This window comes from Pongo abelii, chromosome 15 (assembly GCF_028885655.2).
Source record: "Pongo abelii isolate AG06213 chromosome 15, NHGRI_mPonAbe1-v2.0_pri, whole genome shotgun sequence".
In the NCBI taxonomy this organism is placed as follows: domain Eukaryota; kingdom Metazoa; phylum Chordata; class Mammalia; order Primates; family Hominidae; genus Pongo; species Pongo abelii.
The window spans coordinates 74,976,939-75,106,826 of NC_072000.2; the positions used below are offsets into that span (position 1 = coordinate 74,976,939).

General features: G+C 45.0%; 1 protein-coding gene and 1 long non-coding RNA gene across 4 annotated transcripts; one reads left to right on the plus strand and one right to left on the minus strand.

Moving 5' to 3' along the window:
• Nucleotides 1-4,671: 4,671 nt before the first annotated feature.
• MAP3K9 (mitogen-activated protein kinase kinase kinase 9) lies at nt 4,672-90,879 on the minus strand. Of its 3 annotated transcripts, none has more exons than XM_054530273.2 (12): nt 90,388-90,879; nt 82,271-82,684; nt 43,093-43,273; nt 32,069-32,217; nt 30,963-31,138; nt 24,475-24,715; nt 22,163-22,285; nt 20,361-20,514; nt 16,509-16,621; nt 15,880-15,921; nt 14,663-15,466; nt 4,672-12,990 (listed from the first exon to the last, which is right to left on the minus strand). In XM_054530273.2, exons 1-12 carry the CDS (start codon nt 90,791-90,793, stop codon nt 12,506-12,508), a joined length of 3,288 nt encoding a protein of 1,095 aa, XP_054386248.1. In that variant the 5' UTR covers nt 90,794-90,879; the 3' UTR covers nt 4,672-12,505. The 3 variants fall into 3 exon arrangements, with proteins under 3 accessions (XP_054386248.1, XP_054386246.1, XP_054386249.1); XM_054530271.2 differs by having other exon boundaries at nt 22,019-22,285; XM_054530274.2 differs by lacking the exon at nt 15,880-15,921.
• A 430-nt stretch (nt 90,880-91,309) lies between these two features.
• Nucleotides 91,310-97,666, plus strand: LOC112128775 (uncharacterized). Its single transcript, XR_008513105.2, has 3 exons — nt 91,310-91,566; nt 91,708-91,918; nt 96,722-97,666. It is a non-coding gene; the product is annotated as an uncharacterized LOC112128775 (long non-coding RNA).
• Nucleotides 97,667-129,888: the final 32,222 nt, after the last annotated feature.

The following is a 129,888-nucleotide window of genomic DNA, read 5'->3' on the forward strand; positions in this document are numbered from 1 at the left end:
AGCATTTTCACATTTTCTTAATTATTCATGAAAAATTTAGCTTCATGAATAACCTGTTCATGAATAATCTAATGACCACATAATATTTCACATGGTCCATGATAAAACCAGCACTAGGAACCCAGGGTGAGGCATTACAAGGTTCGCTTTTTTAAAAAGGTGGACACAGAATTGTGCTGCCTGAGAGGAGAGGGAGCATCTCACCATCTCCCGCCTTGGTGTCTTTTATTCTTTAGGACTCAGCTCAGGTTCTGTCTCCTCCATGAGGTGAACCCCAGCTCAGGCTAAATCCAGCCCACAGTGCTCCTTTAGCACCCCATCGTGGCGCTGACTACATTATATTAAACAGATTTCTTCATATTTTGGTATCTCCCACCAGACAATGTAGTCTTTGAGAACCTGGATAAAGAAGCTGCAAATCTCTAGTGTCCAGATGGTACCTAGCACAGGAAGGTACTCAATAAATGCCTTGAAAAGAAGCAGACCTTAAGCAACCTCCGTTGTCAGGCATTTAGACAGTTTTCTAGTTTGTAAAGAGAGCCTTCTTGCTCTCACTATATCAGATTCCATGCTGTTGGGTGAGGAAGAGGCTGGAAGAAGACCCACATTCTTATTTGGGTCATTTGTAGTCTCTTAAATGATCCTGTAAATAACATTGGGATGACTTGTAAATCTTTGTCTGCATCCAACTCAATCTTTTTTTTGTTGTTTTTTGTTGTTTTTTTTTTAAATAGAAATTTTTATTTTTATTTTTATTTTTTTTCTAGCTGAGTTAGCTTTTTTTTTAATTGTTGTAATTTTTTTTTAATGAAGTATTTATTGATGATTCTTGGGTGTTTCTCGGAGAGGGGGACATGGCAGGGTCATAGGATAATAGTGGAGAGAAGGTCAGGAGATAAACACATGAACAAAGGTCTCTGGTTTTCTTAGGCAGAGGTCCCTGCAGCCTTCTGCAGTGTTTGTGCCCCTGGGTACTTGAGATTAGGGAGTGGTGATGACTCTTAAAGAGCATGCTGCCTTCAAGCATCTGTTTAACAAAGCCCATCTTGCACCGCCCTTAATCCATTTAACCCTGAGTTGACACAGCACATGTTTCAGAGAGCACGGGGCTGGGGGCAAGGCCATAGACCAACAGCATCCCAAGGCAGAAGAATTTCTCCTCCCAGATGGGGCGGCCGGGCAGAGGCGCTCCTCACTTCCCAGACGGGGAGGCCGGGCAGAGGCGCTCCTCACTTCCCAGACGGGGTGGCAGCCAGGCAGAGGCGCTCCTCACCTCCCAGACAGGGCGCCCGGGCAGAGGCGCTCCTCACCTCCCAGACGGGGCGGCCGGGCAGAGGCGCTCCTCACTTCCCAGATTGGGCGGCCGGGCAGAGGCGCTCCTCACTTCCTCCCAGATGGGGCGGCCGGGCAGAGGCGCTCCTCACTTCCCAGAAGGGGCGGCCGTGCAGAGGCGCTCCTCACCTCCCAGACGGGGCGGCCGGGCAGAGGTGCTCCTCACTTCCCAGACGGGGCCGCCGGGCAGAGGTGCTCCTCACTTCCCAGAAGGGGCGGCCGTGCAGAGGCGCTCCTCACTTCCCAGACGGGGCCGCCGGGCAGAGGCGCTCCTCACTTCCCTGGCGGGGCGGCCAGATAGAGGCGCTCCTCACTTCCCAGATTGGGCGGCCGGGCAGAGGCGCTCCTCACTTCCTCCCAGACGGGGTGGCGGCTGGGCAGAGGAGCTCCTCACTTCCCAGACGGGGCGGCCGGGCAGAGGCGCTCCTCACTTCCCAGACGGGGCGGCCGGGCAGAGGCGCTCCTCACTTCCCAGACGGGGCGGCCGGGCAGAGGAGCTCCTCACCTCCCAGACGGGGCGGCCGGGCAGAGGCGCTCCTCACTTCCCAGACGGGGCGGCCGGGCAGAGGCGCTCCTCACATCCCAGACGATGGGCGGCCAGGCAGAGACGCTCCTCACTTCCTAGACGGGGTGGCGGCCGGGCAAAGGCTGTAATCTTAGCACTTTGGGAGGCCAAGGGAGGAGGCTGGGAGGTGGAGGTTGTAGCGAGCCGAGATCACGCCACTGCACTCCAGCCTGGGCAACATTGAGCACTGAGTGAGCCAGACTCCCTCTGCAATCCCAGCACCTCGGGAGGCCGAGGCGGGCAGATCACTCGAGGCCAGGGGCTGGAGACCAGCCCGGGTCAACACGGCGAAACCCCGTCTCCACCAAAAATACAAAAACCAGTCAGGCGTGGCGGCGCGCGCCTGCAATCCCAGGCACTCGGCAGGCGGAGGCAGGAGAATCACAGGAGCCCGAGGCAGGGAGGTTGCAGCGAGCTGAGATCACGGCAGCACAGTCCAGCTTCGGCAACAGAGGGAGATCGAAAAAAGGAGAAGGAGACTGAAGAGGGGAGAGGGAGAGGGGGAGGGGGAGGGGAGTTGTTTTTTTTTTGTTTGTTTTTTTTTGAGAAGGGAGTTTCGCTCTTGTTGCCCAGGCTGGAGTGCAATAGCGCGATCTTGGCTCACCGCAACCTCTGCCTCCCAGGTTCAAGTGATTCTCCTGCCTCAGCCTCCCGAGTAGCTGGGATTATAGGCATGTGCCATTACACCCGGCTAATTTTGTAATTTTAGTAGAAACAGGGTTTCTCCATGTTGGTCAGACTGGTCTCAAACTCCAGACCTCACGTGATTCACCCGCCTCAGCCTCCCAAAGTGCTGGGATTACAGGTGTGAGCCACCGTGCCAGGCCCCAACTCAATCTTATGATACAAACGCAGATGCCAGAATCAGACAAGTCCCAGCTCCACTATTTGCCAGTTGTGTGGTCTTGAGCATGTTACTCAACCCTCTGGCCCTCACTTTCCTCAATGTAAAATGGAGATAATAACGGATCTACTCTTAAAGATGTTGAAATATTGTAAATGAGATAACATAGGTCAGGTCTTAGTGCAACAGTTGACACATTAAACTAGTTTTTATCACTATAGAGTAGTAACAGAATTACTAGGCCTGTGTTGTAGTTTTTTAATACCATATGGCCAAGCTGCTTTCCAGAAACATGCAGCAATTTGTATACATGATAACAGTATATGGTGCCTGGCCAGGTGACCTGGCTCATGTCTGAAATCCCAGCACTTTGGGAGGCCGAGGTGGGGAGATCACCTGAGATCAGAAGTTTGAGACCAGCCTAGCCAACATGGCGAAACCCCATCTCTACTAAAAATACTAAATTAGCTGGGCATGGTGACGTGTGCCTGTAATCCCAGCTAATGGGGAGGCTGGGGCATGAGAATCACTTGAACCTGGGAGGCGGAGGTTGCAGTGAGCTGAGATGGCACCACTGCACTACAGCCTGGGTGACAGAGCGAGACTCCGTCTCAACAAAACACAACAAAAACAGTATGGCACCTTTCCATATGGCACCAGCAAGGAGATTAGTCAATTTTTCATTTTTGCCCAGTGGGCTTTACAAAGGTTGTCCAGATCCTGGTCAAACTAACCTCAAGGCTCAGCAAAAGGTCAGCCTTGCCCTCACAATCCAAGCATCCAGCACAGAACCCCACCTCGGAGTCACCCCTCCCCAGGTGTCAGAGAAAAGAGCAAAGAGGTCAGAGAGAAATGAAAGGTTAAGCATTCACACATGAGGGTGTCTGAATATTTAAGTTCAGAAGTCATTTTCTTCCACATGTAGCTGAGTGATGAAATAGAGGATTCAAGCAGTGAAGAATGGCCTCAAACAAGATTCATCCTGTCTGCTTTTATCCTCATCCCCACCTAACACAAAATCATGGAAAGTGAGAGCACAAAGGCTGCTTTGTGATCAGCTTGCTCCAGAAGAGGCCCAGAGAGGTTAAGTGCCTTGCCAAGGTCACACAGCTCATGAGTGCCATTAAGAGCATCAGAGCCACAAGGAATCTGTGACTCATAGCCGGCAAATCCTATTCACATGTCTATAACTCCATCTGTTTGTCCTCTTAGCTCCATTCACAACTTCACCAGGAATGTCAGCATGGTTCGTTGTAGGGAGTAGGAGACAGCACATATTCACAAGTGGCTCTGAAAGCCAAAATCCACGAGCTGTGTGAAAATCAACTGTGAGCAGAGACTGCACTGTTCAGCACCATCATTCACAAAGGCCCCCATGGTCCTGCTGGAGGCTCCTAGACCCTCAGAGAAGCTTCTCACCCACCTCCTCTTTTCTACAGCATTTCCGTCTTTCTCCAGTTCTTTCTTTCCTACATATGAAAACTCCCTGGAAACAGCTCAGTTACTTGAGCACCTGCAGGCTGGAAACAAAGGAGAGAGGCTCATGGCCTTCGGTTTAATTAAAAAGAAAAAAGAGGCCGGGCGTGGTGGTTCACGTCTGTAATCCCAACACTTTGGGAGGCCAACGTGGGTGGATCACCTGAGGTCAGGAGATCAAGACCAGCCTGGCCAACATGATGAAACCCTGTCTCTACTGAAAATACAAAAAATTAGGTGGGCGTGGTGGTGGGCGCCTGTAATCCCAGCTACTTGAGAGGCTGAGGCAGGAGAACTGCTGGAACCCGGGAGGTGGAGGTTGCGGTGAGCTGAGATTGCACCACTGCACTCCAGTCTGGGAAACAAGAGCAAAACTCCATCTCAAAAAAAAAAAAAAAAAAAAAAAGAGGAAAGGATGAGTTTACAAAGAACCACAACAAACCAGAGGTAATCGTTATAACAGTTTTATTCAAGTCTCTGTGTGCTCTGGCGTTGAGACCAGGCTGAGATCAGCATTACACTGTAATACAATAAGAGGTTTCGCCATTGAACCAAGCCTGCTTGGCATCCCTAGTTAACAATTTACAGTACCTCGAAAGAAAAAAAAAAAAGCCAAAGGAAAGAACCTGATAAGTTTCCTTTAGCACTTTTTCATCTTTAAATATTGTTGACAACATACAATAACTTAAATCCCAAAGCAAAGTGGGAATTCAAGGACACGGGGTCAGGACACATGAACAAGACATTGGAGCAGAGAAGGTCTAAGGATAAAAACTAGTAGCTAATTACAGAGGAACCAAACACATACGTGAACTTTCACTTCACCTAGACTTAAAAGCCCTAAGGGGGAGGAAATATCCCAAAGAAAGCTTTTCTGTGAACTAAGTAAAACCCATCTCCAATTCCTTTCCTTAATCCTCTACAAGCCTTAGACTATAAGATATCTGGGTTTCGGTGGGGAGTGGTTGTGGGTGAATGTGCAGGATGAGTAGGGAGGGAAATCAGAAAAGAAAGTGAGCAAGTTCATCACCTCCCTTCTTTGCTACAACTGTGTATCAAAGGCATGTGGCTCAATGTGACAAAAAGGCAAGCCTGACCTCAAGCGCCCAGAGAGGAGACACAAGCTACAGTAAGGCTTCCAAGCTCAAGAGACTGAGAGAAAAGTGAGAAGCTGGAATGAAGAGCAGCAACAGGGCACCTGCAGGCTGGAAACAGGAGAGAGGCTCACAGCCTTCAGTGGTATTGGGAGAAGAGCTACAGAATTGACATGTCCAACTCCTGTGTGCTTCAAACCCCTGGAGTCATGGAGAGGAAACAGGGAGAGGAAGGAAGCCAGCAGCATTGAGGATGTCAGCTGAGACGTGCGAGGGTTCAAGTCCAGTCACAGGCAGATGACAGGTGAGCCAAGGACACAACTCCTCCTTGGGCAAAGGGCAATCTCAAAACCTAGGTGGACCTGAGCCAGGCCAACTTTATCTCAAGAGCTTCTAAGTAGTGGTTTAGAAATGTGCTCAGAGGAAAAAGAGAGGTGACTTTGGAACCAAGCAGATCAGCAACTTGCTTCCTAGCTGTGTGACCCTGGGCAAATTACAGAGCCATCAGAGCCTTGGTTTCCACATTCTTAAATGGGGGTAATACCCACATCCCAGAATTATTGTAAGGAGTCAAAAATTATATATATATGAATCACTAGGACAGCACCACCCCCCACGTGGAAAAAAATTAATGATTTCTTATCATGCATTATTCGTCTTTATAACTAGGCCAGGATACATCTTTGCCTCACTCTGATGGTGATGAAGAAAAGAGCCAAAGCCAGCATGGCATCTGAACTGGAGGTAGAGATAAACGATGAGAATGAAATAAAGATGACAGAGGATGAGGAGGGTGGTGGAAACGATACTAGCAGACAGTGTGATGGGCCAAATTCTGAAGACTCACTGTGCAGGCACAGAGCTAAGGAATGTGGCTCTTGGCATGCCAGGGAGTGAAAAAGCCTCCATTCACTTTAGTCCCTTCTGAAATCTGGACAAGAGAATGAATGAAGTTCATTCACTTCTGGAATTCAAACACGTTCCAAAGAGGTTTAAGATGAGAATCTAAAGGAGCCTCTCTGCCGTAATCACTTCCCTTCTCCAGGGAACACACACACACACACACACAAGTGCCCTCAGGGCTGCAGAGCCAGAAAGGCAGCCAGAGAACACCAAGGAAATGTCACACCCAAGTGTAGATCCAAAGTTAAAAGCTCCTAGATGTTTCATTGCTGTAAGTCTACACACTCCTATTTAAACGCGAGCACCCCCAGAGAGCTGCTGCCTCACTCAGGACCTGAGGGGAAGGGCAAGTAAAAATTTAAAACGTATTTCACAGTGGTACCTAAACCCCTCTCACAGGTCCAGGTGAGGGGCAGGCAGGGCTGGGTCTAGAGTGGAATGAGGCCCTCACCTTGGGTTAAAATTTAAGGGGGTGCCAAAAAAACAAACAAAAAAAAGAACCTCAGTAATCAAGGTAAATCATATTGCAATGCAGTATTTTTTAAAAATCAGAGTTATTGAAAAATTCCACGATGAATACAGTATCAAAATTTTAAGTCAGGCTTTGTCAGGGTTGGTGTCCAGGTGTGAAGGATCTCAGGAACGGGCAGCATACTACTTCTGAAACCTGGCCTTGGACCTCAGTGAGTGCAGGGCAAGGAACACCATGTCCCTGGGGCCCTCACTCCCCGGGGCTGCTTTTGTGACTACTCTGACCTCTGGGTTCAGAATGCCCAGACGTCTATCCCTCATGTTCTGGTAGGAGAGGCCTGTCTGTGCACCCCTGGAATGGTATTCTGCTGTCCAATGCTGAGACACCTAACTAGTTAGACACCTATCTCGATAGACATCTATCATGTCCACATCTGCCAATCAGCCTAGTAAAACTAGGTGATGAGTGCTTTCAAAGAGGGCAGGTCAGACCAGACAGGTAGGAAGATGGGTCAGGGGAAAGGCGGGTCTCTTTCCAAGGGTTAACAAAGAGAGATGTGGAAAAGCTCAGCTCCTATAACTAGCTGGGCCCCAAAGCTCTTCTCTCTATCCAGCTCAAGGCCCAAAGCAGGTTCCCTGTAGGGGATGGGGAACCACAGGCAGTAAGAATCAGGAAGGACCAGTCCTACTGGCTCCTGATCATGGAGTGAGCCCAACATGAAGAGCAAAGCCAGGGCTCCCTAGGCAGCCTACAGAGGCCCCCGTACTTCCAGGGCCCAAGACGGGAAATGGATGAGGAAGCGGGTGGACATGACTGTCAATATCTTATCAGGACAAAGTGAGAAAGAGCAGTCTGAGAGGAAGTCCATAAGAGACTCACCTGGCCTGCATGGCTAACCATAAGTCCCGGGCTGAGTCACGATAATTAGGCACCTAAGCCCTGTTAATTAGCCTTAATAGGCAGGATTTCAGCTTCCTCTTCCTGCCTTCCAACACCAGCACCTGAGTGGTGAGCACCCACCCAGGTAGCAATGCCAGGGAAAAGCCCAGGACTGAGGTCCTCTCCAGAAATAGCAATGGATTTTCCTTTCACATGTGAATTTTCATTAATTTGAATTCCTAATCTAGGAATACGCTGATCCGACAGAAGAGATGCATTTGGTAATGCGTTTCTAACAATAGTATACCTTGACAAAGACAAGTCATTCTCAGACCTAAAGCCAAAGAGAGAGGCAGGTACATTAGGGTGAACCATATGAAATAGCTGATATTCGACTGTTTTTGATGTAAAACCATACATATATTTCATACACACTCACACTTTTCTGCACCAAGGGAAGCAATCTGGCAAGGCTGCAGTTTCTGTGCAGGACTCATGGCTCCAGGACCATACATTTGAAAGTTAGAAGGGCTTCAGGAGAGAAAGTAGATAGCATCGTCCCCAGTTCACAGTAGGCTTCTGAAGTCCAGAGAGGGGAAAAGATGTGTGCAAATTCACACACCCAGGAAGTAGGCAGCTTTTATCACCAGGTTCCTGCCAACACGGTTTCAACCCCAAGGTGTGCCATTCACAGCCATCCAGTCTTCAGTGCCCTCTGCTCTTTGCTTTGTTAAAAGTGAGCTGGATGAGTTAGGATTGCTCGGGAGGTGTCTCCTTCACACTAGGGAAGGAGGAGGGAGGGAGGTCTCCAATGTGGGGACCACAGAGGCAAGAGAGTTCATGAAAAGTCAGGTCTAGATGTCCTTGGGGTATCTCATTGTGTCCCTGAGCAACAGTAGCCTGAGGGAAAGGGGGCTTAGTGACCATGACACATGTCCCAAGAGCAAGGGGACCCTTTTCCAAAGATTCTTCTAGGAACTGGGATGATTCCAGGCTCTAAACAAATCAGACTGATGACCCCAAGAAATGAGAGACAGCCAACTGTCACTCTGATGTTGCTACCAACCTCCCTCTCTCATTTCCTTCTCTGTAAGACACAACCTCCCTCTCCCATTTCCTTCTCTGTAAGACACAAATGGTGAGGATGACATTGGCAGACAGCGTCAGACAAGTTAAGTGGGGGAATTAGGAAAGAATGCTTGTCAACACCAGGTGCTATATAAATGCAGCAGAAGGGCATGGGCCTGACCGGGGCCCCCATTAGTCATGCTCAACCACCTCCAGATCACTCCTCTTCCAGAAGCCAAAGGACGAAAGAAAAGGCAAGTTCCCTCAAGGCAAAGGTGATGAGAGCCACACTCTCGACTTCAGCGATTCATCCTGTATAGATGAAAGAAGCTTCCTCTAGGAGCTGGCAAGGAGCTATGGTGTTTCACTGACCTTCTCTGATACATACACCCAACTCCCTTGAGAGGAAAGCATGTGATGATTGCTTTTAAAGGAAGGAAATCTGAGAGGGGCTAAAGAGACAAGCCTATGGCCACACAGCAAAAGCAGAATGGGGAATGCAGCCAACCTGTTCAGTTCTGAGCCCAGTGGCCTCACTCAGCAATTAGTCCAAGCCACTTTTTCATTTCTCTTCACTTGAATTTTCATCTTTAAGCATTTACCCTTCTCTCCTAGCAAGGGTATCAAATGTACAAGGAAAATGATGTCATTTTGCAAAGGTCAGGAGGAAAAGTTAGCACTATTCTGAGTTGTCCAAATGTAAGATATCATTGTTGCTATTACTGTTACCACCAGACCCTAGGGATGCCACAGGATGCCAAGTGAAGAGGATCCGCCAAAGCCTCTCAGAAATAACACACAGATAACTGAGGTATCTACTCAGCCTCCTGGCAGCAGTCTGGATCCCCAAGAGGGTCAAAAGGGGATAATCCGAATCAGCGGTAGGAGCTGAAGAATCCAAGAAGCAGGAGCAGAGAGCAGTATCTGTTCCTATTACCATCTTCCATGAAGTGAGCACCTGCCAAGAGCAGAAGGAATGTGTCTTTGTGCAAAGGGAAGGCAGACGAAAGGGGGGCCGGCTACTGCCACTCAAGTGGCTTCATCCACAGCTCCAGGGCCTGCTCCCGACCAGGACCACAGAACAAGGGAACCTGAGTGAACAGAAAGCCACTGAGACCTGCTAATACTATACAGATCCTTAGCCCATCTCCAACCTTGCCCCACTGAGAGAGTGCAGCAGTCAGGGGCCCATCAGAGACCAGGTATGTAGGAGTTGAGAGATGGTAACTGTTCCTTCTTCATGGATGCTCACAGTAGCACCTTTGGATAACCCTGCTTTTGATTCTTTCAGGTACAATTATTTCCTTAGCAAAGACCCAGCCTTGCTTTATCTTTCTCCACAGTGGACAAGTAAGGATGGCACTCAACCTCTCACTCAATGGCAGGTGACCATCATTCAGTTACACTACATCAGTTACACTACATCTAGAAAGATGGCTGCAACCTACCACAATGGCAAAAGTTAAAAATGAGCAAAGGAAAAATCTCTGCTTCATACCACAGAGCACTGTGTATAGGCAGCATGGTTTGGAGGGCCACAAGAGAGCCATTTAGTGGAGCCAAGGATATACAGATGTGTTCATGGTTTAGCCTGAGGTTATGGAGGGCCCAGGGGAAGGAGGCCACAGAACAGGCTTTTTTTTTTTTTTTTTTTTTGAGACAGAGTTTCGCTCTTGTTGCCCAGGCTGGAGTGCAATGGTGCAATCTTGGCTCACTGCAACCTCCGCCTCCCAGGTTCAAGCGATTCTCCAACCTCAGCCTTGCGAGTAGCTGGATTATAGGCAGGTGCCACCATGCCTGGCTAATTTTTTTGTATTTTTAGTAGGGACAGGGTATCTCCATGTTGGTCAGGCTGGTCTCGAACTCCCGACCTCAGGTGATCCACCTGCCTCTGCCTCCCAAAGCGCTGGGATTACAGGCGTGAGCCACCACGCCCTGTCAGAACAGACTTTGTATGTACTTCTCCCCATCAAGAATGAAGAAGAATCACTTGGTTGGCTGGAATTGCTGGTAAGATTCACATTTTTTCCTCCTAGCCCAGGAGTAGGGGAATGGGGACAAAAACAATATCTTACATATTGGCTTCACTGAACAAAGAGAAGGACACAGAAGAGAAGCAATAACAAAACCTTGGGCAATAAAACCAGTAGCGCCTTCCCGTCCAAGACTTGCCCCTTGCTCATAAAGCAAGGAACAAGGTCACCCCTTTAGTGATCCCCAAGGCAGGACATCTATCCCAGTTATAGAGAAAGAGCAGTGACCAATTCATCACTGTTGCCAGCTGCACATCCAGGCAGCAAATGCAAGGAACCTGCTGAGTGACCTCCAAGACAAAAGACAGTGGAGCAGCATTCAGAGAGTCTCAAGGGAAGAGGGGAATGACCTTGAGACTCTACTCCCAATCATCGTCATCCCCACATAAAGACAACTGTTCACACATAACACAGGAGGCCTCAGAGTAGTGGCATGGAGAAGATATACACGAGAAAGCTTTAGAGGAAGCTCAACATTCAAGTTATGGAAACAACTTCCAGGAAGGTCAGGGTTGGCCTCTGCTATCCTTCCTACTCAGCTCATGGTCCAGAGCCCAGCATGAGGGGCTACCTGTGCACAGGCCTTGGTCAGTTTTCAGTATGGGGGACCTAAAGGTTATTGTTCATCAGCGGCTCCCTGGGCACCCTATAAATAGCACTTTGCCACATGCATTTACAGAAGGTACTCCTGCTGGCTCCATTTTACTTCAAGGGCATCACAACATGGATGGCCCAGTTGAGAGTGAATTCCCAAGTCCCAATGTCCAGGTGGCCATATGGTATTCTGCTTCATAGCTGTTCTAGGGCATTGTGGTGATATCTAATAACCAAACATAACTGAAAGCCCACAAACTCCAGGGATTAGAGTGAAGACTAAAGGAAGGGAATAACACATAAAGTTCAGACAACCAAAGGAACAGACAGTGGAATTTTGTCTCTGACTTAGAACTGGCACCAGTGAGTGAGTCCCCCAAGAAACTATTCCTTGGATGAGCAGATGATTGTATCCAAACCTGGTCTGACGAGGTCCTGACCCCAAGTAGCTAGATGGGTACCCTCAACAGTTGCTGGTTTGCCCTTTGCTGAGAGTTTCCAAAAAGAACAAGGACATACTTCATGAACCTCTTCATTGCAACTTTACTGTATTTTTCCTAACATCCCCGTCCCCCTGTTCTCACTGAGGCAGTTCCCCTTTCCACCTGTGGGCTCAGATAAATAGGTGGGGCACCTGGAAGTGCAGATAGGTAGTGCCAGGTCTATCAAGCCCTATGACCCCACACTGGGCCGCCTTGCTTTCAGTCTTCCTGCTAGCATGAAAGGGCTTAGGACACAGAAAAGCTCCTATCTCGAACCAAGCCAGATTCCCATTCCTGGGTGTTGGGGGACAGTGGAGGAGGAGCAAAATCAATCACAGAATATCCAATACTGGTGTTTGGGAAGCTGAACTCGGGGCTGACAAAGGGACCCCATGACAGCTCTGCGCACACCCAACTGGCTGAGGAGAGGGAGCAGCAGACAGATTTGGCTGAGTGACTCTGCAGGGTCACTCTAAAGGCAAGGAAGACTGTGGAGGGTGGGGGACATGCATGCACCCCTCCCTCCCCTACACAGCCAGAGCTGATGGCCACAGCCCCTCCAGTGGACACGGGTAGAAAGGCCCTGCAGGGCAGGAGACCCTCTGAAGTGGCCCTGTTTCCATCCCTTCCATCTTCAAAGTGCATTATCAGTGCAAGAAGTAGGGCTGGATCTCAGGGGGTCCAACCCTGAGAAACGGCTGTGCCCGCCAGCTCCCCTCATCTCCGCCGGCTGTCCCCCTTGCCCGCCCCAATCCTTTTCATGCTAAGACCAGAACTCCTGCTGGATCTCATAAGGGGCAGGCCTGTGCGTGTTCAGTTCCGCTCTGCACAGCGGCACGGTGCTATCCTGACTCTGCCCCTCTGCGTCCAGGTCCAGGAGTGTCCGCTCGGTTGGGGGCAGTGGCCCTGCCTGGAACGGGAGCAGGGCTGGAAGTCCAGGCCGCTCCTCTACAGTGCTGCTACTGCTAGCAAAGCAGGAGTCCAGGTTGCTGGGCGTCTCTGTGCTGGAGCTGTTGGCTGGGGAGGTGCTGCGGGCATGGCTGGGGGACACAAACCACCAAGGGTCCAGCCGTTGCCGGTTGGCAGAAGGACGCGGCCGAGGCAGAAACTCCAGGGTCTTGGGTCTCTCCAAGGTAGAGTCCTGCTGAGTGTTCCAGCGCCTTGGGGTTGGGGGGAAAACCACATTGGGGTCAGGGAGACGGGGGAATTCACCTGGGTCTCGGCTGGGACTGGGGGTTTTCAACATTCCTGGTCAAAAAGACAAAGGGAGAAGCATCAGATGATGCACCATATTTCGGGGTTAGATATCCGCTACTCCCCCCCAAAACCACCATATCCCTGTGCACTCAGGAGAATATGAACCACCAAATGTTTGTGGAGCACCTACTGGGAGGCACTGGGGATACAGTAGTGAACTAGAAGGCCATGATCCCTGTATCTGGTAAGAATAACAGGACATTTGGGGGTCACATCTGTAATGAAATAACTTAAGGCAGATGTTGGCAAATGACACACAAGCTGGCCACCTGTGTTTATAAACAAGGTTTTAGGTGGAGTACAGTGGCTCATGCCTATAATCCCAGCACTTTGGGAGGCCAAGGCAGGAGGATCACTTAACCCCAGGAGTTCAAGACCAGCTTGGGCAACATGATGAAACCCCATCTCTACAAAATTTTTTTGCAAAATTAGCCAGGCATGATGGTCCATGCCTGTAGTCCCAGCTACTTGGGAAGCCGAGGCAAGAGGATCACTTGAGCCCAGGAGGTCAAGGCTGCAGTAAGCTGTGATCACACCACCGCACTCCAGCCTGGGTGACAGAGTGAGACTGTCTCAAAAAAAAGAAAAAAAGGTATACAATAACATTTTATTGAAACACAGCCACATCCAGTGTCTGCTTTCCCACTACGGCAGCGTAGTTTAGTTACAACAGAAACTGTATGGCCTACAAAGCCTAAAATATTTACTATCTGGCCCTTCACCAAAAAAGCTTGCTGCCTCCTGACTTAAGGGTGTGTCTGTTCATTTACTGCTCATCCATGTAATAAACATGTGACGGGAACAGAGCTAGGTATCAGAAGTCCAAAGGTGAGTAATGTAGGGTTTCTGTTCCCAAAGAGGTCACATATCTGAGTATAACAAAAAACAGGAGGGCAGGTCAAGCCAAACAGCTAAGTACAATTGTTGCTGACACTTAAATCTCATTGAAAGGGTATTACCATCCCCCCTTTTCCTACTGGATTAGAGGCTGTTTCCAAGTCAGACTTAGGTCTTCCAGGGAGAAAGAGATGGTGACAGGAAAGAGATGGTGACAGGAAAGAGTGTGTGTCCCCAGGTGTCAGATGTCAAGGGCAGTCATATGCACAGGGATAGCAATTTGCCTGGACTCATCTCCACGCCTGAAGAGGCAGGTATGAGTCAGGGGTGAGTGTTGAAGAGTGTGATGAATGGGTGGAAGCCTGCCTTCTGAGTGTGTGAACTAATGCTATGAGAGGCAAAATCCCAGCTATGTGGCAGAAAATACCACTCCACATGCAGTGCAAGATTCCTTCCTGGAAAATGCATCATCCTCCTCAGGGATTAACTAGAAGCTAGACTCCTGCCCTTCCTGTGCCCTGAAAACACTACCCTACCCTAAGACTCAGGGTCTGGACATTCCAAAGGAGTCCCAGGTCTTCTGATTCTTCCTAGAACCTGCCTGTCTTCTTTCAATCCTCAGGGAAGACCCCTGACGCATAGGTCAGAGAAAAGTCAGCCAGCCCTGGCCGCCTCCCTGATCCCAGATCTGTATTTCTTGATTGGCTAAGAGGAGGAATGGTGTTCACTCAAATCCAGAAGTGGAAAGAGAAAATGAGGCCTGCAAACATCTTCACTCCCTGAGGAGGCACAAAGAAAGGAAAGAGAAAAGGGGAAGAAGACTCACCTGCTCCAGGACTGGGGCTCAACCCATTGCTGGAGGGGCTCCTGCTGGCTAGGAGAGTCTCTGGCTTAAGGGCCCCATCAGAAGGAGTCCGCCGGTGACTGCTGGGCTGCGAGGGGGCGGTGAGGGTGACATGGGTGGGAGTCAGAGATTGGTTAGGATCTCGTTTGAAGCGCTCTACTCGGACATTGACCAGGGGGTTGTGGGTGCATGGGCTCAGGGGAGGGGCCTCGACTGGGCTGACTGGCATCTCATACACGACAATTTCATCGCTGTCGGAGCGCAGCAGGGAGCGTGTGGAGTTGCACTCGGAGATGGAGGAGAGGGAGAGCAGCGTCAGGGAGGCAGAGGGATCTCCTAGCAACAGCATGGGCTCTTCCTTCTTGAAAAGCTTTCGGGATGGGGGGCTGGTGCTCCGACGAGGACGGCTGGACCTCTGAAAAAGACCCTCCCGTCTTTTCTTCTCCTCCCGGGCTGGTGGCTCAGGCTCCTCCAGGGGAAGCAGCTGGCACTTGCCAGCTTCCAGCAAGTCAAACCCTAGGCCTGTGGCTGCCAGAACAGCCCCACAGCCGAGCAGAGCCACCTCGCAGCGGCGGTGGTGGGCACCGCCCCGCTTGAGGCTGTTGGTTGGCGTCAGCTGAGGGGTACTCGTGGCCGAGTTGACTGGGGTGGGCTCCTCATGGATTCCATCACTGGAGGGGCCATCCCCATCCTCTCCACGAGGGAATGGGATACAGAGGTAGGACTGGCTGGGTGAAGGCTGTAGGCGACTCTCTCCACTCCCTGGGCCTTCACTGTCCTCATCCTCTGTGAAGATGACAAGAGCAGAAGAGAAACAGGAAATGGAAATGAGGTGGCAGGAATAAGAATCTGGCCCTTTCCCCTCACCCCAGGCCTCCTGTCTCAGTCTCAGGGACACAAAGGTTCAACGGTGTGATGAGCAGGACATGGAATTGAACACTGAACCAAGGGGGCTTTATCCACCCCCCAACACAGGGAAACCACTCTCCATTCCAGAGCCCATTTCCTTAGAGTAGAATAAAAGATCCGCTAATTTGCCATTTCTTTCATAAGGAATCTGTGATGGTGACTTGGGTATCCACTTGACTGGACTGAGGGATGCCTGCATGGCTGGTGAAGCACAGTTGCTGGGTGTGTCTGTGAGGCTGTTTCCAGGGAGACTAAGATGGGAGTCAGGGGGCAGGGAGAGGAAGACCCACCTTCAATGTCGATGGGCATCACCCAACTGGCTGCCAGCAAGGCTAGAACAAAGCAGGCAGAAAAAGGGGGATGCTCAGTTTGCTGAGCTTCCTCTCTCTGTTTCTCCCTTCTGGAAAGGGACACTTTTTCTCCTCCTACCCTTGGAAATCAGAGTCCAGGTTCTTCAGCCTTTGGACTCTCAGACTTGTAACTGAGGCCTTTCAGAGGCTCTCAGGCCTCAGACTGGGAGCTGCACTGCTGGTTTCCCTGGTGTTAAGGCTTTCAAACTGGGATTGAACCACTCTACTGTCTTCCCTGGGAGCCACACTACAGGCTTTTCTCATTCTCCAGCTTGCAGACGGCCTATCATGGGACTTTGCCTTTGTAATTGTGTGAGACAATTCTCCCTAATAAACTTCCTTTTGGTTCCTATTGGTTCTCTCCCTCTGGAGAACCCTGACTAATACCGGCCCCTTAACACAGGTGCAGTATGAGTTTCTAGAACACTGAACATTCTAGAACAAAAACATTCCCAATGTTTCCTCCATGAAGCAGTACTAGGGGTCCTTAAACGGTCCTAGAAGCTTGGGCAAGAATGCCCCCAGGGAGCAGGGAGACAGCCAAGACTCTCAAGAGGAGCTATGCTTACCCATCTCCATAAGGCTGGTGAACCCTGGCAGGGCCGGGCTACTCCTCGGGCCCTTCACCAGGTTGGGGGCACTGGACGACCACTGCTTATATCCATCTACCAGGGACTTGAGGCTGAATCAGAGGAAAAGAGGAAACTGTCAGAACTGGTTACCTTCCTTACTTGACCCTCAGCTCCACGGGTCTATGGAGACGTTTCTCCCTGCCTCTTCATTCTACCAAAGAACCTTGGAGTACATACAGGCAATGACTCTTACCAAGCCCACCTGCTTCACAAACAGAAATGCACATGCTCCAGGGAAGAAAAGGGCAATGACATGACCCATCCCCCTCACATGCTGCTGTGGAACTGTAGAAAGAACTAGTGCGCAGGCTGGCAAGCAGACAGAAAGAATAAGGATGGCCCTGCTGGCCGGGGGTCTTGCCTGAGCCCATCTTAAGAGAGAAGCACTCAAAGCAGACACTGGACACAACACATTCATGGCATGACAGTTACTGTGATGCAAAGACCTGCGAAGCCAGGCAAGCACCGGGCAGCCGAGCTAGCAGAGGTGGACCAGGCTACTCCACATAAGGCATTTCTCAGGCTCTCCTTCCAAGCTTTATGGCATGCTTAGGCAACTTTCAAAGCCATCCCCTTTTCAAAAGGAAAAATCAACCCACAAAGCTGCACCAACCCAGTGCACTGTGGGACAGACCTATGTGGGTAGTGCACAGTGCTGAAGCAGAGCCCTTGGTCTGTCTGGGGGTGGAGAGACAGAGGACAGGAGCTTGCTTTCAAATCCCTGTCATCAGCCCATATGGAAAGCCGGTAACTCTCCGAGGATACAGCCTGGGCACCCCACCAACCACTTTGTAGGAGGGGGGAACCAGACGCCTAGAAGCACTGGTCTTTTCCCCAGAGGACAGTAAAAGGGAGGATTGAGGAATCTGTGGGCTATGGTTGCCCTGGAAATATTGGGATTATGACCAGAGTGGCTCTTTTTTTTTTTTTTTTTTAAGGCTAGGAAGAATCATTCAACTAAAGACCACTTTCCCCAAAGTCCCAGCCATCTTGAGAGAGACAGAGGACCAACTTTTTCCCTGTTCAGAATTCTGTTTCAAGTGCTATCAGAAATACCAGCAAATTAAAGTACATCCCAACCACCACTGGTTTCAACCAAAATACAGTCAGAGATAAGCCTGCTGCCAAACCCACAGCCTGGGGCTTCCAACTGAGACTCTCGTAACATCACTTCCAGCTCTGGATCCAGGAAAATCCAGATTAGTAAAGTCAAAACCAGTGCTGAAGACCAAAGGATAAACAGCCACATTATCTAAGCCTCTCTAAAACCAAGAGTGCCAGGAGTATCCTAATTGGAGTGGTCAGTGGAATGAAGAATATGGTAAAATTAGATCAACACAGGAATTTTCCCAAGGTGCACAATGGTACTGCTTAAAACAAAAACAAAAACAAAAAAGTCAGTTCAGCCCTGGCAATAACGAGGCTTGATTCTACAGGGTATTCTGTAAGAACAAGGAAATGGAAGGGAGATTGTTACCAGGACAGTTGGTGAAAGGGTGAAGATGAGACTCACCCCAAGTGGAAATGTGGAGATTCTGATGGGGTACTTAAACCATTAGCTTTCTCACGTCTCTGAGGGGATCTTCAATGAATAAAGAGAATCAGTAGCAGGCAATGGAGGGCACATCCAGCTCAGCCTCTCCCACACCAAAACACCCAAGGCTGGACTCACACCACATCGCCAGCTGCCTTCCCACTGTCCAGACACAAAGCCCACACCATGAAAGAATCTTAACAAGATGGTCCTGTTTAAGCCAAGACAGGCCCAGGACGAAGATCCCTGGGCAGCTGCAGCACAGTTGCAGGGGGCCTGTGAATCCATAGATACCCAAGCAGTCTACAGAAGGTATGCATGTTTTGGACAAATATGTATTATTTTTTAAAAGGATGAGGATGCAAAACTCACTTAATATTACTGAATTCAAAATGACTTTTGTTCATCACGTGTTTTCTTTAGTCAAAAGGTACTAAAACCAGAAATATTATCACATAGAAGCTCTCAAAATTTCTGACATTAAAGAGGTCTTCACTCAAGTCTGGATAGAATATACTTTTATTTCTTCAATAGGAACTAAGAATCATGAAAAGATTAAGTCATATATTTTTTAATTCCTTCAAAAGTTTGTAAGGAAGAAGAAAATTCCAAAGTTAATATTTTGCAATGTGAAATAAAGTTAATTTACTAACAAGACCAAAAGAAAAAAAATATTTAAATCAAGAGACTCAGGGTGACTGAGTTTCTCAGACCCAGCTCAACCCTACTCTAGCCCAGAGCTCAAAGGACAAACTGGAGAGCTCTTGCTCCTACAAAACTTAAGAATCTGCCATCCCCCAAGGATTCCATCGCTGGATTCTTACATAGCTGAGGTAGTTTGCCCTATATATCTAAACTTTCTGCTCAAAGGTATCTAGTGATTTACAAAGCCTAGCTTCAGAGAGTCAATCCTTTATGAATCAAACTGTTATTTTTACCTTCAGCTCAGATCTGACATGGGAAAATCATAGATTTTGGACATGGAATCTTAGTATTTAAAGGATTACCAAGGCCACTTGCAGGTCAGGGCACTTGTAAGCCTAATATTCAACCTGAGAAGCTCTGTAGAAAGTCACTAAAAAATGTGGAAGGAGACTGCTGGCTATCCTCGCACTTATTTAATAGAAACATCAAGAAACACTGTGCTAGCTTCTAACACCAAGAATATGAAGTATAAACGGTTCCGTCCATTCTTCAGGTATGATGTAAAATTGCATGAGAAGCAGGAAGTGTCATCACAGCTAATATTTACATATGCTCACTATGGGCCACCTCATCCTCTCTGCACTCACAAAGATGAACTTATTTGGTCCGTGCCTCAACTCCATGAGATGGGTACTAATGTTATGCCATTTACAAATGAGAAAACATAACGTCACACAGCTAGGTGTGGTGGTGCCAGGGTTCATGTCCAGGCAGTTTGGGGCCAGAGTCAAAGATCTTCATTACTACACTATGAGTGCCTTGCCTGTGAAGAACCCAGGCTCGGGGGAGAATTTGACCCCCAGGCCTCAAGTCCACAAGTGAGAACACAAGCACACTCCAGGCTCTCAGCCCCCTTGTGCCCTGCCCAGAGGAGGCCGTCATACATGGCAGTGTGGCTGTGGGGTGAGATCTGAAAGAAGTTCTAGCGGCCCTGGAGTTGTATACAACTGTACTACCAGGGCTGGGTTATTCTGCCTGCCCCTGCTTCAGCATGAGCCTCTAGGCAAGAGAGTCCTGTTAACTTCTGCTCTTTCTTCTCTTTCCTCTGCTTTAAAGCTGGAAGAAGAGCCAGGTATAAGCAGAACACTCTGGCAGAACTTTTTACATTTGGTTAATGCTTGGGCTACTTGCTACTCTGAGTAGAACGCCTTCAGGGGTTGGCAAACTATAACTGGTGGGTTAAACCCTGCCCGCCACTTGCTTTTATAAGGTTTTACTGGAACATAGTCATGCTCGCTCATTTACATGTCGTCCATGGTCTCTGGCAGTTTCTGTGTTCCAACAGTGGAGCTCAAGAGTTGTGACAGGGCCACAGGAATCACAAGGCCTAAAATATGTATTATCTGGCTCTTTATGGAAAAAGTTTTCCATGCCTGTCCTAAGAGGTTCCAGGAACTTGGAGGGTGAAAAACTGTTGTAAAGATCAAGAAGCTTGTAATTTCTCAGAAAGCAATCAAACACACGGCAGAGAAAAAAAGTTATTTCATATCCTATGTTTAAATGGTACATCCATCTTCAAGACAAAGAATTTCATGTCATCTGGCACTTACCCTTCATCTCCCGAGGCAAGCTCCTTCTGACCAAGCGTCCCTGGCCCCCATGTCCGTCCCTTCTTCTTTGGGGCCCTCTTCTCCTCCTCCTCCCCTTCCTCCTTCGGGACGACTGAGCTCCTGCCCCAGGTTTTGCTGCTTTCACCTGGTGTCACTGTGAATCACAAGGGTTGGACAGGATCTAGAAAATGGACAGACAGGGCTCCCCCAAACTAGCCTCTACACCAACAGACACACACACACATTTGGAGCTGCAGGGAAGTTAGACCTTATCAAAAACTCTGTGCCCAAGTGGACCCTTCCAGGAAAGTAATGGAGTTCTCAGCCACCAATCATTTAGCTATCTCAAAGTACTAAACATGGAAACACTTCTTCAATTTTCACAAATCCAATGTAAAGTTAGAGCTTAGGCCAGCCAGACATCAGAGTTCCAAACAGATCTGACTTAACCTGTTTTGTTGGGTGGGATTGGGTAATGAGCAAATAAGGAGGCAGGTAAGGGGGGAAAAAAGACAAGGGGTAAGGAAGGCATGGAAATGCAGAAATCTTGGAAAGAAAGGGTTGGGAAGAAAATGAGGAGTTCAAGGTTATGGAAAAGGAAGTCTAGAGTAGGAGAGGGGGAAGGAACAGGCCTAGAGAAAGACAGATAAGAGAGGAGGAATATTTTTCTGACATTAATACCTTGGAGCAAGGGTTGAGACCCAAATGCCCCAGGGACTGTGCTTATATCATAAATGAGCAAACTAGTTACCAAAAAACAAGGAGTTGAAGGGGCTGAGGCAAAATATGGAGTATATGGAAGCTGCTATTAGTGCCAGCCAACTGTAGCCACATGAAAAAAGAAACCTACTGATTTGATTGCATTTTTCAAGGAAAGCTAGAAATCTTGGATTTTTCTTTTTTGAGATGGAGTCTCACTCTGTCGCCCATGCTGCAATGCAGTGGCGCAATCTTGGCTCACTGCAACCTCTGCCTCCCGGGTTCAAGCGATTCTCCTGCCTCAGTCTCCCGAGTAGCTGGGACTACAGATGTGTGCCACCATGCCCAGCTAACTTTTTTGTATTTTTAGTAAAGGCGGGGTTTCAGCAAGTTGGCCAGGATGGTCTCGATCTCCTGACCTCATGATCTGCCCGCCTCAGCCTCCCAAAGTGCTGGGATTACAGGCATGAGCCACCATGCCCAGCCAAAATCTTGGATTTTTAAATAAAATCTCTCTGTCTTTAAATCAGGGAAACTAATTCATTCACATATAGGTGTATATTCACACACACACACACACACACACACACTTACATGTATGTGTGAGTATTTTTTTTAAGCAAATACTGTAGCAAAGATAAAATTGGTCCAGATTTGGCCTATTATAAAGTATATGGCAAATTTCCTTAGGACCTACACTTTGAAAAAAAACCCTTCCTTGGGAAGTGTGGACGAAAGAAAAACAATGATGTCCCAAATATGGCAAAGAGTGTGCTAGGTTCTTAGACCAGGTAGCAACCTGTATCTACATCACACACTGGTTTCTAAATTGCTTTGCAAACCACTAAAGATCCCATTAGTACCCACAAATCCCTTTGCTGATATGTGACTAAAAGGTAGAGGGGGCAGTAGTAAAGTTAATGGAGAGAGACAAGGGAGAGGGCTAAGGGTTTGCGTACATATGTGCATGTATATACACATTGTCGAGGAGAGGTGGCAGAAGTTATGGATGGAGCAAGCCTGGACCAGTCGGTGGCTGGACAGAGCAGGGGACAGGTGCCCCGGTGTGTTCTGGCCCCAGCTAATTTGGGAAACAGTCTCACACTGGATGGCTCGAAGGCGAGGAATGATGGTGGGGCTTGCAGGAGGACTGGAGCGGCTGTTGATAAGACTCTTCCTTTTATCCATGGTGGGGGAGGCCTGCACCGTGAACTTGTGCTGGAAATCTGCTTGGGGAAAGACAAACACGTGTATGCATTAACATTTCCCATAATTAAATTCATATAAGAAATATGACATTCCTCAGCATTCTTGAGGGACAGGCCCCAGTTTCCTGAAAAGCTCTTTGTTCACCTGGGAAATGTTCTCTTTTAGAATCATCTCTTTTTCCCAAGGGACATGGGGAGATGAAGGTATAAAAAGACGGAAAATTCACCGTGTAAGTGAACTTCATTTGTGAGCTTCATAAAGCTGTCTATATAATGAATATAGTTCAAGCAGTTATGTATTAAGAATAGCTGTTTAGCTCCTGAGATATTATTGATTATTCTAGGAAATTTAACTTAAAATTATTGGTTTCACATAATCTATTATCAGATAGATTTGGTCCTCTTTTCTCAGGGACCGAAGCAGGGACACTGATTCTTCTCACTAAGTGCAGGCAGAGCAGGGTATCAATGACTAGCCCTTGTGGGAACCTAGGGCAGTGAGGGAGATGGAGCAAATGGCTCCAATTTGGACACATTCCAAAGGAAGTTACAGTACAGCATAAAGAATGTAAAACTTACAGCTCTGAATTTCTGAGTTTCAGTCTCCTCATCTATCAAAGAGGTAAAATAAACAGCTGCTGCTTGCACCTATGTCTCCCCATTAGACTGTGATCTCCCTGCAGGTGGGAACTATAGCTTTTCTATCTGCATCCTGGCATGCAACAATATGCTGACACATGCTAGATGCTCAAGGGGTGCTTAGAGAGTCCATGCTGTCTGAAAAGGACAAACAAGTGTGCAGCAAGGAAACCAGCAAACATGGCTCATGAACATATTCACTCAACTGCATGGAATGAGTTCCCTTATCTGTACTTAATTAAGCCACCATTTTAGTGCTTAACATCATCTACTCCTGCCCCTATTAGACCATTCTTTCTTTGTTCCTTACACTTTTTTTTTTTTTTTGAGATGGAGTTTCACTCTTGTTGCCTAGGCTGGAGTACAAGGGCGCAATCTCGGCTCACCGCAACCTCTGCCTCCCGGGTTCAAGCAATTCTCCTGCCTCAGCCTCCTGAGTAGCTGGGATTACAGGCATGCACCACCATGCCCGGCTAATTTTGTATTTTTAGTAGAGACAGGGTATCTGCATGTTGGTCAGGCTGGTCTCGAACTCCCGACCTCAGGTGATCCACCCGCCTTGGCCTCCCAAAGTGCTGGAATTATAGGCATGACCCATTGCACCCGGCCTGCTCCTTACACTTCTAATAAGCCTGCTTTCTAGGGCCTCATAGACTTAGAACACAGTGAATATCTTTATCTACATCAACACATTTTAGCATTCAGCTCCCTCCATGGATATATTACACACCACAAAGATTCTAATTACTAGTTTCATATTTCTTTATATTTTCCCCAAGGCTGCAGTACAACAAATGCACATTTATTCAACTGATGTGTGTGTCTGAAAGGTCACATGTAAATCTTATCATGTAAATTCTCATACATTAAACCCAGTCTCAACTGCACTCAGGGGACTAATTAAAAAAACGTCAGCCAGGCGTGGTGGCTCACACCTGTAATCCCAGCACTTTGGGAGGCCAAGGTGGGTGGATGACTTGAGGGTGAAACTCTGTCTCTACTAAAAATACAAAAATCAGCTGGGCATGGTGGCACGCGCCTGTAATCCCAGCTACTCGGGGGCCTGGAGCAGGAGAATCGGTGAACCGGGGAGGTGGAGGTTGCAGTGAGCCGAGATCTTGTCATTGCACTCCAGCCTGGGCAACAAAAGCAAAACTCTGTCTCAAAAAAAAAGAAACCTTGAGACAAGTTATTTTGCAGAGCCAAAACTTCTCGTGTCTCACACATGCACACCCTGGAATGTTTTCCCCCAACTTCATGTTTCCTTCTCCAGGTTTGCCTAAAGTGAGATGTGCCCCTGTGAGCCACCAGGCTTCTAGCAGCCTGGACCTTGCCGGGTTGTCCTCACTTCATATTCTGTGTTCACTCACATGCAACAATTTCCCTGGAGTAGGGTAGATTTTCAACATGCCAGTCTTTCCACTGAACAGAATGGCCCATTTAAAACAGGCTGGAGTTTGAGCCCCAGGGTGTCATGTTTCCAACCTCAGTCCCGAGCTCCCACAAACCCTCTGCCACACTAGTTCCTTGCCCTGCTCCCACTTCCCAGCCAGTCCCCGGCCACTGACCAGAAGGGAGGCTGATGCGGTTGCCGTCCTTGAGCTTCAGCCGGCTCTTCCTGAACTTGCCCTTGCGTTTCTTCACCCGGGGCTTCTCCTGGCACAGCTGGTGGATGATGATGTTGAGCTCCCGTTCCAGGATGTCAATCTCCCGCTCGGCCAGCTCCTGCTCCCGACGCCGCAGCAGTTCCTCCTGGTTCTTCTGCTGCAGCGCAGCCCGTGTCAGCTCCTCCTCCCAGGTGCGAAGTTCCTGTAGGATGGGCAGAACCATCAGAGTGCTCAGTGCAGAGGGGCTCTGGGGTGAGGCCTGAGAGCTCCCAGAGGGCTCATGGTGACCTGGAGAGCTCTCCTATGATGCTCAGTGAAGAGAGAGGACTTGATAGCTGGTAAATGAACATCAGACCACCTTGAATGGTGAGGAAAGGAAGACTCAGAACAGCCATACTGAGGGGACAGTCAGAGAAGATAAAGCCATAGGCCAAGCCCTAGAAATGGGGGCTAAGAGTTTCTAGTTGCTCCTTCCTTCTTCATTAAAATTGCCTGTGATTTACATATATATATATGTTTGAATAGAAAATATAATCATGTATTTATTTACAGACTTGGTTCTACTTTACTTTCTATTTTTTGAGACAGAAACTCATTCTGTCACCCAGGCTAGAGTGCAGCGGTGCGATCTCAGCCCACTGCAACCTCTGCATCCCTGATTCAAGTGATTTTCATGTCTCAGCCACCGGAGTAGCTGGGATTATAGGCATGTGCCATCAAACCTAGCTAATTTTTTTGTATTTTAGTAGAGATTAGGTTTTACCATGTTGGCCAGGCTGGTCTCAAACTCCTGGCATCAAGTGATCCATCTGCCTCAGCCTCTCAAAGTGCTGGGATTACAGGCGTGAGCCACTGCGACCAGCCAAATTTTTTCTATTATATAAAAGATGTTTTTTCACCAAATGCAATGGCAACAAAAGCCAAAATTAACAAATGGGATCTAATTAAACTAAAGAGCTTCTGCACAGCAAAAGAAACTATCATCAGAGTGAACAGGCAACCTACAGAATGGGAGAAAACTCTGCAATCTATCCATCTGACAAAGGGCTAATATCCAGAATCTACAAAGAACTTAAACAAATTTACTAGAAAAAAACAAACAACCCCATCAAAAAGTGGATGAAGGATATGAACAGACACTTCTCAAAAGAAGACATTTATGCAGCCAACAAACATATGAAAGAAAGCTCATCAGCACTGGTCACTACAGAATTGCAAATCAAAACCACAATGAGATACCATCTCACACTAGTTAGAATGGTGATCAGTAAAAAGTCAGAAAACAACAGATACTGGAGATGATGTGGAGAAACAGGAATGCTTTTACACTGTTGGTGGGAGTGTAAATTAGTTCAACCATTGTGGAAGACAGTGTGGCAACTCCTCAAGGATCTAGAACTAGAAATACCATTTGACCCAGCAATCCCATTACTGGGTACATACCCAAAGGATTATAAATCATTCTACTATAAAGACACATGCACACATATGTTTATTGCAGCACTATTCACAATAGCAAAGGCTTGGAACCAACCCAAATGTCCATCAATGATAGACTGGATAAAGAAAATGTGGCACATATATACCATGATGCTATGCAGCTATAAAAAAGGATGAGTTCATGTCCTTTGCAGGGACGTGGATGAAGCTGGAGACCATCATTCTCAGCAAACTAACACAAGAACAGAAAACCAAACACCGCATGTTCTCACTCTAAGTGGGAGCTGAACAATGAGAACGCATGGACACAGGGAGGGGAACGTCACAAACCCTGTGGGGGTGGGGGGCTAGGGGAGGCAGAGCATTAGGAAAAATACCTAATGTAGGTGACAGGTTGATGGGTGCAGCTAACCACCACGGCACGTGTATGTAACAAAACTGCACATTCTGCATATGTACCCCAGAACTTAAAGTATAATTAAAAATAAATAATAAAACAAAAATTTTAAAAAAGATATTTTTAAACCAGAGCCAACTTAATCCAGCTTAAAATGTATCCACTGTACATAAATCATCCTCCAGGTAACATCTAATGATAAAATAAAAATATCTTTCCAGGGTGGCTGCTCAAAAGCTATGTGAGGCATGTCATCTAAATCTTCATGTTCACTTGAGGAATGAATCCACTGAGGTATGTGGTTTCAACTCTCACCTTATCTTAAAAGACAATGATTTGCTCTAGAAGAATCATGAAAGCATAGCAAGGAAAAAAGAGAACATTTCCTGAGGTCTTTTTCAGGCACTTGCTCTAGAATCAAATTTGGCTGCTGCTCTATCACACTCCCCTGAAACAAACTGCTCAATGAGCACAGGAGATGTCACCCCAGAGCAGACCGTGCCCCTGCAAATCTGAAGGACGGTCAGTCACACTGCTAGGGGGAGAGCTGAAGCCAGAAAGCTAGAGGGTGGAACTGGGACAAAGTCCCATTTGGAATTGCATGTTGTGACCCAAGAACAGGCCCTTTTGTCCTGCTCTGAGAATGGAAGCAGGAGCCACATCAGATGGCAGAAGCTCTTCCCTACATCCCCTTTATCCTTCTGCATGAGTTCATAAGTGAGCCCAGCACTGAATTCCTGGAAAGAGGGGAGGGGATATAGAATCAAGAAACAGGAGAGAAAACAGGAAAGAAAACAAAGCATGTCTACAAAATTTTTAAATCTAGATTTTAAACTCTTAATGCTGGTTACCCTGGGCCTTAGATTAAAGTGGGGTGTGGGGTGGAACCTGGAGAGGGCCATGTCTGAAAAAGCAGAATATTTCTTCAATAAAGGAGCCACAGAAACACTTCTGTGGTCGAAACCTAATTTCTCAATGAAATACTCACTATAAGTAACCATTCTGGATTAAAACAAAATAATGTAGAAAGGGAAACTGGAGCTAGAAAACAAGCATGTGAACCTATATTGGGGAAGCTGAGCAGCAGGTAAACAGTGGAAGAGAGGAAAGAGATCAATAAATGAATATAATATTCTGATGCTATAAACTCTCCATTCAGCTTGTCTTCCATCCCCAGGAGAATGTCAAAATAGCCATAAAAGTGATAGAAAGAAGGCCGGGCGTGGTGTCTCACGCCTGTAATCCCAGCACTTTGGGAGTCCGAGGCAGGCGGATCACCTGAGATTTGGAATTTGAGACCAGCCTGGCCATGATAGTGAAACCCTGTCTCTACTAAAAACATAAGAATCAGCTGGGCATGGCGACATGCACCTGTAATCCCAGCTACTTGGGAAGCTGAGGCAGGAAAATTGCTTGAACCCTGGAGGCAGAGGTTGCAGTGAGCCGAGATCATGCCACTGCACTCTGGCCTGGGTGATAGAGCAAGACTGTCTCAAAAAAAAAAAAAAAAAAAAAAAAAAAAAAAAAAGTGATAGAAAAGAAATGAGAAAAGAATTAGCACATTAAAAAGTGTCTAGCATGTGGTAGGCCTACGTGCTCAGTGGTTGAATAACTATTGAGTCAATAAATGAATGAAGAGAAATAATAATAGGAGATAGAGTGCAATATTGTGAATGCAATCCTTCTTTATGGGAACATAGATTTATCACAAGTTCCTGAGAGTTGAACTTGAACTTGAACTACTTCTTCCTTGATGAAATAAAACTCAAATTAATTGTTGTGCGCCCTCCAAATCCTTTGTTTCTCTGTCCTGTGACTTTGTTTTCATTACCAAGAGAAGAAAAATTCATGGAAGACGCAGAAAAAATATTCCTGGTTGGTTGATTTTGCTGTTAAGTGTAAAAGTTTAAAAGTCAAAGCTAATTTCAAGCTTCCTAAGTCCTTGTCTCCTCTATGCTCTTATCTAAGGGATGGTTTGGCTCTAAGTCGCTCTCTTTAATGGAACACAAACCCCAGACGACACCAATGCATTCTCACAATAACACTTAGAAACAATAGGTTGATCCAACCTGAGGAATTAGCTGAATCATAGGGTAAATCAGGACATTTGTGGAATATATGCCTATGACACCATTCACCTGGAGGACCCTTAAACATGTTGAATCTCCTATTTTGCAACACCTATTTGTGTTGCACAGTTTGCAAATCACATCTTCCACATACAGAATGAGTTAAGAAGAATCTCTCCGAGAGAAAGCACATCTTACTCTCACTTACCAAACAACAAGCCTTATAACAGAGAGGCATCATAGCATGGTGGCTAAGAGAAAGGACTCTGGAACAAACTGCCTGTTCAGGTCCCAGCTTCGCCATCATTAACTGTGTGGCCTTGGACAAGTTAATATGGGCATCACATATAATATGGAGTTAATAGCACTGACATCATTGACACAGACAATTATTATCTCATTAAATAAGATAATTCACATAAATTATAAGAAAGCACGGCACATAGCACATGCTCTACAAATGTTAGCTATTATAAGAATGAGTTTGACTTCCTAGTAACTACTTACTGACAAAATCCAACCTTCATTTTTCTTATGGGCTGGTACCCTTATAATTTCATCAATTAAAAGAAAGGTAACCAAGGGTCAGTGATGCAGCAATCCAAAAAAAAAAAAAGCCAGCAACTCTTGGGATTCTTCTAGCTGGAATAGTATTTAGTGAGAGGAACCGTCTTTTGTAATCATTCTGCTCAACAGTCAGTGCAAGTCCACCCACCAGGGTCCCTGAAGAGTCATTGTAAGCTCACTCCATTCTTCTAGAGAATGCTTATTGACTTGGCAAACAGTACTGTGTTCAGAATTGCTATGTTCCATAAAAAGAGTTTAATCTCTTCAAATCAGCTCCAGAAATTATTTGTAAGTCATTTGTGTAGAACAAAAATGACATTTGATATGGTTTGGCTGTATCTTCACCTAAATCTCATCTTGAATTGTAGTTTCCATAATCCCCATGGGTCATGGAAGGGACCAAGTGGAGATAATTGAATCATGGGGGTGGTTCCCTCATCCTGTTCTCATGATAGTGAGTTAGTTCTCACGAGAGCTGATGGTTTTATAAGGGTCTTCTCCCTTTGCTGGGCACTTATTTCTTCTTCCTGCCGCCATGTGAAGAAGGACCTGTTTGCTACCATGATTGTAAGTTTCCTGAGGCCTCTCCAGCCCTGTGCAACTGTGAATTGATTAAACCTCTTTCCTTTATAAATTAACCAGTGTTGGGTATGTCTTTATTAGCAGCATGAGAACAGACTAATATAATATTACAAAGAATATAGGTTTTTGGAATCAGAAGACCCACATTCAAGATTCTGCTTCCCCACTTACTAACTCTGTTACTTCAGGCAAGTTGCTGACCCTCAGCTCTGAGATGGCAATAATAATAACACCTGGCCTACATACTGATGACAGGGGCCATAGGACTCCTGGATAAAAGAGACAAAAAGGTTTCATCAAATTTTTCAAGTGGAAAAAGTGGGAAACCATAAAGCCGTAAACAAATTTAGCTATCATTATTATCATATGGCTATTAACTTCCCAAATTCCCATAGTGCAGAGTGAGAAAAGAAAAAAGGCCTGTAATCCCAGCACTTTGGGAGGCCGAGGTGGGCAGATCACGAGGTCAGGAGATCGAGAGCATCCTGGCTAACACGGTGAAACCTCGCCTCTACTAAAAATACAAAAAATTAGCCGGGCGAGGTGGCGGCCGCCTGTAGTCCCAGCTACTCAGGAGGCTGGGGCAGGAGAATGGCGTGAACCCGGGGGGCAGAGCCTGCAGTGAGCCGAGATCGCGCCACTGCACTCCAGCCTGGACGACAGAGCGAGACTCTGTCTCAAAAAAAATAAAAAAAGATAAAAGAAATTAACCAAATCTATAAAGACTTCTCTCTTGCCCCTAGCTACATCCCTTAGATTTAGTCCTGCCCCTATATAAGCAGTATAGTTGCATGTGACTGGCTTCACCTGTGTGTACACTGACTGCTAGGGACACACTGAGGGAACAGAAAGGGGCCATTTAGGGAATGGCCACCAAAACAAAAAAGCAGATCTCTGGTAGGCTAGGAGTCTCTAAACTCACTGCTTGGTTTGGGCCTGAAATATTTTTCATAAAAACATGAAAAATGCCACACAATTTCAGACCCATGGTATTTTTTGCCCATATTCTATTTCTGATTCTGATGTCAAAAGACACGGGAAGGATGTTCTGATAACTATCCTCAAGGTTGAAGTATTCCTATATCAAGTTAACCTTCATCTAGAAGTCTATTGTAGAATCAAGAAACATTTCCAGAACCTCTCATATTTCCAGCTGGCAGGGTGAGACATTCCACTGTGAGAAAAGAAAAAAGGCCTGTAATCCCAGCACTGGGATTTTGCCCAACTGCATTCTTCTCTGGTTTGGACAATTAAGTAGATACCAAGCTGGAAGGTGGGCATGCTAGAGTCAAGATGGTCAGTCAGACTCGGTCCAGAGGTCCCTGTGAGCGAGGTCTACTAATTCAACGCATGCCTTTTTTCTTTTCGTTCTTTTTTTTTTTTTTTTTTTTTACCTTTTCTTTGGCCCTGAGTTGGTCAAACATCTCCTGAATCTCGTGTTTCCAGTCGTCCTGCAGGCAGTGGAAGGAGTCCTTGGGCATTTCAAAGAAACCAGACTCTTCTATGGTGGTTAGCTGGTCCAGGATATTCGTGAAAGATGGTCGTGAGTGGGGATCAGGATTCCAGCAGTCTGAATAGAACATGTGAATACTCAGAAAGCATGAATGGACAGAAGCAAACATGTAAGACTTAGGCTATTACGTGGCCTCACTTCCCAGAAAACTACCTCTTACTTCTTCCAGAAACAGAGATCAGAATTTAGGTAACCTCAAATAAGGCTCAGGAAGTAAAGCAAGCTGCCCACCATTACAACCATAAAGAGTGAACATGAAAATTAAACGCAGCAGTTCTGTACTCATTCCATTCTGTCTGTTAATTAAGGATAAAAGAAGTGAACCCAAAGAGTTTTCTTGTACAAAGCACCACCACAACACAATTTACCATGTTACTACCTGATTCAAGAACAGACAATGGGGAATTATGCCCTGGGCTTCAGTTTCCCATAAATAAATGAATTAGCCTTCCCCCACCCACAATGGGATGATGAGGAGGCGAGGATGAAAAGCATTCTAGTGGGAGTCAGGGAAAGTGAATTCTACCTAATCCCAGCTCAGCCACTCCCTAATGAGGCGGCCACCTATCCACTCAACTTCGCTTAGCTTTAGATTCCTTACTTAACAAAATTATGGGGTTTGACTAGATGACTTTTAGAGTTCTTTCTCCTAAGATGTTCTTCACGTCTCTTAAGGTATTCAGAGGTCCTGACATAAAAGTTACTGTACTTTCTGATTTTGCATTAAATAATAATATGATGAAGTGCCGGATAGCGGGCTTTTGTTACTAATTTCACTTCTACAGTCCCTAGAGATATGACCTGCTTGCAGCAGGGTGTGGACATCATCTTGAAGAAGCCTTTCCAGTTGCCCAGAGGATTCCTCCTTAGGTGACTGAAACTTTATCTCCTCTTTCAGTAACTGATCTCATAGAATTGGCCAAACTCTACCCAGTGCTTACACGAGGCAAAGTGTCTCCAGTTTGGTTCAGGCCAGGGCTTACTTACCTTCCATGAGTTTGGCAAAAGGTTCTGGGCATGTAGAAGGAATAGGAAGGGCGAGTTTGTTCATAGCCACTCCATAAGCGACTGCTAAGCCATCAATGCCTCGAAAGGGCACCTCACCAGTCAGCAACTCCCAAAGTAGCACCCCGTAGCTAAGGAGAGGAAGAAGACAGAAGCCATATAATAAACTTAAGGTACAACTTCACTGCAATAGCTCATGAGTCTTTTCTGAGCATCCCACATTCTCCCAAACACATAGTGAGACTAATGAAACAGCATACTAATGTGATATAAAAGGGAAACTGTAAAGCCTACTAGCTAAAAGCAAAATCTCTGGAGTCAAGCATACTTGATTTTCAAGTTTTCTTCCATAATTCCTTAGCTATATGACCTTGGGCAAGGCACTACAACTCTTTAAGCCCCTAATCCTCATCTGTAATGCACGAATAACGCTATCAGTCTGGCAAGGCTATTGTTGAATTAAATGAGCTACTATAGTGTTTAAATAAGTGCCCAATGGCCATAGCTCTTTCATTATCGTTATTATTATTATTATTATTTTGAGATGGAGTTTCACTCAGTCGCTCAGGCTGGAGTGCAGTGGCGCAATCTGGGCTCACTGCAACCTCCATCTCTTGGGTTCAAGAGATTCTCCTGCCTCCGCCTCCTGAGTAGCTGGGATTATAGGCGTGCGCCACCACACTTGGCTAATTTTTGTATTTTTAGTAGAGACAGGGTTTCACCACATTGGCCAGGCTGGTCTCTCAAACTCCTGACCTCCTGTGATCCTCCCGCCTCGGCCTCTCAAAGTGCTGAGATTATAGGCGTGAGCCACCGCACCTGGCCTGTTACCATTATTATTAGTGAAATAAACTGGGAGAAGAGGCAGCCTCCCAAGTATAATTTTTTTCTGTTTTAAGAAAACTTCAGCTTTTGTCACAGATACATTTTTTTTCCCCAAAGTGCTAGGATTAACAGATTTTTTTTTAGCTTTACAAAAAGCAGAGTACTAACCACTCAAAGCAGATTTTGTTCCTATAAAAGATTTATTTAAATGCCCACTAGGTTGAATAGATTTCTGCCCCCAGATCAGTGTGAGTGGGTTCTTAACAGAGATCTCTGTCTAATTCAAACGGAAAAGTTTCACAAGGGTAGACCACACTGGTAGAAGAGAGCAGCACATCAGCTGTGAGAACTTCAGTGTGCCCTCCCTATCTTTCAAGTCCACATAAAGAATTTCTTTTCTCGTGTCCTATGAGTCAGTGAATGTGGAGTACAAAGCTTAATGGAAGAATTATTCTGTGAATTCATGATCAGAACCAGGCACAATCACACAGCACTCAGTCCTTCCAGGAATAAGTCGGGACAAGAAACCATAAGGCTATGAATAGTTAGAAGAATGGCTCTCCTTATGTTTTCAACACCAAACTCAACAATAAGTTTTGCAACCAGCAACAAAGGTCGTATTAATTTAAAAAATAATAATAGGCCAGGCGTGGTGGCTCACATCTGTAATCCCAGACTGTAAATTCAGCCTTTGGGAGGCGGAAGTAGGCAGATCACTTGAGGTCAGGAGTTCAAGACCAGCCTGGCCAACATGGCAGAACTCCATCTCTACTAAAAATACAAAAATTAGCCAGGGGTGGTGGTGCACGCCTGTAATCCCAGCTACTTGGGAGGCTGAGGCAGGATGATCACTTGAATCTAGGAGGCGAAGGTTGCAGTAAGCCAAGATCGTGCCACTGCACTCTAGCCTGGGTGACAGAGCAAGACTCTGTCTCAAAATAATCAATAATAATAATAAACCCAGTAGCTATTTATCATGAAACCTTATATATGAAGACCACTAAGACACTTTACAAACATCACTGTGAATCTCTACAACAATTCTGATAGGTATTATCAACATTTTGCACACGAGGAAAGCAAGTTTTAGACATGTTTAGGAGCATATTACAAAGGGCATACACAGAGTACATCATGGTGGGCCCAGACCAATTCTCAATTTCTTCCCTTAGAATGCCTTCTACCATTTCTTTGCTTGGTAAACGCTAAACATCTTTCAAGATCCAACTCAAATGTCCCACCATTTATTCCTTCATCAGATGACGGCTTTACCCCAGTGAGGCCTTCAAATACTATCATTTTCTTTATGCATCTTGCCAGGAAAGAACGAAAAGCCTGGTAGCCGGTTGGTCTTGACTCGTCTAGACAGGAGATGGATTTTAGTTTGGAGGCTTATGGGAATAGCACTGGATACCTTACGATGCCTTCCCGACATCCCCAGATGTTACTCAGCCCATTTGGGCTGCCACGTATTGTAGCTGTTTGTCTGCTAGCCTATGGGCTCCTAAAGAGCAGGAAGAATTGTTTTTAATCTTTGCATTCTCAGGACCTAGCCCAAGCTCTGGTACACAGGAAGCACTCATAGATATGTGAGTGAGTGGGTCTGTGGGTATGGGAGCGAGCGCATGGTCAGACAGTCCTGCAGGCTGCCCTGGGTCCTCTAGAGGAAAACTCAAACATCATCAAGAATTGCACTATTACACTTCCTGACAAACCTTTCATGTGACTTATCAGGTAGTGGTCATGCTGGGGAGCTTCTACCAAGTGACCTCCAGGAACTCTCAGCACTGCCAACCAGATTCCTAGGTCAAAGCCACTGTTATCCTCCATCGCTTGCTCTTGGAATAAATGCCCACCTCCATCCTGGAGAATAAAAACCAAAGGTCCCACAGAACCCCTTTCTCCCAACCAGGCAAAGACAGTCGGTATCTGGGCCCTAACTACCTGGAAAGATCATAGAGTGTTTCGAAGATCCAAATATGTTCTGTTTGTGTCCCTGCATCCCTTCTGTGACAGTTTTCACACTGAGCTCTAAGTGTCCTGTGAAGGTGTCTCAGACCGCCTGGAAGCATGTGGGGGGTGAGGCGGGGGTGGGGGGTTATGGGACTGGGACTGGCCTCATTAGCTCCAGTCAGGGCAGCTCTACTCTTACCTGGCTTGTTTCTTTGTTTGTCTGCATTCTATCCCACTTCAGGGTTTCTACAGCTGAAAGGAATGTGAGAACTACTGCCCAAGTAGGCAGAATGCTACCAGAGAAAGATTTAGACAGACTTGGGTCAAATGCCTGTTTTATCACTTAACAGCTGTGTGCCTTTAGGAAGCAAGTTCACCTCTCCAAACCTCAGTTTCCTCATCCCTACAACAAGACAGCAATACCGACCTTACAGAATAGCTACAAGGAATCACTAACACCAACAACTAACCCTCTTCCAGAAATTACCATCTATGGCTAATAGACCTGTGGTTTCTCCAAAAGGGCCTGAAATGAGAATGTGTCTGAGGAGGCTTATGTAGAGCTACAGTGTTGGTGAGAGCTTTGCTGAGGGACACTGGCATTCAGAGAAGAAGTCTTTCTGGGGCTGACTAAACTAGTTTTCCTCTGCCAATGTCCTGCTTTATTTTTACAATGGAAGGTGGGTGATATAAATGAAGACTTGGTATTCTGTTGGCAGGAAAAAAGACTGGAGAAATTCAAGAGAAATACAAGTTTACACAGATCTGAGCTCTAGGGAGAGGTGGGCAGTAGAAGTCGATGTGATTTACCTCAGGTTTAGTCAACTTAGTTGCCCTCCCAAGGTTAAAAGGTCAACAAGTCCTTTGATGACCATTTGCAAGCAGCCTGGAAGAACTCGTTCAGCTAAGTCACTGCCTCTGAGTACCTCCCCGCAACACAGACCCACCAGCTCCCACAGTGCTGCCAGTAATTTTCTAAAAGTCCTCACTGCCTAACCCAACCCTCACAGAATTTACTCTTGAGTCAATAATTAACCACCTCCTGAGGCTTGGTAATCCCTTCAACCATTTCCTAGGATCAGAGGTGGAGGAGGGGTGTTTGATTATTTTTCAAAGTGAGGAAAAGTGGACAGCTACCTTTCTTGACAAAAGGCACAGCAACTCCACGCCTGTGCTGGGCCAGAGCTCTATTTTGTAGTAACCTGCACCATTTCTAGACTGTCAGGTCAGGGTCCATGCTCTGAAAGGAGGTGACCAGTCTCCCTTGAATGAGGTGGGTTGGGGAATGTCTTGCACTTGGTAATTATCTGTGATTCCAAGAACCACACTGACTGTTTAATAATCTTTGACAAAGATAATTGAACTAATATATGTGAAAGCACTTTGTAAATTGAAAGTAGCATATAATTCTTCTTATTAACTGAACCCTCATTCAAAATGATGATGTATTTATTAACATATATGTAATACATACATTGATAAACTTATTGACATAACAACATATTTATTAATGTGGTTATATGTTCATGCTATATTACATTCAAAAAGCAACTTTTAAAACAGAAAGATCCCACTAGGGATAGGCAGACAAGCACATGAATAGGAGTAAACACACCCAAATATCAATACTCATTATCTCTATAAGTGGGTTCAGGGTGATTTTCTTTCCCTGTCTTTTCTTTCTTGTTTACTCATATTTTCAAATTTTTTCTACAGAAAACGTTTTACTATTGTAATTTTGAGATGGAGTCTGGCTCTGTTGCCCAGGCTGGAGTGCAGAAGCGCTATCTCGGCTCACCGCAAGCTCTGCCTCCCGGGTTCACACCATTCTCCTGCCTCAGCCTCCGGAGTAGCTGGGACTACAGGCACCCAGCACCACGCCCGGCTAATTTTTTGTATTTTTAGTAGAGATGGGGTTTCACTGTGTTAGCCAGGATGGTCTCAATCTCCTGACCTCGTGATCTGCCAGCCTTAGCCTCCCAAAGTGCTGAGATTACAGGTGTAAGCCACCGTGCCCAGCCACTATTGTAATTTTTTAAACTTAAAATGATTAAGAAAATGCCTCCGCCTCATCCCACAACCAACAGGCAAGAAGGCCTTGTGGGACGATGCCCTTTGACAGTAACCACTGCTCTACCCACACAGCGCAAAGAAAGGTAACAATTTCAGCAACAGCCTTCTTGAGGCAGTCCCCAATCCAAGCAGATTGGGAAACTTACACAGTTGAGGATCCAGCCCTTTATCATCTCACCCTCCATCACAACATTTGCAGGAGAGCTTTAGAAGCACACTCAAAGAGCAGGAAGACAAACCAGATGGCCCTGGGCACCTGGAATAGCAGAGGCGCAGAGGCCCCCAGCTCTGGATGAGTTCCAGGAGGGGTGAGGTGTGGGGAACTCAGATTCAGCCAGTACCTGGCATAGGGCAAGCATTCCACAAACACTTCTTGAATGAGTCAGTGAGTTACAAGTCAGTTTGGGAAACAGCTTTGTACCAAGTTCCTAGGCATGCCCTGGCCCTCTCTGGGACACCCTGCTGGGCCCTAGGCACGGTGGGCTGATCATTCAGAAGAGGCTGCCTTAAGTGCAAGAACAAGACCGTACAGATGGTGGCATAACTACAAGCACACATTGTCATTACACACATACCTAGTTCTAATCATAGCTTTATGTCTGCCACCTGGGTGAACTTAAGCATGTGACTTCAATTGTCTGAGCCCAGTTACCTCATCTGTAAAATGGAAATGATGATCCCTACTTTGGGGGATTCTTGTGAAGACTATAGAAGATGTATAACATTTACCACAGACCCTATCCCTTAAGCATCTGTAGGTGGTAACAACTGTTACCAGTGTACAAGCATTGCTGTATGTACAGCAGTGGGCACACATTTTCCTCTGCTAAAGGTGAGAGACCATTTGGAGCTACTTAGATGGGTAGGCTTGAGGAAGGAGGAATGAAAGGCCCATTTAATGGGTTATAAATTGTGCCTTGAAGGAAATCCTGCAACATAGAAGCTAAGACCGCTGCAAGGGAGCAGGGTGAATTATGTTTTCAAACCACAATCATCAACCAAACTGGGTCAGGAGGCTTAAGTCCTGGGAACAAGTCTAGACTAGAGCAACTAGAGACCTGCTGGCAGACCATGTGACAATATCCAAGACACATCATCCAAAGTGCTTCTGATTTGAGGTTTACCTCCAAGCGATTTCCTCTAGAGAGTAGAATAATTTCATCAGATGCCTCTCACCAGAGGCTCTTCCTTCAAGCCTGCTTTTAGGATCATGGTTATAGGACAAGACCTAGAGGTTAGTCTTAACAACAAGGATATGTAGGGTAAAAGTTGAAAGGTCCTGCCCTTGTTCTTTCGGTGGAGAAAAAAGCTCTGCAATGGCCTTGTCCTTCCCTGTCTACAATTTCTGTCATCCTGAGAAGACTCTACATGAGGCATTTGTGCTTTTCCTTCCCACTGGGAAGGTGCTTGGATACATGACACAACTCTGTCCAAATCATCACCAGCAGAAACCTCTGGAGTGTGTGACAGTAAAACCTGAGCGATTTCAGGGTTAGGCTGGGAGAAGAAACCTAGTGGGAATACTGGAAGTAGAAAACAATCATGTTACTGAGAAGTCATGGTTTTCCATTAAAAAAGGCAGAGAGAGTTGAGTGTGACAAGTGGCTGCTTGTCCCCTCAAATCTACCCTTCCTGTCTTCCATAGTGGAGCACACAGCTGTCCAGCTAGAATGTACATTTCTCTGCCTCCCTTGGAGCCAGGTGTGCCCACATAACCAAGTGCAAACAATCGGGTATGCAGAGATGTGTACAACTTCTGGATGGTTTCCAAATTAAAGATAAACTGTGCTTGCCATGAGTAAGTTCTCCCTCCTCTTTTATGAAAACTGTAATACACACATAACAGTCACCCAATTTAACCATTCGGTCAAGGTCAATGCACTGAGGGAATCTAAAAGAACCTAGGTTCCTAAAAGATCTCATGGGGCACAGTTGCCCTGCTAGCCTGGGCTATTTAGCTAGTTTTTGAAAGAGAATATGCTTCTATCCTATGTAAGCCTCCATATCTGTATGCCTCTTTGTAATAGCGGCTTAGCTTAATTGATGTATTAATCTCATTAGCATATGGTCAAGCAATAAAAGTGTTAAACTGAAACATGAAATTGCTGATTTTATGTATCAAAAATAGCTGAATATCAGTATACAACTCAACTTAATGAGATCAGGTCAGATATTTTAAGGAAAGTTAAACTCATTTCTTCTCATTAGCTACTTTACCCTGTAATTAATGCATGGTAAAATGAAGTTCAATATGCAGATGCTACAAAACATCACTGAAAGAAGTTAAAGGAGGTCTAAATAAATGGAAAGATATCTCATGATCATGAATTGGAAGACTTATTAAGATGTCAATAGGGCCAGGCACAGTGGCTCACACCTCTAATCCTAGCACTTTGGGAGATCAAGGCAGGTGAACAGCTTGAGCTCAGGAGTTCAAGACTAGCCTGGGCAACATGGTGAAACCCTGTCTCTACAAAAAAATAGAAAAAGTGGAGCATGCCTGTAGCTCCAGCTACTTAGGAGGCTGAGGAGGGAGGATCACCTGAGCCCAGGAGGTCAAGGCTGTAGTAAGCCATGATTATATCACTGCACTCCAGCTCAAGCAATTGAGACCCTGTCCGGAAAAAAAAAAAAAAAAAAAAAAGATGTCGATAATCCACAAAGCTACAGATTTGATGCAATTCCTATCAAAATCCCAGCTATCTATTTTGTAGAAATTAACAAAATTACCCTAAGATTCATTAAATGCAAAGGACTCAGAATGGCCAAAACAATCTTCAAAGAGAAGAACAAAATTGGAATCACATTTCCTAATTTCAAAACTTACCACAAAGTCATACTAATTAAGAAAGGGTGGTATTGGCATAAGGACAGATATAGATTAATGGAGTAGAACTGAGAATCTAGAAATAAACCTTTATATTTCTGGTAAATTGACATTTGATAAAAGTGACCAAATAATTCGATGGGAAAAAATAGTCTTTTCAATAAATGGAGCCAGGATAACTGAATAGCCACATGAAAAATAATAAAGTTGGACCCCTACCTCACACCACATACAAAAATTAAGTCAAAATGGATCAGAGACATAAAAGTAAGAGCTAAGGTTATAAAACTCTTAGAAAAAAATATAGGTGTATAAGTCTTCATGACTTTGGACTAGGCAATGTTTTTTAGATATGATACCAAAAGCACAATCCACAGATGACAAAATAAACTAGACATCATCAAAATTAAAAACACTTTCAAAGAACAGCCTTAAGAAAGTGGAAAAACAATCTACAGAATGAAAAAAAAAATTGCTAATCATATATCTGACGAGAGAATAGAAAGGACTCTTTCAGCTCAACAATAAAAAGACAAATACTCAATTTTTAAATTGGCAAAGGATTTGAATAGATATTTCTTCAGGTTCAGAGATATAATTGGCCAATAAGTACATGAAAAGACACTCAACATCATAAGTCATTTAGTGAAATGCAATCAAAATCACAATAAAATACTATTTCATATCCACAAGGACAGACATAATAATAACTTTAAAAAAAAAAAAGGCAATAACAAGTATTGAAAAGATGTGGTGAAATTGGAACATTCATACATTGCTAATGGGAATATAATAAAATAGTATAGCTATGATGAAAAAGTTTGGTGGTTCCTCAAAAAGTTAAACAGAGAACTGTTACATGATTCGGCAATTCCACTCCTAGGGATAGACCCAAGAAAACTGAAAAAATATGTTTACACAAAAGCTTGTATTGTACACAAGTGTCCATAGCAGCATTATTTATAACAGCCAAAAAGCAAAAACAACCCAAATGCCCATCAACTGATAAACGGATAAACAAATGTGGTCTATCCATACAATGGAATATTATTAAGCCTTAAAAAGGAATGAAATTCTGATATAAGTTACAACATGGATGAATCTTTTTTTTTTTTTGAGATGGAGTTTCGCTCTTGTTTCCCAGGCTGGAGTTCAATGGCACGATCTCAGCTCACTGTAACCTCTGCCTTCTGGGTTCAAGCGATTCTCCTGCCTCAGTCTCCCAAGTAGCTGGGATTACAGGCATGCGCCACCACGCCTGGCTAATTTTTTATTACAACATGGATGAATCTTGAAAACATTATGCTAAATGAAAGAAGCCTAGTCACAAAAGACCACATATGGTATGATTCCATTTATGTGAAACATCCAGAACAGGCAAATTCATAAAGACAGAAAGTAAATTAGTGTTTGCTAGAGAGTAGAAGGAGGAAAGATTAGGGAAGGACTGATAATAGATATGGGGCTTCTTTTTTGGGTGATAAAAATGTTCTGGAAATTGGCCGGGCACGGTGGCTCATGCCTATAATCCCAGCACCTTAAGAGGCCGAGGCGGGCAGATTGCTTGGGATCAGGAGTCCAAGACCAGCCTGGTCAACATGGCGAAATCCCATCTCTACTAAAAATATAAAAATTAGCCAGGTGTGGTGCGCACCTATAATCCCAGCTACTTGGGAGGCTGAGGCAGGAGAATCACTTGAACCCGGGAGGCAGAGGTGGCAGTGGGCCGAGATCATGCCACTGCACTCCAGCCTGGGCAACAGAGTAAGACTCCATCTCAAAAAAAAAAAAAAAAAAAGTTCTGGAAATAGATAGTGGTTGTAATGGGCTGAATGGTGGCCCTAAAAAGGTATGTCTATGTCCTAATACCCAGAATCCTTATTTGAATCATTATCTTCACTAGAGTCTCTGGAGGGTGTGGCCCTGCCCACATCACTTTCAGGCTTCTGGCTTCAAGAACTACAAAAGCACGCACTTCTGTTGCTTTAACCCACTAGGTTTAGTAATTTGCTACAGCAGCCCTAGAAAACTAATAAGAATGGTGACCCATACACACCTTTTAAATATACTAAAAACCACTGACTTACATGCTTATTTACTTCTTGAGATAGGGTCTCTCTCTGTCACCCAGGCTGAAGTGCAGTGGTGCAATCACGGCTCACTGCAGCCTCAACCTCTCAGGCTCAAGTAATCCTCCCATCTCAGCCTCCCACGTAGCTGGGACTACAGGTGCATGCCACCACACCTAGCTACTTTTTAAATTTTTTGTAGAGATGGGGGTCTCGCTATGTTGCCCAGGCTGGTCCCAAACTCCCAAGCCCCAGAGATCTTTCCACCTTAGTCCTGGGATTACAGGAATGAGCCACTGTATCCGGCCAACTTACACACTCTAAAGTGTACAAAGGGTTAGCTTTATGGTATGTGAATAATAGCTCAATAAAGCTATTATTTAAAATATATGTGCACACACACACACACATTACACACACACACACACACAGAAGCTCACTTTATAAGACATCAGGACAATAACTCCATACACTGATATATAATGATAAACTACAGTCCTTTCTTTTGTATATCAAGGTGATGCTACTGTCCCACAGCCATGACAACATATACCAGGTAGTTGCTCATCCTTCCTCAGCTGGGAAAATTTTTAGATCTATTTCCTTGCAACCTTTTGGGCTCACATTTACTAGAAGGATGGCTGGTCATTTCTAGTCTGTGGCTTTGCAGTTCTGGGCACATATTTGGGACCCATTTTTTTCCAAATTTCTGGATCAATGTCAACAGATAGAGCCTGGACTAAAGGATGAACTAGATAACTGGAAAAGACAATTTTTAGGCCATCAAGAAAAAACAGATTGCACAAAGAATATTCATTGGCTCAGGAGCTTAGAGTGAGGACATTGGGTTAATCCCCTCCCCAAGTTCAGCAGTAACAGCCACGAAAGACTAGCACTGTTGCTGAGCAAGCCAGGCTGATCCTCACGAAGCTCTCCAGGAGGGACTGAGTGTCCTTCCCATCTTACAGGGTAGAGATGGGAGTACATGTTGCCCCTGGAATCTACTGGCCTTTCTTAGAGAGCAATCACCAGCAAAAAGTGGCCTGCGTATAGCACTTGAGGGATTTTTTTGGTAGATGAAAGCATTAGAAACTGTCCCCTGGCAATATGGGAATTGGCATAGATGACTCTTGGGGGAGGTCACTTAGACCTACTTCAGGTGCCTGGGATCCTAGGTAACCTCAATTCTCCAAGTCTTGAAATGTGTGTGCCACCAAGATGGACCTGGGAAATGCTGTCCCTGCCCACCTGGACCTTACCTCCACACGTCACTGCCTTTGGAAAACATGGAGGCCCGGATGACTTCGGGTGCCATCCAAGCATATGTCCCTGCTGCACTCATCTTGGTGGTTCGGTGCCATTCCCGAGCCAGGCCAAAATCAGTGATCTTCAGAATCTTGTTGCTCAGGTCTCCATTCTCCACCTTCTGGAGGATCAATACTAGGCAAGGAAAGGAATACAGAAGAAACCAGAGTCTGCATTAATCACAGGGAAACCACAGAACAGAACTCTTCTGCCATCCTCCTGGCCTCTCCTGTGGGCTCCAGCATTTAGCTGCCATGGATTGATGGTCAGAGCCATCATTTCTTAAACACCTATAGTGCATCCATTTTTGTACCACCCATTTTATAGCCACTGTCTCTAATCCTCACAACAACTTACAAGGCAGGTACTATTGCCATCTCAGTTTTACTGATGAAGAAATTAAAATACACATGTCACAATTAAATAAATTCCTGGCTGGGCACAGTGGCTCACGCATGTAATCCCAGCATTTGGGGAGGCCGAGATGGGTGGATCACCTGAGATTAGGAGTTTGGCACCTGCCTGGCCAACATGGTGAAATCCTGTCTCTACTAAAAATACAAAAAATTAGCTGGGCATGGTAGTGCACGCCAGTGACTCTCAATAATCATGTCCTCAAATACTGGTATCTACCAAGCACCCGTTGCTAATAATCATTAAAGCACCAAAGCTTGTGAAAGCCTTATTTTATTTTTTGTAGACCTTTTTTTTGAGCTGAAATCCACATAACAGAAAATTAACCATTTCAAAGTGAACAATTTAGTGGTATTGAGTGCATTCACAATGTTGTACAACTACCACCTCTGTCTAGCTCCAAAACATTTTCACCACCCCAAAAGGAAACCCTGTACCCATTAAGCAATTATTCCCCATTCTCCCTCCTCCCAAACCTTAGCAATCACCAATCTTCTTTGTCTTTATGGATTTACCTATTCTGAATATTTCATGTAAATGCAATCATACAATATGTGACACACCTGCTTATTTCACCGAACATGTTTTCAAGTTCATCCACTTTATAGCTTATATCAGTACTTCATTCCTCTTTATGGGTGAATAATGTTCCATTGTATGTACATATTACAGTTTATCCTTTTGTCCACTGATAGACACATGGGTTGTTTCCACTTTCTGGCTACTGTGACTAGTGTGTATGAACATGTGTATACACATATTTGTGTACTTGTTGTCATTTGGGGGGTATATACCTAGAAGCATATTTGCTGGATCACATGGTAACTCGTGTTTATCTTTTTAAGGAACCACCAAATTGTTCTGCACAGCAGCTGAACCATTTTACATTTCCACAAGCAGACTATGGGGGTTTCAATTTCTCCACATCCTCACGAATACTTGTTATTTTCCTTATTATTGGTATTCTTAATGCCATCTTAGTGCATGTGATATGGTAACTCATTGTGGTTTGGGTTTGCATTTTCCTGATGACTAATGATACTGAACATCTATCGTCTCATGAGCTTGTTGTCCATTTGTATGTCTTCTTTGGAGAAATGTCCATTCAATCCTTTGTCCATTTTTAAAGTAGGTGGTTTGTCTTTTTATTATTGAGTTATAAGAGATCTTCACATATTCTGATACTAGACCCTTATCAGATACATGACTTGCAAATATTTCTCCCATTCTATAGGCTGTCTTCTCACTTACTTGATACTTTTGATACACCAAAGTTTTTAATTTAGAGGAAGTCCTCTTTATTTTTTTATTTATTGCACATACTTTTGGTATAATATCTAAGAATCATTAACACATTCAAGATCATGAAGATTTAATTCTATGTTTTCTTCCAAAAGTTTTATGGTTTCAGCTCTTACCTTTAGGTCATTGATCCATTTTTAATTTCTGCATATAACAAGGGCCAAATTTCATTCTTTTGCATGTGGCTATGCAGTTGTCCCACCCCATTTGTTTAAAGAGGAAAGCTTTAAAATACAAACAGATGGGAGAGCTGTTATCTCCCAACATGCTTTCCTGAGTGGAAGAGAAAGGTTATATTCACAGCAGTTTACATATTTGTACCACTGCAGTAAGCCCACTGTAAACTTCTACCACTGACAAACAGCTGTGGCAATAACAAACTGTCATGCTTTCACAGCTAGAAAAATGTAAGAATGTTTTATCAAATTTTGGTGAAGTCCATGAGAGTGCATTGCGTAAACCTCACCTCTCCTGTCGGGCAATGGCAAAAACAGTCATGCACCGCATAATGACGTTTCAGTCAATGACAGGCCAAAAAACATGATGGTGGTACCATAAGGTAATAATAGGGCTAAAAACTTCCTATCACCTAGTGACGATGGCAGCTGTCATAATGTCATGGCACCACGTATTCTCATGTGTCTGTGGTGATGCTGCTGTAAACAAACCTACTGTGCAGCCAGTCATATAACAGCATAGCATACACAATTATGTACCATACATAATACCTGATAATGCTAATAAGCGACTATGTTGCTGGTTTATGTATTTACTTTTTTTTTGGACCCAAGATCTTACTCTGTCATTCAGGCTGGTGTGCAGTGGTGCAATCATAGCTCACTGCAGCCTCAATCTCCTGGGCTCAAGTGATTCTCTCACCTCAGCCTCCTGAGTAACTGTGACTATAGGTATGTGCCACCATGCCCAGCTAATTATTTTAGTTTTTGTAGAGAAGGGGGCCTCATTTCATTGTCCAGGCTGGTCTCAAGCTCCTCGGCTCAAGCGATCCTCCCACCTCGGCCTCCCAAAGTGTTGGGATTACTGGCGGGAGCCACTGTGCCTGGCCAGCATACTATACTTTTTATCATTATTTTAGAGTGCACTCCTTCTACTTATGTAAAAAAAAGTTAACTGTAAAACGGCATCAGGCAGGTTCTTCAGGAAGTATTCCAGAAGAAGGCATTGTTATTATAGGAGATAACAGCTCCAGGTGTGTTTTGCCCCTTCCAGTGGAACAAGATGTAGAGGTGGAAGACTGTGATATTGATGATCTTGACCCTGTGTAGACCAAAGCTAAAGTGTGTGTTTGTGCCTTAGTTTTTAACAAAAAAGTTTAAAATGTAAAAACAACAACAACATAAAACGTATGTTAAAAAAAAAATGTAGGCTGAGGTTTCTTCTGGAACCTATGCCATGTCTCCTTTAGGAACCAAGCACAGGACTAGGCTCTTTAAAAAAAAAAAAATGTAGGCTGAGGGTGGTGGCTCATGCCTGTAATCCCAGCACTTTGGGAGGCCAAGGTGGGAGGATGGTTTGAGCCCAGGAGCTGGAGACCAGCCTGGAAAACATAGTGAAACCTTGTCTCTACAAAGAAATTGAAAAATTAGCCAGGTGTGGTGGTGCATGCCTGTAGTCCCAGCTACTCAGGAGGCTGAGGTAGGAGGATCACTTGAGCCTGGGAAGTCAAAGCTGCAGTGAGCCGTGATCGTACCACTGTACTTCAGTTTGGGTGGCAGAGTGAGTGAGACCTCTCTCTCAAAAACAAACAAACAAACAAACAAAAGTAAATAGAAAAAAGCTCACAGAAAAAGGATAAAAGAAAGAAAATGTTTTTGTACAGCTGTACAGTGTGTTTATGTTAAGCTCTTGTTACAAAAGAGTTAAGAAGTAAACAATTTTTGTTTATAATGTTAAGAAGTTATAGTAAGCTAAGATTAATTTATTATTGAAGAAAGAAAATTTTTCAGCTAAGCGCAGTGGCTCAGGCCCGCAATCCCAACACTTTGTGAGGCCGAGGCAGGAGGATCACTTGAGGTCAGCAGTTCAAGACGAGCCTGGCCAACATAGCAAAAACCCATCTCTACTAAAAATACAAAAAATTAGCTGGGTGTGGTGGTGCATGCCTGTACTCCCAGCTACTCAGGAGGCTGAGGCAGAAGAATTGCTTGAACCTGGGAGGCAGAGGTTGCAGTGAGCCACAAATGCACCACTGCACTCCAGCCTGGGTGACAGAGTGAGACTCCATCTAAAAAAAAGTTTTCATTATAAATTTAGTGTAGCCTAAGTGTACAGTGTTTATAAAGTCTATGGTGTTGTACAGTAATGTCCTAGGTCTTCACATTCACTCACCACTCACTCACCCAGAGCAACTTCCAGTCCTGTAAGCTCCATTTCATGGTGAGTGTTCTGTAAAGAAGTACTATTTTTTATTTTTATATCATATTTTTACTGTACCTTTTCTATGTATAGATACATTTAGGTACACAAAGTCTTAGCACTGCATTACAATTGTCTACAATATTCAGTACAGTAACGTACAGTTTTGTGGCCTAGAAACAGCAGACTACACCAGGGGTGTCCAATCTTTTGGCTTCCCTGGGCCACACTGGAAGAAATGTCTTGGGCCACACGTAACATACACTAATAACAGCTGATAAGCTGAAAAAAAAAAAACTGGAAAAAGTATCCTGAGCCACAGCGGGACAAGCTTTGGCTACACCATATAGCCCAGGTGTGTAGTATAAGTATACTCTGATATTCACAATGATAAAATTGCCCAATGATGCATTTATCAGAACGTATCCCTGCCGTTAAGTGATGTGTGACTGTACTGAGCCAACGAGTCCAGGCGTAAGTCAATGGGGGCCTGGCCAGGCAGTGGAACAGAAAGGAAAAGATAACATTGGAACTAAAGACCTAGTGATTAACCAGATGTAGGGGCTTGATGGAGAAGGAAGACATCTCCAGCCTTTCAGGTTTGGGTGACAAGCAGAAGAATGGTGGTGCCCCTGATTGGAAAGTTGAGAGAAAAAGCCCATTTGAAGAAGCCAAGTTTAGTTTTGGACATAATGGGTCTAGGTTCACAGTAACAAGAGTCAGTATGGAACAGGAAAAGAGCAGATAATTTAAATCATAGGGTTGACACTCTTAATGTGACCCTGGACAAATCTCTTAAACTTTGTACCTCAATTCCTGCTTCTACAAAATGGGGATAAAGATGAAAGGCAATACAGTAATAAAGCAACTAGCAGAGTACCTGGCACTTGGAACACTACAGTTATTATTATAATTAGGTATCCTGTACATAAATGGAAACCATAGGGTTCAGTGCTCAAGGGACTGATATGGAAGGCCTGGCAGTCCCTGACACACAATAACCATGCAATACGTTTTTGCTGTATAGATAAATGGAATGCTTGATTAATAATGACACCTACTCATTATGGATCACTTACTATGTAGCAGCACGATGCTGTTTATGTCCATTGCCTTTGTTAATCCTTAAATCAACCCTCAGCAGTAGGTGTAATTATTTTCCCCATTTTATGCACTCCAAACCAGACACAGAAAGGTTAAGTCAGTTGCCCAGTCAGTGAGGGATGGGGAAGGGAATCAAATCCAGATCTGTCTGACTTCAGAACCACATTCTTCACCTTTGTGCCATGCCATACAGAGGCCAGAAAGAAATCCTATGTGTCTTTAAGCCCTGCCTCCATTTCTGCCTAATCCCTAAAGCTGTCATTGATTAGTCTACCCTGCACTTCTTTTTCCCGAATTCTTCCTTCAGCATCCAAATACCACATAATCTAACATTACATGCACTTCTAATCATTCCTGACTGCTGCATATATACGGGTGTCATCATTTCTGCTAGGATGTGATACAGTATGACTCCTAGAAAGCAAAAATCTCATTCTTTTTCTTCTGGAACCTATGCCATGTCCCCTTTAGGAACCAAGCACAGGACCAGGCTCTTTGAAAGAACTCATCCCGGCTGGGTGCGGTGGCTCATGCCTGTAATCTCAGCACTTTAGGAGGCTGAGGTGGGCGAATCACCTGAGGTCAGCAGTTCAAGACCAGCCTGGCCAACACAGCAAAACCCTGTCTCTACTAAAAATACAAAAATTAGCTGGGCATGGTGGCACACACTTGTAGTCCCAGCTACTTGGGAGGCTGAGGCAGGAGAATTTCTTGAACCCCTGAGGCGGAGGTTGAAGTGAGCCGAGACTGCGCCACTGCACTCCAGCCTGGGCGACAGAGTGAGACTCAGTCTCAAAAAAAAAAAAAAAAACTCATCTCTTGCTGGTCACATACTTGACCAATGGGATATCTGTGCATCTTCTCAAACTATCCACTTTTCCATCTTACTGTTGCCAGGTATTGGGGCAGGGGGTGGAGGGGCATTGGGAGACTAGAGAAAGAGTAATACCTCAGCCAAGGGTTCACCAGTGACTAACATACCCAGTTAGTGCCAGGCGGGGTAGGGGACACACAGAGAAAGATAACCTGAAGACTCTCAGCTTATCTCAATGGCCTTTCACCTTCTATAAGGAAAGACAATGTGACAAAAGTGAGTATCAGCTCAAGACAGGGTCTCACTCTGTTGCCCAGAATGGAGTGCAATGGCACAATCATAGCTCACTGTAACCTTGAACTACTGGGCTCAAGTGTTCTTACACCTCAGCATTCCGAGTAGCTAGGACTACATGTGCGCACCACCAAGCCCAGCTAATTTTTTATTTTTTGTATAGACCAGTTGGTCTTGAACTCCTGGCCTCAAGTGATCCTCCTGCCTTGGCTTCCCAAACACGGGAATTACAGAAGTGAGCCACTGTCCCTGGCACAAAGACATCATTCTTGATTATTTCCCAATTAGGATGTCACCTATATATACCACTTAATATTATTATTTAAATAATATTTAATGGGCATCAAAAAATAGAAAGAATAAGACCTAGTATTTGATAGCACAACAGAGTGACTATGGTCAAAATAATTTAATTGTATATTTAAAAATAACTAAAGTATAATTTTGCTGCTTGTAACATAAAGGATAAACGCTTGAGGGGATGGATACCCCATTTTCCATGATGTGATTATTATGCATCATATGCCTGTATCACAATATCTCATGTATCCCAAAAATATATACACCTACTACGTACTCACAAAAATTAAAAATTAAAAAAAAATTTTAAAGAAGAAATTTTATATCACTATTGTAAATGGGAAAGCCAAAAATTCTCCTAACATTGAGTAACCTCTACAAGCAAATAAAACGAAACAAAAATAAATGGTGTAGTGGCAGACCCACATATGGTCAAAGTGCTGAGCCTAAGGCCTGCCTTCTCTGCTTGAGAAGAAAGATTTGAAGTGTTAGAGAGGAATTACAGACAAACAGCACCAAAATGAATGTTGATCCTCCATTTACACAAAGAAGTTGAATGACTTTCTTTGCAATTCAATGTTGCTTAATGCAGACCACTCAAAATGGTCTCAAGGCCATCCCATTAAGAGGTCAGCGGGAGAAATGGGGGGTGTCTTGCCACAAAGGGCTTTGTGAATCTGACCTAATATCATTTAGCTGAGGCCAGGCTCTCAAAACTTGGCATCACTGAGGAGACTCTCCCATTAGGTCCTAATGGTAAACTTAGCTTTGGTTGATGATCTATGTCATTTTCAGATTTCTTATTTATTATTCATCTCCATTAGTACAAGGGGCTCCAATTTGCTAAATGCTCACCTTGGTGCCAAGGCTCATGTCCTCAGGCCTGCGTTTGGTTCAGATGATTCAATGCCATCTCTCCTACATTATGTAACTCAGCTAATTTGGTTTTGAGGGTTATGCTTTGTTTTATTTTTTAAAGTTTATTGTTAACTGTATTATACACATAGGAGAGTACATTAAAATGTATACATGTAATATGTACAAATGTATATATGGCTGGGAGTGGTGGAGCACACCCGTAGTCCCAGCTACTTGGGAGGCTGAGGCAGGAGAATGGCTTGAGCCCAGGAATTCAAGGCTATAGCGCACCATGTTTGTGCCTGTGAACAGCCACTGCACTCCGATCTGGGCAACACAGTGAAACTCCATTTCTAAAATTAAAAAATGTATGTATGGTTTAAAGAACATAATATGAAGCCGGGCGCGGTGGCGCATGCCTGTAGTCCCAGCTACTCGGGAGGCTGAGGTGGGAGGATCGCTTGAGCCCAGGAGTTCTGGGCTGTAGTGCGCTATGCCGATGGGGTGTCCGCACTAAGTTCGGCATCAATATGGTGACCTCCTGGGAGCGGGGGACCACCAGGTTGCCTAAGGAGGGGTGAACCGGCCCAGGTCGGAAACGGAGCAGGTCAAGAACATAATATGAAAACCCACATAATCCCATCCAGTCCCTTTAGAAGTTCCATGTGTCTCTCTCCACCACCCCCTTTCCTCTCTCCCTAAACATCTGACAACCGTGACTTCTGTTATTCATTTCTTTACTTCTCTTTATGATTTTACCAGCTATGTACACATCTCTAAATAAGATAATGTTTAGTTTTGAAAAAGTGAGTGGCAAACAAAAAATGAAGCTGTGTGTTGTAGCCTCCTAGGGCTGCCATAACAAATTAACAGAAACTGGGTGGCTCAAAACAACAAATTATTCTCTCACAGTTCTGGAGGTTAGAAGTCCAAAATCAAGGTGTCAGCAGGGCCATCTCCCTTCAAAGGTTCTGGGGAAGGATCCTTCTTTGACCCTTCTAGCTTCTAGCAGTTGCCAGTAGTTTTTAGTGTCCCTTGGCTTGTAGCAGTGTTAAGTCTAATCTCTGCCTCCATCTTCACGTGGCCATCTTCCCTTTGTGTGTCTGTCTGCATCTTCACCTAACACTCTCCTATTTGTCTATGTCTCCTTATAAGGACATCGGTCATTGGATTAGGGCCCATCCTAATCCAGTATGAACTCATCTTAACTTGACTACATCTGCAAAGACGGTATTTCCAAATTTCACAGGTTAGGACTTCAACATACTGTGTGGAGGGTTGTGGGGGACACTATTCTACCCACAACACCATGGAGGAGTAAAAATACTGCCTTTGCTAAATGAAGCCTTCCCAAAGGAATAAGCTAAACAGAGTCTCTGGGAAATTCCCATGCAATTTACAAGAGCCCTTCCTGGGAAAGTTGATAGGCAAGATCATGAACAAGTCCTGGAAACACAGGGCAGGTAACCACAGTGGGAACACTTGGTGGTAGGGGTCAAGGTAACTGGGAGAGTGGGACTCTTCTGTATTTTCTGTTTCTTTTGTTTGTTTGTTTTTGAGTCTCAATCTGTCACCCTGACTGGAGTGCAATGGCACAATCTCGGCTCACTGCAACCTCCACTTCCTGGGTTCAAGCGATTCTCCTGCCTCGGCCTCCCATGTAGCTGGGATTACAGGCACTCACCAGGACGCCCAGATACTTTTTTTTTTATTTTTAGTAGAGACGGGGTTTCACCATGTTGGCCAGGCTGGTCTCGAACTCCTGATGTCAAGTGATCCACCTGCCTCGGCCTCCCAAAGTGCTGGGATTACAGGAGTGAGCCACCATGCCTGGCTCACATTTTCTGTTTCTAAATTCACTTGGGCCTACCTTTAGCACCAAGGGTTGGGCAAAGAAAACATTTCTGTTCATATAAAATGAGTCTATCCGTCAGCAGGGCAAGGAGGGGCAACAGGAGCTTCATCAGCACATGAGCAAGACAGCCAAGAGCAGATACAATCTGCCCCAGGCTTCCCCAGGTAGTCAGTCCTCCAGTTAAATCAATGACACAATGATTGCAGGTAAGTTGGTGATGACATCCTGAGTCACGCTGCTTGGATCTAAGCTGCCCATCCTCTACGTCTGGTACACAGTCCTAAGGGGTTCCCTTTGTCTCCCTCCTGTGTTAATCCGCATGTCCTGTACCCCACTCCCCTCTTTACTGATTCCTTCCCCTGCTTCGCTGGTGTGTACTCTCCAGTAGTTCCTTAGAAAGGACGTGTAGGAGGTATGTTTTGTTTTATTTATTTTTTTCTGTGCTTGGTGTCTCCAGTCCAGTAACTCTTGTTTTACCCTTTCCAAGAAGAAAAGGCAGTCAAGTGGCTGCATAAAGTAGAGGAGATTCTGTGATATAAAGGGATTGCTTTTTTCTTTGCTTTCCCTACTGTCAGCTTAGAATTATCTTTCTCAAATGTTCTAAGTCAATTACCACTTCTCCATCAGTTTTCCAGTCTCCAAAACATAACAGCTATCGTCTCTTCTTCCATGCACCTTGTAGGTTTGCTGTGGCTTTCACTGGGTTTCAGGAGGGAGTAAAGGTAGCTGTAGCATTTCACATGTTCAATCTGCTACCCTAGCATAGAACCTTGCCTTCAGTTTTATTTTCTTGGAGTAGGGAGAAGGAAACTAGCATACCCTACAAAGGAAACTTTCGAAGGCTTCCAGCTTTCCATCACTTGGTTCTTCCATCTTTCCTGATACGCAAAATCCATCCTGGGAGGGTGTAATAGAGGAAGGCATATATGTACTCCTGCTTATTCCTGCCAAAGCCCAGGGCTTAAACTCCAGATCTATGTCACAGCATCCTGTCTCACCTTAATAAAAACAGTCTCTGAGCTACACCAAGGCAGAAAGAAAAAAGCAACAGATGGAGACCCAGGGTGTCTGGGTTCTTGCTCCACCACTGTGTGACCTTCACCAGGCCCCCATTTCCCTACCTCTGACATTCCTGGAGTCTGTAACTCCCTGGAAACTGTGTCAGTCCTTCCCAGGAGCCAGCCAAGCTCCACCATCCATCTGAGCTGAAGAACAGCTAAACATAGGGGGAAAAGGAGTTAGGTGAAGTGATTCTACCCCAGAGAAAAGCCCTATTCATTAGACACAGCCAGCCTTTAGGGCGCCTGAGTGGCACTCGAGACATTTGCTTCCTACAGCACGTTGCCTCCAGTGGAGGAAGGAAGATGATCTCAGACCCAACACAGAGCAGGCTCCCTGTTGTGCTGACGCAGCAAGAGCTGCATGGGAGAGCCTGACTCATGGACCACTATCAGGCAGCCAGAGCACGGCCACTGTGCATCCCCCAGCTTCTCCTGGCCCGTGGTGCTCTGCCCGCTCTGTCTCTCCAGGCAAGGCCAAGAGAGGCCAGACTTGCTTACCAAGGCAAATGATTCACCACCTAGACTCCCCCACTCGACCTCAGCAGAGCTGTGGTGCTGCCTAGAGATGGAAGGCAGATGCCAACAGCAACGGTGGCCCCAGCAGCTTCCACATTGTCAGCAGAGCTGCACCGGGTTCCACTGGCACAACCAGCAAAGCTATGCTTCCCGACAAGGACTCAGGCACAGCGGCCAAGAGTCCTTGCCACAGTAACTACAGAAAGGTGGAGAGCATTGGGTCCTTGGGGACTTAAGAGTCACTCCCTTTTGGTATAAAAGAGGAAACCAAAGCAAATGAATGGGTACAAAACACCCCTGATAGAGAGAGAGAGAGCATTCAATACAGTGACCTTTTCCTGAGCTAGAGTAAAGCTGAACTACAGTGGTCTCCCCTTCTATGCTTGTAACCTGAAGAGGAATAGTAAGTGCTCAATAAACATTCATCTGGAATTAACAAATGAATGCAAATCATCCCAAAAGGTGTCTGCTTAAATCAGTTTAGGTACTGGTCCCCAGCTACCTGTTCCAGGGCTGGCTATACTGGAGTGCCCTGAGAAGCTACAGTAATGATTTCCAACCTTCCAAAATATGTCCTTTCAGCTGAAAAAAAAAGCCATTATGATGCTATTTGTACTTTAGTGTGTGTTAAGAAAATAATAACCACAGCTAATGTTTATGGAGTCCTTAGAACGTACAAGGCGCTAAGCTAAGTGATTTACACCTATAGTCTTATTTAATCCTCTCATCAATACTGGAAAATAGGTACTATAACTATGCCCACTTTCAGATATGGAGACTGAAATTCAGGCATGCTGTTCCACAAGTGGGAAGTGGCGGAGCCAGGACATTTCATTCAGCCCAGGCCTGAATGAAATCAGTCAGGACCCCAGACCACCATGCCATATTAAACACGAAGAAAATACTAAACACCCTAAGAAAATGCTTTTAAGTGAATTCATATTTTCTCAACACAACAGCACCCATGCACATTTGAAAAATAGAAATATTTACACTTTATACAAACACTGTCACAGATACCTTCCAGTAACCCCCTCCCAAGGGTACCACTGATCTCAATGCTGCAACTATAAGCATGTTATGCAGAAAGCAGTAGGTCATTGCCCCCAAGGAAGGAATTACCTGTCTGCTTCCATCGCACATCCAAGCAAGTGTCTCAATGCCTCCAACTCTGAAGGGGTGAATGGGAGAGAAATCTCCAAGTAAGGGTTAAAGCAGAAGGACAGAGTCAGCAGCAGAAACAGAAAACAAATTGAAAACACAGCAGAAAGGGATTGCTACATTAGCAATCCTGGCAGCATATCAGGGAAGGACTAACAAGGGATTAATGACAGGAAAAGAGCCTGAAATCTGTGACCCAGACTGCTAGTCGCCCTTCAGTGGTTATTCTCCCCTCCTCCCATAGTAATGGAACCCACAATTGCAAGATGGGCACGAGGCCACTCAGAACATTTACTACATTTTCCAGCCTCCTTGTTCTGAGATGTAGCCAGGTAACTAAAAAGTGTCATTGTAGGTGCTTTCTGTAACCTGTCTTAAAAGATTCCAGCTCTAGGCCTTTGGACTTTGTTCTTCATCCCTTTCTACACTGTGCTATCTGGAAAGTGAATGTGATAGCTGGAGGTCTAGCTACCATCTTGGACCATGAGGACATGATCATGCCCCAAGAGTTGGCAGAGCTGTGAACGAGAAGGAGGTAAGGCTCATGGAACAGAGATGTCTTGCCAATCACAGGCCATCTCCTGTCAAACTTTTACATATAAGAGAGACACTTATTTCAGCTACTGTTACTTTAAGTGTCTATTTCTCACAGCTAACCTAACTGAATTAATACAGAGTTCAATTCCTACAAAATATCTTGCTCATTACTACAGTAAAACAGACACAGACATATTAAAATTGCAAATCTAAACCAAAACCAAGATCCCAGTCAAAAGAGTCTCAGTATGATACAATGAAAGATTTGGATAGCCTCTCCATGCTGCCGTAAAATTAATCAACCTGAAATCTATGTTCTATACTAAGTATTGATTTAAACCTTTCAAAAATAATAAAATAACCCACATGTACTGAAAGCCTGTACGTATCAGGCACTGTGCTAGTAGGCACCAGGTGTTCAAACACTGTGTAAATTAAACCAATATCTCCCCTCAAGATCACCAGCCAGGAGGAAGAGTCAGTGAGTGAGAAAGGATAAAGCAGGAGACCTTTGTTATTTATTAAAAGGCTTGTAATATATGTCGGCTTTTTAAACTAGATTATGTACACGTCACTTCAAAAATTTTATATCAGGCCGGGTGCGGTGGCTCACGCCTGTAACCTCAGCACTTTGGGAGGCCGAGGCGGGTGGATCACCTGAGGTGAGTTCAAGACCAGCCTGGCCAACATGGTGAAACCCCATCTCTACTAAAAATACAAAAATTAGCCAGGCGTGGTGGTGGGCACCTGTAATCCCAGCTACTTGGGAAGCTGAGGCAGGAGAATTGCTTGAACCTGAGAGGCAGACGTTGCCTCTGCGGTGAGCCAAGATCGCACCACTGTACTCTAGCCTGCGTGACAGAGAGAGACTCCATCTCAAAAACAAACAACAACAACAAAATTTATGTCAAAAAGGCCAGGCGCGGTGGCTCACGCCTGTAATCCCAGCACTGTGGGAGGCCGAGGCAGGTGGATCATGAGGTCAAGAGAAACCCCATCTCTACTAAAAATATAAAAATTAGCTGGGCATGGTGGTGCACATCTGTAGTCCTAGCTACTCAGGAAGCTGAGGAAGAGAATCACTTGAATCTGGGAGGCAGGGGTTGCAGTGAGCCAAGATCGCGCCGCTGCACTCCAGCCTGGCGACAGAGTGAGACTCGGTCCCCAAAAAAAAAAAAAAAAAAAAAAAGATATAGTAGGCAGCTTAATACATGTAACTATATTATAATAAAACATTAGTATATAAGATGATAAGCAAAACGTTTTTCTTCACTTTCATCATTGTCAAAATCCAAAATCATCTAGGATAAACATGTATTTTTGTTACTTTCATAAATTATTTAATAATAATAGCAGCTACTATTTTTTTGCATACCTACTATGTCCCAGGTGCAATACTAGACACTTCACACCCACATTACCTCATGCAGTTTTCATGGCAATCCTGCAAGTTGGGTAGCATCCTCATTTTATAGTTGAGGAAGCTGGGACTCAAAGGGCAAGTAACTTTTCCACATCTAGGAAGCGAAAGAGTCCAGATTTGAATCTTGCTCTGGCTTCTAGGCCTATGCTCCTTCCACTATACCCTGCTGCCCCCTCCATTTGGGGGTCAAATGTTGAGAAGATACATCTCTACAATACCAGTCTCTCATAGGCCACAGTGTATGACCCACAACTTACTTTTATTTGCCTGGAGACAGTCTCATATTATAAATCCACTGAGCATAACCTTGCTGAATCCTACATCTGGAATGGACCAATGCCCGTAACACTACTGAACACAGAGCCCAGCACTAGAAGTGGGTTCTCTACATGGCACTATCAAGCTGATGGCTACTTCTCACTGGCAGGGACAAGGAGAGAAATCTGTGTTTAGAACAGAAGAGAACTGGAAGAGAAGCCACCAAAGCTAGCAGTCAAACCTAATTCTACCTCTAAGTCCACTGCCCTTTCCACTAGAACCCAGGAGGTCCTGGACTAAAACCAAACCACCTGAGTCTTATTTCATATCCTCCTAGGGAAGGGAACTAGGCTTTTATATTTAAATGAGAGTGCTTAAGAAGTTAAGACTAAATATTTGGGGCGGGGTGTGGTGGCTCAAGCCTGTAATCCCAGCACTTTGGGAGGCTGAGGCGGGTGGATCACCTGAGGTCAGGAGTTGGAGACCAGCCTGACCAAAATGGTGAAACCCTATCTCTACTAAAACTACAAAAATTAGCTGAGCATGATGGCAGGCACCTGTAATCCCAGCTTCTCGGGAGGCTGAGGCAGGAGAATCGCTTGAACCCGGGAGGTGGAGGTTGCAGTGAGCCAAGATCGCACCATTACACTCCAGCCTGGGCGACAGAGTGAGACTCTGTCTCAAAATAAATAAATAAATAAAATAAATATTGGGAAGCTCACAGACACTCAGGATCAAACTCTAATAGCTTGGCAAGGTGTGGTGGCAAAAGCGTACTGGCAGGCAGCATCTCCCCAGGCATAATTTAGGACAAATATGTGCTAAAAGCACCATGGCTGAGACAGTAGCTTGTGGCTTGCGGGGAGGGTGTTGATGGGCAGGAGAACAAACCCTCCTACACTAGGTCTGAAACCATTTCAGAAGTTTTGAGTTTTGCTTTGAGTAGTACAGGCTGGACCCTGCAAACTCAATACCACCCCTCATCCTCTACATGGTATATCCAGATAAACTATAAGGAAGGTCAGTGGGAGAGCTAGGAACCAAAAACTTAAATGTTCACAAGTGTGAGAAAAAAACTAATAAAGCAAAGGAATCCCTACGATCTTAAAGCTCTGCTCTCTCCGTTAGAGATTCACCCTCAAAATAGGTTTATATTTGGCGCTAGCAGTAGCAGGTAGGGTCCCATATAGCTGTTCACTCGGGCCCCAAATAAAGCATTCTCAACCTAGAACCTCCACTTTGATTTAAAAAAAATCCTCTCCCATCAACCCTTAAGACACTAGGCTACAAAAACTATGAAACACCCTGAACTAAAAGATCTCTCACTTTTTTTTTTTTTTTTTTTTGAGAGAAGTCTCGCTCTTGTCCCCCAGGTTTGAGTGTAATGGCTTGATGTCAGCTCATTGCAACCTCTGCCTCCCGGGTTCAAATGATTCTCCTGCCTCTGCCTCCCAAGTAGCTGGGATTAAAGCGCCTGCCACCACACCCGGCTAATTTTTCTATTTTCAGCAGAGACAGGGTTTCACCTTGTTGGCCAGGCTGGTCTTGAACTCCTCACCTCAGGTGATCTGCCTACCTTGGCCTCCCAAAGTGCTGGGATTACAGGTGTGAGCCACCACACCCGGCCAAAGATCTCTCACTTTCTACCCATTTCTAGGGTGCTGTTGCTTCGACCAATGCCCACCTCAAAGGGGTAGCCATTTCTCAGGGGAATCTCCAGTTCCTGCCCCCATCCATATCAAATCACCATCCACTTATCTTTTTTCTTTTCTAAAATGTGTGCCCTATCCAATGACTCATCCCCGGAGCAGCAGAAAGCACTCTTAGACAGTGGTGAGAAAGGCTGAGGCTCATATATCAGAAAGGCAAAGAATAAGTGTCCACTCCAAAACCTCTGGACCCCAGCTCCACTGTTCACCAGCAACCATAGTCAGCCAAGGGAGAAGCATTACTCACTGCTCATTCATCCCAGGAAAGACCCTCCTGACATACTCAAAAGCAGAGGGAATGGTTATTTTACAGAAGGAGGGTCTCCTTGCTCCATCACAGCCCAGGGTTCAGAAAGTCCTCCCTATCAGACCAGTTTGATGCTATTAAAAGTAGTCAGGGGATACTGGCTGGAGTCCCAAGCATAAGGACCACTGGTCACCAGAGGGTCACACGCCCTGGCAAGTCAACTCTTGAGACACTAGACCCTTGGCTGTGAAAAGTCAGGACCATGAGGCCCCACCCTGACTAATACAGTGTCCACCTAGTTCTCTGTGAAGAGACACCAGCACCATGGGTGGAAAGGGCTAAAGCCTCTAAGACATAACCAACATCCAAGACCAGAATTATAACCAGGAGAGAATCCAAGATTTTACTCCAAAAAATCAAGATTCCTCCCAGCCAACATGCATGCCTGAGAATCTACCTACTTTGTCAGAAATTGGTAAAAGATACCAACCGCTGTGGTTATTAGAAAAGGTCAGCAGTCACCTACACAGAAAAAAGGAGAGGAAAAGAGAGGGATAAATAGATGATCCTATAAAGGAAGCTAGGATGGAACTCTCTCTCTCCCTTTTGTTTTTTGTTGTTTGTTGTTGTTGTTTTGAGACAAGGTATCACTCTGTCACCCAGGCTGGAGTGGAGTGGTGTAATCTCAGCTCACTGCAACCTCTGCCCCCTGCTGCCTTGGGCTCAAGCAATCCTCCCACCTCAGCCTCCCAAGTAGCCTGAACCACAGGCACACACCACCACACCTAGCTTTTTTTTTTTTTTTTTTTTTTGAGATGGAGTCCCCCTTTGTCACCTAGGTTGGAGTGCAACGATGCAATCTCTGCTCACTGCAACTCTGCTTCTCAGGTTCAAGCAATTCTCATGCCTCAGCCTCCTGAGTAGCTGGTATTACAGGCATGCGCCACCACAACTGGCTAATTTTTGTGTTTTTAGCAGAGACAGGGTTTCGCCATGTTGGCCAGGCTGGTCTCGAACTCCTGGCCTCAGGTGATCCACAGTCCTCGGCCTCCCAAAGTGCAGGGGTTATAGGCACGAGCCACTGCACCAGGCCAAACTTCTTTCATTCCCACATCTCATTCTAGCCATATAAGTCTACACCTATAACACTGTCATCATCATTGCTAGCATTTACTGAGCACTTACCACATAGCAGGCACCGTGCTAAGCATTTTATATGCAGTATCTTATATAAAAACAGATGTACTGTTTTAATCTCTATTTACAGATACATACTGTTTTAATCTCTACTGACAGATGAAGAAGCTGTGGCTGAGAAGTGAGGATATTCCCTTGAGCTACCCAGCCAGAAAGTGGTAAAGTGGGGACCATTGGCTGCTCTCATGCTCTTGATGATGCCTTACTCTACCCCATCCACCCATCTTGTTTGAATACCTAACATGGAGGATGCCTGAAACTAGAACGTACAGAGGAAGGGGCTCCTTAGAAGGAGCTCACAGAATAAACAACTGCTCTCTGTGCTGTAACGATAGGACAGGGTTTGGTCCAGGGGGAGAATCAGAAGAAAGACCACTCCCAGCAGAGGGAATAACGTGAGTCCAGTTCCAAGAGGGCCGAGGGGCCTTGACATATCTAAGAAATAATCCCTTGTAGCTGGAGCAGAACTTTCATGAGGCAGAAAGGGAGAAGAAGGAGCTGCAGTGACGGGCTGGGGCAGGACTGGAAGACTACAGACCCTGCCAAGGAGCTTGGAAATGACTCTGGAGTCACAAGTAGTTTTTAAGCAGAAAAGCGTGACAAGATTTGAGTTTCAGCAAAACAACTACAGTTGCAGTGAGACAAATTCAACTGAAAAAGCAACAGACTGGCAGTGAGGCACAGTAAGTAACCTATTACAATTGTCCAAGGGACAATGGTGAACGATAAACTCAAGCACTAGGGATGGGAAGGATGGGACAGTCAGACAGAGTAATTAATTTCACATACACGGAGAAAGAGTGGTCCATGAGTCCTAGGAAATCTCTGTGGCATCACATCACTTATTTGCTCTGGCTAAGTCCCTGTATGTCACCAATCTCACAGGAATATACTAGCATTTAGTGAGTTCAGGGGGGTTTAGTGCTCCCACTCCTCCTACCTCTAGGCTAACATTCACCCACCCACTCTTCCCTTCCAACAGGAACTGAAGCTTCCCATTCTTCTGCAGCCACAAACACCTAGAAACAGGGTTCCTTCATTTTCAGTTGTAGTCACCAACTCACATATTACTGACTGCTACTAACTAGACCAGATGCAATTCCATAGTTCTGGCATGCTGAGAACAGCCACTCCTTGCCAACGCGGCTCAGTCCTGCATTCATCTGGGACATCTCTGGCAAGCCCCCAGACTTCAGTGCAATGCACTTTACAATGTCAGCCAAGGGCATGCAGCAAGGAACTCAGGGAATGGCACAAGCTAAGAATGACGTCAGAGGAGACAGAACGGATAGATGAGCTTCCTGGGGCTGGCTAGTGTCTTGATCCTTCAGACAGGCACCCAGGCCTTATGCAAAGTTTTCAGACAGGCTGGTTAGTTAATAAGATTGGGATACTAGGGTGATAGTTTGAACCTGGAGTGTCCAGGGTTCCAGGCCACTCCCAAACAACTCTGGCTGGCCATAATGTGAATGTGTCCTGGGGAACAAGGGAAAAAATCAGATGTATTCATGTGGACCAGCACTGGAGAAACAACCCAAAACACCAGCCTTCCTCATAATGTGCCCACATCCGTGCCTGCCGCATGACTTAACAGCATGAGGTGTGGATTTCTGCTGCCTTGTTGGGCTGGAGGATAGAAGGAGACATGATAGGGAACTAATATATTTATAGGCCTCCTGTAGGCACAGCACAATTCATCAGCCTTGAAAAATGACTCCTTTAACCAGCCCCAACTTTCTACGGGAACTTCACTTTCATCTCTTTCTTGGAGGCCGTACCCACTTCCCACATCTCCCATGCTGCTGAGTGAAAGGTTCTCATGATTAAAACAGAAGAATAAGCACCATCTCCCTGACCAAACCTCCCACATGTGTCTGCAGGACACCTAGCTCTCTCTAACATCCTAAAATATAACTGCTTCAAAAGGCGTCAAATTGGACACCTACAGCCCTTGCCATCTTGTGCAAATTAAGCCCAGAAAACACAGCTGGGACTCCACCCCTCACCTCATCCAGGCACAGATATCACCAGCAGGAAACAGAAAGCCAGAAGCTTTTGTGTAGCCACTTTCCTTACTAAAGAACATCTCCTTAAACACCTGCCTGCCCTGAATTTTCTCATCGTACCAGCTCAAACTGACTGAGAAGAGCTGCCAGATCTCCGTCATACCTCTGAAGTACCCAGCTACATATCAGATAAAAATAACCAAAAAAGAGGAAGCCTATCAGATGCTCAATGGTTTTGTCAACAGAAAGCAGTTCTTTCTTGGCATGTGGCCATTGGGTGCAGCTGCCGCACAGGCTCTCCAGGGCCTTGTATCCCCAAACTCTGCTAGCAGAGTTCCCTTAGCAGGCATGGAAGGTTGCATTTTCAAAGTGGTCCATCATCTCCCATCCTCTGTGCTTTTCCCCAGTGTGATCTTGACACTTTTCCCACTGAGAGGTGGGTCTATGTCCTCTCCACTTGAAGCTGAGTGGTCTTGAGACGCACTTTAACAGAATGCAGAAGAAATGACAATGCCTGACTTCTAAGCTAGATCAGAAAAGATGCTACAGCTTCCCCATGTTCACTGGAACACTTGGGCCTGCAGCCTTGAGCCACTACGTAAGGCCAAGAGCCCTAAGAGAGCCATGCTCATGGACAGATTGCACATGGACACCCCCATCAGCAGTCCTGGCCTCCAGCTTCTTCCAGCTGAGGCACTGAGCATGTGGGTGAACAACCTTCAGATGGTTCCTGCCTCCATCTGCAGCCTCACCTAGCCTTCGAGTCTTCCCAGGTGAGGCCCCAGACATTGACAAGCCATCCCTAATGAGCTCTTTCCAAATTCCTGACCCAAGTCTCCATGAGCTTAATAAAATGTTCTTGTTTGGGGTCGTTTGTTCTGAAGAAATAGTAATGGAAACAGTAGGTGACACACTGTGAGCCTAGTCTCATACCTGCGGCTGCTCTTGAATTTTTTAAAAAAGAAAACCTTTTACTGAGCATTTACTTTGTGCCAGGCATTATGCTAAGGGTTTACACACATAACTTCATTTAATCCTCATTACAATGCCATGAGTAAATACTAGAATTATCCCCATTTTACAGAAGAGGAAATGGGCTCAGGGTCGAGGACTTTGCCCAAAGCCAGGTCTGCCTGATTCAGAGCCCACAACTGTACCAGCCCATAACTGTACCAGCCCAGGTTCTCTGGCCACTTAGAAAGAGGAGCTGTTTCACATGGAAGACTCCACTTCTTGGGAGCATGGCTTTCCTAGTCAACATTCCAGGTCTGGGAATTGCCTAAAGAACCCAGGTGATGGGACGCGGCGTCAATGAACACTTGGCTCTGTCTGAGCTGGGGCAGGCCGCCTTCCCTGGGAGGTCATAGCTATGGCCTACCTGTCCTATTACCAACTCTTGAATCCTACCTGTTCTTTAAGGCCTAATTGCTCCATCAAGGCCTCCCAGGGAATTCTGCCTTCTCCAGACCCCATCTCATGTATCTTGACACACTGTCCCCTACTACATCACACTGTTCTGGTTGTTTGGGATGTGTTTACATAGTACAACTCCTAAGGATGGAAAGAATGCAGTGGAAGTGACCTCTATGTTATGTATATAATAAATTGATCATATTTCTTATAGTATGTATACAATAGCAGGCACGTCAATTTCTTATGCAGACATTTGGGTAATAAAATTACCCACACTGGTTGAGAATCATAATCTACACAAAAAGAAAACATTCCAGGCTCTGTGACCTGCACTTCACCCCAGGCATCGCAGAGGAGAAAGGATTTGAGGGCAGAGGAGGAAGCGGTACAACCCACCACAGATACCACCTTCATCCCATCACCTTGCAGGCCACAAAGGCGCAAAACACTGGGAGCTGCCATTTTGAACCACAAGTCCTTAACAGCCCTGGAAAGCTATGAAACACCAATTAAAGTTTCCTATGAATCACTTTTTAACCTCTCCATGTAAAAGCAGGGAGGATCCAACCTCAAGTACCTCCTCAGGCCAAGACTAGCTTTGCTCTGACTCACTGTCTTTCAGTCTATGATATGGATGCTTTCCTAATTCCTTCCTCCCACCTCATGTCCATTGGATGGGGAAGATGAGACTTCCTAACATCTTCCTAGTCTACCTCTGAAAGTTACTCTACAAATTCTGTTCCCCATGAGACAGAGTTGAGGATCTCACCATGGTAGGGAAAATTCAAAACCATACAAATTCTCAAGATGTTACACCTCAGTTTCCAGGTGAAAGCCAGTCCTTTCCTTCCTTCCCTGCTACCCGGAAGGTGGGCATAAGAGGCATACCCAGAAACTGCTGGGAAAATGCTCAAATGCCGTATTCCCTGCCTTCAGTGAATGCCCATGTAAGGAAAAGTCTTAGAATATCTTATTTTTCCTGAGTGGGGTCACTTTTACTCTTCCTGGAAGGTCATTATCCCAGTCTCTCCACCAATATACTACACATCAAATCAAGCATCAAAATGCTTGTAAGAAACCTAAAATTGGCCAGATTCATGGTCCATGCAACTAGAGTCAAGCATATAAAGCCACGGACTCACATGTTAGAAGCCCAGGACAGTACTGTGTCCAAACGAGGGTAAGGTGGGAAGGAAGACAGCATCCTAAAGTAAATTCAATTAGTCTGACTCTTATTTTTCTTGAGCATCCAACGGTTTCATATGATCCACAGCAACGCTTCCTCAAATACCCCTTTTTAATTCCATCCACTGTCATAGAAAGAAGCTCCCTCATTTCCTGCTCAAAATTCCTCCCAAAAGAGCTCCTGAAGGATTCTACTCTTTGTCCCCTCCCCTTTCCTCCCACCACAAAGCTCTAAAGTTCCAGGAGCAGCAAAGTCAAAATTCTCTTTGTGAGGTGGGAGAAGGAAATAGCCCGGAGGCTTCGCGCATTGATAGTCCAGGTGTTATTCCACCAGCAATTGATCCAGATTGGAGCATCAAGGAATGAACGGTGAAGTCAAATTTGTCTTTCATAATATTCATCTAAAAGTGTTAAGTGGGCACCACAAAGCATGCTCAGTGCTCCTCCAGGAGGAATGGAACTGCCCTCTTGCTCACGCATGGTCCTTCTGGCCATAAACTCAGCTGCAAAGAAACATCCCAGAAGGGCCCACTCACCTCCCAGACTACAGAGAGCTGAAAGACGTGGCATCTGAATAACCACACAGGGCTCTGCAATTAACAGATGTGTCCAAACCCTTTTTGAACATTTATATTACTTTTCTGGTTAAAATTTTTTAAATTCCATAAACAATCATCTGTGAATGTATCTGAAATCTATATATACTTCTTTTGTTTAAACAAAAACAAACCATGGCCAGGCCCAGTGGCTCATGCCTGTAATCCCAGCACTTTGGGAGGCCGAGGCAGGCAGATAACCTGAAGTCAGGAGTTCGAGCCCAGCTTGACCAACATGATGAAATTGCACCTCTACTAAAAATACAAAACTAGCCAGGCATGGTGGTGCATGCCTGTAATCCCAGCCACTTGGGAGGCTGAGGCAGGAGAATCGCTTGAACCCGGGAGGTGGAGGCTGCAGCGAGCTGAGATTGCGCCACTGCACTCCAGCCTGGGAAACAAGAGCAAAACTCCCTCTCAAAATAAAAAAAAATACTAAAATAAATAAAATAAAATAAAAAACAAAACCACAACACAAACACAAGTAAGTACAAGAGCCCAATAACATGGAAGCTTCTGCAATGGCCCAACTTCTGGGCAGCTGTACGCAAGCACAATTTTGGTTCAGGACAAACACTAACAAGAAGCAAAGCTGAAGCCGGGCACAGTGGCTCATGCCTGTAATCCCAGCACTTTAGGAGGCCGAGGTGGGCAGATCACTTGAAGTCAGGAGTTCAAGACCAGCCAGGCCAATATGTTGAAACCCCATCTCTACTGAAAATACAAATATTAGCCAGGTGTGGTGGCAGGCGCCAGTAATCCCAGCTACTCAGGAGGCTGAGGCAGGAGAACTGCTTGATCCTGGGAAGTGGAGGCCACTGTACTCCAGCGTGGGAGGTAGAGTGAGTGACATGGAAGAAGAAGCAAAGCTGAGGCTACAGAAGGATGGCTGAGGTTCAAATTGTGCTTTTGGAGGGGCCTTGGGGAAAAGAGAAATTAGAAACTAGCTCTCAGGTCTTGTGCATTTTAGGACCATCAGGTCTGGAGGTACCAGAGGTCCTGGGCTGGAGAAGTGATGGATCCCCTACCTGTAGCTCCATATGTGGGGATGATCTACCCCACAAAGTCCCCAAGACCAGGTTTAATGTCCAGGTCTAGTCCTATTGCACCCAGACTCTGGTGAGTCACAGGGTCTATCCCGCAGAACAAGGTGCTAGAGGAGGATCTCCTATTGCAGTCTGTTCCCAACAAGCAGAGCAGAAAGAAAACCATGCAAGCACTCAAGAGCCTGGTATTTGAGTCCAGGCCCTATCATTATCTAGCTATGTGTTCTTGGGCAAGGCATTGTTAAACCTCGCTGAGCCTCAGCTTCCTCTGTTATAAAATGGGGATACTACCACCTCTTCCTGGAGTACCTCAGGTAGATACTGTTTCAAATAAAATTCTAAAGCACCAAATACAAAGCATGATTACAGTAGTCCCTCCTTATCTTCAGGGGACACATTCCAGGACCCCCAGTGGATGCCCCAATCCATGGATAGAACCCTGTATATACTGTTTTTTCCTATACATTCATACCTATGATAAAGTTTAATTTATAAATTAGGCACAGTAAGAGATTAACACTAACAATAAAATAGAACAACTATACTACAAGAAAAGTTTTATTAACGTGGTTTCTCTCTCTCTCTCTCTCTCTGAAAAGATCTTGTTGTACTGTATTCGCCCTTCTTGTGATGTTATGAGATGAAAAAATGCGTACGTGATGAGATGAAATGCAGAAGATGACATAGGCAAGGTGACACAGTGACACAGTGTTTGGTACTCCCAACCTTCTGATGTGTAGTCAGAGGATCGTCTGCTTTGGATGACCCCGGATCATTGTGTTGTGACAATGTCAATGGTTGGATGTCAGGACAGACCATGTAGATGACTAATGGGCAGGTAGTACACCCAGCATGGACATGCTGGACAGGGTGTGATTCACATCCCACGCAGGAAGGGGTGAGACTTCATTGTGCTACTCAGAATGGTGTGCAATTTAAAACTTATGAATCGTTATTTCTAGAATGTTCCATGTAATATTTCTGGACCACAGTTGACTATGAGTAACTAAAAACAGGGAGAGTGAAATGGCAGATAAGGGAGGACTACCATACTCTTTCTACTACCTCTAGGACTATTTGGGGGATGAAGGAAATGAGGGCCATGTATTACTGTCACCATGAATAATAAACCAAGGAAAGTATCAGATAATGTCAGGTTACACTAATAATCTTAAATCATCTGAAGCTTATGTGGGAAAATTTTAAGTCCTTAGTCGATTTTCCATTGCCATCCATGGGATGTGATGTGGCATCTCTCCTTGTCACTAGCTGCTGTGCATTTGGGCAAAGCAAGCTATTTTATTATTAATTTAATCCAAATACTTAGTAAGGGTAGGTCTCCTAAGGCAGGGGAGAGGGGAAAACAATTCTCTATCACACAACTGTGCCAATAGCAGGGAGATTATTAACAATCCACTCCAGGATTCCCATCTATCTCTCAGCAGGGATTCCTATCTCTAAGCACAGGGAGCCAGGAGTCTACTGCTTAAGAAATAAAAAATGTTTTTATTATTCTTTTCTTCCTAAAAATTGTACCACCTAGAAGAAGACTGAACACTGTTATCCTTCTACATAACATACCAAAGACCGAGTTCATGTTAGCAACCAGGAAAAACACTGACTTCATCCCGAACTTTGACCTTGGGACCTTATAAGGAAATTGTCCCCCTGGTTCCTCGAATGGGGTACAGATCCTCTTTCCACTATTGTCTGAAATACTTTGGTCCTAGCTCGAAAGCCTGGCAGAGTAACAGAGTTCCACTGTCGGGCTAAAAGAAGGAACGCTATCATGAGTATCAGGATGACCTTAGGCAAGTCACTCAGCTTCTCTGGGTCACAACTGTAAGGTTCCGGTAAGCTCTAATCATATCAATAAGCAAAAAGGAAAGTCAAGAATGACCAGAATCCAAAAACTATTGCTATTTTCCCTAACCACAGTCCTTTCCTCCTTCCTCTTATTTACTGTTTTTATTTTTAGTTTTTTAGTTTTTCTTGGTACTCACTGATTAAGGCATCCTCCTTCCTCTCAGACCCTGAAGGTTAACAGAATGCAGAAACAAAAACAAATTTTAAGTGTCCAGATGGCATGTACACCATGAATAAAACGGCAGGAGGAGATGAGGTATATAAATAAGAATAGGAAAGCCAAATATAAAGATGAAAACAGTTGTACCTGCACACTGGAATCTAGCATAACTCTTTATTTTTTTTTCCTTTTTCAGTGATACTTTTTCCTGTTATATTGCCTCATAAGCCACATCAGCTTGCAGTCACAAGGATTTGCAGAGAAAGATCTTAACTATAAGATCAGTCATTGGCCGGGTGCAGTGGCTCAAACCTGTAATCCTAGCACTTTGGGAGGCCAAGACGGGCAGATCACAGGGTCAGGAGTTCGAGACCAGCCTGGCCAACACAGTGAAACCCCGTCTCTACTAAAAATACAAAAAACTAGCTGGGAGTGGTGGCGGGCACCTGTAATCCTAGCTACTCGGGAGGCTGAGGCAGGAGAATCACTTGAACCTCAGAGGCGGAGGTTGCAGCGAACCGAGATGGCACCACTGCACACCAGCTCGGGCAACAGTACAAGACTCTGTCTAAAAAAAAAAAAAAAAAAAGATCATTGCCAGCATCCTGATGCCCCGCTGCTGCAATAGGCCCCACTCCCAAACCTGCTCCAAGGGATGGATGGACAGTCAGTACCTTCACAGCTGGGCAATTCCAAAGACACACATTGGGCTTCTGACTTTACAAGCTATTCCAAGGAACACCTTCCTCTAGGGTCCCAAGCTCCTGAAAAGTTTATGAAATAGATACATAAAAGCAAAGGCTTGAAGAGAACAAACAAAGCTCATTCAGTAAAAGTGTTTGAGTCCATCCAGAAAGGAACAAGGGACAAAAAAAAACACAAACAAAACAAGATTTTTTGGTTGGCCACATTGGAATTGCCACCAAACACCTGGGCTGCTACATGCGAAGTCCTATACTAGGGATGATGTGAGGGGAGAGAGAGACGGGGGGAGCAAGGGAAGATGAAGGGAAGAAAAACAGCAACACCTTTGCTGTCAAGAATTCTATTGGGATTTCTATGTTTTCATAGAAAAAAGTTATCAGAGACAAAAAAATACTTAATTGCATTTGCCTCTAAGAAGTAAACTTAGGGTTTAGGGTGGGAAGGACAGAGACTTTTCTTTTTTCTCTCTCTCTTTTTCTGGAGACAGACTTTTCTTTGTATTTCAATTTTGTCCTATTTTTACCCATGTGTATCCATTACATTTGAATTTTTTAAATTCTACAGTACAACTGGAAAGAATATGACTAAAACAATGAAAATGCAAGTACAAGACAAAAGAAAGATACCAACCAAAAATATAATCACCAATTGTGATCTAAATACTAAGGGAATAAGTGTAGCAGATGGAATTATTATTAAAATGGTCAATATACTGGGTGCTTATTACGTGCCAGGCACTCCTAAGAACTTCACCTAGATGATCTTATTTAATCCTCACTTCTACCCCGTAAGATGAGATCGGTGGTATTATCATTATTCCTGCTTTACATCTGCAAAAGCTAAGCCACAGAGGGTATGTCATTTGCTCAAGGTCCTTAGCTAGCAAGTAACAGGGCCAAGTAAGACTCAAATCCAGTTTCACCCACAGTTCACAAGGGCTCATCTCCAAAAGAAGACAGGGTTCATATCCTAAATGAGGGCTCTAAAGGAGAAGAGGTGTGGTGTTTGGAGAATGTCTATGCAGGAAGGAGGTATGTATGGGAAAGACACAGTGCTAGAATCTGTGATTATCAAAACTATAAACATTTCTTAAGGACCTACTAAGTGCTGGACACAACCAGATTTAGAGAGTAGCTGTAGGAAACAAAGCTCTTATAGAGATGAAAAACGGCCAGACATGCTCCGTTTACCTTCCAAAACAAGACCACAAAACTCAAAATAAAATCTCTTCAAGCTACCCTGAATACTCCAGAGTCTTAAATGACACTGTGTAACAAGAAAGCTAAGTTGACACAGGGAGGCCAGGAGAAGATGTGAAAAAAGCAGACTAATGCAGCAGAGAAGGGAGGGAAAGAAATATATTGCCTTCCTCCTGGGGCAAAAGCATTTTAATTACCAACTGAGAGGCCAGCAGAGCCATAAAACTGGCCAGCTGTCCCATTCAATCAAGCCAAAGGCTGTAACAGACAGGACGAGGCTGCATTTTTCAGAGGACCGAGCACTTCGAGTTAAGGCTGAGTCCAGACGGTTCAAGACGCACGGGCCGTTTCCACAAGAGGCTTTTGCACAGTTAGAAGGGGCTGGTGGGGCTCAATCCCTTTCAGGGGCTTCGGCAGAATTAAATCTGCCTGTTTCAGTGGGAATAGTAAAACTATGCCTGGCTGGCTTAGGAGAGGGCTACTCAGGGCTGCCTAAAATCCTCTTGCACCACTTTAAAAAGGGAAATTCAGCCATATCCTGTGTGCAACTAAAATAACAAGGAATGGAAAGAAGTTTCTCCTACTCCTTAGAAAGGAAAAAAAGCACAGTGCCATTTACTGAATGCAGTGCCTGTATGATACTGACACATAAGAGCTCATATCATCTTAAAACAGTACTGCTCATTTCTGTGTTGTTCATATTTTACAGATGAGATTTCCTGTGACTCCGAGAGGCTGGCCACGTGCCCAATGTCAAGTGCTCAAGAAGTAGCTTAAATCCAAGTCTATCTAACTACCAAGACAGTGTTTCTTCCATTAGACCACAGTGGTTCCCAAAACCAATCTTAAGGGGAAAATGCTTTCTTCTCAGATCAAAACCTTCAAGTTTCCTACACAGAGCAAAAACTTTAGGGAAGTTAGGAGGGAAAGCGACATGCAACCCACAGCTTTTAATATGTCTAATGTATATGTCTCACTCTTACAGTATAGTGGATCACACAGGGGACATGTTCTTCCTGTTTTTCTGCTGGTGAGTGGGGATATACGAGGCACACAATTAAAGTCGCCTAAGTGACCTTGAGCCCCACCTGGAAAAGCCCTATGTTGTTTCAAAAAAGTGAGCAGGAAGCAAGTGTAAATCAAAGCAGCAGCAAAGCTCTGAGACACCAGGATGCCCCTTGCTTAGCTCCAAGGACAGAGTAGCAGGCGACTAACTGTGTCCTGCTTCTAGGAGGAAGGCTGTCCTTGGATTATTGTGAATCTCCAGGATGGTTCATGTGACCAGAGCATCTTCTCTCAGCAAGGCCATCTGTCATGCCCTGAGCAGCAGTGGGGGAAGGGGACCACTTGTGGGCTCCTGTCAACTGTTTTCTCCACTAAACCACTCGGCAAAGATTCCCTTTCAGGAGATTCAGCCCAAGCCAGAACAAGCCCCGAAGTGGGGAACCTGAGCGCACAGCAGCCTAACACGCAGAGGCAGACAAACCATGTAGTCACTAACATTCCCAAATACACAGACATTCACGCTTTAAGTCCTGGGCGGGACCTCAGAGACCACCTGTCCAAACCTCTCATTTTGCAGATGAAGAATCTGAGGTCCAGAGAGATCACAGATGTGCCCAAGGCCACCCGGCCAGTCAGTGTCAAGGACAGCCCTGGGGCCCATGTTCTTTCCACTGCACCAGAACACCTCTTACACAGATGCCCAATTTAAGTTCTCTGTAATGATAGTGATTTATAACCTTCTCTGAGTCTTATAATAATAAGAGCCCTGACCTTTTCCCTCCAAAATGAATGTATTCACATTTTGCATGGAACCATTTTGCGTGGTTCCCTGGCCCTATGCTAATCTTTACATTATAAGAGGAACAAAGTGTGGTTCTACAAGAGGCTGTCAGGGGTATTGAAAGGGACTCCACAGTAAAGACCTGGGCTCCCTGGACCTGGGATAGAAGCTACATTTTTCTCCTGACTCAACCAGACCACTGACATCACTGCTTTGTGTGCCATCCATAAGTGACCCTGAGCTACATCATCGAAACAAGGTGAAGAACCAGGTTAAGGAATGGAAAATTTTCCAAGAGATGCGGAGGAAAGGAGAAATAGGCAGGCTCTTCTCTCATCTCCTCAGAGATCCTGAAGGACAAATCTTGAACCTGAGCAATGACGGTGCCACAGACCACCCACAAACTGTGGTCAATACCTAGCTCTTACCAGGTTTGGTTGGGAGGGATGTGGGGAAGGGAAGACACAATTAAATGTATTATTTACTTTCAAGGCTTAGTGGCTCAAATCAGAGGAAACAGATCAAAGAGGAAGAGACTAAATATTCATCTGGAAATCAGACCCCACACGCCTTTCAAAGCCTTTCTTGCCCTGAACTCAACCCCTCACCAAGGCTGTTTTCTGCAACTAAAAGCTCATAGTCCAGAAACCCCAACCAAGGCCCTTCATACAGCACAAGCTTCTGCTCCAACTCCAGCACAGCATTATGAGAGCTTAAAAGTTGCCTGGTGTCCTGAGCTACTTGCTGCCCCACTGAGTAAGCTGCAGAGAACCTCCACGGTGATGAAACAGGAAGAAGAGGCAGGCAGGACTCTAGAGCAACCGCTGGGAAATGAAGGCACGTGGCCCACAAAGAGATCCATTCCCCTTATGAATCCTTCTCCACCAACAACAGGAAAGGACGGAGGCAAGAGGATCCAAGCACGCAATTTGCCTCCCAGGAGGCCACACTGTACGGGGCACTGCGCCTGCTGGCCTCACTGCCTGGAACCTCCTTGCCCCACCTTCCCTTTCCACTTTGTCTCCACTCTTGCCTCTCTCAGATCACGTCGGAAACAAAACTTCCTCAGAGAATTCTCCAGCACTCCTCTAGAGGCATGTCCCGTTATCAGCCATGCTCATGGTACTCACCACAGTCTTGACTTTACATTTTGTGCCACTTTATTTTGATCAAGGTCCTTCTCCCTGACCCCACAGGGAGCTCCTGGAGAGAAGAACCTGTGTCTGCTTTTGTTTGCTGCTGTATTCTTAACACCAGGCACTTAGACTGGCCCATAAAAGAAAACCAACTTTGTGTAGGAGATGGCCACAAAGGCACAGGACAAAAGGGAAAGGCAAGGTTCCCAAACCACGTTCAAGAACCGAGAGATGCAACAGGACTTGCAAGTCAGATCTCCGGCCTCAATGGTTTCTTCTGCTGAGTCCTGTTCACCCGGCTGGTTATTTGCTTCATTTCAGCTTTATTCACTTACGTATTTATTTTGGCTTGCAGAACATGTCTCTGTATTCATGGGAAATGCTACCCATCAACTGAACAGGATACTCTGAGACATGCCAGGTGGCTGCTAGCTAACCTCTGGCATAGCCTCCTGCAACCAAAAGATAAATCCAATTCTTTGAGCGCTTGTACACTTTTGCCTGGGAAAATCCTCAAAACACATCCATCATCCTCCAACTCTCTGTTAAGAAGGAACACGTGGCAAAAACCACCAAAGGACCTGACTAAGGAAAAAAACAGGGAGAGAAATTCAGAAGTATCTGAGCCAGGTAATGCCAGAAGTATTTCATCTGGAGAGGCCTCCATGAAGCATACAAAAAGTCATTTACTTACCTCTCAAAAAGGACCAAGACTTGGGTTTTCCAGATGATACTTCACTGCCTTTCAGGTCCACTCTGGGAATGTTTTATTGCCTATTTCATTCTCTTGTAGGAAAAAACTGCTTTTATGGCTACTCCTCATCCTTTTTCGAGGCAAGTCTAATGCCACATCATCCCTGACCAGGGTGCCTGAGCCTTAGCTGCTTCCTCCATCAGGCAGAATGGGCTCTACCACGCGTGCAGGATGACACTAGAGACTGGGATCCAGTGGGTCCCAGGGTGCCATGAGTCTGGCAGCCAGCAAACTCACCAGCCATGAGAAATCCTACACAGGAAAACCAGTCAGGAGCTTTGGCTAGTGTGTGGTCCAGGTATACTCCAGGGCTTAGAATGTCAGAGCCTGCTGAGCTGAGGCCAAAGGGAAGACAAACTCTCTATCATCCCCACACTGGTGAAAGCACGTCTTCAGCTTCCTGACCTTGTGAACTCCGAGAAGGTTGGAGATGAGGACAAGGTGCAAGTGAACAGAATTTGGAGGGGGAGATGCTACATGGACCTCCAGTTCCAACAGGAGCAGCCAATTCAACAATTCAACAAAACTGCAACAGGCACCATGAGGAGCATGACAGGCAGTTCCCAAGTTGGGGACAAAGGGAGTACTGAGATTGGACAGAACACACTGGGAGTAGACCCAACAGCACCGGCAGTGGTCTGCTCCAGCAGCTCCTAGCAGCCGGCAACTGGCTACAGTGGAGACGTGGGCCAGTGAGTTAGCCAGGGCTGGTGATCAGGAAAAGTGTGAAGCGGGAAGGAGGCAGGCGCGTTTGGGATTAATAGCGAATGTACTGTCACAACACCACACTCCAGCATCCAAAACAGGTGGTTGGGCTCAGACAATTCAGATGGATCAAGGGCCAGGGGATTCTAATGAGGACAAAAAGCAAATTCCATGTGGCCGAGCCTGGTGGCTCACGCCTGTAATCCCAACATTTTGGGAGACCAAAGCAGGTGGACTGCTTCAGCCCAGGAGTTCAAGACCAGCCTGGGCAACACGGCGAGACCCTGTCTCTACTAAATAAAAAATCAAATAAATAAATAAATAAATAATTCCACACAAGTGAGGTCTGAATGACATCCATGGGTAAGAGAAAGGGAACATTTACATTTTGGGATCCCGTAAGTAAACCAGTTCACGTGATATTTCACTCATTCATTCATTCATTCATTCCTTTTATCTATACATTTATTGAGGACCCTACTATGCACCTGGAGCTATGCTGGGAGCTAAAGACACAAAACCTATTTGGAGATGTAAGGGATGCTCCTGAAATCATAGCCAAAAAAAGAGGCCAGGTTGTGTAACTTGGCAGGTTGGCCTGCAGGCCAGCACGGTGTTTTGTTTTGTTATGGCCTGTGAATGCCTACCAGCGCTTTAAATTGACTCACCCTGGCTGGATGGCAGTTGAACTTGCAGCCATTAGACCAGGGGTTCTAGTCTCTTGTCACTCCAATATTCTTCTACGAACTACCAGGTAATACACATTCATCAAATGATGACTTAGCACTGACTACAGCAAGGATATGTGATGGGCTACCAGAAGCAGCCAGGTTTGAGCTGAGCACAGAAAACTGTGGAGGGGTTGGACAGGCAGAGAGATGAGGCAAGGGCACCCCTGCCAGCAAGGAGGAAAGGGGAGACCAGCTTGGCTAAAGAAGAAAGTGCCTCTAGAAGAAGATAAGGCAGCAAAGATCTCATGATCATTTAAGCTGACATCTGAAAAGAGGAAGACAGGTGTGCCTAGTCCCAAACCAAATACAGTTCACCACTCACCTCTGCTCTTTCAGCTATAAAGTTAAGAACGAGTTGGTTGAAACCCAAAGAAGGTACAGGCAGGGGATACATCAAACATTAATGCAATGTGGATGCTGTGGCCTTGTGAGCAGAATGTTATTCCCAATTATATGAAACTAAAGCACTAGGCCACACAGAACAACAATGAAATACCCAGCTGTCCAACAGGAGTGTGCAGGCAAGAGTGAAGTGATTAGGGCCACAAGCTGACAACACACTGACAGAGGGAGGAGAAACGCATGCTACAAGCAATATTTTTGTTAGGATATTATCTAGGGGTAAAAATAAACACACAAAAATGCACAGAAAAACTAGAAAAACACACAGTGTTTTTACCCGTGTTTTTCTGTTTTCTTTTTCTTTCCTTTTTTTTTTTTCCAAGATGTTGTCTCACTCTGTCACCTAGGCTGGAGTGCAATGATGCGATCTCGGCTCACTGCAACTTCTGCCTCCTGGGTTCAAACAATTCTCCTGCTTCAGCCTCCCGAGTAGCTGGAACTACAGGCACGTACCACCATGTCCGGCTAATTTTTTGTATTTTTAGTAGAGATGGGGTTTCACTGTGTTAGCCAGGATGGTCTCAATCTCCTGACCTCATGATCCACCTGTCTCGGCCTCCCAAAGTGCTGGGATTACAAGAATGAGCCACTGCAACCGGCCTCTTTTTCTTTTCCTTTTCCTTTTTTTTTTTTTTTTGAGATAGAAACTTGCTCTGTTGCCCAAGCTGGAGTGCAGTGGCTCGATCTTGGCTCACCACAACCTCCACCTCCCGGGTTCAAGCGATTCTCCTGCCTCAGCTTCCTGAGTAGCTGGGACTACAGGCACATGCCACCATGTTTGGCTATTTTGTTTGTTTGTTTTTAGTAGAGATGGGGTTTCACTATGATGGCCAGGCTGGTCTCGAACTCCTGACCTCGTGATCTGCCCACCTCAGCCTCCCAAAGTGCTGGGATTACAGGCGTGAGCCACCATGCCCAGCCTCTTTTTCTTTTATTTATTTATTTATTTTTGAGACAGAGTCTCACTCTGTCACCCAGGATGGAGTGCAATGTTACAATCACTGCTCACTACAGCCTCAACTTTCCAGGCTCAAGCAATCCTCCCACCTCAGCCTCCCAAGTAGTTGGGTCCACAGGCATGCACCACCACACCCAGCTAGATTTTATTGTATTTTTTGCAGAGATGGGATTTTGTTGTGTTGCCTAGGCTGGTCTCAAACTCCTAGGCTCAAGAGATCCGCCCACCTCAGCCTCCCAAAGTGCTGGGATTACAGGCTTAAGCCACTGTGCCCAGCCCTTTTCTGTATTTTCTAAGAGAAGGAAAGAGTTATTTAATATGAATATAAAAGTAATGAGACTACCTTCACTTTCAATGTTTTTACTTTCCAAAGCTTTTTCATATTACTTGAATATTGACATCTTTACTTATTTAACTTTTTTCTTTTTCTTTTTTTTTTTTAAACAGAGTCTGGCTCTGTCACCCAGGCTGGAGTGCAGTGGCGCAATCTTAGCTCACTGCAATCTCTGCCTCCCGTGTTCAAATGATTCTGCCTCAGCCTCCCAAGTAGCTGGGATTACAGGCGCCCACCACCATCCCCGGCTAATTTTTGTATTTTAGTAGAGACGGGGTTTCACCATGTTGGCCAGACTGGTCTTGAACTCCCGACCTCGGGTGATCCTCCTCCCTCAGCCTCCCAAAGTGCTGGGATTACAGGCATGAGCCACCATGCCTGGCCACTTATATAACTTTTAATGGCCACTATTAAACTGCTCTTCTGCCAAATGCCGTTATGCCAAGCCACCTACTATACAAAATCCTGAAGTCCATCTACCTGCCCCCAAAAGGACAACCTTTCCATTTAAGACCATCTTTCAACAGTGTGTTTGCTAACAATCACGTAACTGGTTTTGCCCAATTTGATGGAGAAGAGACACATAAATCCATTTTTATAGCCAGAGGCTTTTTACAAGTAGTTTTAGGGTGTGATGCTTAAGTTAATGATGTGATGTGGTAAAGTAGTATAAAACAGTAGTTAAGCCAGGGGTCTGAGCCACACGTCCCAGGGCCTGGCTAAACTTGTTTGGCTGTATAATGCTAGACATCTGAGGTAATAGTTCATACCAATGCATGTCCTGCATTAAGATTCCATGGTAAGACTGCTAGCTGCCAGTTCCTTAGTGGCAATGCTCTTCCTTGGTAACAGACCCTGATTCTCAGTTGGGCTCAATGACACCCAGCGTAAAAGCCTCCATCTCCCTGTCTCCTCTCCAGCTAGTGATGGCCAGGTGACCACACTCTGTCCAATTAACACAAGCACATACGCCATGCTGGACTTCTGGGAAATTAATGGGAGCCAACTCAGCCACATGGGGCACCTTTTCTGTGCTTCTGCTTCCCCTCCTCCTTCAGGCCTGTGACTTGGACCTCATAACTGGCACTCCAGCAGCCATCTGGACCACAGGGTGACAATGAGGATGGAAGCCAAGTACTGGGATGAGGGAGTAAAAAATAGGAGCCTGGGTCCCAGATGACAATATGGAGCTGCCCTAAAATCCTCCAGGCTTCTTTTCAAAGACAAGTCAATGTAGACCTTGTTGAGCCGCTGTTATTTTGTTTGGCTTTTCAGGCTACATACGGTCAATCTAAACTCAATGCGGATTCTATATCAACATGGGATACTATATGCCATACATGTTTCACTGCCAGTAAACTGCAAATGACTTTTTAAAGTAGATGACCAGGATAATAAAACATTTTAATAAGACACTTTTTACTGAACCTTTCTAACAGCTAGGCGTTTATCATCAACTACTTTCTCTTTCCCACAAAGACAGCTCCCGTGTATACATACTCTTTTCTTGAATGGTCAAAGTCAACTAACACATATAATTTCTAGTATTCTGCCCTCACATGACAACGACCAAAATCCAATTCTCTGGAACCCTTAACAAAGCAAGAGAAACAAGCCAGTGTTCCCAAGTCTGCAAAATACAAAGAAGTTATCGCTCCCAAGCTGGAGGCAATGGGCAAAGAAGTGGCATAACACTTCTAAGATAATTTTCAGCCTGGGCCACAAAGCAAGACTCCCGTCTCTAATAAAATAATAATAATAATAAAATTAAAAAAAAAAAAAGGCTGGGTGCACTGGCTCACGCCTGTAGTCCCAGAACTTTGAGAGACTGAGGTAGGTGGATCACCTGAGGTCAGGAGTTCGAGACCAGCCTGGCCAACATGGCGAAACCCCGTCTCTACTAAAAATACAAAAATTAGCCAGGTGCGGTGGCAGGCTCCTGCAACCCCAGCTACTCAGGAGGCCAAGGCAGGAGAATTACTTGAACCCGGGAGGCAGCGGTTGCGGTAAGCCAAGATCGCACCACTGCACTCCAGCCCGGGCGACAAAGTGAGACCCTGTCTCTAAAAAAAATAAATAAATAAAATTAAAATTAAATACAATCATTTTCAAGTCATGTACACATTGCAATGGAGTAAGAATGGTGGTATCATCGAGGCTCCTATCAGACGTATACAATCCTTGGCAAACATCAACCCGCAGACAAACGTCAAAGTGCTACCCTACCACACATGTAAGATTTACAACTAGCATCAACATCAGCGCCAACCATGCAGTCCAGTGGACCATAAACATTACTGGGCATCAACTGTATTGAGAAGGTCATTTAAAATACTGCCGGAGGTTTAAGTATTATACAACTTCTGCAATCCTGATGGCTCCCCTTGGCAATCCTAAAACCCACATAAGGAAAAAGAAAGGACCAGAGTTTTGTCTCCTGAATAACAGAATGACACTCAGGTCTCTTGCCCTCTCCTACAAATAGCAGAACCTTAACAGGATAACTTTTCCTGCATAAGAGCCTCCACTCCTAAATACAAATCTCATAAGAGGTAAAAACATGTATGAAGAGCTTAAAATTATACTCAAATTCAAAACTTCATCAAGTAAACTATTAACTTTTACAACTTTGTTATCCTAGCCCAACTTTCTAAATGGGTTCAATTATGTAACATTACAGTACTTCGCCTACTTCTCTCAACATGATAAAAATATTAGAAAAAGTAAAATAAAGAAAATTCAGCTTCTCCATCACATTTTCCAGCAATACATCTGCTTCCTTTTACCCCATCCTTACAGCAATCTCTAGGTAGAAATTACTTTGAAAAGAGGTCACCAAAAGTTTTAATTTATTTAAAGAATAGAATTTGAGTGGGGGGGGCAGGGATGAAAATCATCATGATAAAGAGACAGGAAAACGGCAAAGGGAAAAAGAGAAACCAGATTTTTTACGTAACTTAAATACTTCACATGCATCATATCTAAAATACATATCTAATGTTCCATACCCTTACAAGAGGAGTTTTTCTATTATTAAGGGGGAAAAGAACACAGGTAGAAAAGATAAATATATATTTGTATATGCATAAACCAGATACGCTTTAAAAATGTCGGGAAGGATATGCCAAATGTAATAGTTGTTCTCTCTAAAGGAAAACATTATAAGTTAACTTCCTCTTCTTTTTAGCTGCACTTTCTAATTTTCTACAATAGACACTTACTACTTACATAATTTTTTTTTAAGAGATGGGGTCTCGCTATGTTGCCCAGGCTGCCCTCAAACTCCTGGGCTCAAGCAATCCTCTTCCCCCTCAAGCCTCAGCTTCCCCAAAGTGCTGGGATTACAGACGTGAGCCACTGCACCCCGCCACTACTTACATAATTTTAAAATGTAGTGGGTTTTTTTTGGTTTTTTTTTTGAGATGGAGTCTCGCTCTGTCCCCCAGGCTGGAGTGCAGTGGTGCAATCTCGGCTCACTGCAAGCTCCACCTCCCGGGTTCATGCCATTCTCCTGCCTCAGCCTCCCGAGTAGCTGGGACTACAGGTGCCCGCCACCACGCCCGGCTAATTTTTTGTATTTTTAGTGGAGACGGGGTTTCACCGTGTTAGCCAGGATGGTCTCGATCTCCTGACCTCGTGATCCGCCCGCCTTGGCCTCCCAAAGTGCTGGGATTACAGGCGTGAGCCACCGCGCCTGGCCTTAAAATGTATTTTTAAAGTAAACAGATTCACCATAGCATCAACAGAAAAATAAACCACATCTGGAACAGCCTGGAGCAAAACAAAATCTGAAGGATTTCCAGGCTCAAAGCTGAAGGATGCAGAGATAGTGAAGTCCCTGGGGGCCCATGCTACCCCCAAAGTCCTTCAACTCAAATGCCCTCCTCTCTGGGACAGGATGCTCCAAGTGATTTTAAGTACATACTAGTATGCAATTGTGTCCTCTTTACCACCCAGTTTAGGCAAGAGAGAGCACAAACTACCACAGAAAAGAGGCGTATTCCTAGCCCTGCTGAGTTAGACAACGTAAAGGACTGGAGCTTCTACCAACTCACCATTTAATATTTAATACTTGCTTTAAATCCAGTTTATGGATTCTGGATGTTTAATAAACAGTTGTTTCTCAGTTCCCTGCTATTAAACACTAGGTAATTATGGCATTTAATTAATACCACCCTTGGGCTACCAGGAGGTGGGTGATATTACCAGGAAGTCATGCTCTCCAAATGGACATCGCCATCTGAATCAGCTCACAGTTTAAACAATAGGATTCTCTTCTTATAGTCCCTTCTGTGATGGGTATCTCAAGTTGAGGTGTTTAGGTAAACATTCAAACAGATAATAAAGGCTTGCTCTACCTCTTGTTCCACAAAGAGGAAAATCCCTTTTGTGATAATATTCACACTTCCCACAAGTTTTGTGCACAGCATATCAGAATTACACATTCTGATATATGGAAAAATAGTAGGCAAGGCCACTCTAGACTGCTAAAAAAAAAAAGCTCAAAATTATCCCAAACTCCTCAGGCACCTCATTCCTCTCTTCCTAAACCAATCTTTCTTGGCACTCATCTCACCTCCTACATCTCTATTCAAGGATGGAATGTGTTTAAGCAAGGAGTTTCACTGCCCTCTAAGGTTCCATTAGAAGTCCACTCCTACTGATGTCGTGGGATGCATCTGCAACTGCTCTGAGCCCCTCCAGCCCCATCTCTTCATACTCACTGTTGCTGGACTTAAGGTCACGGTGGATGATGGGAACAATTGCCTCATCATGTAAGTAGTTCATCCCTCTGGCAATCTGCACAGCCCAATTCACCAGGATGTCTGGGGGAATCCTTTTCCCAGATAACACTCTATTCAAAGGTCCTCCACGAGCAAACTCCATGACCAAGCAGAGGTTGGGCTCCTTCAGACATACCCCTCTTAGGGCAATGATGTTGGGGTGCTTCAGCATGGCGAAGAGCTTGGCCTCTTGGCGAACATTCTCTATGGTCTGGCTGATGTCCTCATCGGGGTCGTGGCGAGCTGCTTTCACAGCAACCTCATCCCCTATCCAGAAAGCACGATAGACCTTCCCAAAGCCCCCGATGCCAATAATCTCTTCCAAGGTTAGCTCCGCAAAATCAATTTCTAACACTGAGAAAGGGAAGAAAAAAAGAAGCAAGTCAAAAACATCTTGAAAACATCGTATTTAACCTTTCATTTACCTGAGTGGGTAAACACGGCAAGTTGTCTGTTTACTGGGCCTTTCTCTCTCCCCATTATAAAGCAAATTCCATAAGGGCAGGAACTGCAATTAATTTATTTTCCTTTGCATTTTCCTTAGTGACAGTCAGCACACGGTAGGCATTCTATAAACATTCATGAAAAAAAATCCCACCGGGAAAATCATGCAGAATCCTGTACCAAAACCAACTATTGTAACTAAAGGGAATACGGGAGAGGTCCTTTTTTTTTTTCTTTCTTCCTTTAAAATACATTTAAATATAGAGATGGGGTTTTGCCATGTTGCCCAGGCTGGTCTTGAATGCCTGAGCTCAAGCAATCCTCCCGCCTCAGCCTCCCAAAGTGCTAGGATTACAGGCATGAGCCACTGCACCTGGCCGAGATCCTTTCTTTGAGACTTACTCAGCTTTACTGTGTGCTCAGTGGTGAGAAGCACCCAACTCAGTGCCAAGGCAGCCACCCAACAACCAAACCATAGGATGAGAAGAGCTTCTGCAGAAGTATGATTAGAGGCTTAGGAAAATCACTAGCTCCCACAGCAGCACAGAGCACTAAGGGGGTGAGTGGGGAAAGGATTCTCAGGGAAGGCAACATTTGAAATGGGCCCTAAAGAGTGAGTGGGAGAGATCTCAGGCGATGAAGGAAATCAGGGCAGGGAAGGACAATCAGGCGGAGGGAAGGACAGGAGCCAAGAACATGGAGTAGGAAGTATATGGTATATTAGGAACTCCAGGGAGTCTGCTGTGGCCAGGTCATGTGCATCAGGATTGGAGACGAGGCTCAAAGCCTTGTTGAGGGTAAGCAGGCCAGGAAATGTCTTTAAAGCCATTCTGAGGGGCTTGAACATCACACTGTAAACAAGAGGAGTCAGGTATCTTTCAGAAAAGGAATGTTGTTAGACCTGTAATTTAGAAAGGAAATCAACTCTGGCAGCCACTGGAAACTAACCTGGAGGACACAGACCCAACAGCAAAAGGACCCTCTAAGGAGGCCTTGCAGCTCAGAGGTCCGAGCCTCAGCAGCAGTGAATATAGGGAGTACGCAGTCAATTTGGGAGACTTTCAGAACTTGGTTCTACCTGGACCTGGAAACTAAAACATGGGAAAGGAGCCTCATAAGAGATATCTTACTCCAGCAGTCATCTGTGCCTCAGTTCAAGCCCTGATGGTCCCAGTATCCTACCCAGTATCCCAACCAATCATTCTCCTTCCCAAATCCAGAGTTTGAACCTAAGGTACTTGATTATATATTTTGTTGTGTGTGGAAAGGCTTTCATTGGTAGATAATAATAGCTGCCAGTGATTATAAATCGAGCTACATATGGTGCTAAGTGCTATATGAGCAAAGTGTGTTTTGTTTCTCGCATGAAACCCTGTTCTCTATCTTCTTTTTTCTTTTGTCTTTACCTGGCTGATTCATACTCATGCCTCAGGTCTTAAATATCAGTTTCATAGTGAAACTGATTTGGTCTTCTCCATCCCCAAGACCAAACGAGGTCAGGCCCCTATCAAACACTTCCATGGCAGTTTCCATTCCACAAGAGGCATCAAGGTTATAATTACTTAATTACTTGTTCAATGCCTATTGTCCAGGCCAGACTATGAGACCCACAAGGGCAGAGATTCTGTATGCCCTATTCACCACTGCACTTGCCATGCCAAACATTTTGTAGGTGACCAAGAGATCCTTGAAATAAAATGGAAAAAAAATCTACTTGATATGGTTTGGATATTTGCCCCCTCTGATTTTCATGTTGAAATGTAAGCCCCAGTGCTGGTGGTGGGGCCTGGTAGGAGGTATTTGGGTCATGAGGGCCGATCCCCCATGAATGGCTTGGCACCCTCCTCACAGTAATGAGTGAGTTCTTGCTCGAATTCACACAAGATTTGGTTGTTTAAAAGAGTGTGACATCTATCTGGTTTTTCTCTCTTGCTCCTGGCTCCCACCACGTGACATGCTTGCTCCCACTTCACCTTCCGCCATGAATAAAAGCTCCCTGAGGCCTCACCAGAGCCAAGCAGATGCTGGTGCCATGCTTCCCGTACAGGCTGCAGAACCGTGACCCAATTAACCTTTTTTTCTTTATAAATTACCCAGCCTCAGGTATTCCTTCACAGCAATGCAACAATGGACTAACACACTATCTCAGTAGGAAATAAACCAAATTCAGATCTTAAAAAAAAAAAAAAAAAAACGGAACTGGAACTGGACCTTCTGAAACAAATACAGAAAATAATCACACTTTACTAAAAAAAAAAACTAAGAAAACAAAGATACATTTCTGAACTTTTGGCAAGACCAAAAGAGGAACTGCCACTGCTGACTATTCCCTTCCTTACTCAGCCAGCCCTGTAACGCCTCTGTTCTCCACTCAGATGCTGGTGGTGCTAAAAAATCTGTTCTTGCTTAATTATAGCACCTCTATCCCATCTGGGGCTAGCCCATCTGTATTTTGTAATGCAACTGGCAGTCTGTACAAAGGAAACTCTTAGGTGGATAAGTTAGGTGGATAGTCTTTAGATATACAAAAAGTATAGCCCATCCTGACCCCAAAATTCCAACTGTTTAAAGAAGTTATCACCTTATCCAGCAATCTCCCTGAAGAATGAATGTCATAGCAGAATATTGTAGACTAGCAATCGGCATCCATTCCAAAATCCTTCTAGCATAAATTTCAGTACTACAGAGGCTAGGAAGCTAAAAAGTACATTTCCCAGACTCCTTTACAGCTAAAGTTCTGAATGCAAATTAAGTTCTGCCAATTAGATGCACAATATTTGAAAGGCAGAAGTGAGATGAAGTCCATGTTCTTGCTGCGGGGATTTTTTGCAACAGCATGTTGGTGTCCAATCACTAAGTCTGTAGATGTGGAGAGGAATGTTTCATAGCCAAGTGGTTGCCTAATCTCTGGGCTGCAGACACAACAGGGTGTTTTTGAAGCCAACAGCTTCAATGGCAGCTCCTGATTCTGTATGTTCCCAATTAGAGAAGTAGCAGCTGACCTGGTGGGCCAGTTCTGCTATGTTCTGGGAGTTGTTCACATAGGTCCAGCTGAGAGCCTCTTCTCTCAGCCCTTTCAACAATTCTGCAAGCACAGAATTTCCTGTGCTAAATCTCTTTCTTGCTCAAAATAGCTTGAGAGTTTCTGAGCCCCAAAATGAATCCTGACTGATTACTAATTTGTGCCTGATGTCATCTATATGAATGAGAAAAATATGCCTATGTTATAAAGAAAGATTAGAAACTCTCTTGGAGAAATACATGTTAAGAGTCTTCCTGGTCATGGAGGGAAGGAACGTTCATGTTTTTCTAGCAGCTTTTACACATATGAAAAGATGATTACTTAACAAATTTGTATCTGTTTTCTTATTTCCTCAACTGAGTATCTGAATTCTCCTTAAGGGAATTTTAACTATTGTACTTTCTCTTGTACCCTCCCTTCTTTCCTCTAGTCTTAAGCATAGTTGTAAACACACAGTAGGTGTTAAATATTTATTTAAATGCAGTAGGGATTGAAAAAATAAATGCAGGGAGGTTTAAAAGATATGATTCAGTACTAGGGTGCTGAAAGGACAGCTCCTCTAAAAACCTCTGCAGGGAAGGGAAAGCAATAACCTCTCTTTGGGTAGAACATAAAAATCTCAGGTTCTTGCTATTTAGTTAGGAAAATATTATGACCTGACTCCAAGAAAAGTATAGAACACAACTTTCAAACAGATAAAAGACAGAACCCAGGAAGAAGGGAGGGAGGAAGGACCTTCTTTTTCCTTCCCTGCTCAGTCCCTTTGGATAGGAACGAAGGAACTAGACCTTCAGCTGCAGCAGAGTATGTGGGGCTCTCCTTCCCTTCCCTGCTCCAGTCAAGACCTGGTTTTAAGTAAGAATCAGGTCAAGCTGCATTCAGCACATTTTTCAGTTTCTGTGGAAGGATATTTCCAGGAATATCAGGAATAAATCCTTAGTTCTTCCATTTTTAAAGTCAAGATGTTATTCCCTCTCAATTGTATGCTTGGAAACTGAATGTTTAGGCACATTTTGGTGGGTTTTGAGTAAGTGAATGGTATATACTTCACTCACTTAAAAATCTTAGGTACATCTGAAAATATGTCCTTCTATTTCTAGTGGATGTAGATAATAAAAAGCATAAATTAATAACCTTAATGTATGCCCTGTTTGAAAACTGAAACAACTCTCTTGTAAGAGAAACTTTCACATAATACCTAGGATTGCATCTCCCAAGATGAGTTTGGAACTGTACATTTTTCATCTTTCACTAAAATAAAGACGATGGGTGAGCTCCTGGGTTATTTATATTTGTCATCCATAGACAGCTAAACTCTAACAAGTACCTACAATGGAGAGGATTAAAGCACTAAATAAATGTAAAATGATTTATAATATCATTTTTATATGTTTTCTTTGTCATAATATTTAGTAATTTCCCCTTCTGTTTTGAATAAAGTTTGAGGTCAGATACAGTGGCTTATGCCTATAATCCCAACACTTTGGGAGGCTGAGGTGGGAGGAATGATTGAAGACAAGAGTTTGAAACCAGCCTGGGCAACAAAGCAACACCTCACCTCTATTAAAAAAGTAAATAAAAATAATTGGCTGGGCATGGTGGCGTGCGCCTCTGGTCCCAGCTTCTTTGGGAGGCTGGGGTGGGAGGATCTCTTGAGCCCAGGAGTTCAAGGTTGCAGTGAGCTATGATTATGCCACTGCACTTCAGCCTGGGTGACAGACTGAAACCCTGTCTCTAAAAATTAAAAAAACAAAAAAAGCTTTTAAATAAAGTTTGAAGCTAAATTTTCACTTTAAGAAGCAATAATATGAAACTAAAGCTGTATTGCTTGACTTAATGTTTTCTATTCATGGTCCAGAACGCAATGTCACAACACATGCTCAGAGGGGAAGTTCAAAAGGGTAACTCTGGTGATGAAGTGTCAGTGGCTCAATTTCATTCCAAGTCTTCGGAGACAAGGTTTGTCAATCGTCTTCACTTTCTGAGCGACACGAACTGATCTGGTAGAGCACATAGATGTCAATGACAGCCCATGTTCACCCTCTGATGAACCAAGGCACTGCACTGAAGTTTTATATTTACATCGTTAATCTCCCTCATGTAACTTATAAGCACCTTCTGATCTTACCACTTCTTTATGCCCTGGTACTTAACACAGTGTACAGTATCTATCACTCACTAGGTACTCAATAATTAGTTTTTGACTGAAACTAAATTTTCTGAATTATCAAAAATTAATTCTAGTCAAGATCAGAACTCCTAGTGAGGCCAAATAAAAGAACGTGTCAGGTCTTTCAAATGCCATATTCTTCAAGTCAATTCTTTCCATTAGAACAAGTTACTTCCTATTTTCTCAACATCTGGATTCCAGATTTAGGAATCCACTCTATCCAAGATAACTTGTATGACAATGAAGGTAAGTCCTGGTCACCAAATGAAGAAGTAGCACACTGTTGCCATGCCTAGCTCTGTGGACAGTTTTTCAGCCTAAGTCATACTGACTCTTGACTGCTCTAGCAGCCAGAGCACAGGATATTAAAGAAACTGAGTTCCTGATCACGAACCTTACCTAGCTCTTCTACTTTGACATTAGCTGTCCCTGAAAACAAAATCACAAAACTTCACCCACAGAATCAAAATCTGACTAATGTTTAAAATGACACTATGTTTTCTAACATGCCAGGCTATTCATATTTCTTCCACTATATTTGAAGTGTTTTCAACACTTTCAAAACACTATGCCAGGATGCTTAGCCTTAAGGCTACCAAACCAGTCCCAAAAAGATGTAGTATCTGGAAACAATTTAAAGTAATTTGCTACCTCCAGGCATTTTAAAGATCAAAATGAAGAAAAACGAAGTTTTAAACTGAATGAGAGGGAGAGGGGGAACCTAAAGATTTGAACATCGATTTGATAGTCAGAACACCAACAGAAAAAGAAGAGCAGAAAAACAAGCGAAGAGGCTATGATTTTGATATTATGTGCTAGTTTTTAAAAAACATCTTAAGATAGGCCAGACACGGTGGCTCACACCTGTAATCCAACACTTTGGGAGGCTGAGGCGTGCGGATCACTTGAGGTCAGGAGTTCGAGACCAGTTTGGCCAATATGGTGAACCTCATCTCTACTAAAAATGCAAAAATTAGCCAGGCATGGTGGCAGGCGCCTGTAATCCCAGCTACTCAAGAGGCTGAGGCAGGAGAATTGCTTGAACCCGGGAGGCAGAGGTTGCAGTGAGCTGAGATTGCACCACTGAACTCCAACCTGGGAGACAACAAGATTCTGTCTCAAAAAAACAAAAAAACAAAAAAACTCAAGATTAAAGTAACACAATTGCTGGGGTAAAAAATAAGTTACAGAGCCAAAAACGTAACTGTTACAAAGGAAATCTTAAAACTAAATATTTAAAGTTGGTCCTTGCTAATGACGTTTTAAAAAGTCAACTAAGATGAAACTATACAAAATAAGGAATAAACAGTAATTAATACATATTAACAATACCTTTTTAACAGATAAGAGATTATGGAAACTCTCAAATACAAAATAGTGTAAACTGCACTAAAGAGATATTTACGTGTTTTTTCTGAAATAAACTAGTATGATTAAGGGACTGTGATGGCAATTTAACTCCCTTGGGAAAAAAAAGATTTCATTATAGGGTATGAAATATGGGGCTCCTGGAAAATTGACGGAAACCAGGACACTGGGAGAAAGGCCCTGGGAGGGACCCCTGAGCATGGTCCCCCTGAGATTTGACCAGTTCCAAATATAGGCAAGGATCTAGGATGAGAAGAAAGAAGAAAATGTATTTCCCAAACAGCCTCACTGTCAAAGGACTGGGATGCAGCCACTGTAGCTTGCAATCCTGATCTCCCATGGGGGAACGACATACTTTTTCCTCTCTAATCATCACTTGTCCCACCCCCATTCTCAACACACACATCCCTCTTAGCACATTAATCAGTGAGACTCCTAAAGGTACAACTTCTGAGATATAAGAAATAGGATCCAAGAAATCAACCCGACATTTTACAAGCACCTGAGCCTTGAGTTCACACATGCTTCCGGGACTTGTGAGCCAGCCCAGACCTGCGGAGACACCTCCATCTCTTTGAAAGCAAACGCCTTTAAGAGGCGGGGACAGGCATTAGAAGAGGTGGTGGCAAGGTCCCTGATTTGGGGACTAAGGCTAGGACACTAACCACCAGCTTGCCATAAACACTTCCAGATTGGGAATGGGGGGGGCGGCGGGGGGGGGTGGGTAAGAGAAGGGACTAGGAAACTGGCAAATTCTCAGGCTGGGACTTCAGGATGTGGAAATCGGGAGCCACTGCTGAGGCGGCCAAATGAAGGTGAAGAAGCCCAAGCGTCTGAAGTGCGGGCAGGGCCTGAGGCGTCTCGAGCTTATCCAGCGCACCAAGCGAAGCCCGGGCAGCCCAAGCGCGCGCCACCCACACCCAGGTCAATCGTCCTCCCCACCCCCCGCCCTCATCCCAGCCCTGGCGCAGGGCTCCCCCATTCCCCGACCGCCCCTCAGGCCTCCGACATTTCCCCTCCCCGCCCGGCTCCCGGGCCCCGCCTTCGCCTTACACTGAATGGGCGGGTAGCAACTGGGGTCCTCGCCGCCGGGCTGGCAGCGGCTGGAGAAGGCGCTGCGCGGGGTCACGTAGTTGCTGGGGAAGATGCCCACCCGCTGGTTCAGCTGCCCGGTCCACCAGCCCTCGTCGCCGGACACCTGCGAGTCCTTGGACAGCACCTCCACCACGTCGCCCAGCCGCAGGGTCAGCTCGTCCTCGCCCGCCGCCTCGTACTCGAACACGGCCGTCCAGTAGGGCAGCGGCGCGTCGCAGCCCAGCTCCCCGGGGCCTGCCGCCGCCGCCGCCTCCTCCTCCTCCTCCTCCTCCTCCTCGGCCCCGGCCCCTGCTCCATCCTCCCCCGGCGGGGCGGCAGCGGCGGCGCTCGCTAGGCAGCCGAGAAGCGCTCTGGAGGGCTCCATGGAGCGGCCGATCCATAGGGTGCGGGGCCGCCGCCGCCCGCAGGAGCCGCCGCCGCCTATTGTTCATGCGCCTCCGCAGAGCTGGGAGGAACCCCCCACCACGACGGCGGCCGCAGGTACGGCCCGGGCTGGCAGGGCTGGGAAAGCCGGCTCGCCGGCGCTGTTACCGCGGTACGAGAAGAGCGCCGAGCGCAAGCGCTCCGCGCAGCCTAGGGGCGCAGCGGGCCGAGTCCCCGCCTGCCCGCTCGCCCCCCCGGGGGCGGCCTTGGCACCTCTGCCGCCGGTACCTGCTCGCGCAGCCAGTGCCCGCCGCTGCCCGCCGGCCGCCGCTCTCCTCTCCGCGCCGTGCCGTGCCCCGCCCCCCGTACCGCCGGCTCGCCGGGACCACCTGACGCGGGCCTGGCTCCGCCCCAGCCCTGCGGACCCGAGGGGGCCCCGCCCCACGCCCGCCCCGCCCCGCCCCGCGCCCGCCGCCTTCCCATTGGCTGCGGCCGGCCAGTCCCCGGTTCCTCCGCCGTGGTTGGGGCAGCCTAGCTGGCCGCCTCGCAGGTCCCTCTCACCCCGTGCGCCGCCGACGCACCGTGGCCTCCCCCGTTGCGGGCTCTCTCATTCTCAAACCCAGGTCGACCCACTCTGCCCGCCCACTGGCCCGCCGCAGCTCCCACCATTGGCTCGCGGCACCTGTCCGTTTCCTGGGAGAGTTCAGCACCTCCTGGCAGGAAGAGGCTCCGGCCTCATTGGGTGCGTGAGGAGGGAAGGGTGGATCCTAAAAGGTAATACTGAGCCTTCATTCAAACTAAAAGGCTGGAAGGGAGGCCACTGCCTTTGTTTGCCATGGATGGGTAGGGGCTGCACTGAGCAGCACCGGTGTTCTTCATCCGGCTGCACCCCCAATAGAGCTCTTTCTTCCCCAGATCCCTTTCACAGTTGGATTCTCCCTCTTGGATCTGGCTCTGCCTTAGTCCAACCTAGAGGGATCAGCTTCGCCCACGCCCACTCTCACCCGGAACCTTTCATCTCTTACTGAAGCCTTTTAGGCCCATTGGGATGTTCATTAGAACTCTGAAAACTACAGTTCTCCCCTTTATGAGGACTGCACCACAGCTCGCCCTCTCCTGGGTTCCGGTAAGAAGAGATTCCGATACCACTCTTTTTTCAGAATTCAGAAAGGCAAGAGACCACCTAACTGAGCTTCAAACTGGGGCTGGGAACGCTGCCATGAATTGGGCTTGGTCTGTATGAAGGAAGCCAACTTTTCGACAATCCTTAGGCTTCTTTTGCCTGTTAGAACTACACCTTGGATCGTGGCGAAGTCTATAGAGGTCAGATTAAGAAGAACCAAAGCAGAATAAACGTAGAAGCCGATGCTGAGTTCATGAGTGAGGACGACCTCTTCCTATATGCTTTGCTATACCCTGCGTTTTGACCATTAAGAACGAGATAGCAGGCCCATAATGTTTCTTCTTGCTTTAATCCTATCATGGCAACGTTGACTTCCAGTAAGAAAGGTTCTCTGATCTTTTTCTCTTTTCTTTTCTTTTCCTTTCTTTTCTTTTCTTTCCTTCCAGGGTCTCAGTTTGTTGTCCAGGCCAGAGTCGGCTCACTGCAGCCTCAACATCCTAGGCTCAAGCCATCCTCCCACCTCACCCTCCCGAGTAGCTGGGAGTACAGGCTTGTCTTGAACTCTGAGCTCAAGTCATCCACCTGCCTTGGCCTCCCAGAGTGCTAGGATTACAGGCCTTAGCCACCTCACCTAGTCCTCTGAAATTTCTAAATAAGCCAGTGCTGAAGGATCTAGCCCAATCTCTACCAAACTTTGTTACCTTTTCCCCTTCAGTGGTAGGAATAGACATGATTTATTTAGCATGGGTGAGCGCTTTTGTTGAATTTTAGTTTGGGGTTTATTATTACACAAACTAAAGACATGGAGCAATTTGGAAAGATAACTAGGCAGCTGCATGACTTTGGGCAGGTGTCCTAACACTGTACGCTTAAAGCGAGGGGAGTGAACTGGAAGATATCCTGTGTCCTCATAGTTTGGACATCCTGTGGTTTGCTCATCAATATAACTACACTGTATAGTCATAGCACACATTTGAGGTCTTGAAGAAGAGAGATGAGGCTTGTTCTAAAAAGCATCCAGAGTAGGTGTTGAGAAAGGGTTTCTGTTTAAGTAAAGACCTAAAACAATGCTCAGATTCTTATTATACATAGGATCCATGAACTGGAAAAGATATGGATGAGTCTGAGTAAATTCTCTAGGTTTTGTTTTAGACAAAACCATTCCACCCTCAAGCAGAAGAGAGCAAGGGAGTGGGGATGGAGGTATATTGTGTTTTTCTAAAGGCCATAAGAAAATAATTGTCTTGATAAAATTTTAACTTAGGGCTGGGTATGGTGGCTCGCGCCTGAAATCTCAGCAGTTTGGGAGGCTGAGGCAGGAGGATCACTTGAGCCCAAGAAGGAGACCAGCCTGAGCAACATGGCGAGACCCCTATCTCTACAAAAAATTTTAAAATCTGCCAGGCATGGTGGTGCAAGCCTGTCGTCCCAGCTATTTGAGAGGCTGAGGCAGGAAGATTGCTTGAGCCTAGGAGGTCAAGGCTCTAGTGAACGGTGTTTGCTATACCACACTCCAATCTGGGTGACAAAGCAAGACCCTGTCTCAAAAAAAAATTTTTTTTAACTTGAGGGAAAAAGAGTTTTACAAACTGTAGACATACAGCAAAACAGAAACAGGAAAAAAAGTACTAAAAAGAGAAAAATGTCAGTGTGGGTCTCTAAGTAGTCGGATTATGAGTAATTGGGTAAATTTATTGTCATTTTGCTTCTCCATAATTTTGTATGTTCTACTATTTAGTTTCGTGGATTCCTTCCCACTCCCTGGGAAGAGGGGAAGAGAGGAGAAAAGTCATTGATGCTTCTCAACAGGAAAACGAATTCCCTGCACAACTTAAACCTTTAATACCACAGCGTGTGTTTAGAATCTCATAAAGAATCATTCATCAAACATTTCAACAAGTCATTCAGTTAATATTTGTTGAATGGATAAGTGCTAGGAATTCAAATGAGGGTAGATCTTTCAGACTAAACTTGTCTGGCAGGGTTGCATGGAGGAAGCAGAACCAGAACTGGTCCTGGAGGGGAATGGGGCGGAGCAGGGAAGAGTGTGTTCAGCAAAGGAGGGTGGGAATAGGCACAGCCACAGAGGTAGGAAAGCATGGAGAGGGGACCATTTGGATGGAATAGAAGGATGAGAAAGAGCTGAAAAGATAGGTTGAGACCAGATTGTAGAGGGCCCTGTAATTACTTGATTCACACTAGTAATTATGTAATTGATTATTTGTAATTATTTAATGTCTAGTGCATCCACCATAAGGGTAGGAACCAGTCTGTCTGGTTCTCCACAGCTCTCCCAGCACCTAGAGAGTGCTTAGCACATAATTGACTCTCAGTACTTCTTTGCAACTGGATGGCTGACTTGAATCCCAGGCGAAGAAGCCTTGGTTTTGTTCAGCATATAAAAGATTATCACTGAAAGGTTTTGAGTAGGGCTGTGGAGTGATCAAATACTGCCTTCCCTGAGGACTAGAATGGATGAGGAGATGCTTAAGTTGGGCATTGAAAGATATATACAACTTGATTAATAGAGAATAAAAGATGTGGAAATAGAAATTAATGTAGTGGGTAGCAATAATAGAAATTTCATCCAGAGAAGAGGAGAGAATGTGAAAAGGGAGTGATGGGAAATAACATTGATGAAATAAAAGAAGGGCAGATTGTAAAAGACTTTGAAAATCAGGTGGAATTACCAAGATTTTACCACTATGAAGTTTTTGAGGAGGGGATTGGCAGATGTCACCTCAAAAAAGAAACAATTTCTCTACCATGCTGAAAAGCATAGCATAAGGAAGGGAGAAAATAGCAATCAAGATGCAAGTTGGCATTAGACTTAAGTCAACAGATCCTGGTTTATCCTGGCTTTGTCCTTTAAAAATGCTGTGACTTTGGGCAAGACACCTGTTTGAACCTCAGTTTCCTCAATTTTAAGTAGGTGTAATAATAATACCTGGTTTTAATGGATGTTTATAGGATTAAATGAGACAGGACATGCAGAAGCTCTTAGCTTGCTGCTCACACCCAGCAAATAGTCAACATATTTTTTTCCTTCTTTCACCTGCTCATTACCCCCAAGAAACACTCTTTAATTACACCCAGGCCTCTTGACTGGAAGTTGAACCCAGGGTTTTCCCTAAAGGAAAGAGAGAGAAGGAAGGAAGGAAAAAAGGAACAGAGGCCTCTGGGAGGCCGAGATGGGTGGATCACTTGAGCTGAGGAGTTCAAGACCAGCTTAGGCAACATGGTGAAACCCCATCTCTACAAAATAGAAAAATTATCCAGGCATGGTGGTGCCTGTGGTCCTAGCTTTTGGGAGGCTGAGATGGGAGGATCGCTTGAGCAGAGATGTTGAGGCTGTAGTGAGCTGAGATTGCTCCACTGCACTCCAGCCTGGGTGACAAAACGAGACCCTCTCTCAAAAAAAAAAAAAAAAAGGAACAGAAAGGAGAGGAGAGGAAGGGGTGAAGGAAGGGGGGAAGGCAGAAGAGGGAGGGAAAGAAAGAAAGGACGAAAAAGAGACAAACAGGAAGGAAGCAGGGAGGGGAGAAAAGGAAGGAAGGAAAGGAGGGAAGGGAAGAAAGAGGGCAGGCGTCATAGACTAATGAAGAATTTGGGGTCTTGGCTTCTGACTGAATTTGAATCTATGCTTACTGTGTGCCACCATTAGGCAAGTTAACCCTGCTGTGCCCCAGATCCCTCACCTGGAAATTAGGGATAATTGTACCTGTCTTATATATGTTATATGCTTAACACATAATCTAGCATGTAGTTACTGTTATTATTTGAGCCTAAACTGTGACTTAGTTAATGAATGTCACCTTTTCCTTGATTCTTTTGGGAAATATTTAAAATTAGTACTTTGATGTAAAAAAAGAAAAAAAAAATCCCTCGAGCAGACTTTTACCTTTTTTTTTTTTTTAAGAAACAAGGTCTCACTGTGTCACCCAGGCTGGAGAGCAGTGGCACGATCATAGCTCACTGATCACATGGCAGCCTCAAACTCTTGGACTTAGTGGGTCCTCCTGCCTCAGCATCCTGAGTAGCTGGGACTACAGGTGCATGCCACCACACCTGGCTAATTTTGTTAATTTTTGGTAGAGATAAGGACTCACTGTGTTGCCCAGGCTGGCTTCAAACTCTTGGCTTCAAGTGATCCTCCTGCCTCCGTCTCTTCAAATGCTGGGATTACAGGTTTGAGCCACCGTATCTGGCCCCTTTGACCTTTTCTAACAGAGCCAGCCCACCACTTTCACCTCTAATGTGTACCATTTCAGGTAGGAAGCCCTAGTTCCTGATTCATAAACTCCATTTGCATTAAATATGATTTTAAGCAAATGGTTTGGGCAGATGTGTGGCAGGGCTGATGGAACAGACCTTTGGAGTCAGACCCAGGTTTGAAATCTTGATCAACTTGTCATGACTGTGGGAGGCCTTTCACCTCTCTGAGCCTCTGTTTCATTGTTGGTAACATGAGATTGTATAAAATGGGGTGGGGTTGCTGTGAAGGTTAGATGAAGTAAGAGGTCCTCCTGGCCGTGCCTAATACATAATAATAAGTGCTTAATAAATTGTAAATGTTATTACAATTGATAGTATTTAATTCCTCTATGAGGAATTATGAGTTAATGCAGCTTGAATCACCAAAAAGGTAAGAAATCTTTCCTCTTTTAGGAAAACCTCAGTTCAGAAAAGCAATAAACTATGGGGGGCTGTTTAGAATGTCGCATCTCTGGAGAGCAAGTTGCATTTTAACAATGATCAGAGCCTTTAATTAAGGAGTGACAATCAAATCATTTCTGCTTCATCCAGCCTGATTGCAGAGTGAGCCCATGGGACAGCCCTCTGAAATTATACTGCTTACGACCATGCTGAGTCTGCAAGGACTTCATCCAGGCCTTTCCGCCCAAGACCTCAAACAGATCCAATCACAAGAAGAGAGATTTCAGGAGAGAGAAAATTATTCCTATCATCGGGGTTTTTGAAGAACATGAAATGACTGGGAAAATAATCATGTTAAGTGGAAAAAAAAGAAATCTATCTGTTGTAATTTTCAAATAATTTTTAAATAAATTTGAAAAATTAAGAGAACTATATATGTAATATATTCCTAATCTTGTGAAAAATATATATGCATTAATATTATTGAAAGAAATATATCAAAAGGTGAACAGCAATTATCACCAATCTAGATTATGAGATTAGGAGTGATTTTTTTTCTTTGTCCTATACTATTTAGTATTTTCTACCATTAAAATATTCTGATTTTCTAATTAGAACAGTATGTTAGACAAAGAAGGACAAATATCACATGAACTCTCACTGTCTTATGGAACAGATCTTGTGGAATCTAAAAAAGTTGAACTCTTAGAAAAAGAGGAAAATGATGGTTACCAGTTAGAAAAAAGGAATAAGTTCAAGAGATCTATTGTACACCATGGTCAATATAGTTAATAACAATATATTTTATACTTTAAAATTGCTAAGATAGTAGATTTTAAGTGTTCTCACCACACAAAAAAATAAGTATGTGAAAAAGCTTATGGTAATTAGCTTGATTTAACCACTCCAAAGTGCATACATATGTCAAAACATCATGTTGTATACTATAAATATATACACTTTTTGTCAATTTTAAACAGGTTATTTAAAAAACAGTATGTTATTGTTGATAATTATGAAAAATTTTAATGATGTGGAAATGTGTACAGTATAATGATAAATGAAAGAGTAGTAAAAAATCCTTATAAAATATAATTACAAATATGTTGGGTGGATAATATAAAAATCTTAACAGCTATTTCTGAGCTAAGTGGTGGAGCATGGGTAATTTTTAGTGCCTTCTGTGTCAGACTGTTCTTGCATTGCTATGAAGAAATACCTGGCCAGGCGCGGTGGCTCATGCCTAAAATCCCTGCACTTTGGGAGGCCAAGGCGGGTGGATCACCTGAGTTCAGGAGTTCGAGACCAGCCTGGCCAACATGGTGAAACCCCGTCTCTACTAAAAATACAAAAATTAGCCAGGTGAGGTGGTGCGTGCCTGTAGTCCCAGCTGCTGGGGAGGCTGAGGCAGGAGAATCATTTGAACCCAGGAGGCGGAGGGTGCAGTGAGCCGAGATAGCCTGGGTAACAGACCAAGACTCTGTCTCAAAAAGAAAAAAAAAAAAGAAATACCTGAGAAAAAGTAATTTATAAAGGAAAGAGGTTTAACTGGCTCACGATTCTACAAGTTTTACAGGAAGCATAGCAGCATCTGATTTTAGGGAGGCCTCAGGAAGCTTCCAATCCTGGCATAAGGCAACGAGGAGCAGGCACGTCACATGGCGAAAGCAGGAATGAGAGAGAGTGACGGGGGAGGTGCCACACCGTTTTAAACAATCACATCTCAAGAGAACTCACTATCCTGAAGACAGCACCAAGGGGATGGTGCTAAACCATTCATGAAAAACCCGCCCCCATGATCCAATCGTCTCCCACCAGGCCCCACCTCCCGCATTGAGGATTACAATTCAACAAGAGATTGGGGCGGGGACAGATGGCCAAACTATGTCACCTTCATTTTACTTTTCTTTATTTTTCCTACAGCAAAAATAACCACGTGATATTTGTGTAATTGTAATAAAGAACTACAAAATCACTTTTATCTTTTTAAATACGAAATTCAAACTAAAAGCATTATTGTTAGTTGGAGAGATGGTGGAGGAAGGAAAACAGAAGCTGAGGATGACACTACTGATAAGTAACAATAATGACAATGACTCCGGTTACTTAAGGGCTTACTTAGGTTCACTGTCTTTTTTTATTTGCTAGAGGCTTTAACGGCTTCTTCCAAGCAAACAAAAGGTCTTGGAATCCAAACAGTCCCTTCATTCCTCACCCCTCCTACCTCATGGAGGGAAATTCTTGGTTAGGTGCAGACACATATGTGGACTAAGTTAGCACGGCTGTGGCACCCCTCACCTGACACGGATTTAGACTTTAGCTTGTCAAACGTTTTGGTCTGTATTTATTTATTTATTGAGACGGAGGCTCACACTGTCACCCAGGCTGGAGTGCAGTGGCGCCATCTCCGCTCACTGCAACCTCCGCCTCCCAAGTTCAAGCTATTCTCCTGCCTCAACCTCCCTAGTGGCTGGAATTACAGGCGCCCTCCCACCACGCCCAGCTAATTTTTCTATTTTTAGTAGAGACGGGCTTTCACCATGTGGTCTCGAACTCTTGACCTCAGGTGATCTACCCGCCTCGGCCTCCCAAAGTGCTGGGATTACAGGTGTGAGCCACAGCGCCCGGCAAACCTTGGTCTTTAAATCACGTTGGCAAGACTGAGCTCAAACGTAAGCTCTCTGTTTTGGTTTTGAGATTTGTGCCTTCTTATCTAAAACAGTAACAATTTAAATATTTTTGTTATTTAAACAAACCAATAAGATCTGAGGAATGAGCAACCGTCACAGTTGTCTGAATAATACATTGCACGGTAGTGGGGGGGCTGTTTCGTAATGGACTTGGCACAGCCGCGCCCTCTTAGAGACAAAGGTGGACCATTGCGCCGCCGTGTGGTATTGAAGGGTATGGCGCCTTCTTCCTTTTTTAATTACGCTTTTTCTAGTTTAAGAGCTAGAATAATCTTCGCGGTCGCTGGGTGGAGCCCTTTCAATTTGTTGTGTGGGCTAACTAAGTGGAAACTAAGACTCAGGCAAGTGATATTACTGGGGCTTGAACCCAAATCTTCAGACCCTTTGTGCTCCCAGCTTTTCAAGTTAACTCAGGGATGTCTGCACATAGCTGGAGGGAAACTGGGAGCTGTCTTATGCAAAACTCAATTTCACATTCAAATGAACTGAAGTGTAGAAAGGATAAGTGACTTGCTAAAAGGTCCGTGCTAATTTGGGGTCCTTCGTTTTTTATTCTACTCATTCGTTTATTCACCAAATATTTATACACGTGTCTACTACGTGTCAGGCACCATTCAAGGCACTAGAGATAAAATAGTGAACACAGCAAACAAAAATCCCTTCCTGCAAAAATCCCTTCATCTCTTCCCTTCATAAAGCTCATGTTCTAATAGGGGAAACAAAGTAAGCAACTAAAATACATAATACCAGATTAGAGAGGGGTAAATGCAAAGAAGAAATAAAAGGGAAGGGGGATGTGAAATGTTAGGAGGGGATACTTTTCTGAGTGGCCACTTTTCTGAGTGGCCAGAGAAAACCTCCTTGATAAGGTGACTGGTGACTTTTTTTTTTTTTTTTTTTTTTTTAATGAGATAGAGTCTCACTCTGTGGCCCAGGCTGCAGTGCAATGTCATGATCTCAGCTCACTGCAACCTCTGCCTGCCAGTTCAAGTGATTTTCCGTCCTCAGCCACCAAGTAGCTGAGACTACAGGCACATGCCACCATGCCCAGCTAATTTTTGTATTTTTAGTAGAGACGGGGTTTCACCTTATTGGCCAGGCTGGTCTTCAACTCCTGACCTCAGGTGATCCACCTGCCTCGGTCTCCCAAAGTACTGGGATTACAGGTGTGAGCCATGGCACCCGGCCAACAAGGTGACTTTTGAGTAAAGACAACTGAAAGAATTTAGGAAACCAGTCATACAGATACAGGGGAAGAGCATTCAGGCAAACTGCACGGTAGTGCAAAGGCCCTAAGACAGGAAAATGCCTGTGTATTCACGAAAAGGTAGCAAACTCAAGGGTAGTAAGAGCTATAAGAGGTAGGGTGGCCTGTTCACATGGGGTCCTTCAGGTCAAAGGAGGACTTTGGTTTTACTTGAAATGAGACAGGCTATTGAAGAGGTTTGTTTGTGTTTTCGTTTTTTTCTGACACAAGTTCTCATGCTGTTGCCCGGGCTGGAGTGCAATGGCGTGATCTCGGCCCATTACAGCTTCAACCTGCTGGGCTCAAGCGATTCTCCCACCTTAGCCTCCTGAGTAGCTGGGACTACAGGCATGCGCCATCACACCCAACTAATTTTTGTTGTTGTTGTTGTTTTGCTTTGTTTTGTTTTTTGTAGAGACAAGGTCTCACTATGTTGCCCAGACTGTCTCGAACTCCTGGGCTCAAGCAATTCTCCTGCAGTGGCCTCCCAAAGAACTGGGATAACAGACGTGAGCTACCATGCCCTGCCACACCGATGATTTTAATGAGCAGAGGAGTGGTGTGGTCTGCCTTTTCAACAAGATCACTCTGGCTACTGGGTTTGCAACAGGCTTCAGAAAGCAAGTGCGGGGACTGTGAGAGGAAGGGGCTATTCAATAAGCCTGTCAAGGGATAACAGCAAATTAGAAAAGAGAGGTGACAATGGGTATGGTGAAAAGTGGTCAGAATTTAGAAATACATTTTGAGGGTAGACCAACCAGGTTTGCTGATGAATCAGAAAGGGAATAAAAGAAAGAGAGGAGTCAAGGATGACATCAAGGTTTTTGGTTTGAGCAACTGGAAGGCTAGCATTGCCATTAATGGAGAATGTGGGAAAAGCTGGTTTGGGGGCAAATCTCAGCAGTTTAATGTTAGACATGATAAGTTTGAGATCACTGTTCTATACCCAAGTGGAGATGTCAAGTGGGCAGTTGATTACATCATCTGGAGTTCATTCAAGAACTGTTAAATGACAACAGTCTAGTCCCTAAGAACCTTAACTCTATAAAATGACTAAGGGCGCAATAATGATTAGAAAACATTCAGACTCAAATAATAAAATACTTTTTACTTTAACGTGGCTTTCCAGATTTCTACTCAAGGAGACCTTTTAAGTGGCTATGACTTTCCTAGTTGAAGGCTGTGAATCTTTTGCTCACAGACATGAGACATGAGTCTCCTGACACTGATGAGACCTTTAAGACAGTTGCCTGTTCTCTGGGTTACTGGATGGAGCCATTTGTGAAGTCAGTGGGAGTCCCAGAGAGCAGCCTGCTTGGCTGGTGGAACATCAGGGAAAGTCTCCGGTGCTTTGTGTTTTATGAAAAGTAGGGGAGATTCCAATCTGAAGCCTTCCCATCTTTACTTCCTTGGGTTTTGTTGATACCCAGGTCAGGTGCAATTGCTTGCAGCTTCATAATGTCTCTTCATTATCTTATAGTCTGCTCTCTTCCCCAGCTCTGTGCATGATGGAATTGCCATTCTTTTGCATGGGTACACTCCTTCCTGGGATGTGGGCAAGGGATGGCAGAGTGACTGGCAGCTTATTGAGTACTAGGCAGTAGGTTGGGCACTGATAGACATACCCACCATTAGTATACAAAGATGAAGCCACTGACCTACCAACTGTACCACTCACTGTAATCACAGCCAACATTTATATACTATTTTAGAGTTCAGAAAACACTTTTACAGACAGGTGCCAGTATACTGACTAAGAGCACATACAGACTCTGAGGCCAGGCACAGTGACTCATGCCTATAATCCCAATGCTTTGGGAGGCAAAACCGGAGGATCACTTGAGGACAGAAGTTCAAGACCAACCTGGGCCACAAAGTGAGTCCCTCCCTGTCTCTACAAAAAATTAAAAACTTTGCCAGATATAGTGGTGCACACCTGTGGTCCCAGCTACCAGGAATTCAAGGTTACAGTGAGCTATGGCACCACTGCGCCACTGCACTTCAGCCTGGGAGAGGGAGTAAGACCTTGTCTATTAAAAAAAAAAATACAGACTCTGGAACCAGGTTGCCTGAGTTGAATCTCAGTTCTGTCCAGTTCTGCCATGACTCACTGTATGGTCTAGGACAATTTACTTAGCCTCTCTGTTAAGTCTTGCTTTCTTCAAGTGCAAAATGGAGATTTTAAATAATCTTAACTACCTCCTAAACTAGCTTAGAGATTAACTGAGATAATACGGAGGCAGCCCTAAGAGCCGTGCCTAGAACATAGTGAGCCCTCAATAAAGACAGAAGGGATCGTACTACCTGGTTGGGACTTTTTAGCCAATTTTACTAATAAAGAAACGGAAGCCCAGGGAGGTTATTCAGTGTGGCTAAGTACTAAGGAACAGTACTAAGGAACAGAAGCCCAAGACCCAATCAGGGGTTCCTGCTTCTGACTCCAAAGCTTTTCCCACTCAGAATCCACTTCCTCAGGGAGTGTGGTTTTTATGTTAAAACAAGCCAGACTTTCGCACCGGGTCTTCTGGTGTCTACTAGCTTTGCTTCTGAGAAAGGACAGCTGAGGTTGGAGGGAATAACAGCAAAAATAATTGACATTCTTGGGTCCATCGGTCGGTGTGCCGGGCCTGTGCCAAGGACTTCACCTGCCCTTCCCGTTCAATATTCACCAAAAACCTATGTGCTAGGTACTTCGAATAACCACTTTATATAAAAAGTGGGGTGCAGAGCCACTAAGCAAGCAGGGGTGGCGTGTGTCGGAGCCAGAATCCATTATCGGCTCTCTGATCAGTTTACCCACAGGAGGACCTTCCCCCGACCTCCTACCCCGCCGGGAGCAGCCTATCTTCGTGCAAAATGCACTGAGCTACATACAGAGGCTGCCTTCCAAGACTCAGCGCGGAGGGTTAGGCTGCCTCGAACCCCTTTCTGGTAACTCCATCCCAGCTGGGACGCCGGGCCCTCTCCGCCCCTTGCGCCCCACCCCTCCCCTTCTGCCCCCCCAACACGGGGAACGGGCGGGCTCTTGGTCGGCGCCACCGCGCCCCCCATCAGGATCCCCGGCGCTGACGTTCTCTCCCCGCGGGGAGGAGGGGCCCAGGACGGGCTAGGTCCGCAGCCAGTGCGGAGAAAGAACCCTGGGCTCGGGCAGGCCTCCCGCCGGGGGGTCGGAGCTGCGGTCACTCGCGGCTTCGGGGCCGTGGCGTCCTGCGCTCAGTTTCCGCGCCTCTGCAAGGCGGTGAGTCGTTTCTTCCCGGCACAGGAGGGACAGTTTCCCCATGTGGACGCGAGGCTGGCAGCGGGAGGAGGAATAGCGCTGGCGGAGCTTAGGGTTTCGCAGGAGCAACCAGCAGGCGCGCCTCTCTCCCCTCCCCTCGCTCGCGCTCGCTCTCCCCCGCGCTCTCTAACCCCCGCCCTCGATCTCTCCCCTCTCTCTCTCTCGCTTTCCCCCCACTCTCTTGCTTTCCCCCCTTTCTCTGTCTCTCTCTTCCCCTCTCCCCTCCTCGGTCCCGGTCTCCCCTCGCTCTCTCTCGCTCTCTCCCCGTCTCCCCACGATCTGTCTCGCTCTCCCTCGTCTCTCTCTCCCTCCCCCCTCCTCCCGCTCTCTCTCGCTCTCCTCTCTCTTCTCCCCGACCCCCTCGCGTTCTCTCTTTATCTCTCTCCCCTCGCACTCCCCTCCCCTGCCCCGTCCTTCTCTCCCTTCTCTACCCACATCTCTCTCGTTCGCCCGCCTCCTCCCCTCCTCCCCTCCTCCCCTCCTCCCCTCCTTCCTTCCTCCCCTCCTCCCTTCCTCCCCTCCTCCCTTCCTCCCTTCCTCCCTTCCTCCCCTTTTCCCCTCCTCCCTTCCTCCCCTCCTCCCTTCCTCCCCTCCTTCCTTCCTCCCCTCCTCCCCTCCTCCCCTCCTCCCTTCCTCCCTTCCTCCCCTTTTCCCCTCCTCCCTTCCTCCCCTCTTCCCTTCCTCCCCTCCTCCCCTCCTCCCTTCCTCCCCTCCTCCCTTCCTCCCTTCCTCCCCTTTTCCCCTCCTCCCTTCCTCCCCTCTTCCCTTCCTCCCCTCCTCCCCTCCTCCCTTCCTCCCCTCCTCCCCTCCTCCCTTCCTCCGCCCCCTCCTCTTAAGGCGAAGGATGCCCTCGGTTTCGCTGCGCTCTCCCAGGAGCGAACTCCCGCAGCCGCTCAGGCCAGCGCCAGAGACCTTGTCCCTACGAAGGCGTGCCGCGCCCCTTGGTGGGCTGTGCTCAGGGAGCGCGCTTTGCACACTTCAGATGTCTTTGTGGGAAGCCTGGGAGTAGCTATGTGTGAATGTGCTGCCCTTAATTTAAGCCACCAGTTGTAAATATGTGTTCTAGTGCCTATTAATAACTCTCCCTCGGCCCACTCGCCTCCTGCCACTCCAGTTGCTCCAACAGGGGGCCCCTCTTCCCTTCCCTCGGGCCCGCAGCTCTTCCTGTACAGAAGCGATCTGGGTAGCTCAGGAGCTGCCCGTAGGTCTGCAGATGGCCTGTTTCTCTTTCTTCCCCTCTGTCCCACACTCCCCTCTCACTCCTGTCTCCCTGCTGTCACTCTGCAGCTGTGACACTAGATCGCTAATAAGGGTAGGTGAGAAGGAAAGGGAAGAGGAAAAGAAAATAACAGCCATTTATTCTGATAAACCCTCAACATGTGACACCTGGGTTCTCTCCAGGCATTTGCTGTGCAAATAGGTGGTCCTGGTTCTCCGTAGTCCCAAAGCCTCTAGTTTGGATGAGGGCAGAATTGCCGCACATGCGGAATCCACTAACAGTCGAGGAAGCTTATCTTCCTGGAAGCCTTCAGCCTCCCACTCCCACCTCTGCCCCATTCTGTTTGCTTCCTCCCTGTCTCAGCTTCTGCTTCTCTCCTTTTTATAACCTGCTGCTAAGAAAAGTCTGAAAACTTGAATTATAAATACATAATATATCAAGTATTGCCTGAAATAGAGATTTGAAACCTAAAAGGGAGGAAAGAAAAGAAGCATCTTGAATTCCAGGAGAAGCAGTCCTGGGTGCCGTGTCCCCAAGGACTGGCTGCAGCTTCTCTCCGCCACGGTTGCCTCATTTATAACATGGGGATACCCATCCATACCAACCGTGGTGCAGAGGATTGCACCAGATCATTCTCACATCTCTTCCAGCTCTGAAGAAATGGAGGTGAACAGAGGAACAGCCACTCCCAGCAAGCAAGGGAAGAAGAATCTTGAAAGCCTGTGACTTCACAGAGATTTCTTGGTTGATGCCCCTGAAATCAGCCTGCCAAGTGTGGCCTCTGCAGCATAAATACAAGGAGTCTGATGATACAAGATGGCGTCTGATGATAGTTCTGTCACCCTCAGCCATATTGTAATTCCATGTCCTCGTAGTCACCCTGTCATAATCCCACCATTTCCTGCAAGCTTCTCCTGCCTGATGAAGTCTTACCTATCCTTTAAGACCTAGCTCCGACCAGGCACAGTGGCTCATGCCTGTAATCCCTGCACTTTGGGAGGCCGAGGCAAGCGAATCACTTGAGCCCAAGGAGTTCTAAGACCAGCATAGGCAACATGGCAAAACCCCAGCTCTACAAAAAAAAAAAAAAAAAGTACAAAAAATTAGCTGGGCGTGGTGGTGCACGCCTGTAGTCCCAACTACTTGGGAGGCTGAGGTGGGAGGATTGCTTGAGCCCAGGAGGTCAAAACTGCAGTGACCTGAGATCATGCCACTGCACTCCAGCCTGGGAGACATAGTGAGACACCATCTCAAAAAAAAAAAAAAAAAAAAAGTTCCACACTCTGGGGAGCCTTTCCTGACTATCCTGAGGATACAGGGGATGCTTCCTCTGTGGGCTCCCACAGGACCGACCCACACTTAGATCCCTCACCAGTTTACTCTGCCATTTGCTCCTCTCCCTTGACCATCAGTCTTTGAGGAGAGGGACTTTGCCTTCTTCATCGTTGCCTGGCACAATTCTTGCTTTTCCTACCTTGAATGAAAAGAGATGAGAATCCTTATGTAATGACAAATGACTTAGATTTTCTCATTTAACCCTCACACAACTCTGGGAGAATGAACACAGCCGAAGTGGCTTGTCCAGGTCATTTTGTAAGTGGCGGAACTGTATGATCTTACCCACTTCAGAGACCATAAGCTCTAGCTTGCAGCTGTCCCTGACTGCCTTCTGCCAGGTGGTGGGAAGCTTCTCACAAAGGCAGTGTCTACCTCAGCTTCTTTCTCCTTTCTCTCCCATCAAACTCAAATGTGAGGCAGCTTAATAAAGTTGAGTCAACTCCTGAGAAAATTCAGGTTTTAATAACCTGCCTTCCTTAGGTGCTTGTCCAACTCCTCTGGCAAGGACCTTTCTTGGAGGGCTGAGATTGTTTTCCTGGAGGCCACCAGACTTCAGGCTTCTAACCTCAGAGCCTGGGCACTTTGTCTTACAGCATGGTCTTTCTGAGCTGCTGGAGACCTCTCAGGTGGGAACCTAGTCTAAGCCACCATATAACTGGGGTTCCAAAGGCTTATCTCTGTTGTTATGAATCATCCACTGGATACATAGAGGGATGATAACTGGTTGTGGATCATTAGGTTCCTGTCCCTAGAGTTGTGTGTCCCAAAGCAAGCCACTCAGCATTCTGGACCTCAGGTTTTTTTCTCTCTTCCTCTTTCTTTCTTTCTTCTCTTTTAGACAATTTCTCTCTGTCACCCAGGCTGGAGTGCAGTGGCATGATCACCGATCACTGCAGCCTCAATCTCCCAGGCCCAAGGTATCCTCTTGGCTTAGCCTCCCAAGTAGCTGGGACTACAGGCATTGACCACTGTGCTCAGCTTTTTTTTTTTTTTTTTAGTAGACTCAAGATCTCACAAATGTTGCCCAGGCTGGTCTCAAAGTCCTGAGTTCAAGTGATCCTCCCTCCTTGGCCTCCCAAAGTGTTGAGATTACAGGCGTGAGCCACCTCGCCCAGCCCGGACCTCAGTTTTCTCATCTGGAAAACAGAAATTCAATTTAAGAAATATCAACTAAGGGAGGCTGAGGCGGGAGAATGGCTTGAACCTGGGAGGCGGAGGTTGCAGTGAGCCAAGATCGTGCCTCTGCACTCCAGCCTGGGCAACAGAGTGAGACTCTGTCTCAAAAAAAAAAAAAAAAAAGAAAGAAAAAGAAAAGAAATATCAATTAAATGCCCATCATGTACAGAGCCCAGAGCTAGGTGCTAGAGATCTAAGTGCAAAGGTAAAAAGATATAATCTACGCCCTCAATAAATGTAAAGACAAATAGAAGAGATACAATTTTTTTTTTTTTTGAGATAGAGTCTTGCTCTGTCGCCAGGCTGAAGTGCAGTGGCACAATCTGGCTCACTGCAACCTCTGCCTCCCAGGTTCAAGCAATTCTCCTGCCTCAGCCTCCCGAGTAGCTGGGACTACAGACGCATGCCACCACACCCAGCTAATTTTTGTATTTTTAGTAGAGACAGGGTTTCACCATGTTGGCCAGGACGGTCTCGATCTCTTGACCTCGTGATCTGCCCGCCTTAGCCTCCCAAAGTGCTGGGATTACAGGCATGAGCCACTGTGCCCAGCCGAGATAGGAATTTTTAAAAACAGACCCACAGCAAAGTGAAATAAAGTAGATGTGAAGTAAGAATATTAATACCTGTTTTGCCTACCTCATAAGGTTGTGCCAAGAATCAAACAAGATCATGGATAGCAGGTATTCTTAAAGCACTATGCAAATGTAAGCAAGTAGTAAGTTATTATTTGGCTTTGTGGGAGATACCAATTGGGTTGTTTGCCTGAATCTCCCCTTTTTCCCAAGAACTGCTCCTATAGCCAAATCCACATGATAACAGTGGTGTACCCCTCCTCAGGTGCCATTTTGGTTGTTTGAGCCAGGTGCAGACCCCAGGAATGGGAATGAAGGTGGCTTAGTCTCAGTCACTCTGGGCTCTTGAGCAGAGGAAATACAAACACCAGAGGCTTAGAAAGCTATTTTCTGACTAGGTGGACTGAAAATTTAAAAATACCAAATTGGGCCAGGCGCAGTGGCCCACGCCTGTAATCCCAGCACTTTGGGAGGCTGAGGCGGATGGATCTCCTGAGGTCAGGAGTTCAAGACCAGCCTGGACAACATGGTGAAACCCCATCTGTACTGAAAACACAAAAAATTAGCCAGGCATGGTAGCGGGTGCCTGTGATCCCAGCTACTCGGGAGACTGAGGCAGGAGAATCTCTTGAACCCTGGGAGGTGGAGGTTTCAGTGAGCTGAGATCATGCCACTGCACTCCAGCCTAGGCAACAAGAGTAAAACTCTGTCTCAAAAAAAAAAAAAAACAAACCCAAACTGCAAACTGCATCCAGAGAAAGCATGTAGATGTTCAGAGAGGAATGAAAACGAGAGGCTCCCTGTCATTCAGGCCTTGGTTCCCATCTGTCCCTGCCTGCTGTAAACAATATCCCACCAAGGGCCAGCTTTTGCTAAAGATAGCTCTGGTGGGCTTCAATCATGATTAAACAGTTCCTAAACTAATTCTGCTCAGGCTAATGTAGAGCAGAAGACTCCCTTGGCCCATGTAACAGCTGTGTCATCATTCATTTACTCATTCCATCAGTCAATGAATATCATTGAATGCCAGCTGTTTACAAGCTTGTAAGAAGAGGAAGAAAAAACGTTGGCTGCAATCTTTAAAATATAAACCAGCCACTGGATGTCAGCCTTCTGGCCAACTGGCTCTCAATGCGCCTGAAATTACCCAGTTGTGCCCTGAGAGCATTTTGGGGGTATCTGACATAGCTGCCACTCACAGCTCTTTCTGAGAAGTTCTAGAGCCTTGGACACCATGGTATTTTCCCATCAGCCTTCCTCCTCTGGTAACAGCCGCTAAACCCACTCACACACACACTTTCGGGGAGCTGCCTCACCTGCTTCCATGTTCTTCTGGTGAGACTTTAATCACATGACCCCTCCCCTGAGCATAGACAGGGTGGACTTATTTCCTAAACTGGGCAACAGAATCACTTTCTGGGAACTTTGAACTTTGAGCTGAGACACAAATGCAGAGGGCAGTTGAAGCCGGGCCACGCCACGGCAGCACCACATAGAAAAGCTTCAGCCCTGCTGAGATCATAGTGCCTGGTCCCTAGGTTCAGTTGTTCCTTTAAATCTGTAGCCACCCCGGATTTTCATCTCTTACAAAATAAATATCTTTTGAACCAAATTAGCCAATCAAGTATTTGTAACCAAAGAGTTCGGGCACATCTGCTCTCTGCTTTTTCAGATAAAAGCTCATGGATGAGTGAAGAAAAAGAAGAAAAGGGTAAAATAGGGAAGTTGTGTTGTGTCCCCTGCCCAAGCCTACAGCACAGCCTAGCTCCTATTTTAAGACCCTTTAATGAATCTATATTTACCATCAGGTTTTTATTTATGGAAATCTACACAAGGCATTTGGATGAAGGCTGATGCTTATTTCAGGAAAGCAAGTCTGTGGTTTCAACAAAACCTCTGTTAGCTCCCTCCACACCTGTTCGCTCTTCTGCCAAGCTACCTATTGCTCATTTCCAAAGCAAAAAATAAAATAAAATCAGGAATTGGATTCCAAAGCAGGACAAAAGTGGTGACTAAAGAGACAGGCTAGAGCCAGGTGGGTTATGCCTATAATCCCAGCACTTCCGGAGACCGAGGGAGGAGGATTGCTTGAGGCCAGGAGTTTGAGACCAGCCTGGCAACATAGTAAGACCCCATCCCTAATTTTAAAAAATAAAAATAAAGAGGCCTATATTTTTTATTATAAATTTTCTTTTCTTTTTAGATAGAGTCTCACTTTGTTGCCCAGGCTGGAGTGCCGTGGCGCAATCTTGGCTCACTGCAACCTCTGCCTCCTGGGTTCAAGTGATTCTCCTGCCTCAGCCTCCCAAGTAGCTGGGATTACATTATAAATTTTCTTAATGAGCATTATGTATTTCTAGTCAACACAGGTCCCTTGTGAAAATATCTTCCTAATATCATAGAAGTTGCCCCCCAAAGTAATACTGATAGAATCATAAATAATAGGCCAGTAATACAGCTAACTAATAGCAGATCTAGGACCACAACTCAGGTCTTAGTACCAATAAATCAGAGTTCTTTCCACCGTTCCCTGCCTCCTTTCAAATTCCAGCATAGAATTTGCCTAAATATTATTTCAAAATGTCTTCATTATAAGAATTTTATTTATCTACATATATCAGTGTTTCTTTGAACAATAAATATTTGACAAAGAATCTAGATACAGAAACTTTAAGAATTCATTTCCACTACTAGTCAAGATCTAGAAATTATGCAGATTATATATCACTAGGGATGGAGAATCCAAATAACACAATTTAATGCACATCCAAATATTAACTAAATATTATTCATCAGAGAGAAAAGAGTCAGGGAGTGAGAGACAGAGAAAGAGTTTGTCTCACCCCCACTGTTCATTACGCCAGAGTTTTAGCCCCTGGGCATTATAATGGTCTTACCACACCTGTACGGGCCTCAGCTTCTAAAGTTTCATCAGGCCCAATGTCGTGGCTCACGCTTGTAATCCCAGCATTTTTGGGAGGCCGAGGTGGGTGGATCACCTGAGGCCAGGAGTTCAAGACCAGTCTGGCCAACATGGCAAAACCCTGTCTCTAAGAAAAATACAAAAATTAGCCAGGCATGGTGGTGCACACCTATCCCAGCTACTCGGGAGGCTGAGGCATGAGAATTGCTTGAACCTGGAAGGCAGAGGCTGCAGTGAGCTGAGATCTCACCACTGCACTCCAGCCTGGGTGGCAGAGCGAGACCCTGTCTCAAAAAATTTTTAAAAAAATTTCATCAGTGTGTCGCACTCATACACACAGGTATTGTTTCCAAAGCTCATTCAAAAAGTGTTAGGTAACTAGGCCAGGAAAGTTTTCCAGCCTAACATACTCTGCCCATTCCAGCCTTTCCAATATGATAACCTTAGTGCTGGCGTTCAGACAAATTGCCATTTCTGTTAACTCTTGTCATCAAGTTAAGTTGCCCCTTGGGGAGGCTTGATGTCCCTTTCTGCCTGCTGGACTTGGTTGGGATCATCTTAGGCATTGGAAGATCAAATAATGTTAAGCCTCGAGAGATGTAGCTTGGGTATTAGGTCCCTTTCATTTAAGTAGGGTCCTTGGCCCCCAAAACACGTTTCTCCAACCTCTTTGGAAGTCAGGTACATACCAGGGATTAGACCAAACCTTAGCCATAAAACTGGCCCTGTGTGCTTCATTCCTCTGGGAAGATAGACCACCACTTGCTTTAACTTTGCACAGCTAAAGAGCCAACTCAGACAATTCTTGCCAAACAAGATCTGTCCCCAAGGTCTTTTGCCGTACACATCCTAGACACTGCCTTCAGCAGTGTCAGAACCTTGAACCTCTTTTAAAGGGCAGCTTCTCTCTCTAATAAAATAATTAATTTTTTTACCTTGTTTGTTTGGGCCTTTCTACCCAAGAATCAGCAGTTTAATAGTTTCCTCGTTCATCATACCTGTAGAGCACTGCATTAGGAGAAAAAGAAATAAGATACAGGATTTCCCAAATAAAAAGGATAAAGGCCAAGGCAAGGCTGCAGGAGCAATCTCAGCTGTCCTGTGCCAAAGATGACGGGACCACTGGGAGAGAAGAAGGTGAACAGGGACGGACAAGAGAGAAGAGGCAGTAATCAGTAGTCTGAAGACTGCTGGAGAACAACCTGACATTGTGTATTTAAGAACACCCTCAACAGAGAAACCTTATTAGCCAGAGCTATCAAAATAGACCCGCTTACTAAATATGTTTCCAAACTCTTCACTCCCACTCAACTGCGTATAGAAACATCCTACAAAAATAATTTTTTTCAACACACCCCTTTGAAATACATGGTAACGTTCCCATTTGAAGAGCAAAATGATTGTGGTGCAGATGGTAAGTGATTTGCCTATTATTACAGGGCAAGGTGGTGAAAACGTCAGAAATGGGTTCTTAGGTGCTTACTGGGAACTGCCTTAGATTTCACACACTTAGGTGAGTGTTGCAGTGATCTATGGCTACCTAACAGCTCCTCCAGAACTCAGCCACTTAAAACAACAACCATTTATTTGTTAAGGATTCTGCAGTTGGGGTTGTGCTTACCTGGGCAGTTCTTCTGCTGGTCTCACCTGGAGTTACTCATGAGTTTGAAGTCATCTGGCGAATTGACTGGAGCAGGATGATCTAAGATGACCTCACTAACAGGATTTGGGCCTGAGTGCTAGCTGTCAGCTCTTCCTCTCAGCTGATGTCATTCAGTAGCCTGGTGCTGCAGGAGCATGCTATGAGGGCCCTGGTGGAAGCTACAAGGTTTCTCAGGCCTAGTTTCCCTTTCTCCTTCCACTCCCCCTCTCCTTCTTCCTCCTGCTCTCCTTTTATCCCTGGAGCACACTCAGAGGAAAGGCTGCATGAAGACAAAGTGGCCTTCTGCAAGCCAGGAAGAGGGCCCTCACCAGAGCCAGAACCTGATCAGAACCTTGATGTTGGACTTTCTGACTTCCAGAACTGTGAAAAAATACATTCCTGTTGTTTAAGCCAGAGACTCTGTGGCATTTTGTTGTGGTGCCTGAGCAAACTAATAGAGGTTGTTTACAGTTCTGGGGCTATTGCAAATTAAACTGCAATGAATATTTGCATACAAGTCTCTTGTGTGGAGATAATGCTTTCATTTATCTTGAGTAAATACCTAGAAATGGAATGGCTGGGTTACATAGTACATGTATGTTTCCCTTTTAAAGAAACTGTCAAAACTGTTTTCCAAAGCGGCTGTACCATTTTGCATTCCCATCAGCGTTGTATGTGACTTCCAGTTGCTTTACATCACAGGGTCTGGTAAATGTTTTTAATTTTAACCACTCTGGTGAATGCATAATGGTATCTCATTGTGGTTTTAATTTGCATTTCCCTAATGACTAATTTTTTGTTGTTATTGAGACAGGGTCTCACTCTGTTGCCCAGGCTTGAGTGAAATGGTGCCATCACAGCTCACTGCAGACTCAACCTCCTGGGCTCAGGTGATCCTGCCACCTCAGCCTCCTGAGTAGCTGGTACTGCAGGTGCATGCCACCACACCCAGCTAATTTTTTGTGTCTTTTGTAGAGACAGGGTTTCAACATGTTGCCCAGACTGGTTTCAAACTCCTGGGCTCAAACGATCCACTCACCTCAGCCTCCCAAAATGCTGGGATTACAGGTGTGAACCACTGCACCTATTGGCTAATGTTGTTGGTCATCTTTTCATGAACTTATTTGCCATCTGTATATCTTCTTTGGTGAAGGATTGTTTCAAATCATTTTGCCCTTTTATTATTGGCTGAGAGCTAATTAAATGTACATTCGAATAAGTGTAAGCATAGAGAGCTAGACACGGAATCTACTGGCTCTCCAGGTTGGGCAGCTCTGGGAAAGGAGACGAGAACATCCAGGAGGCATCTGTGGACATTGAAAACTTGGAGGAGGGCTCGTAAGGGCGGAAGGAAAAATGGTCAGCCTGAAAATAAATTCTGCCAGCTTCACAGTTTGTCTAAGTTTAGCCTGAGGCCCCCCTAACAGTTTTCTCACCATTAGCACTGAATTCCAACCCCCAGATGCTCTGAGAGCCCCAATTTCACCACGCTTTCTGTGGGAGTTTCCTGGTTCAGGAGTGCACCACCATATGTCACTCTGGCCTGAAGAAGTTTGCCAAGTTTGTAGACAAATACACAGACACCCACGAGAAGTGCTTAGATAAGATTTGGCCCAGAGTCTTGTCTGGGGGCAGAGCTGAGAAGAAAGCGATGTCTAAAACGCGCTTCACTAACAGGAGGACTTTGGAAAGGAGGGATGGAGACAAAGGACTGAGGAGAGATAGGAGAGAGGATGTGAGGGAACAGTCATGCTCTGATCAAGGACACTGTGTTCAGCCATGGATAACTCCACGCCGCAAAGAGATAAGTGGGAGAGAGTCCAGGAAAGAGCAGGATAAATGATTAAGGAACAGAGAAGCTGATTTATGAAGCTGATTTAATAGACCTCACCGAAGCTTGTTCATTTAACAAAATGTAACAGGAGCAAAATTTCCATCCGGGCCTGAAAGGCAAGGGAAGTGCACGTATAAAAGATAAGGAAAATAGCAAATATATGAGTCAGCTTGTCTAGCAAATCCATTAAGTAAAATGAGCATAATTTCTGCGTGAAGCAGGCCAGTTCTTGATCTAAACTTGTTTTTCTGTGTCGTGACGAGCCTGTTGTTGACATTTTCTCATTCTCTTCCATATTTCTCCTCATTCCCTCCCTCTTCCGCTTAGTGAATGTTAAAATCATAGGTAAAACTCCAAGCCAGGTGCGGTGGCTCACCTGTAATCCCAGCACTTTGGGAGGCTGAGGCAGGTGGATCACTTATCAGGAGTATGAGAACAGCCTGGCCGATATGGTAAAACCCTGTCTCTACTAAAAACATAAAAATTTGCCAGGTGTGGTGGCGCATGCCTGTAGTCCCAGCTACTCGGGAGGCTGAGACACAAGAATCACTTGAACCAGGGAGGTGGAGGTTGCAGTGAGCTGAGATCATACACTACACTCCAGCCTGGGCACCAGAGCAAGACTCTGTCTCTAAATAAATAAATAAATAAATAAATAAAATGAAACTCCAGCTCTTAGAGTTCTTCTTTCTTCACCTTTTTAGAGGAATCTTTCTGGTTGGGTCCTGTCCATGGGTTCCCCCATCCATGGTTATATCTATATTCCTCGGGCTACACCCAGTTGCCCTAGGCTGAGGTTTATCCTAATATGCCTAATTCCTCTTTGAACTAGGCCTTTCCTCAAGCCAGGAGCTCAGGAAAAAATAACAAATGATTCTACTTTGACTATCTTAACACAGTTGCACAAACTATTTTGGAGTACTTCATCTGATCATTTTTTTATATATGTTGGAAGCGCTCCTGTCACGTCATAACACCTCAGTGCATATATTAGAGATAATCATTCTGTGATGATTCGTTTTCTGTGTCAACTTGACTGCACCAGAGTGCCCAGATATTTGCCAAAAGTTATTCTGGATGTTTTTGTGGGAGTGTTTTTGGATGAGATTTGCTTTTTAAATCAATGGACTCTGAGTAAACCAGACTGCCCCCCATGGTGTGGTGGGCCACGCCGAATCAGTTGAAGGCCTGAATAGCACAAAAGGCTCACCTCCCCTGAGCAAGAGGGAATTCTGCCAGCAGATTGCCTTCAAACTTCCTCTGAAACATCAGCTCTTCCTGGTTCACTAGCGGACTGTCTTTGGACTTGAACTGAAACCCTTTCCTACATCTCTAGCCAGTTAGCCTCTCATGTCAGATTTTGGACGTACCGGACTTCCACAATTGGGTGAGGCAATTCCTTTAGAATAAATCTCTTTATACACACACACACACACACACACACACACACGTGTACCCACACACACGTGCATATGCACACACATACATGCACGCATCCATCCTATTTCTTCTGTTTCTCTGGAGAACCCTAATACAAATTTGCATGTCATTAAATATCACTAGTGATGTAGCTAAGCATTCAAAATACTAAGAATGTGGTCATGGGCTTCCTCAATTAAGAATTCAGAACTGGGAGCTCGTAGGTTCACTGAAATTACTGTATGTTAAAGTAGGAGCTTATGCCTATAATAAGGCAAATAGCGCAAACATTTTTGGAGTTATCTCCAATGGCACAAAAGGCCATTTGTATGAACATATATATTTCAACCCCCTTTGAACTCTGTGAGTTAAAAATAAAAAATTAAAATGTATCAGTATCAACATAATCATTAATAATGTTGGCGTCTTTCCATTTAATCCCTTCTGTCTCACAACTAAAAGATCTGCTAATGGATTTTTATTTTGAAAAGAGCACCTGGTACTAATTTCACATAGAAATAATATCCTTAGTAAAAAGAGATTTTATAATACAATAGAGTAATTCCTTCATCATCAAAATGCCTTATTAAGTGTCCTTTTACATGCAATACTCTACAGGTGTTATAAAAAGAAAAACCTTTCCTTAATAGTTTATAATATGAGCTATCACATATTAATAACACATAATTATCATTTATTGAGTACCTGCTATGTATCATACTGTTTTAAATGCATTATGGGTATACATTTTTATTATTGTGACAAATCTGCCAGATAGTGTTATGTAATAAAGAATTTGGTCTTTTTCCTGGTTCCTGGGAAAGAGACTAAATTCTTGGAATTTCCTGAGTAGTAAGAGTGCCTTGTTATTCATGGTGGGTCCCTTGAACCACACCTGAGTTAATGCTAATGAGGTGACACAGGATAGGGTTTGTTCACACCAGAAAGACCAACCATGTGATTACAGGGCTGGGGCTTTGAGCCATGGGATATCACATAACCTCCATGGAAGGAAGAGGAGAAGGGTGGGAGATTGAGCTTAATCATGGGGCCAGTGATTCTCTCAATCATGGCTATTCAATGAAACCCCAGTAAAAACCCTGGACACTGAAGTACCATCAAAGTTCCTGGTTGACTATAAACACTGCTATGGACAGAATGTATCTTCCCAAAATTCCTATGTTGAATCCCAGGTCTCCAATGTAACAGTATTTATAAGGGAGGCCTTTGGCGGGTAAAAGGCAATGCTGGCTCTGGCTCTACCTGCAGGGATGAGATTAGTGCCCTTATAAGAAGAGATGCAGAGAGATTATCTCTTTCTCTACCATATGAGGATACAGCAAGAAGGTGTGTGTCTGCAAACCAGGAAGAGGGCCCTCACCAGAACCTGGACTTGCCAGCCTCTAGAACTGTGAGAAATAAATTTCTGTTGTTTAAGCCACTCAGTCTATGGTATTTTTTTTATAGCAGCCAGAACTGACTAAGACACACACTGACATGCTGGGAAGGGTATGTGTCCAGAGGACATGAGAGCTCCTGCATTTGGGAACCCTCCTAGACCTTACACTACGTATCTCTTCATTTAGCTGGTCCTGATTTGTGTCCTTTATAATAAAGCTGCAATCATTAATATAGTGCTTTCCTGAGTTCTGTGAGTTTTTCTAGTGAATTATCAAAGCTGAGGCAGTAGTAAGAACCCCTAAATTGTAGCCAGTTGGTCAAAAGTGCAGGTGGCCTGGGGGTCCCAGAGCTTGTGGTGGGTGTCTGAAGTGAGGGAAGTATTATAGAGGACTGTCCCTTCAACCTGTGAAATTTGTCTTCACTCTGGGTAGCTAGCATCAGAATTGCACCAGAGGTAGTGATTCTTATCCCCGTTTAACAGATAAGGAAAATAATGCTTGAAGTGCTGACATACTATGCTCAGAGACACACAGCTCATGATGGGTAATATCAGGTTTCAAAGCATATTTGTCTAATTCCAAAACCTACACTCTTTGTACCACTCTGGGAAGAGATGGGATCTCTGGGTTAGTCTGATAGATTTGCTACCAGGTTCTCTGTCATTTGGAATAAAAAGCATTTATTCAATCTACTGTGAATCATTTGCCCTACAATGATTAGCTTGTTCACTTGAGAATGATAGTAACAAGCAGTGCTGGCTCTGGCTTCAGGTGAAGGAAATCCCTGCAATCACTGTCAGGAGGTTGTGCTGGAATGGAATGGAGGCTTTTGACACACAAAACTCCAGGCTCAAAAATCGAAAGTATTGGCTTACCTGACTTAAAAAGAGAGCAAGGGAGCTGAACATAACCTTCACCAAAGAAAATGTGCAGATGACAAATAAGCACATGAGAAGACACACGACATCGTTAGTCATTAGCAAAATGCAAATTAAAACTACAATGAGATGCCATTCCACACCAACTAAAATGGGTAATAACTGATAAATAAAATTACTGACAATATCAAGTGCTAACAGGGGTGTGGAGCAACTGGAGTGCTCATATTTTGCTGGTAGGCATGCCAAATAATACAGCTACTTTGGAAAACCACTTTGGCACTTTCTTATAAAGTTGAACATATCTGTACCATATGACCCAGCAATCCCACTCCTAGGTATTTATAAATGTAAACATTTATAAACACAAATGTTACAATGGCTTTATTCACAGTCGCCCAACACAGGAAACAACCCAATGTCCCTCAACAGGTCAGTAAATAAGCAAATTGTGGTACATCCATAAAATGTGATACAGTACTTCTCAGCAATGAAAAGGAACAAACATACCAGTATGTATAGCAGCATTATTTACAATAGCCCAAAGGCAGAAGCAATGCAAATGTCCATCAACAGATGAATGATTCACAAAATGTGGCATATGCATACAATGGAATATTATCCAGCCTTAAGAAAGAATGAAATTCTGATACATGCTACAGCATGGATCAACCTTAAAAACACTATGTTAAGTGAGATAAGCTAGAGACAATAGGACATATATTGCATAATTCCCTTATGTGAGGTAATTAAAATAGACAAATTGATGGAGACAGAAAGTAGAATCCAGTTTACCAGGGGCTGGGAGAGGGAAGAATGGGGGCAGGAGGTTTATTTAATGGATACAGAGTTTCATTTTAGGAAAAAGTTCTGGAGATGGATGGTGGTGTTGGTTGCCAACAGTGTGCATGTAGTTAATGTCACTGAGTTGTACACTTAAAATGGTTAAAATTGTAAATTTTATGTTATACATATTTTACACAATTTTTAAAAAGAACCATACTACTGATACACACAACATGGATGAAATCTCAAATACGTTAGCTAAGTGAAAGAAGACAGAGCCAAAAGGCTACATACAGTAGGATTCCGTTGGTGTGATATTCTTGCAAAGGCAAAACAATAGCAGCAGGAAACATCTGCAGTTGTTGGGGCTGCAGTCAGGGAAAGGGCCGACTACAAAGAGATACTGGAGAATTTGAGGGGAATGATGGAACTTGATTGTGGTGCTGGTTCCATGATTATATACTTTTGTTAAAATTCACAGAACTGCACACTGAATTCGATAAATTTTACTGTCAATAAATTATACTTTAATAAAAATAATGGAGGGAGTATTGGCTTTTGAAACTCTATACTTCTCTATCATAGCATTTGTCCTCTGCAGCAATAAATGCTAGTTAACATCAGAGATGGGTGAAGATATAAGGACTTACAGGAGGCAAATGCCTTGAATAATATGTCAAAATATGAAAAACTCAGTCTGTCACCACAGTCGTCATGAATTCTCCATCCTGATTCTCCTCTTCTGCTTTAGTTCCCACTCAATCATGTGTGTTGGTCTCAGAACCACTTAGGGCAGCCTTACCTGTGCCACCACCCATCACATGAAAGCCAAAGTCCATGCCACAGGTGCTATCTCTGGAGCTTCCTGAGGCTTTTTATCACGAGGATATCAGAGTAAACCTGAATTTCATGCAAAGGCTGAAAGAAGGGCCTCCTCCCTAACTCACTCTATGCCACACTTTGTTCCCAGGGCCGTAAGGCCTGGGCTGGCTTAACCATTAGCATGGTAGGCACAGCACCTAGGGCCCACAATACTATTAGGATCTCATGAAATAGTTTTAATTTCTTTTAAAATCAGAAGAAAAAATGAACTTTAGGGTCAAATAAAATGTTTTAATATATAATATTAATTTATTCACCTTTATACCAATGTAGTTGTAAAATACCATTTTAATTTTTTTTAATGAGAAAAGGGCCCAAGAAGGTAAAAGTACATAGGGCCTTTGAAAGTCATAATGCAGCCCTTTGTGAAGAAGTTCTGTGTGTTGCCAGAATCTCATCAAACCTCTCTTAAACAGTTGGGTCAGCTTTTTGCTGATGTTTCTTTAGCCATAGGGGTTCAAATCGGATCAGATGGTGATCACATGGCTCTTTCCTCTTCTTCCCTACTTTTCTAACTCCCTGCTTCACTAAAATTTCTCTACACTTCTCAAGTTACAAGACCAAAACTAGGTGGGCAAACAAATTCCAATCTTCTCTAGGAACTTGTTTCTTTCAGTTATTATGTTGGTAATTTATGTCCTTTTGGCCCAAAGTCTTGTACATAAATTGAACATTTTAGTGTGTGGTGTTTCCCCATAATTCTCAAAATCAGATAATGTGGCATAAAGGTTAATTCCTGAAACCTTTCTCTCCGGGTTCAAATCCAATTTCAGTAGGCCCTCCGTATCCATGGATTCCACATCCATGGATTCAACCAACTATAGATCAAACATATTAGAGAATTTATTTTTTTTAATTTATTTATCTTTTTTTTTTTTTTTGAAACAGTCTTGCTCTGTCACCAGGCTGGAGTGCAGTGGTGTGATCTTGGCTCACTGCAACCTCCACCTCCCAGGTTCAAGCAATTCTCCTACTCAGCCTCCCCAGTAGCTGGGACTACAGGCATGCGTCACCACACCCAGCTAATTTTTGTATTTTTAGTAGAGACGAGGTTTCACCATGTTGGCCAGAATGGTCTCAATCTCTTGACCTTGTGATCCGCCCGCCTTGGCCCCCCCAAAGTGCTGGGATTACAGGTGTGAGCCACTGCGCCTGGCCCCAGAGAATTTTTTAAATGGATGGTTGCATTCATATTGAACATGTGCAGACTTTTTCCTTTTCGTTATTCTCTAAACAATACAGTACAACAATTTACATAGCGTTTACATCGTATAAGCTATTACAAGTATTCTAGAGATGATTTAAGGTATGCAGGAGCAGCCGGGGGTGGTTGCTCACACCTGTAATCCCAGCATTTTGGGAGGCTGAGACGGGTGGATCACCTGAGGTCAGGAGTTTGAGACCAGCCTGGCCAACATGGCGAAACCCTATCTCTACTAAAAATACAAAAACATTAGCTGGGCATGGTGGCACATGCCTGTAGTCCCAGGTACTTGGGAGGCTGAGGCACAAGAATCACTTGAACCCGGGAGATGGAGGTTGCAGTGAGCCAAGATGGTGCCACTGCACTCCAACCTGGGTGACAGAGTAAGACTCCATCTCAAAGAAAAAAAAAAGGTATAAGGAGGATGTGCATAGGTTATATGCAAGTACTTGCCACTTTAGATCAGGGACTTGAGCATCTGTGAATTTTGATATTCACAGGGGGTCTTGGAACCAATCCCCCATGAATACTGAGGGCTGACTGTACTAACCACTCCTCCAGGTAGCATGGAGCAGCTACTTGGGAGCAGTGAGCAGAGAAGCCTGTAGGAAGTGTGTGTGACATGTGAGCTCTGCTAGCATCCAAAGAAAGAGAGGAAGCAAATGGACTGACTTCCTGGCCCTGCCTCCCCTGCCATGTCAGATGGAAGCTTGGAGACTGACCCTTGAAAGCTCCAACTAAGGACCAAAAGGGAGTCAGGTGTGGAGAGCTTAGTGGGCCCTAACATGCCCACCACACAGGAAGGGCAGTGCCAGGCAGTGTGCTGGGCCCCAGAAGAAACTGGAGAAAAATGAGGCAATATTTTAGTCTGTTTTGTGTTGCTATGACAGAATACCTGAGACTAGGTAATTTATAAAGAAGAGAAATTTATTTCTTGATAGTTTTAGAGGCTGAGAAGTCCATGATCAAGGCACCAGCAGGTCTGTTGTCTGGTGAAGACCCAGTCTCTGGTTCCAAGATGGCATCTTGAATACTGCATTCTCTGGGGAATGGGGTGGGGGACTTGCTGTTGGCAGAAGAGTCCAAGAACAAAAAGAGAGAGAACCCACTCCCAAAAGCCCTTTTAGAAAGGCATTAAACCCACCCATGGCCTTATTACCTCTTAAAGGCCCCACCTCCCAATATCATTACACTGGCAACTGAATTTCCACATGAGTTTTGGAGAGGACAAACATTCAAACCACAGCAGGCAGGCAGGCTAAGTTCTTTCCTTCTCTAAAGATGGCAACCAGTTATTTTATAGCTGTGAAGACAGAGGAGTAGAGAAGCTCTCTGTCACTAACAGCTTGCAAGTAGGACACACTCTGCACCTCTCACCTGTCACAACTTTGCCTGGCCCAGGGTGCTCCAATAGCTTCACCAGAACTTCAGATTTTTGTAAGAGAAGTGACCGGATGTAGATGAAATTGTCCTTGACTTTCCCAATAAGTGCCCCAGCTCTTTTTACATATAAGGTGTAACTTGGCTATGTAACCTAGCTAGCAATCTCTTCAAGCTTCTATGGCTTTTTAAAAGATGAGCCAGTGAGGCTGGGTGCAGTGGCTCCAGTCTGTAATCTCAGCACTTTGAGAGGCTGAAGTGGGTGGATCACCTTAGGTCAAGAGTTCAAGACCAGTCTGGCCAACATGGCAAAACCCTGTCTCTACTAAAAATACAAAAATTAGCCAGGCATGGTGGCATGCGCCTATAGTCCCAGCTACTCGGGAGGCTGAAACAGAGAATTGCTTGAACCCGGGAGGCGGAGGTTGCAGTGAGCCGAGATCGCGCCACTGCACTCCAGCCTGGGCGACACAGCTAGACTCTCTCTGAACAAACAAACAAACAAACAAAAAAGGATGAGCCGGTGAGCGTAAGCAAAGCCCATTAACACTGAAAATACAGGAGAAGCATACCCACTCAACGTTAATAATGCCAAAGTCTTGTCGTAAACTGTTAAAGTCTAGTAGTGTGTATATTACAAGATAGGAGCAACACTGCTCCATCCTCTGGATCCAATGGTAGAAGCCTGATGTTGTGATTTATCCAAATCACACCAGTTATAGCAGTGGATAGAGGAATGATCTGGGAATTTAGAGTCCTGTCCACCAACCATATCCACAACTGCGTAAGTCATTTTATTTGTTGAACTTCAGTTTCATCATTGGAGAAACAAGATTGTACCAGAAGATTTTTATCAAACTTAACTGTATACTGCCAAAACACAGTACCACAAACTGGTGGCTTAAACAGCAGAAATGTACTTCACAGTTCTGGAGGCTGAAAGTCTGAAATCAAAGTGTTGGTAGGGTTGGTCCCTTCTGAGGACTATGAGGGAGAATCTGTTCCTCGTCTCTCTCCTTGCTTCTGTAGCTTCAGGTATTCCTTGGTTTGTAAATGACTGTCTTTTCCCTATGTTTTCACATTGTACTCTCTCCATACATGTCTGTCTCTGTCTAAATTTCCTCTTCTTTTTTTTTTGAGACGGAGTCTCGCTCTGTCCCCCAGACTGGGGTGCAGTGGCGCAGTCTTGGCCCACTGCAACCTCCGCCTCCCGGGTTCAAGCAATTCTCCTGCCTCAGCCTCCTGAGTAGCCCACCACCACACCCGGCTAATTTTTTTGTATTTTTTTAGTAGAGATGGGGTTTCACCATGTTAGCCAGGGTGGTCTCGATCTCCTGACCTCGTGATCCGCCCACCTTGGCCTCCTAAAGTGCTGGGATTACAGGCATGAGCCACCGCGCCCGGCCAAATTTCCTCTTTTTAAAAGGACATCAGTCACACTGAGTTACAGCCTGCCCTAGTGACCTCATCTTAACGTGATCATCTGCAAAGACCCCGTTTTCAAATAAAGACCCCTTCTTAGGTACTGGGGGTTGGTATGTCAACATCTTTTGGTAGGGACAGCTTTCAATCCATACACTAACTTTCTTAAAAAAAAAAAAAAAAAGAAGAAGAAGAAGAATACATGTGAACCTAAAAGTAAACAGGAACATCTACCAAGAGGAGCTGGAATGAGTGTTGGTAAGTGGGTAGGAGATCACAGTTGCCCACCTAGCCTGATCTCTGCCTAACTGCAGGTGTTCTACAGACTCCTTCCATAGAGATGACAGGATGCATGGCAGGAAGAGCACCCTGGAAGGAAAACACACAGTTCCAGAGGCCTCTTCAAACAGTACCAGTAATGCATACATAGGAGTGCAAAGGTGTGTACAGATTTATTTGTTCCCTATGGATACAGAGCTAGCAGTACTTAAGCACATAAATCCAGCTTTTCATCAATGAGAAGCCAAATGAGTCTCTCATTCATTTATTACTGGATCCACCTGTCTATATAAAGCCCATCTTCATTTTGCCTGCTTGGTAAAAAAGGAAAATCTCATTGGCTCACCTAGCTCTTAGACTATAAGAAGTAAAGTTTGAATCTTTCATGAGCTGCATGTCTAGGCCAGAACCCAGGAAATGGACTGTGTCCTGACCAAAGGTCAGTTATTTTCTGCCTTTGCCTTTCACTAGCATTTTACCTTCACCTTTTTTTGCTCCCATCCTGTGTGAATTTCCCATGCCTCTCCTCAGACACACACTCTCTGTAGAGAGATGCAAAATCTTTATGGAGTAGCAACCTTTGTAACAATGAAAAAATTCCTCCCCTGATGACTTGGGACAGATTGGAGCCAAACCATTTCCTTCAGTCCCTGAGCACATTGTTTCCCTCCAGTGACTTCTGCAATCCAGAAACAGCTGCAAATTCCAGTAAAACAATGTTCTGATCCAATCCCTCAAGCCATCTTTACCCTTTTGTTTTTCTCTCTGGAGGGAGGAAAGAAAAAATATTTGAAAACCTGCCATGGTACATTATTTCCAAGCGTCTGTTGATGGAGGTGTGAGCCAAGAAGCCCTTTTTATTGGAGGAAAGAAGGAGAGAGTAAAAATGGAAGCAAGGGAGATATGAAAAAATGATGGAAACGGGCATGGGGAAACATCTCAGGGAGTGGAATAAAGTTATGCAATGGAAAAAAAATGAGCAAAAACATTGTTTATACAATGCAACTGAAATGTGCTCAATTCAGAAGGTTTTAGCTCACCTCACCTCTCACTTTGGGTAAGCCAGGAAGCCAGTCTATCTCAACATTTAATTTGGGCAATTTTTACGTGAAACTAACCCATGAGAGAACATCAGGATATATTAAAATGATGCTATGGCAAGGCATAGTGGCACATGCCTATAGTCCTAGCTACTTGGAAGACTGAGGCGGGAAGATTCCTTAGGCCCAGGAGTTTAAGGCTGCAGTGAACTGTAATTACACCTGTGAATAGACACTGTACTCTACTCTGAGCAACAAAGTGAGGCTCCATCTATTAAAAAAATAAATAAATAAAATAAAATAAAATAAAGGATACTGTGAATTGAAAATGCATGAAGGTATATTTCACAAAATGATTTACAGGAATACTCTTATAATTTGCAACCTTCACAATACACTTCAATGGTGTATCAATTTATAAAGCTACCTTTTAATTTATCTTATAAATTAAAGTTTATAAAATTGCCCTTTCAGATTCATTTTTACCTCTTCTCATTTCTTGCTGTAACTAGAGGACTGGTCTTTTCAGATGGAATCAATGCTTGCCCTCTAGCTTCTGGTTGGGGTTAGCTAACAGGAAGCATCACCAGGAGATTGAAGAGCGGAGAAGGTGAGATTGGGGTATTTATTACTATGGCTCCCTCCCTGATGGGTCACCATAGGTTGGTTGCTTCCCTTTACGGAAGATCACAGCTCCTGAAAGAGGGGTGTGTCTCTCCCTCTTCATGCAGCTATGCTCTGTTCCTTCCCCTTTCCCCTGCATGTTTTGGAGGCATGGGTAACCAAACCCTACTGTTGCTAGAACCCAGGGTACTGCATTTTTCTCTTCCAATTCCCTAAACCTCACCCACATTTGTGTGTGTGTGTGTGTGTGTGTGTGTGTGTGTGTGTGTGTGTGTGTGTGTGTGTGTGTGTGTGTGACGGAGTCTTGCTCTGTTGCCCAGGCTGGAGTACAGTGGTGTGATCTCAGCTCACTGCAACCTCCACCTCCCGGGTTCAAGTGATTCTCCTGCCTCAGTCTCCCAAGTAGCCGGCACCAGCCACCACACCTGGCTAATTTTTGTATTTTTAGTAGAGAGGGGGTTTCACCACATTGGCCAGGCTCGTCTCAAACTCCTGATCTTGTGATCCACCCACCTCGGCCTCCCAAAGTGCTGGGATTATAGGCGTGAGCCACTGTGCCTGGCCCACCCACATCTTTATAAATAAATTAGTCCCTTAAACTCACCTTAATTATCTAGTTTGCTTGTGCTCTATGCCTGACTTTTTCCTTCACCTAGACTATAAGTCCCTTGAGTACAGTCTTATAGGATGCTTTGTGTGTTCTTCAAAACATCTAGCATGGTCCCAAAACATCCAGCATGATACAGAGCAAAGCTTTGTCATTCACAGTGTTGATGATCTGAAGAAAGTTCCTTCATTTAGTCTGCCTTCTTTCCAAAGTCATACATGCAGACCTATTTAGTGAACTCTTCATGATTCCATCTATTCACACAAAGTCAGCCCATCATTGTTACCCAATAACTGCGTTTAATGGGATTTTGCTGCTATGGAAAGTAGTGTGATGTAATGGAAACAGCAGGGGGTTTGGAGCCTCACTGACCCAGGCTCAACTTCTAGGTCTGCTACCTTCTAGTTGGGTAACAGGAAAAGCTGCTTAAAGTTCCCAAGAACCACTGTCATTATATACGAATGTGAGATGCAGAATTATCACTTCTCTGCCTCCTTCTCCCTCTTGCTTCTTCTCATCTTTACCAGAGTGGCCAACTTGAGTCTTTGTCCTTAATTTAAGCACAATGGCCAGTGGTACAATGAAGCCAGGTTCCTGAGGAAGAGGTGATAGAAAAGAAAGGAAAGGAAAATGTTAGAAGGTTTAGACATTGGCAGCATGGACCAGGCTTATGATAAATATTTAAATATGATTTTTGGAGACATGAAAGAAATTATGATACTTAAAGAAGCTGATGAGGAAACACATGAGAAAGTGTAAAAAAATGAGCAAGAGACCAGCACAGTGACCTGTAATCCCAGCACTTTGAGAGGCTGAGGCAGGAGGATGGCTTGAGGCCAGGAGTTAGAGACCAGCCTGGGCAACATAGGGAGAACTTGTGCTACAAAAAAATGAAATACTAGCCAGACATGGTCAGGTGCACTTGTGGTTCCAGCTACTTGTGAAGCTGAGGAGGAGGATCACTAGAACCTAGGAGAGTGAGGCTGCAGTGAGCCATGATTACACCACTGCACTCCAACATGGGTAACAGAGTGAGACTCTGTCTCTTAAAGAAGAAATGAACAAGCTGGACTATTCCAGTGCTGCTTGTCTGAAGCAATGGTGCTGTAGTCATAATCTTTTCATTGAGAGCTGGCTGAAACAAAGAATTTATCCAATGTAGAAACTAGGACACTAAGTAGAGAACATGTTCAAGAGAAATGTAGTAGGCTGGGTGCAGTTGCTCACACCCGTAATCCCAGCACTTTAGGAGGCCAAGCCGGGCGGATCACTTGAGGCCAGAAGTTTGACACCAGCCTAGCCAACATGGTGAAACCCCGTCTCTACTAAAAATACAAAAATTAGCTAGGCATGGTGGCGTGCACCTGTAATCTCAGCTACTTGGGAGGCTGAGGTGGGAGAATTGGTTGAACCCGAGAGGCAGAGGTTGCAGTGGGCAGATATCATGCTGCCGCACTCTAGCCTAGGCAACAGAGTGAGACTCTGTCTCAAAAAAAAAAAAAGAAAGAAAAGAAATATAGTAAATGATCATGATTCCTTCCACCCTTTAAATGAGGTCATTTGTAAGTAATTCATAAATTCACACCAAAATGGAATTTAAAATTTTCCAACTCCACCAATAAAGTGAGTACCATTATGCAGAACTCATGGAACAAGGTGATTTACTCTTAACATTTTCTTTATGAAATACTCCAGTTACCTTTGTGGGGTGGGGAAAGCACCCCTGCAAGGCACCCGTGGTGTGGACTAAAAGACAACCTATGGGAAGAGGACAGGAATGTTTGCACCATGTGGCACTGGGTGCAAATGATGTCTCCATCATTGGCTATGGCTGAGTGTGTTCTTTCAGGCAATGGCCAAGCTGCACGCCTGCCTGACTGCTGTGGAGAATCACAGCCGGGTCACGGTTTAGGATTAGAGTACCTTCTTCAACGGGTTGCTATGAGGCCGCTCAGTGAGACAATATACACAAAGCAGCAAGTACTCAGCATATAGTGGGCACTCCATATATGCTTTTTATTCTTTTTTTTGTAGGGGTTTAGAGCCTGTATTCAATTTAGTTAAAAGGATTTTTTTTTTTTTTTTTGAGACAGGGTTTCTCTCTGTTGCCCAGGCTGAAGTGCAGTGGCATAATCTTGGCTAACTGCAACCTCAGCCTCCTGGGTTCAAGTGATTCTCATGCCTCTGCCTCCCTAGCAGTTTGGATTACAGGCACCTGCCACGACACCTGGCTAATTTTTGTATTTTTAGTAGAGATGGGGTTTCACCATGTTGGTCAGGCTGGTCTCTCTCAAACTCCTGGCCTCAAGTGATCTGCCCACCTCAGCCTCCCAAATTGTTGGGATTACAGGCATGAGCCACTGCACCCAGCTGAAAAGATTTTTTTCTAATTTGGAAAATCATCATGGTTGACATTCTTCTAATTGGTCATGCCAACTATGCAATGACCCCACAGGGTTATTTTTGACCTCCTTCCGCTTACCAGGCCTTGGATCCATAATAAGCAATGAAAAGGATTTGACAATGCTGAAGATCAAATGGTACAATGGAGTTCCAGTACACAAACATTTAAGTTGCTGGAATTCAACTATATGCTCAGCAAAAGGAAATAATACAGATGAATATATACATATATATGTAATTTCCCCCCCTACAATATGGCTCTTAAATTCAAGCCAACTACTTCATCTGGTACTCAACCAAAGAAACAGCCATGGCCATCTGTTCCAACTCTGGAGGGAAAACTGGCTATGTTGAGTTTACTGAGAGATGATGGCACTGAATACATAAAACTCTGTAATCTGTTGTATGTGGGTGATGAAAGGGACTTTTAATGGTAATTTTTTTCCATACATGAGTTTTGTCACACATGTTGACTTTAGAACTCAAACTCCAAGCACATGCAACACCACTGCTACACACTGTCTTGTGTCATTTCAAGTTGTCAGGCCCAAGCATATATGAAAAATGACTCCTAACAAAATCCATACTACTCTAAGACTAATTTGGGGACTGTTTAGGCAGCCTCCTAGCTGCAACAGCTGCATTACCATGTTCCCTTGAATGAATTCCTTCTGTCAATACTGGCATTGTTGACATCTTGAATTATTTATTTTAAAACATACTTACTTACTAAGCATCTACTAACCCACTAGGCCTTGTGCTCAGTTCTAGGGATACAGGAGTGAATAAAACAGGCTCGGTCTCTGGTCTCAAGGAGTTCACATTCTAGGAGAATTATCAGATACATTGATCAATTAATCACACAAATTTATGACGTTTATGAAGTTTTTCAACAAATATTTATTAAGAGCTAACTATGTGCCAGGCATTGTACTAAGCACTGGAGCTAATACTGTCAAAAAGACAAAACAAAAGAGATCAAAACCTCTCTTGTAGACCGCGCGGTGGCTCACGCCTGTAATCCCAGCACTTTGGGAGGCCGAGACGGGTGGATCACGAGGTCAGGAGATCGA

Excerpts from the sequence above, each read along its gene's own strand:
- MAP3K9 (XM_054530271.2), bottom strand. The coding sequence starts at position 90,793 with ATGGAGCCCTCCAGAGCGCTTCTCGGCTGCCTAGCGAGCGCCGCCGCT. Across the intron at positions 32,218-43,092 it reads AAAGGCAGTGACGTGTGGAG|CTACGGGGTGCTACTTTGGG; the intron begins GTAAGGTCCAGG and ends TCCTCTCCTTAG. Across the intron at positions 15,922-16,508 it reads CACCAGCCTTATGGAGATGG|CCTTGCTGGCAGCCAGTTGG; the intron begins GTAAGCATAGCT and ends GCTTTGTTCTAG.